Raw genomic sequence first — 124,514 nt, 5'->3', positions numbered from 1 at the left:
GTGGAAGCATGGAGGTCCTCTTTAGGGGCCGTTCGGAGGCCCAATAGGACCCACGGGAGCCTGTCGGCCCAACCGTCGTCCTGGAGGCTGGCCCTGAGAGTGGCCTTCAGCGAGCGGTTGAACCGCTCGCACAAGCCGTTGGCTTGGGAGTGGTAGGCCGTGGTGCTGTGTAGCTTGACCCCCAAGGCTTGGGCGACGGTGCCCCAAAGCTCAGAGGTGAATTGCGGGCCTCTGTCGGAGATGTCCGAGGGGGCGCCGAAACGGGCAATCCAGGTGCCAATGAAGGCCTGCGCCACGTCGGTGGATGTTGTTGATGCCAGCAGGACGGCCTCCGGCCACCTGGTGGTCCTGTCCACCATTGTGAGGAGGTGGGTGAAGCCCCGCGAGGAGGGAAGGGGTCCCACCAGGTCCACATTGACGTGGTCGAAGCGCCGCGCGGGCACGTCGAATGGTGCCAACGGGGCCTGGGTGTGCCGGTGGACCTTCGCGCGCTGGCAGGCGACAGGCGTTGGCCCAGTCGCGGACGTCCTTACGGAGCCCGTGCCAGACGAACTTTGCTGCCACGAGCTTCTGCGACGCTTTCCGGACTGGGTGGGAAAGGCCCGCGTGGGAGGGCGTCAAAAATGTGCCGCTGCCATCCGGTGGGCACGATGGGGGGAGGTTGGCCCAGGGAAACGTCGCACAGAACTGTGCCTGTGTCCTCGAAGGGGACGTCGGCCAACCGCAGGCCTGTGTCCGCTGTCCGGAGGGCTTGCACCGTGGGGTCAGCGGTCTGGTCGGCCGCCATGCGGGCGAAGTCCACACCGAGGTGGACGGCGTTCGCGCCGGACCGGGAGAGGCAATCGGCCACAGCGTTGTCCTTGCCCGCGACGTGCCGGATGTCCGTCAAATTCGGACACGGCAGAGAGGTGGCGCTGCTGGCTGGCCGACCACGGCTCTGCAACCTTGGCCATGGCGAAGACCAGGGGTTTGTGGTCCACAAACGCTGTGAATGGGCGGCCCTCTAAAAGATGGCGGAAGTGGCGAACGGTCAGGTAAAGCCCGAGGAGCTCGCGGTCGAAAGCGCTATACTTGCGCTCGTTAGGGCGAAGCTGCCGGCTGAAGAAGGCCAGCGGTTGCCAAGCCCCGTTCACCCACTGTTCATGCACGGCGCCCACCGCGTAGTCGGAAGCGTCCGTGGTGAGGGCGATGGGTGCGTCGAGCGCCGGGTGCGCCAGCTTGGTCACGTTGGCGAGGGCCAGCTTAACGCCCGTGAATGCCTCGTCCATCTCTTTGGTCCAGGCGACGTCGTGCTTGGCCGGCTTGCCCCGGAGGGCTTCGTGCAGGGGGCGCATGAGTTGGGCAGCGCGAGGCACGAACCGGTGGTAGAAATTTACCATCCCCAAAAATTCCTGTAGGGCCTTGATGGAGCGGGGGCGCGGGAAACTTGTGACTGCCTCCACCTTGGTAGGGAGCGGGACGGCCCCGCGCTTCGTGATGCGGTGCTCCAGGAAGTCGACGGCCGTTACGCCAAACTGGCATTTCGCCGGGTTGATGATGAGGCTGTGCTGGCCGAGGCGCTCAAAAAGCGTGCGCAGGTGGATGAGGTGCTCCGCCCGGGAAGTGCTGGCGACGAGAATGTCGTCCAAGTAGACGAAAAGGAATGAGGTCGCGCAGCACGCTGTTCATCAGCCGCTGGAAGGCCTGGGCCGCATTCTTAAGGCCGAACGGCATGCGAAGGAACTCGAAGAGGCCAAAAGGTGTAATTACCGCCGTCTTCGGCACGTTGGCCGGCCGGACCGGTACCTGGTGGTAGCCCCGAATGAGGTCGACCTTGGAAAAGATCACCCGCCCCGCCAAACGGGCGGAAAAGTCCTGTATGTGTGGTATCGGGTACCGGTCGGGGGTGGTGGCGTCGTTGAGGCGGCGGTAATCTCCGCATGGTCGCTATCCACCACCCGGTTTGGGCACGAAGTGCAGGGGCGTGGCCCACGTGCTATTCGAGCGCCGCACAATGCCCAATCGCTCCAGCGCGTCAAAATCCGCCTTTGCCACGGCGAGTTTGGTCGGGTCGAGGCGACGAGCCCTGGCGTAGACCGGTGGACCTGTGGTCGGGATGTGATGTTCGACGCCGTGTTTGACGGCGACAGCCGAAAACGTCGGCTGCGTGAGGGCGGGAAACTCGGCGAGCAGGTGGGTGAAGTCGTCCGCGGCCGGGAGCGCGCAGGCTAGCTTGGTTGGTGCGGAGCCGCTCAATGAGCAAGCGAGCGAGCTGAAGGTCTCCGCGTTGATGAGCCGACGCCATTTGACGTCCACCAAAAGCCCATGCGTGCACAGAAAATCTGCACCCAGCAAGGCCATGGGCACGTTCGCCGTGATGAAGTCCCACCTGAAGCGCTGGCCGCCGAAGCAGAATGCGATGCTGCGTGAACCAAAGGTGCGGATGGAGGAGCCGTTTGCGGCGACCAAGGCGGGGCCGCAAAGCACGGCCTGTTTGTCCTGCACCGAGGCGGGTATCACGCTCAGCTGAGCGCCGGTGTCGCACAAAAAACGCCGCCCGGACGCTGTGTCTGCAATAAACAGAAGGCTGCCTGAATGGCCGACGCTCATGGCAGGCAGCGAGCGCCGGCCTGGTCGTTTCCCGACCTGCCGAAAGTGCACGGTGGGCGGCACGTTCTGGCCTTCTGCCTGAACCTGGCGTGGTAGTAGCACATGGTCCGCTCTGGTGGAGGCTCCGGCGGTCGCGTCGGGTTCGGTCGACGGGGCGTCCACTGCTGCCAGTGGCGCTAACTCGGCCGGCGGTGGCGCCGGTCGTGGCGCGGGCGTTGCCTCGGTCGGCCCAGGGTTCTAGGCGGCCGCTCCGACGTGTCGCCTGGCCGAGAAAAAATTATCGGCCTCCTTGGCCAGGGCGCGAGGGTCCGTGATGGGCGAATTAGCCAAAGCTAATCGTACCTGCCCGGGTAGCTGCCGGAGGAACAGCTTGCGGAAGAGGAAACCTAGGCTGTGGTCACCAAGTCGAGCAAGCATGTGGTCCATGCGTTCAGATGGACGGGCCTCACACAGCTCTGGGAGGTCGAGCAGTTGTCGCGCGCGTTCGGTCTCCGTGAGCCCAAACGCACCGAGGAGTAGGCCTTTGAGCGCGCCGTATTTGTCGGCGTTCGGCGGGTTCTGTAGGAAGCTCAGGACCCGGGCAGCAGTGGAGGCGTTGAGCGCAGAGACCACATGGTGGTAGCGCGTCGTGTCCTCCGTAATGTTCCGCAGGGCGAATTGAGAATCCGCTTGGGCGAACCAGACGGCTGCGTGCGATTCCCAAAAGCCAGGGAGCTTCAAAGCTACAGATGACTCCATCGCCATGTTCTTGAGGGGTCACCAATTGTGGAGCTATGCTCGCACGATAAAGCCGGACAAAATGGACGACACCAGGAACGAAGTTTCACTGAGCTATTTATTCAAGCTCAACTCGAAAGAACTCAAAAGCACTGAATAGCCCGTTAACACGGGCGGCAATTTATATCAAAAGTTCACCACACAAAAGCCACGCCTCTCAGGCGGGGCGTGGTATGCAAATAAGTCAGCCACGCCTCTCAACGGGGCATGGTATGCAAATCGAGAGTCCGCCCGGGCAAGGCAAGTCCGGACACCTCCGGGCGAATCCGGGCAAGTAACCGCCCGCCTGTTACGTCATCGGCCGGTGCAAGGTGATTGTGTCATGCTTCCGGTAACTGCTACAATAACTCATTTATGAACTTTTGGGTCTGGACAGTGCTTGGGGAGGTCTATAAAATATCGATATTCACGCAATTTCGAGTTATTTTCGTTTTTGTTGCGTATGCGGTGTATAAAAAAAAAAGGAAAAACAAAAACAAGACCGGAAGTTGAACAGCGGCGTAGCCGGGCTTGTAAAATATTATAAACCACAAACACACATGATTAGCTTTTTTTAAAGTCGCTAATGTTGTTTATAACATAAAACAAAGAAATTTGGAGGAATCCCGACATCCATGAGGTAAGTTTTACTTACAGAACTGAGCGAAGATCTGCTGTAATCTATATTATACCCCACAAGGGTTGGAAATGTGCTCATTTACCAAGCAGATAGCTAGCGCTTGCCAAGCCAGCCGTTCCTTAACGGTTTTCAATGGCATGCTTGCTCGAATGCTGAAACCACTTGGCGGTTTCGCCACAAGAAACTTGGGAAATGAACACACACCCAATGTTCTTGAGATTCGACCATAGATCGACTGTAAGCTATATAGCCAAAAGATGATTGGTCATTCCTGCCACTCCCGTAGTGAGTGGGTATACTTGTAAATTCAAATGTCGGTAGGTGCAGTCAGTAGTCGTAATAACATCATAGACGTAATGACGTAACGGACACAAAACTGATATACTGTATTTTCACTTCCAGTAAGTTTGCAATCCCTACGAAGGGATTAGTGTTATGATTAGATTTCCTATAATATTAACGTTACGTTGTAGCGTGGTGCTACGCACACAACTTGTTTGGCAACGAAGGTAAGCCACAACGAGTAGGGTCAAAAGAGTCTCTATTCAATAGCTCAAACTGTAGCACTCAAGTGCTCGGGGCTGCAAGCCCCGTCTATATCCCGAGGCCACGCCTACCCCTCGGGCATGGACGACACCCTCTTGGTGCGCGGAATGATGTCACCGCGCCAGCGAGCCATCGTGTCCGCCACACGCGCCCCCCCCCCCCCCCCGAATTCCCGCGCACCTGAAGGGTCAGTTTGTGGGGCAAACGGATGACCCGGCCGAAGCGCCCTCTGGCGGCTGGTGGCGTCTGGGATGCCGGGACGTCATCTGGGATGCCCCCGGCAGCACCTGGGATGGGTGCAGGACCGGGGGGGGGGGGGGGCGTGCCGGCGGGGCTGGGCGGTGCCGGAGGTCCGCTCGCCGGGGGGCGGCCCCGACGCGGGGGCCGAGCCACTGGCGGGGGGTGGTCCACATTGAGGTGGGCCGGCTTGAGGCGGTCCACGGAAACGTGGTCAGAAGTACCGCCGATGTCGAGGGTGAAGTGTTTCGCCCCGGTCTCCAGCACGCGGAAGGGCCCGTCGTATGGGGGCCACAGCAGTGTCCGGTGGGCGTCGTGGCGGACGAACACATACTCCGCCGTGCGAAGTTCCGGGGCGACGTGCGTTGGCGGGCACCCGTGGTGTGCCGTCGGCACTGGGACGAACCTCCGGGCGGTCTCCTGCAGTGCGGAGCGCTGCTGCGCCGCGGACCATGGTGCCGTGGAGTCGGGGAGGAACTCGCCCGGCACCCGCAGCGGTTGTCCGAAGACCAACTCCGCCGCGGATGCGCGCAGGTCGTCCTTGGGCGCCGTCCAGAGGCCCAGCAGGACCCAGGGGAGCCTGTCGACCCAGCCGCCGTCGCGGAGGGTGGCCCGCAGCGCGGCCTTCAAGGAGCGGTGGAAGCGCTCGCACAGGCCGTTGGCCTGGGGGTGGTAGGCCGTGGTGCGGTGCAACTGGAGGCCGAGCCCCCGCGCGACCGCCCCCCAGAGCTCCGAGGTGAACTGGGGGCCGCGGTCGGACGAGATGTCCGAGGGGGCGCCGAACCGGGCAACCCAGGTGGCGATGAACGCCTGCGCGACGTCCGCCGCCGTCGTCGCCGCCAAAGGCACGACCTCCGGCCACCGGGTGGTGCGGTCCACCATGGTGAGGACGTGGGTGAAACCCCGCGAGGGGGGCAGAGGTCCCACCAAGTCCACGTGAACGTGGTCGAACCGGCGTTCGGGCACCGTGAACGGGGCCAACAGGGCCTGGGTGTGGCGGTGCACCTTCGCGCGCTGGCACGCGAGGCACGTCCTGGTCCAATCGCGGACGGCCTTCCGGAGGCCTTCCGGAGGCCATGCCAGACGCACTTGTCGGTGACCAGCCTCTGGGAGGCCTTCGTGCCCGGGTGGGACAGGCCGTGTGTGGCGTCAAAAACCCGGCGCTGCCAGCCCGCGGGCACGATAGGGCGAGGCCGCCCGAGGGAGACGTCGCACAAGAGGGCCGTGCCCGCGCCGTCGAACGGCACATCGGTGACGCGGAGGCCCGTGATGGCGGTCCGCAAGGCCTGGACGTCGGGGTCGGCAGTCTGGTCCGCCGTCATCCGGGCATAGTCGATCCCGAGGTGGACCGCGTGGGCGACGGACCGGGAAAGGCAATCCGCCACCGGGTTGTCCTTTCCCGCGATGTGCCGGATGTCCGTCGTGTACTCGGACACGGCCGAGAGGTGACGCTGCTGCCGGGCCGACCATGGCTCGGCGACCTTGGCCATCGCGAAGACCAGGGGCTTGTGGTCGACGAAGGCCGTGAACGAACGGCCCTCGAGCAGATGGCGGAAGTGCCGGACCGCCAGGTGGAGCCCGAGCAACTCGCGGTCGAAGGTGCTGTACCGGCGTTCGTGCAGCCGAAGCTGCCGGCTGAAAAGCGCCAGTGGTTGCCAAGCGCCACGCACCCATTGCTCGTGCACCGCACCCACCGCGTAGTCTGACGCGTCGGTGGTGAGGGCGATCGGTGCATCGAGCGCCGGGTGCGCGAGCATGGTGGCGTTAGCCAAGGCGAGCTTCGCGCCCGCGAACGCCGCGTCCATCTGCTCGGTCCAAACAACGTCACCTTTGCCTGGCTTCCCCCGGAGGGCCTCGTGCAGGGGGCGCAGGAGCTGGGCGACGCGGGGCAGGAAACGGTGGTAAAAGTTCACCATGCCCAGGAACTCCTGGAGCCCCCTGATCGTGCGGGGGCGCGGAAACCCCTTGACCGCCTCCACCTTTGCCGGTAAGGGGGTGGCCCGTGCCTGGTGACGCGGTGCCCCAAAAAGTCGATTTCGGCGACGCCGAACCGGCACTTGGCGGGATTTATGATCAGGCCATGCTGGCCCAGGCATTCGAAGAGCGTGCGGAGGTGGCGGAGGTGCTCTTCGCGGGACACGCTTGCGACGAGGACGTCGTCCAGGTAGACGTAAACGCAATCCAAGTCGCGCAAGACGCTGTCCATCAACCGTTGGAACGCCTGAGCCGCATTCTTCAACCCGAAGGGCATCCGAAGAAACTCGAAGAGGCCGAATGGTGTAATGACGGCCGTCTTCGGTATGTCCTCCGGCCTGACAGGGACCTGGTGGTATCCGCGGATGAGGTCCACCTTAGAAAAGAAGGACATTTTCACCAACCGGGTGGAAAAGTCCTGAATGTGAGGGACCGGGTAGCGGTCGGGGGTGGTGGCATCGTTGAGGCGGCGGTAGTCTCCGCACGGCCGCCATCCCCCGCCGGGCTTCGGCACGATGTGCAGTGGCGACGCCCAAGCGCTCTTGGAGCGCCGTACGATGCGCAGCCGCTCCAGCGTAGCGAACTCCGCTTTCGCCACCGCGAGCTTCGTCGGCTCGAGGCGGCGTGCCCGGGCGTAGACCGGTGGCCCGACGGTGGGGATGTGATGTTCCACCCCGTGCTTGACGGCCACCGCGGAGAAGGTGGGCCGCGTGAGGGCCGGGAAGCTGGCGAGGAGGCGGGTGAACTCGTCCGCTGCCGGAAGCGTACAGACCAACCTCGCCGGGACCGAACCGCTCAGCAAGCCGCTTGGCGAGCCGCTCGGTGAGCCGCTCAGGGAGCTGCCCAACGAACTGCTCAGCGTGCAAGCAAGCGAGCTGAACGTTTCGGCCTGGACGAGGCATCTGTTCTTCACGTCCACCAACAACCCATTTGCACATAGGAAGTCCGCACCGAGCAATGCCATGGGCCGCTGGCGGTTACGAACGTCCATTGAAAGCATTGCCCTCCGAACCGCAGGGAGAGGCAGCGCTTCCCGAATGTGCGTATGGGTGTACCGTTGGCTGCAAGCAACGCGGGGCCCCGGCCCGCGGTTCGCTTGTCGGACATGGAGGCGGGGACAACGCTCACCTGTGCGCCTGTGTCGCAGAGGAAGCGACGCCCGGACAAGGTGTCCGTGACAAAAAGGAGGCTGCCGGAAAGGCCGATGCTCAAAGCCGCTACCGAGCGCCAGCCCGGGAGTTTCCCGACTTGCCAAACGAGCACGGCGGGCAACAATTCCTAGCCTTGTGGCCAAGCCTGGCGTGGAAACGGCACCAGGTTTGCGGCGGAGGCGGAGGCCGCGGCTTTCGCGGTGGTGGTGGGCGGGGCGTGGCGGCGGCCACGAGGTGTGCATCGGCATCAGCCTAGGGATCCGCGACGGCCGCACCGGCTCTCGCCCGCGTGTCAAGCCGCGAAAAACTTGTCGGCCTCGACGGCCAGAGCGCGGGGTTCCTTTATTTTGGAACCGGCCAACGCGAGGCGTACCTGTGCCGGTAGCTGGCGTAGAAAGAGTGCCCGGAATAAAAAATCCAGGGCTTTGTCACCCAGCAGCGAAAGCATGTAGTCCATCCGGACCGATGGTCGTGTGTCGCCGAGTTCGGGAAGGTCCAGGAGGCGGTCGGCCCGCTCGCACTCCGTGAGGCCGAACGTGGCGATGAGGAGACGCTTGAGCGCCTCGTACCTGTGGTCGGCCGGTGGGTTCCGCAGGACGGACACGACTCGGGCGGCTGTGCCGGGCCCGAGGGCGGCGATGACGTGGTAATAACGCATCTCATCCGCCGTTACGCCTCGAAGTTGGAACTTTGCCTCGGCCTGCAAGAACCATACTTTGGCCTGAGCTTCCCAAAACTCAGGGAGCTTCACCGCTACCACGTTGTTGGCCATGGCGCGTTCTGTGGTCAGCGATGGCTGAACCAAAAGGGGTCACCAATGTAGCGTGGTGCTATGCACGCAACTTGTTTGCCAACGAAGGTAAGCCACAGCGAGTAGGGTCAAAAGAGTCTTTATTCAATAGCTCAAACTGTAGCACTCAAGTGCTCGGGGCTGCGCGCCCCGTCTATATCCCGAGGCCACGCCTACCCCTCGGGCGTGGCCGACACCCTCTTGGTGCGCGGAATGATGTCACCACGCCAGCGAGCCATCGTGTCCGCCACAACGTTATCATTATTTCGAAAATGATATTACTAGTACCCGACTGCAAAGCCGCAATGAGCCGGCGAAGACAAAGCCTCTTGCCACTATTTTACCCATCACGATGGCATCAATCAATGGGTTAGGTAGTTGGTAGTAGGTAGGTGTAGTAGGTACCGTACCTGGTAAGACTTGGTTAAAGAGAAGAGCAGACAGTCCTCCCCAATACCTACATACAATAAATGTCACAAGAAGCTTAAGGAAGTAACGATACGATGTGCGAGCTTTGGGCCTATTTTAAGAAATTTTAACTGGGCTTAACATACGTTTTCACAGTAAGTGTGTAGTCTTCTAACTTCAGTCGCTGTCAGGACTGGTTCTCTCCAGGCACTGCGGCTCCCTCCACCAGAAGAAGTTAGCTTGCAGTAAGATCAGTGCCGACAGATCAGACGATAGCGCCGTTTCAACGGCAATGTGTGACTGTCGTTAATCAAACCGTGTCGATGGCGCTGATTGGCTGACCTAAGCTGATCGCTGATTGGTCAGCTCACAAAATTTCGCAAATTCAGACCTAAAATGACACCATTTGCATTCTGGACGAGATTAAAATTGATAAAATTTACTTCTTGATTAATTCGGTGAATTCCGTCTCAACTTCGGATATTTCCGGCCGTGAAAAACCAACCCCTACGGCCGCGAGATTTCTAAAAAATAATTCTTCGTCAATTTTAGAATATTTGACGCCGTTTTCAGCCTCCGAAACGCGGTAATAACCTTTTTTGAAATATTTTTTCAAATGCTCGAATCTCATTGGTTCCGGTGTTTGGTGACGATTTTCGTTGAAGATAACGAGATTGGTCTTAGAGTATTTTAATTACAAATTAGAGGTGCATAAGATTGTGAATCAAACAAAGACGGGTGAAACAAACTCCTATTGAACTTTTTCGCAATTTTTTTATGCATACTTCCGCATCCGGAAGATGGCGGCCTCCATTGAGTGATTTGGTTTTTGAAATATTTTTTCAAATGCTCGAATCTCATTGGTTCCTGTGTTTGGTGACGATTTTCGTTTAAGATAACCAGGCCCATGCGGGCCGAGGTTGGTCTTAAAGTATTTTAATTACAAATTAGAGGTGCATAAGATGGTGAATCAAACAAAGACAGGTGAAACAAACTCCTATTGAACTTTTTCGCAATTTTTTTATGCATACTTCTGCATCCGGAAGATGGCGGCCTCCATTGAGTGATTTGGTTTTTGAAATATTTTTTCAAATGCTTGAATCTCATTGGTTCCGGTGTTTGGTGACGATTTTCGTTGAAGATAACCAGGCCCGTGTGGGCCGAGGTTGGTCTTAAAGTATTTTAATTACAAATTAGAGGTGCATAAGATTGTGAGTCAAAAAAAGACGGGTGAGACAAACTCCTATTGAACTTTTTTCAATTTGTTATGCATACTTCCGCATCCGCAAGATGGCGGCCTCCATTGAGCGATTTGGTGCGTCAAAGCTTCGAAATTCTCAAGGGATCCAGCAAAATCTGGCTTTTCAACATAATACGTACGCGTTCATTCACAACACCGGCTTCGCCGGCTACTATGAAACTAGAGGTTCCAGGGAACCTGAACTCAACTGGTCTATATAAATATGGTTAGAATATGCATAATAGGCGCCCGCGGAACTACGTAACTTCCGGTTAGTGCACCCTTCGCGACAACAGTCACGTGATTGGATACGTTGAAAACAAACCACAAAAGGGCACGTGTTACAGCTTACTTCCAGTAGTCTCGCCCTCACCTATAGAACCACAAACTATATAGTTTATATGTGCTAAAGAAGTACAGTAACGTTGAAGGTTTGATCAAATTTGATCAGTATTTGTGACTTTTAGAGCTTGGACGTCGTCCAAACTGATGTTTATGGGTCAAGTCGTGTCATAGGTCATGACGGTCATTTTTCGGACATCGTCAAAACCCGTAATATATGTGTTGAGGTTTGTTACATCCTGTCTACACACCAAATTTCAGCCTTCCAGCTACATTAGGAAGTACCAGATTGAAAAAAATGGATTTTTCAATATGGCCGCCCTGCTGCGCCCATTTTTTGGCATGTAACGCCCAAATGTAATCCCAAACTAGTTTATGTCTTAAAGATGCTGCATAACAAGTTTCATCAAATTTAAGCAATATTTGTGACTTTTAGAGCATAGACGTCGAATTGTTTACAGACAGACAGACGGACGGACGACGGACACTGGGTGTCGACAAAAACTCAGCTGGACATAGTCCAGTTGAGTTAAAGACCAAGGCGAATTCCTTACTTCCACGGTTACTAATATTAGTGCCGAACAACGCTAATCACTGATCATGAACCATACACTGCTTCAATCCATTAACCTTCTATTCACGACATTGGAATTAAAGTATTATGGTTATATTTACTACATATTACGAAAACGGTACAACTGAAACGATACACGACTGTATTAAGAAACCTGGGCTCAATTTGTCTGAAGCGGTCCGAAGGTGAGGCATAACGCCTAAGGCCTATACGTACCGTATTGTTGGCACGGAGGTATAACTCCGTGATTGTTGGAAGATGTAAGGTTCTGATGTAGAATAGATCACGAGGTGATGTCAAAGAGAACAATCATTTATTGCAGCACCCGGAACTCCACCTTCATACTCCAAAACGTGAGCAAGTACTTCCGGTTCCATACAACTGATGTAATAACATTACAGAAGAGACGTAACACCGATGCTTTCGATATTTGATGGTCATTTTAACAATCGGTTTGTTTGTGTTTCACACTGAATGAAAAACGTTTGAAACTGATCTGGAGAAAGCATTCGATAGGGTTCCACGCGAAGTATTGACATGGGCATTGAGGAAGTTAGGAGTGGAGGAATGGTTGATCAGAGTAGTGATGGCAATGTACAAAAGAGCGCGCACAGCTGTAAGGACGAAGGACGGGAACAGTGGTGAGTTTGAGGTTAAGGTGAGAGTGCATCAGGGGTCGGTACTAAGTCCACTACTATTTGTAGCTGTGATGGAGGTGCTGGCTCAGAACGTAAAGGAGGGTTTACCGTGGGAGTTGTTGTATGCAGATGATCTGGTGTTGATTGCGGAAAGTATGGATGGACTGAAGGAAAAGATGAACAAGTGGAAGGAATGTATGGAGACAAAAGGTCTGAAGGTGAATATCGGAAAGACGAAGATGATGGCAGGTGGTAAAGCATGTGGTGAGGTGGAAAGAACTGGGAAGTGGCCATGTGCTGTGTGCAGGAAGGGTGTCGGAGTGAACTCCATTCAATGTACAATGTGCGCTGAGTGGGTTCATCAAAAATGTAGTGGTTTGAGAAGGTCATTAACCAGTGTGGCAGCTACATTCAAATGTAAGGTGTGCACAGAGGGAGCTGCAGATGGAGGAAATGTTGAGTTGGATCTTGGAGACGGCGTGAAGCTGGAAGGTGTGAAAACATTTTGCTACCTCGGAGACATGCTGAATGGAGAAGGTGGATCAGACTCGGCAACGGTTGCTGGAGTGAGATGTGCATGGAAGAAGTTTCGGGAACTGAGTGGCGTGCTGATGAGGAGGGGAGTGTCGTTGAAGCTGAAGAGAAAGGTGTATGCTGCATGTGTGAGAAGTGTTATGATTTATGGGAGCGAGACATGGGTAAAGAACGTAGAGCAGCAACGAAGGCTGGAAAGGGTGGAAATGCTAATGGTTCGGTGGATGTGTGGAGTATCGTTGAGAGAGAGGAAGACAAATGATGAATTGTGAAAGATGATGGGAATAGAGCCTGTGATTGATGCTGTGAAGAGGAACAGGTTGAGATGGTTTGGTCATGTGTTGAGGAATGATGAAAGTGACTGGTTGAGAAGAGTGATGGAAATGAATGTTAAAGGAAGTAGAGGACGAGGAAGACCGAGAAAGACTTGGCTAAAGATGGTGGAAGAAGAAATGCGGGCAAGGGGGTTAACAAGGGGAGATGCAGAAAATAGGGTAAAATGGAGAAGATCGTCATGGGGACCGCAAGGCTAACCCCCGCTCCAGCAGGGAAAATGGCCTTAAAATGCATGTTGTTGTTGTTGTTGTTGTACTGAATGAAAAACGTAAAGGTAGAGCATGGCGATTATGATATATGACAGGTTCGACGATATGTTCGGAATGAACGGCATATAAATCAAAATGGCGGTGTGGAGAGTCAGCAGCTGCACCGCTGTAATGACATCAGACAACGTGATCAACAATGAGATGATCATCAACAACGGTTTATGATCGGTGAGCACAATGAAACTCCGACCATACAGGTAGGTATGGAAACGTTCAATGCCAAACACGATGGCCAATAGCTCACGTTCAATGCAAGCGTAACGTTGTTCAGTATCTGTTAGAGTTTTGCTTGCATACGCCACTGGCTTTAGCTGGTTTCCATGGGCCTGAAGCAATGCTGCACCAAGGCCTTGAAGACTGGCATCACATTGGAGGTAGACTGGCTCCTCTGGCTGATCGTAGTGGAGATGAGATGTTTTCAACACCTCATTCTTCAGATGATCAAATACAATTTGATGGTGCGGCTCCCATAGGAATTCAGAATCCTTTTTGAGAAGGTCTCTAAGGGTTGCAGATTTCACACACTGAAGTCCTTGATGAAGCGCAATAAATATGTCATGAGGCCGATGAAATGTCGAAGCTCGGCTTTGTTCTCAGGTTTTGGAACAGCTGTCAGATCTTCAACTTTCTGTATGGTCAGGCTGTATTCCTTGGCTACTATAAGTGTTACCGAAGAAGGTAATGCTGGTCTTTTTGATGTAGCATTTGCTTGAATTGAAAACGAGGCCTTCGCATTGTGCTGTTTTCATCAGTTCCTCGAGGTGCCGGTCATGCTCCTCCTCGGTGGCACCACAGACAGCGATGTCATCTGCTATGCCAACTGCACCTTTACAATTCTGGAGAATACGATCCATTTCCATCTGGAAAATATCCTGGCTTACACACAGTCCAAATGGCAACTGTTGGAAACAATACCGGACTGCTGGGGTCTGAAATGTAAGAAGTTGTTGGCTATCTTCATCGATTCTTACAGACCAATAACCTGACTTGGCATCAAGTTTGGAGAAGTATTTCGCTCCTGCAAATTTGTGATTGAGCTCTTCCATTGTAGGTATTTTGTGATACGGGCGAATCAGGGCTCGATTGAGGTGCTTTGGGTCCAAACAAATCCGAATATTGCCGTCTTTTTTGGTTACATATGTGAGAGAGCTGACCCACTCTGTTGGTTCCTTGATATGTCGTATGACTGCCTGTAGAACCATCTCATCAAGTTCTGATTTAATTTTGTCCCTGAGAGCAATAGGGGTTCTGCATGGTGGATCGACATGTGGTGGGACATTTGGGTCCACAACAAGCTTGTGCATTGTATGAAATTCACCGATGCGGTCAAATTGTTGTGGGTGCATCCATAAGATCCTTCACACTGTTGTAAACCAGTGGTTGGTTACTGTTCACTGAACAGTGCAACGTAACAACGTGTAGATTCTCACACGATGGGAGGCCCAGAACTGCAGGACCACTGACATCCACAACAAAAAAACGTGTGCTGGTCCACCATGATCCCTTGTAACTGCAGGCCATGTCTACAGTGCCAAAACACGATGTGGGTTCCATTGTACGCAGTTAAGACACTCTGCTGTCTGAAGAGAGCCAATGTTGGATTCATAATTTGAATTCAGCATTTCAGGAAACATGTGTCAAAAAGTGCAAATGGGCAATGTGTTTCCTTGTGCACCTGTGTCCACCTTCAGCTTAAGATAATGAATACCTGGCTTGTTGCATAGACTGACATGGTGTTGTGTAAACCTCATTACGTTGACCAGGTTTATCAATCAAATCAATAGTCAATGAATCAAACTGTGACGCAAGTTCATCAGGGTCATTGGTGTTGTGCTGATGCCTGTGTTGCCGTTCCATTATCGGTGCATCATAAGTACACTGCTTCATGTTGTGCACTGGCATGGTGAACACTGAGTGTTAGGAAACCGTGAATACCTTACGCATGGGTGTTGTCCTGGAACTCGAGGGTCTGGTGTACCTTCTTGGTCTATGCTGTGAAGATCAACACGAGCATGTGATGTCCGGGAGTTCCAGCGAGCATTCTGGCAAGCATTGCCTGTAGGATCATAGTTGTTGGGTGCAAAGTTTCTCAATGTTTGCTGTCTGTCGGCACTCGATGAGAGGTAGGGTCGCAGTTGTTGACACTTGGACGTAAGACAGAACTTGGCCCAATGGCCTAGTTTAGCACACAATCTGCATGTCGTTGCGAGCAGGACATTGGTTACGTGTTGGAGGGTGTGAGGTACCACAGTTTTTGCACTTACTGAGTCTCGGGCCAACAGTGGAGATGTTTACGTTGTCGGTTGCTTTGTTAGCAAAATCACTCATAGTGTGCAGCTGTTTGATGTATGTGGCCAACACCTCGTATGTGCGCCCCAGTTTCAAGGCCTCGTTAAGAGTGAAGGTCTTAGGTTTTGTCAGAAGTTCCTTCTGAAAGTCGGACATTTGGGTACTTGCAATGATCTAATCGATCAAGCAGTCGTCCTCTTCTTGTTTGGAGCTGAAATCACACTTCTGGGAGAGAAGCTTGCACCGGCTGATAAAGGCTACCAGCGACTCGCCGAGATTCTGGCTGTAGTGATGAAGCTCCAGTCGACAGATCCTGAAGTTATCCTCGGGTTCCATTTGTTCCAGGAAGCAATTGAAAATATGTGCGGGTTGCTGCCACTGTTCGTCTGTTAAAGTCCATGTGTTGTACCGTTTGAGGCCTTCGTCTCCCACTTGAAGCAGAATCAGTGGCACCTGATTGTTCTCTGTAATGCCTCTAACTTGAAAGTACAGCTCCAATCGCTGCCTAATCATATTAAAAGCCGCCGCTGTGTTAGGCGCGGTCCAGTCCATGCACGGAGTTCCCGCCAAGTCCGCCATTGTGAACGGGGATGAGGTCAACGAGGAATGAGCCGATTACAAGAGGCATGGGAACACCGGCTTTTTACCTCGACGAGCTCGAATATGTGTCGTAAAACCGCTGCCACTATGTAAAGTTCTGATGTAGAATAGATCACGAGGTGATGTCAAAGAGAACAATCATTTATTGCAGCACCCGGAACTCCACTTTCATACTCCAAAACGTGAGCAAGCACTTCCGGTTCCACACAAATGATGTAATAGCATTACAGAAGAGACGCAACGCCGATGCTTTCGATAATTGATGGTCATTTTAACAATCGGTTTGTGTGTGTTTCACACTGAATGAAAAACGTAAAGGTAGAGCATGGCGATTATGATATATGACAGGTTCGACGATGTGCGGGTTGCTGCCACTGTTCGTCTGTTAAAGTCCATGTGTTGTACCATTTGGGCCCTGTGCTTTTTCTGGTCTTCATCAATGATCTCGCTGACTCTCTTGAAAATCCTCTCTATCTCTTTGCTGACGACTCTACTCTCTGTCGCTCCATTCCCCATCCCTCAGATCGGCAGTCTGCAGCCTCCTCTCTCTGCAGACCTGGACAAAATCACAGACTGGGCAAACACATGGAACATGTCTTTCAATCCTGATAAATCTCACACTCTTACGATGTCTCTCCGAAAAGACCGACTGGACAACCCTCCCATCCACTTTCTGAATAATCCTCTCCAAGAAGTTCTGTCACTCAAGCTTTTGGGTCTCAATATTTGCCATGATCTTTCCTGGGAAAACCACATTTCAAATCTGGCCTCCAAAGCCAGTCGCCGACTGGGCATCCTCCATCATGCGAAGTCCTTCCTTGGCACACCTGAGCTCCTCACCACATACAAGGCTTTCATCCACAGCTCTATGGAATACTGCTCTCCCCTCTGGTCTGGTGCTCCTGCCTCACACCTAGCTCGTCTTCACGCTGTTGAAACCAAAGCGTTCAAAATCATTGGAATCTCCCGCGATGAAGCTAACTCCAACCAAGGGCCTTTCACTCACTCACCGCCGGCAGGTTGGTGGTCTTTCCGTCTTCTACAGACTCCTCTCTGGCCTTGCCCCCCCCCCCCCCCAGCTCTCTCTGGGCTCTGTCCCCCAAATATTCCTACAGGTCACACAAGATCTGCCTGCAACCCTCTTATGGTTAAACTGCCAAAATCAAGACTTTCTGCTCACCTTCACTCCTTCATTCCTCTTTTCTCCCACCTCTGGAACAAACTCCCTCACTCTCTTCAATACCACTCCACTCTCCAGGTCTTTAAAACAGCTGTTCACCACCATCTCTTATCCTCCCCCATCCAAAACCTTGATCTTTTCTACCCCAGCTAATTTCGGTCCCCTTGTGTTTTATACCTCTCCCCCCCCCCCCCCTTTCCCACGCCACCTCCCCCCAAGCCCTCTCCCTCCCACACTTCTCCCTGCTCTCACATGTTGTGGTTGTGTGCTTCCCCTTCTCTCCCCATCTTGTCTTCCGCTCCCTCTTTTTGCATATTTTGTTTGTCTGGTTGATTTGTTTGTGAAATAAATGTTAGCTCTTTCACAAGCCTCGATTCAGTATACAAAAAACAAAAAAAAAAGTTAGGAATGAACGGCATATAAATCAAAATGGCGGTGTGTGGAGAGTCAGCAGCCACACCGCCGTAATGACATAAGACGTAATCACATAACCCTGTCATGTGACCAGATTCTCAGCTCCGATTGGTATACGTTTGAGGGGACATATATACATACGGACAGACAAACTGTTCTAGACGGCTCTGGCCGATGGGCTACGCCGTAAAAAACTTCTGTCAAAAAGGCATTGAGCTCGACATTGAATCCATTTGTGTTTGTTACTATTATGGATGTTGCAGCAACTAATGTGAGAACACAGGCACCATGGAGCATGCTATATGTAGTATTGTGATGAAAATAAGAGATGTAGAATTTAAAATTTGAAGATTGGACCTGGAGGATTAGCTGGTCAAAGATAGAATACACAATATATCCAGTCAGTAGCGAAGAGGTAAAGAAAAATGGAGTGGTGATGCAGCAAGGGGGAAATATCAGAAGTGCAGAAGTTAAAGTATGTGGGATCAATAATGCAACAGGATGGTGAGTTAGATTGGGAGATGAGTATCAGGACACAAGCAGGATGGAGTAATTGGAAGTAGGCTCAGGTGTGCTTCGTGATAGAAATATGTCAGTGAGACTGAAGGGACAGGTGTATAGAATGGTAGACGCCGGTGCTGTTCTATGGTGTGGAGACATGGCCGATGACAAGAAGTTTGGAGCACAGATTAGATGCGACTGAGATGAGGATGTTGATATTGTTGTGTGGTGCAACACGAGATTGGGTGAGGAATTAATAAATCAGAGGAACTGTAAAGGTGGGAGAAGCATCAAAGAAGGTACAAGGAGGTAAGCTGAGATGATACGAGCATGTGATGACAAGGAATGAGGAGTATGTGGGAGAAGTGTTATGAGAAAGACCCCACCTTGAAAGAGACGGCATGGCAGACAGAAGAGGAGAGGAAGTGCTTGTGTGGAAGCGGATATAAACGAGAAAGGTGTGGATAAATAATGGGATATAGAATACAAATAAATGGTGGAACAGGATCCGTGCCAGCGACCCCACCTGAAGTGGCCTAACAATGCTGCAAAAAAGAAAAAGAAGAAGATAGGCTTTTTTGTGTAGTGCCTCACAGGTAATAAAAAACAACAACTTCAAAACCAAGCCAATTTTGAACATCCTTCACACTCAGCCCAATACCTCAAAGCTATCCTGCCAGTCTTACATTGCAATCAACACATTGCATCATGAAACAATTCAGCCGAACACAGCCATGCTATGTCTTGCCGAACGTGGCCAAAATCCGTTGAAGTTATACAATACAACATTATGATTAAAATACTGGGTTCGGGTAAAGTGGTATGCAGTTTGGGCTATGTATCCCTGTACAAATAAGGCTAAACCACAACCTCTTAAGGTGTCTTCCTTTCCTAAACGTCTGAATGGGCTGCAGGTATCAACTATAGACCAATTAATTTGCTTCAAATTACAAGTAAAGACATGGAATACATCATTGCTGCTGATGCATTTCCTGTTATAAAAAGCCTGATCTTTGACCATCAGTTTGGATTCTGCACCAGTCAATCAACCATGGGCATGCTGCTTTTTTCTCGGAAATGGTCGACGGCCCAAAATCTCAATCAAGAGGTCAGGAACATCGTTGGACATATCTCAGGCATTCAACAGCCTACCATCCAGATCTCTGCTTGTGTCATACAAGGCCATCTTCTTTCCTGGATTTCGGACTTTCACTCACGCAGTCAACATGTTGCTATCGATGGACCCCTATCCTCCCCTCTCACAGTGGAGCCTGTAGTTCCCCAAAGCAGTATGTTGAGGCCATTCTTGTTCCTCATCCTTATAAATGAGCTCTTCAGTGCTCTGTCAACCTTCTCTTCCTTTTTGCAGATGACTCCACATTGAGTTGTCGCACTGTTAGGCAGCATACAGTGTTAGGCACTGTTAGGCAGCCCGCAGCTGCATCACTCTCTGTTGGTCTGGAATTGATGATTATGGTCTGACAGATGAAACACGTCATTCAGTCCTGGAAAATCTCACCCTATCACTCTGGAAAGGTCGTCAAACTAACCCGCCTCTCTCCATGGTTAAGCCTCTTGAATTTCTCCACCTCACCATCAGCTATGACCTCTCCTGGGTAACTACATAGCAAAGCTGGTCTCCAAAACCAGTCATAGACTGGACATCCTCTGTCAATCAAAGTCTTTCCTTGGAAAATCAAAGCTACTCAGTCTGCAAGGCCTTTGCTAAATGGAGTATTGCTTTCTCCCATGGGCTGGCACCCCAGCATCACATCTGTCGCTCTTCTGGATTCTGTGAAATCTAAAGATCTCAACATTATTGGAGTCTCCTGCAACGAAGCAGGAGCAATAGAGGTCTGTTGCTCTCACGTTGCAGGCACATCGGTACGTCTTTGTTTTCAATCATAAAGTCTGTTGTTGTTCTTTCCATTCTCTGACCCAATTCAGCAACTCCAGCAATCTTCCAAAATCCAGATTGATGACACTCCACTCTTTTCTTCCTTTGCTTTACGTGTCTATTAAATTGCTCTCTTACCTACTCTTCCTTCCAGTATGTTCTTTCCTACTCTTTCCTCCAGGGCTTACAACAGGCAGTCTACCCCGTCATGACCCATGATCTTTACTACCCCCATGAACCCTTCACAACCCAACCCTCTTACTTGCTGGTTTTAGTGTTTCCTCCCCTCCGCTCTCTCTATTCCTTTGCTGTTGATGCATTTCCTTGGTGGTTTTGCCCAATTGTTGCCCTCTAACCCATTGAAAATGCAATCTTGCTCTTCCACGAGCTTCACTCTTGTGGAGAGAGGCATAGAGTGAGGGAGAAAATAAGTATACACACCTGACAGCTGTCTGTTTTGGATTTGAATCTCGACCCAACTATTAACTGTTACCCTGGCGATTTCTATGCAGGGCAAGACATCAATGCGTGTGAAATCCATTGAAGGGATGTAAAGCCAGAGAACCCATCTGCTAGCACTTGTTGGACATTAAAGATCACATGGTGGTCACGGTGATTGTACTAAAGATCATGCCAGCACCCTAAACATGTTACAAGTTTCTCTGATAGTCTGGACCGCAGCTTCAGCACCATGTACTTTGCATTAATTATGTGCTTTGCATGTTTCATGTGAACGGCTATCTTTGATCGATTGTGTAGGGCAAACTATTCCAAGCTTTCAAGTGCTTGATTAAATGTAATCAATATGAATTTGGCAAAGCTACAATAGTGGCCTCTCCAACTTATTTATGAAAAAATGGGTATGATCCATTAACAAGGCTCATCGTAAATTCATGCTACGACGAAAAGGAAACAAAAAAAATTATTTTCTGCAATTTTTTTTTTTTTTTTTTGTATACTGAATTGAGGCTCGTGAAAGAGCTAACATTTACTTCACAAACAAATCAACCAGACAAACAAAATATATAAAAAGAGGGAGCGGAAGACAAGATGGGGAGAGAAGGGGAAGCACACAAACACAACATTTGAGAGCAGGGAGATGTGTGGAAGGGAGAGGGCTTGGGGGGAGGCGATATTTAGCCAATAGGAGAAAAGATAGGCGACTTACACATGTACATGAACACATTCTGTCTGACGTTTGGAGATCAATTACTAGCACATTACCTGTAGGGTCAATGCATCATACCCCCCCCCCCCCCCCAACCCCACCACCCACAGTGACAGACACACACACATTTCTGACAACTCAACAAAAAGGCTCAGCCTCTCCCTACCAACCCTGTCATATCTTTGCTGCCCCTACCCCCCACAACCTCAGGTTCTCACCATTCCCCTCACAACCCTAAGGTATCGATTCCCTCCCCACACTCAGGCCTTCAAACCCCGATGCCCCCCCCCCCCCTCCCACCAAAGGTCCTCAACCCTCCCCCTTCCAAGGTTATCCCATCTTTACTCTCATCTTCTCCTGCTCATAAAAGCAGACGGGCATCCCATATTAAAACAGCGGAATATCTAACGCTTTATGCTCCCCTACCATGCTATCACCGACTTCACAGAAAAAAGGCGACACATTTGAGAAAATAGTCAGAAACTAGAACGGCACTTGGAAGAGCGCATACCTCCGCCAGGCTGAACAGTTTGTTTTGTATCCCAATGATAGGCCGGATCTGGATTCCGACCTGAACCAAAATCGATTCCGCTTGTTCTTGTCACATAATCAACTCATCCACCTAGTTTAGTCACAACTCGTCCACAACTTTTTTTAAAAAATACAGTATCATGTTATATAATCGCTTTTCTCCTGATCCCTCAATGATGAAGAATCACTTAAAAATTAAATAATTATTGTATCCGAATCCATATTGAGATATTCACCAAAATCGAATCGTTTAGTCCTTGTCACACACACAACCTGTCCACCAAGTTTCGTTCAAATCCATCCATAACTTTTTGAAATATCCTGCTATGTATCGTTTTTGGCCCAATCTCCCGATGGTGAAGAATCACTTTTAAAAAATTCTACTAGCCGGATCCGAATCTGGATCTTCACCAAAATCTAATCATTTCATCTGTCACATAAATAATAATAAATCTTTATTGTCCCATTTTCAGGGAATTAAAGAACCTCTCTACCAAATTTCGTCCGAATCCGTCCACAATTGAGATATCTTGTACACAGACAGACAAACAAACACGCAGACAGACTGGGGTGAAAACAACCTCCATCCACCTTTGGTGGCGGAGGTAATAATAGCAAACCTGCATAACATCTGCAGTAAAAGTGCTGCTTGAGAGAACAGCTAATTCTAAGGGTTCCTAAATCGGTAGCTGTTGTATAGAAATTGTGGGTGGAGTTCAGTGAATTGTCCAACCAATGGGTGGAACTCACGCACGCACGGCTTCTTTTATAGTATAGATTGCATGTTCCAGAGATAGAAGAAGCAAGCGATTCATATCAATTCATCAATATAGTATTTAATCTGGGTAGCAAAAACATCTCAAAAGTCCAATTTATATTGAATTTGACTGCAGTTCATGCTAAAACATATTTTATTGCTTTCAAAAGGAAAAAAAAAAAAAAGTAAATCATCAAAAGACATGTTCCAGAAAACCAGGGACAAAAATGTTATTTCAACAAAAAATATTTTTCAAGGAGGCCACATGACAAGCCAGCCATGGAGTATGCATCAACTCAGTATTCATTGTTTGGAACAAACAAAGACTCGCCAGATAAGGCATTGACAGGCCCTGAAGACCTATACTTTCCTTGTGCTGCCAGACCGTTAATCTGAAAAAGAAACATAAAAGAGAAATGCAAGTTATCACACCCACCCAGACACAGTGCGTAAACATTAGTCTAATATATATATATGAATGAATGATCGCTAGAGCGGGGGAATTTTCCCCGCTAGAGCGGGGGTTAGCCTTGCGGGCCCCATGACAATCATGGTTCCCTGTTTGAGGTAATGTTTTTATGGCCGGATGCCCTTCCTGACGCCAACCCTGAGTCACCTCTTACGATGCGCAGGGAAACGGTGTACCTATTCTAAACCAGGGTACACACCGTGATCATTCATCCCAGCAAGCTGGTACTCAATTTGCCGACCTCGGAAGGATGACAGGCTGAGTCAACCCCCCATGCATTAATTTAGCGATCGACCGGGATTCGAACCCAGGATCCTAGGATCCCAAGCTGCACCCTAACCGCTAAGCCAACACCAGGATAAGCTAGTAACAAAAATAACTGAACCCCCCAGAAGCATTGCAACTCATCTAAAAATCTGAAAATTCCATCGACTTGTGGAAATTTCCACTTACTAGGGCATGCCCGTACTATATATATATCTAAAAGTATATCCCCCCCCCTCTATTTACATGCAATGGTTTGGTCCAAAGCGAACGGCTTGCGAGTACGGTGACAATCCCCCCCCTCTATTTACATGAAATGGTTTGGTCCAAAGCGAACGGCTTGCGAGTACGGTGACAATCCCCCCCCCCCCCCCCCCTCTATTTACATGAAATGGTTTGGTCCAAAGCGAACGGCTTGCGAGTACGGTGACAATCCTCCCCCTCTATTTACATGAAATGGTTTGGTCCAAAGCTAACGGCTTGCGGACGCGGAGTTTGGTAAAGAAATCGCCATCGCGTGCACAAATGCGCAGGAAAGCGAATGAATCGCAAATTAGTTTAAAAACATAGTTTAACGCCCGAGCGAGTTTAACGCAATCGCAAATCGCATCGCAAAGCGAAAGAATCGCAAATTAGTTGTAATTAGTTTTAAAACATAGTTTAATGCCAACATAGCGCCAACATAGTTTGCCGACGGGAAATAAATGAATACGCTCTCAAATGTGCCATCCGAGGCAGAGTGTGTTCGCCACGTTCGGCACACGCGATAGCTCGCTGCTCTCTGATTGGTTGAATCGTTTTTTGGACATAGCTCGGTAAGTAATTGTCCGATTAATATGAAACCTTGAAAAGGCACATCCTCGGGTCCCCAGCAATATACCTGGCAAGTTTCAAGTATATCGGACCGGTAGTTGTCGAGAAACAGCGGTCGCATACACACACACACACACACACACACACACACACACACACACACACACACACACACACACACACACACACACACACACACACACACACACACACACACACACACACACACACACACACACACACACTAGTGGAATTATAGATAGATGATGTGACATTATACATTTTCCTGTTTTCACTCAACGTGGAATTTCTCTGAGCCAGAACCAAGGTTTGTATTCCCACGAGCACGGCCAAAGCTTATGGAGACATCATCACACTCTACAGAGGCAATTTTTCAGCATTTGATCTTGTTAGATGTTATAAGATAGCATTCCATTCCCCGATGGTGATAATTATTCCAGATACAACCTGAATGCAACAACTGATGGAACAATAGACATGCCAGTGCGTATCAAGGGGGGAAATATATGGGAAGTAATTAAATAAGTATCTTTATTAAACACAAACTTAACACAGCAAATGTCTCTCACTTATTGATGACAAATGTTTGTGTTTGTGACTGAGAAAACAAATAGAAATGTTAACCTGCTAGTTTGCAACAATGTCAAGGTCTTCACTGGGCCCATGAAGTAGCCTCAGAGCTGTATAAGATGCATCTTTCCCAATGAAAGATAATGCACAAGTTATTAGTATAAACACAGTGACCCCTCAAGTATCACTAACTAGCCAAATGAACTACCGATGTTGATGACCTTTCTTAATCAGTGCACACGTGAGACCCTTGCATCTTTTCTTGAACGTTCACAGGATTAAGAAGCTCAGCAGAAATATGTTTGCAAGGCAGTAATATCTGTTTGGTGTGAAATTTCTGTAGACTTGAGATGCTATATTGTTGCCATCATTAATTCTGCACTTACAAACACATAGGGAATGAAGAATAAATAGCCCTGAGATGGCTGACAGTCATCCCTTGAGGTTGTAGTTCAGACCTCTGCTGATTTGGGGGAACCCCCTGGGAGCCCCCTGATCCAAAAATCTAAGACGGAGCCTATCCTGTGGACCACCGAGTAGAAGGCGTCTGTCGGGTTTCAGAGCAATTGTTTGGTAAATAAGAAACGATTAGGGATCCGAAGCTTTAGAGTTAACCTCCCCTGGGAGCCCCCATGATCCAAAATCAGAAAATTGAAGCCTCAGCGATTGTGTGGGCTACCGAGAAGGGCTGTATTGGGTCTTAGAGCAATCGGTTGGTAAATAAGGGACCCGTATGGATCCGAATTTTCCAGGGTAACCCTCCCTCCTGCCCCCCGTTTCCCCAGAGCCCCTTGATTGAAATTCGAAAAAATACGAAAATGGTAATTCTAGGACTGAGACCAATAGCTTGGCAAATAAGGGAGGGACAAGTATGGATCTGAAGTTTCAGGGGGTAACCCCCCTTGTCCACCCCACCCCAGGAGCCCCCATGATCTGAAATCGAGAAATAGAAGCCTGAGCGATTGTGCAGGCTACTGTCTTGTATTCATGTGTCAAGTTTCAATTCAGAACAATGAGCCAGGTGATAAGGGAGGAGTTGCAAAAATAGCAAGAGGTTAAGACAGACGGACGATCGGACGGACAGACATCCGGACATCACGACCCATTTTACAAGTTCATCCATGTGAGAATCGAGATGAGACGACCTAGAAATGTCCCACATTGCTGGCAGTTTTTCAAAGCAAAGAAACGTTCTAAATGAAGTCTGAAAATTTTGTTGAAGCAATCCATTTTTCAGCAGGGGAAAGCTTCGACTTGGAAAATTTACGAGAAAAATGACTTGGTACCTTCACAAGCAAATGACTTAACTAGGTGATGTTCCTCCCCAGACTCATTATTTGCCGAAGTCTCCCTCCATTTTGTTCTTAAACTCTGCTTTTGGTGTTCCCCCGTCTCTCTGCTGTTCCTTTTGTTCTATTGGGTCCTGGTGTGTTCAGTGTTCAGTTCTAGCTCTTCCAGGAGCCTCGACTCTGTATCCAAAAAAAAGAGAAAAAAAGATCTGTACTGCTCTGTGGAATGACACGAGATTACCAGCAGAAAGAGTGCTCGCTCTATTGTCATTGGCTGTTTGTTTTCTTGAGACTTTTTGTGATTATAAAGGTGGTCAGCTTTTGTTGGTGATATACAAAACAATCAGTAGATAATTCTTGAAAACATAATGACATTAATTGGATTCTGAGGGAAGAATAAAATACTTTGGGGAAGATGGGCGATATCAACATAGAAGAGCAACAAGTATTCCAGCTGCATCAATTTTAAAGGAAGTAAACTTTTGCGGTTTAGAAAGCAATACTCCATCTAGGATTGATAGGTTAGCAAGAAAATGAAGCAGATAAAGTCAGTATTGCAGTAAACTACAATGTAAAGACTGGAAGCATAAAGTTACTGCACACAAATGTTACAAGTCTGAATAGGATGGTTGCGTAAAAGTCATTAGTACCGCAAAGAAAGTTGCAGTTGTGTACGCGTCAGAAATAGTGATCAAATAGAGTAGAGGGATATGTAAGCTTTACAGACAAGACATTACGGCGATGACTTGAGGTAGAAATTTGTGCAAGGGTGTATGGAGATTTGAATAGCGGTCGGTAAACCGGCCACGACGGTTCAAAGGGTTAATATCAACTCTTTTCCTTGTAAGGTATTGGTGAAAATGTATTAAAAGAAAAGAAAATGGTACAAGTGGGCAAACTCACCACGGCTCGCATTTCAAAAACTTTCTTGGCGGCATCAGCATTTTCAGCTTTACCAGACCAGGTCTTAAGAACCGACGCCTGCAATGCACGGCCATAAGAGAAGGTCAGGGGCCAAGGTCGATGTGCAGTCTCGTTGTTGATTGCATCAAGATGAACAGAGGCTTGTTCTTCACTCTGTCCACCTGACAGGAATGCAATACCTGCAGAGAGATTTGCAACCAATTGTGAAAACAATTTAAACCCACGATGGTCTGAATATTGATACATAATTCAACTTGAACTGCACTCGGTAGAGCCCATACCTCCCCGCCAGGCTAAACAGTTTGTTTTGTATCCCAATGATGGGCTGTACCTGCATTTGGACCTGAACCAAAATCGAATCGGCATGTAAGTCACTGAACCAACTCCACCTAGTTTTGTCACAACTCATCCATAACTTTTAAAAATATCATGTTGTGTGTATATATATGTATATATGTGAAGAATCAGCTCTTCGTTTGCAAAAGAAGTCCACAATAGCCTGAAAAATGGCGCAGCTTTATTAATAACCAACTTATACGGATCCGGAGGAGACCGACGTCTACAGCAATCTACAGCAAGAACATGCCACGTCAAGCCTTCCTGAAAACACATTGATTCCCAGTCCATTTATATAGGGACACGTTTTATCAGGAAATCTCCGAGGGAACAAACAACACTGGGAGAGGTTCCTCCCACCGTTATCATTCGGGGGAGTCAGCCTTTCCTTTATCATTTGGACCAATTGTTTTCTGGGCTCCGAGAAAACAGAACTGTAACTCACAAAGAGAAGAGTGTATGCTTAGCCAAACAAACCCATATATTTTATGGGTTTGTGTACATGAGTAATCCTAAAGCATGTTTATACAGAGTCATGCGTTGCTGAGATTAAAACAAAATATATATAGTTAACGATAGGTTCATGTCATTCTACTTGCATTACGCTAAAACAAGCGCATGTGGGCGTGGTTTTACGACCAGCCTCGAAAAAAGCACACGTATACAATTTGTTCAGCAAGACCTCTTTTTAAGCTTTTCCTCATCCAAAACTAAAACGAAGCAAAAACCCTTTATTTACTTTATGAAATAGCATTTTTAGACATCATATAAATCATAACACATTAGCACCCAACGTCTATAACTGAACTTTAGGCAATAACAAATCTACTACTTGACATTCCTTCCTCTTGTCTCGTCGAGACAAAGTATCTTAAGAGACAACGTGCCACATCGGGCTTTATTGAAAAATAATTGTGTAATGCGGGTATTGAAAAAATAATTGTGTAATGCGGGTATCTCCCAAGGGCATATCGTGCGCCCAAAGCGCCTCGCCCGTGCATTTGGCGAACGTGTCGTGTGGTGCGTGCTCGGAGCCTGAGGGCTCAGAACATGAAAGTTCATTAACGTTTCGGATCCACAACGAAGACGTCTGGTCCAGATGAGGTTCTGCTCCGCCAGAGGGTGCATCACTTCCCCTGCGGAACTGGCTCCCCCCACCCTTTGCAGACGCAGTCCTTGCAGATCTTCGAAGTTAATCAACGGTCATGCCCATGAGGTCCCTCACGTGTTGCTGTTCTGGGGAATACAAAATGTCGTCAGTATCTTGTGTCTCAATTTCCTGGTCAGGGTACAGAGCGTAAAAATCCGAATCCGAATCACTTGAAGCAAAGAGATCCGCAACATGTGGATCAAAGAGATCCGAAACATTTGGATCAAAGAGATCCGAAACATTTGAAGAAAAGAGAGGGACTTCCTTTATGTCAAAGTCTCCCTTGGGCGCCTGGTCGGCTTGCGGGTCTAGGACATCCGCGTCGGGTCCCTCAACCGCCAGACCCAGTGTCGCAATCAGATCCATAGTTGGGTCGGAAGGGGGCGTGCAGCTGTCCGCTTGTAATACATAAGCAGCGTTAGCCAGTACACGCAAGGGGTTTATAGCACAAGTATCACAGTCATCACATACACCGTTACAGGCAGCAGCCAGTTCCCACATGGGATCCACACAAGTATCACAGTTGTTACAAAATTCAATGCAATTTTCTGGAGCGCCGGTCGCAACTGCCTTGTTGAAGGACCCGTTCAGGTCGACGGCCTCTGTGGTCAGAGCCATAGTTGTTGTCGGCGGCTTCTTCACTTTCCATCCTGTAAAATACTTTCTCATACAGAGGAGGACTAGAGATTTCATTAGTGCCCCCCAAATTACTACCCCGATTATCACAGCCAGTGCGGTCAATAACCACTTCACTATGGTGCCCGTCCATCCCTGGAACCAGTCAGTGAGCCAGCTAAATGTATAAGAATTTTCGCGCGCGATCCGATCGATCCAATAGTATGTCATGAGCCGTAGCGGTGTCGTTTGCCACCTTTTCTAGGGCCAAAGCCAATTTATCTATCCGGAAACTATCCATGACTGTGCCCGCTCCTGGGAAGAAGAAACCAAACACCTTTTCCCCTAGGCTCCCGTGTAGTTTAGTGGTTCCATCTTCGTTCATGACTGACCTCTTATAACGCCTGTCCAAGGACTTTGGGTCTAGCTCATCCAGTATCTCAACGTCAGGAAGGACTGAACCCAGATAACATGTGCCCCCCCAATTATTTGGTAAATAGGGGTAAGCCTTGTCGCCGCATATAAACATTGTCCCATGGGGTGGGACCAGGTGGGTGGATAAGCACTGGAGTCCCTTTACCACCCCATTAATCCTACTAACCCCCCTAGAGAATGTTATAGCCGTTATGTTGTGGTTGCGTTTATCTTGCAGTACTATTCGTAATGTAATCCCCGAGCTCCCTTGTCCCAGCTTTCCGGGGAGAGTGTAGGCGCATTCTGATTCTCCCATACGCAAGTGGCCGGAACCCTGGAGGCAGACCCTCCCTTTCTGTGGTTTGACCCAGACGGGGGCAGGCCTCTCGGCCACATGGGCAATCATTGACGGGCGATAATTAAATTGTCGATTGCAACTCTTGCCGTTGTCAACCCCTTCTCTTTCCAGCGTGGTGACTAAACATGGGGGATCGATAGGTTGTGAGCAGAGGTCATTGAGGGACAGAGGTAGCACTATCATGTGTATTCCTGTGGTGCCTGCTTGGGGAAAGCGCATGCACGACCAGCAGTGTGTCCTATTTTGAATTGTTGCCACCTCCCTGGCCACTTTCCAATATGTGTTTTCACCCTTCTTTGGGGCCTTATTCTGGGGTTGTGGCGTGAGTATGTATTCGATGCATGGTATGTAGTTCCTTTCGCCACCGGCCGCGCCAGGGGTCCAGACGCTGCACCGGACCTGCATGGTCATGTCTTTCCCTAGGCGTGTGCGTGTTTGTAGCTTAAAATCAGGGGTTCCCCATTTGTATCCTGGTTGGGCCAAGGTCTCAATGCTAGCTCGCCCGTCTTCCCGGAACTCTCGTTGCTTTTGTAGTACCATGCCAACGCGTCCAGGCCCTGCCGACAGTGCTAGCCAATTTATGTTCACCCAATTTGTGTGCAGGGCTTTCTGTTCGAAACATGGTGGTGATACTCTTTGTCCCCATGTTACGGTGAGGTGTCGGGTTTCGTTTTCGCATCTATTGGAATCGGAGTTTCCCCTAGCTGCTGTCGCTATCAATAGTATTGTACCTATGATTAGGCCCATCCTTACTGTGTTCTGGGGGTGTGGTGTCTGGTGCTTGTATGGCCAACTTACAGTGCGTGGCGTGGATCCACGAAGTCTTGCCCTCGCAAAAGACTGCCGTTGGTGTAGTCAGCAACACCTGGACTGGTCCCTTCCACCTTGGTTCCAAGGCGTTCTTGCAGGTGAAGTGCTCCACGAACACCTGGTCTTTTCCTCTGGTGGAACACCTGGTCCACAAGTCTCCTGGGAGCGCCTGGTCTACAGGTCTCCAATTTCCTAATCCACTTTTTTCAAGTGGATCCAATTTTATCCAATATTCAATTTTTAAATTCAATCCCATTTAATCCAGTCCAATTCAAATTAAATTCCATCCTTCTCTCAGCATCCCATTACCTGTTTCCAACATCAATAAAAATAAAATTATAAAATTAATAAAAAATCAATCATCTCAACTCTCAAATCGAATCAAAAAATAAAAATAAACGAAAATTACTTCAGTGAGAGTTTCAACTAGAATTACCACAAACCAACCACCTTTAACCTCCATTAACACAAACACAAACCACCATTAACCTCGATTAATACAAACAAACCACCATTAACCTCCATGAACCTCCCCCTATTATTTATTTATTTTCACGAATAAACAAATAATAGAAATAACCTGGTCTACTTCCAATTTCAATTCTGGTCAGTTCTGGTGTCTGGTCACACACAATGTTTTCCTCACCCACTGTGATTCGCTCAAAATAGATTCTCACTGTTATGTCTGAAATTAAGCTACCCTACTGGGTATTCGTGAAGGGGGTCCATCTTTCCCAACCCCTTCCTTCACACCAGCCACTTCACGTTGTCCACCATACTCACTGAATTGTCATCAATTCTGAAATTCGTCTCATGAAAACACATCCCAGAGTCTAGTGTAACAGCCAGACAAACACATAGACATGCTGAAGACCCCAGGGTACCCATCAAACTAGCTTGTCCCCAGATCAACAACACAGCGAAACATGTAATTTTACTAAAATAATCACTTACTCGTAACTAGCTGGATAACTAGCATAACTAGCTCAACACCTGGAACTCATAACTAATACTCATACCACTAATTACTCCTAATAACTCATAATTACTTCTGTAATTACTCATACCAATACTTACTCAAAATAATGTAATATCCCAATCTTCACCCCTTATGCAAATCGAAGCACCCCGGACAACCCACAACCAATATCAACCACTGTAGCCGCCTTCCCCTCCAGGTAGCCACACACAGCCACATACATCTCCCTCCACGTCACACAAGACAACAGCCAACGAGTGTGTCCACCACACAGAAACCTTTGGCAATGCAACAACCGAACTCCCAGACAACCAACAACAAAACCCAATCCATCTCCATGGCTCATCAAGCAGTTCCAACTTAATCCAGCTTCACATACCGATTTCCCCAAAAACTCGTGAAACTTCACCCCCATTCTGGAAAAACCCTGGACTAAACCCTGACACCCTAAATAACTTCAGACCCATCTCCAATCTACCCTTTCTGTCAAAAGTTTTGGAACGTGCTGTGGCCACTCAACTCAAACATCACCACTCTGCCAATAACCTGTATGAAACATCCCAATCCGGATTCTGCTCCAGCCACAGTACTGAAACTGCTCTCCTCAAAATCACCAGCGACCTTTTCTCTCCTCTGATGCCGGCAACCTCAACAGTTTCATCCTCCTCACCTCAACGCCTCCTTTGACATCATCAATCACACCATCCTCCTCACCCTGTTTAGACCAGCTTGCGCCTATTAAACCCAAATTAGTTCACCCCCAAGCCTACAAGGACCACCTACAGCACTGCAAAGATGTCCTCTACTCCACCTACTACCCTCAAATTATCCACTCTGGCTCCGGAATCCCAAAAGCACTCTTCTCTACAATAAACAAACTAAATAAACAAATAAATAAACAAACTTTACAACGTGAACAAACTCCTCAGCTCCCTGGATACCACCACCTTGCTCCACACACCTGTTGGTGCACACCTGTGCACTCACACCTGGTGCCACCTGCACCCTCCTTCCTTCCTGGACCATTCATCCAAAGCAAAATTGACAGCATCTACAACAGCTTAATCACCACAATTCACTCCCCCTTAAGGTGTCCCCCAAGGTTCAGTTCTTGGCCCCCTCCTCTTCGTCCTGTACCTATCCCCCCTTGGTCACTTAATCCGTCATGCACCATAGCCAATGCACCATGGTCTCCAATTCCACTGCTTCACCGATGACATCCAGCTTTTTCATCTCCACCAAATCGTGCTCCACCACCACCCACTCTATCCTGACAAACTGCCTAACTGAAATAAAATTCTAGCTTCAGATCAGCTTCCTCGAACTTAACTACGCTAAATCTGAATTAATCTTCATTCCCCCCAACATCGATGGTTTCCCAGTATCCACATCCGGAATCTTGGCATCATCATTGACCAAAACCCTCTCCTTTGAAAAATACACTAAACAGATCATAAAGACCTTAAACCTTAATCATAAAAACTGAAAAATGCTTCGCCATGGAATAGTCCACCACTCATGTAAATAATCATAAGAGTTCTGCGAAACATCTCCATCTTTAAAACTTAGCCAACCAAATTTAAACCACATGTTTTCCCCCCAAAAAACAAGTCACATTCTTTGTATATTGCCAACATTGTTCATCGTTTAAGTATCATCCAGAACTAAATTTTTTTTAAACCATCAACTTGTAGATGCATTTATTTATATCCCATTAACCCAAGAACTCTCAATTGCTTGGTTATATTTTAGTAATGTCATATATCCATATTTCTTTTCCAAATTGTTCCTGATATACACATTAATCCCATCTGTCTTCGTTTCCAGATGAACTCAAATCAGGAAATCAACACAAATCCTTATTACCTCCAATCAATTCAAAATTAAATCAAACAATTCAAAACCAGATCGGATCAGCGATCAGAAATCACTTTTCCAATCAACACATTCCAAGCAACAATTCATTCAAAGACCAAGCTTAAAAACACAACTCTCATCTTACTGTGACAAATAAGCAACCAACCTACTTCACAAATAAAATAACTTTTAATAAATAATAATAAATAAATTAATAATAAAACCAAACCAAATAAATAAATACCAAACCAAATAAAATAAAACAGAAACCAAATAAATAATAAAATAACTTCACAAATAATAATAAAATAACTTATCTAAAACAAATAACCTTTCATCACCCCTTCCTTGATGGAAAAACTTGATGATTACACAAAGTTCCCGTTTACATTTTGTGACTCACAGCTCCTGCCTCCATGGAACAATGACGCCTGAGCACTCAATTAGCCCTCCCAGTACCAAAGACTTACAATCAGACCGACAGACAGACAAATAACAGAGGCATGTCGCCAGCCCCAGCACAGGACATCCCCTTTCCGGGCAGGCATAATATAATCCACAGCATCGAAATGCCAATTTCTATCCGGGGCCTCGCAAAGCCAAAATCCATGCATGCGTGCTCCATCATGCAACCCGATCTGTACTCGGTGCGCCCGGCGCCCCCTATACTCAGTGAGTTATAATAACCACAATATCTCTGGCACCCAACTCGTGATACCACAATTTAATCCACGTTACTTGCATCTCTTCATCCTCACAAATGTCCTCCATTTAGCGTGACTCAAATCCATCTCAAATCCCCACCGCTCGGCCCGGTTAAATTAAATTCCAAGCGTACTGTATTCTCTGTCCACTAATTATGTACATGATTTTGGTTTTACCCACAATATAATGTCCCGATATTCTCCCCAGATTTAGGTTCTATATCCTGTCGTTAAAGCAACACCCTGTAGACTGACTCCGCCTGTCGTTCTTCCAAGGTTAGTGAATTGCCTCTGACCTCTTACCCTTACATATCTCGAACAAAGGTCAAATAAACTTCGAAAGGTCAAACTTCAAATTGGGGTAACCAGCGCTTTATTATCCCACAAGTAATGCAAGTCCGGCGACAATGGACAAATGACCATTAATGTGGCTCTACATAGCATAATGCTAACTTCTACGAATCCAACAACCGTCACAATCCGTCCAGGAACTTCCGTACGAGGCGTGCTTCACAATGCCCATCGCACATCCTTCCTCGTTCGCACAACGCTTCATCAACGCACCTCCTCGCGCCCACACCTTGGCACAAGCCACACCACATACCGACAGTTGAAACCTCGACCGTCCTCCTTCCTCGGATCAGCGTTCTGTTGAAAACGTGACATTTCTGCTCAAATTATTGAATTTCCAAATACTCTCCCTGCAGCGCCCGTGAGGCAGCTTGTCCCACATTATCTGCCTCCAGACCCATATGCGTTTTAATAACTTAACCTTATCACTTATCAGCATACTAAATCTGTGTCCGCATCGATCAACACAAATGCATCGATGCATCTTCCAGCCGCCACTCCGCACTGTACCTTACTGTATGAACAAGACTTCCTGTTGGAACTTGACTCCGGAAATTAATTACTCTGTCTTGAAATCGTTTATTTTAGCCATCTTAAATAAATCCATCCATCTATCCATCTTATAAATCCATCTTAAATAACGTATTCGTCCTATGACATTGCCTGGCATATATGTCGCAGCCGGCCACTATTCCGACATGGCTCATGACTCATGTCTAATTCTGACAAGAAGATGAAGGATGAAGGACATGACATGAAGAAGAAGATTCTGACAAGATACTGACATGTGAACGTCCGACATCCAGCAAAGTCGAAATGACCCACAATGCATTTGGGCACACACTTCCTCTGAGAGTGGGCGAGTTATCGCCGGCCCTCTGAGCAACCTCATCGCACCCGACCCCAAAATGCACTATATGACACCAATTTCAAAGGTGAGCTGCCTCAGCGATACATCCCACACATACAATCCACAATATCTGCCATTGAATGAACTCTTCAATTCAAGTAAAACACACATATTGATTCGAATTCTGCAACCATCTCCAAGAAACCGCTTCATATCAACAGTAGATCGACAAGGGCACTCCGGGTGCTTTCCTGACCCGATTTATATCAATTCGCTTCCCAAACAACTCCCAAACAGATGAAAATCCGGACTCAGTTCAGGACCTCGCCTGTTCTCTCGGATAGACGCTAAAATGGACATTCCCGGCCTGAATTTCCCCCAAGTCGAGCAGATCGCTTACAAAGTTTCACACCGAAACCCTCTGCTTTGCACATGACACACAGACAAACACATTGGGCAGACACACACGTCAATTAACATCCCAATATACATTCATTCCTCATTCATGTTACGTCTCTCATTCAAGGAAAAGGATTTTTTGGGACGGGTTTGGACGGGGGGTGGGTTGAGGTGGAAAGGGGAGGCAGGGCGGGGGGTGTTGGGGTGTTGCCTAGAGCCCCGGGACTGAGCTCAGGTCTTGGGGGGGTGGGGGGTGTTGCCTAGAGCCCCGGGACTGAGCTCAGGTCTTGGGGGGGGGGGTGGGGGCATGGTGGCTACCTCCCCTTTCGCGGGGTCTTGGTCCGGATTATGGACGAGCGGCATTAGCCGCTGATTTGCTTGCTTAACTACCTCCTTAATTGTTTCACCTGGCCCATTTCCTGTGAGCTTATTTATTTTCTCTTGTCCACCAGGTCCTGGCCTGCTTTATCTGGACCTCTTGTCTAGAACTTCCTGGCTTGACCTCGTAGTTGTCACTACCTTCTTGTCAAACCTATGGTACCTGCGCATTTCCCTTTTCCTGGCCATGTCCCTTTGGCCTTCTAAGTTAACCTATGGCCTTTTATCTAAGTTTAGCCACAGCCCTTTGTTCCCTGGCATGCAATGGCATACCCCATCTTGTCTCTGGGCTGTTCCTTCCTGGAAAGTTCTCGGCCTGGCTCGACCTCACTTTCCCCCCTTCCCTTTTACCGAACGTTATCTTCACCGATATCCTGCGCAAATCCTTTTACTGGCCATGTTCCTATGGCCTTCTATGTTCCTATGGCTTTCTATCTAAGTTTAGCCTAAGTTAGCCACAGCCCTTCGTTCCCTGGCATGCAATGGCATACCCCATCTTGTCTCTGGGCTGTTCCTTCCTGGAAAAATCTTGGCCACCTGGTTTCAACCTATATGGCTGTCCGACCTCATTTTCCCCTCCTGGTGCTAACTGTAACTTTAAGCTTACTGTTAAGTCCTTACTTGTATCCTTACTATTATTTATTTATCCTGGCTTTAACAAAGCTACGCCATTCTGAGGCCTAAATGAGCCTCTACTTACAATTTCTGTTCGAGTGCAGACAGCGGGGAAGACAAGGAGACTGAACCCGCGCGAGGGAGGAAGGTACGAATTTGGAATAATAGCCCTCTGATATAAAACAACTCCCACCTTTAATCAGATCAACGTGCCGGCGCCGGCCTCAGGTCAGCCTTCCTCCTGTCCCTCGGGCTCCGTTTCCCGTCCTCCGCGTCTGTTGACACCCCACTCCTGGTACCATCTGTGAAGAATCAGCTCTTCGTTTGCAAAAGAAGTCCACAATAGCCTGAAAAATGGCGCAGCTTTATTAATAACCAACTTATACGGATCCGGAGGAGACCGACGTCTACAGCAATCTACAGCAAGAACATGCCACGTCAAGCCTTCCTGAAAACACATTGATTCCCAGTCCATTTATATAGGGACACGTTTTATCAGGAAATCTCCGAGGGAACAAACAACACTGGGAGAGGTTCCTCCCACCGTTATCATTCGGGGGAGTCAGCCTTTCCTTTATCATTTGGACCAATTGTTTTCTGGGCTCCGAGAAAACAGAACTGTAACTCACAAAGAGAAGAGTGTATGCTTAGCCAAACAAACCCATATATTTTATGGGTTTGTGTACATGAGTAATCCTAAAGCATGTTTATACAGAGTCATGCGTTGCTGAGATTAAAACAAAATATATATAGTTAACGATAGGTTCATGTCATTCTACTTGCATTACGCTAAAACAAGCGCATGTGGGCGTGGTTTTACGACCAGCCTCGAAAAAAGCACACGTATACAATTTGTTCAGCAAGACCTCTTTTTAAGCTTTTCCTCATCCAAAACTAAAACGAAGCAAAAACCCTTTATTTACTTTATGAAATAGCATTTTTAGACATCATATAAATCATAACACATTAGCACCCAACGTCTATAACTGAACTTTAGGCAATAACAAATCTACTACTTGACATATATATATATATATATATATATATATATATATATATATATATATATATATATATATATAGATATATATATATATTGTTACTGATCGCGGATTAAGATGTTATTTACCGAGCGGTGGTATTGCCGCGACTGTTACAGGATCCCTGACTCACCAGATTCACCCAGAACTTTGGCCGGATCGCACCGCAGCTGCTCAATGAGGGGAAAAGACTAAAACGACGAATGCAAAGAGGAAAAGGAATAAAACGAATAGACGGACAGAAGAGTAATTGGATTTATTATTTACACAAGCAAAAAGGAGCAATCAAGGTTTATTTACAACACATAAGACGCAGGTGACACAGTGCAAATTTTAGCTTACCTACAGACTTAATTAAATACCCAGGGACAGAACAAACAAAACAAACTCACGTACACAAGAAGGATGGAATGGCAGGAGGTGGATGGCTGGAGGGAGAGGAAAGGTCCAAGGGGGTCCTGCAGCTCAACCGGCGCGTTTAGCAGCCGCCGTTCCTTTGGGCCCTGCTCCAAACCGCCGTTCAGGCCCCCTTTGGCTGTTGGGTGTTCTTGCTGCCGCGGCCTCCGCTGCGTTCCCAGGACTTGTCTGACTCGTTGGTCCACACCCTCAACTCTTTCTTGGTCCCTCACTCTTTACCACCACCTCTACTGACTGACTTCACCACTCTCCACTTGACGACCGACTCTCAACCAACTCAGACCAACTCTTTGTGACCAACTCTTTGTGACCAACTCTTCACGGACCCTCTACTGGCAACCGACTCCACTCTTCACTTCCTGCGTGCGCCTTTTATAGCGCCTCCAGCGATTTAGCCGCCGGCGTTTTGGACACGCCCATCGGGGTGCTCACCTCGGCCTCCGCCCTCGATGACGACGGGCGGGTACGCCCCTCCTCCCCTCTATGACGAGGTGGAGACACGCCTTTCTTCTCCGACCCTGCCTCATGGTCAATGGCGGTTATTGGAGGGGAGGTGATTGGGAATCGAGGGCTCAGCAATGACGAGAGGGGATGTAAAAGGGAATGGAGATTTTGGGGATGGGAATGAAAGGGGATCTATTCTCTTTCACTGGTGCAATGGAGTACTTCAATTAATGGGAGACACAGCCTTACCCTAAAACACAGAATAAGAGATAACTATCAACAGGGGTATTCTATTACTTGGCTGACATGTATGCTTGTGGACTAATTATGGGATGCCCTTTCACCTTTACACAGCTCCGGAGGTAGAGGGGCGCAGAATAAACAATAATCATCACCAATTTACCACAATACAACACAATCAAAAAAATACAGGCCTCATGTCCGCAACAATATATATATATATATATATATATATATATATATATATATATATATATATATATATATATATATATACATATATATATATATACATATATATATATATACATATATATATATATATTGTTACTGATCGCGGTTTAGATGTTATGATGGGCCGAGCGGATGGTCCAACCGCGACCGTTACAGGATCCCCGACTCACCCGATTCACCCAGAACTTTGGCCGTATCGCACCGCAGCTGCCCAATCTGGGAAAAGACTAAAACGACGAAATGCAAAGAGGAAAAGGAATAAGACGAGAAGACGGACAGAAGAGTAATTGGATTTATTGTACACACACAAGCAAAAAGGAGCAATCAAGTTTATTTACAACACATAAGACGCAGGTGACAGTGCAAATACTAGCTTATACAGACTTAATTAACCCAGGGACAGAACAAACAAAACAAACTCACGTACACAAGAAGGGTGGAAAGGCAGGAGGTGGATGGCTGGAGGGAGAGGAAGGTCCAAGGGGGTCCTGCAGCACGATCGGCGCGTTTAGCAGCCGCCGTTCCTTTGCGGCCCTGCTCAAAACCGCCGTTCAGGCCCCAAGCTGCTGTTGTGGCTGCTGTGGACGTCGCGTGCTTTCCCAGGACTTGTCCGACTCGTCTGGTCCAAACCCTCAACTCTTTCTTGGTCCACTCACTCTTTACCACCGACTCCTCACCGCAACCAACGCAACCAACTGACCACCGACTCCACTGACTGACTCTCACTCACTGACTCTCTCACGCCACTTGCGCGCGCGCTTTTATAGCGCCTCTAGCGATCAAGCCGCCGGCCTTCAGGACACGCCCATCGGTGTGCTCACCTCGGCCCTGGTTGGTCATGCGACCCTCTGGCTCCCCCCTTGATGACGACGGGCGGCACTTGTTCAATGGTGGTTTTGGAGGGGAGGTAATTGGCAATCGAGGCTCGGCAATGACGAGAGGGGATGTGACAGGAAATGGAGATTTTGGGGATGGGAATGAAAGGGAATCTATTCTCTTTCACTGGTGCAATGGAGTACTTCAATTAATGGGAGACACAGCCTTACTCTAAAACACAGAATAAGATATAACTATCAAACAGGGGTATTCTATTATTGGCTGACGTGTATGCTTGTGGACTAATTATGGGATGCCCTTTCACCTTTACACAGCTCCGGAGGCAGGGGGTGCAGAATAAACAATAATAATAATTTACACAATCAAAAAATATATACAGTCCTCATATCCGCAACAATATATATATACATACACAGACTTGGCATTTAATATGGATTATTTTTTTTGTGGGGGTGAACTTACTTTTCAAGATGACTTGGAACCAAAAGTTCATTCGAATTATGTCGAAATTATTCTAGATTTTGTTAATGTGACCTTTAAAAGAAACAAAAACCACATTTGACATTTCCAAAGCAAATAAATTGATCCTTGAAAGTGATGTAAACTGATATCGAACACAATTCATGGACAGTGCTGTGTTAAACTTCTGTACGTTTTCTAGAAGTATCTCTTTATTTTGCACATTAGCCAAAAAATTTTTAAACAAAAACAAAAGTTAAATTACGACTGGGATTACAGACAGTAAAATTACAGTTCAGTACTTCGTGTAACCCCCACGAGCATTCAGGAGAGCACGTACACGTTGAGGCATGCTGTTCACGAGATTTGCCAAGGTTTGTACAGGAATCGCTTGCCATGCAGTGACAATAGCCTGCTGCAATTCACGCACAGAGGTAGGCTGCTGGTCCAAGTTGTCAATTTGATACGTTAATTCTGCCCACAAGTTTTCTGTCGGATTCATATCCGGGGACATGGCAGGCCACTCCATATGCTCTGCACCACGGTCAGCAAGAAAGTGCTGGATCATGTGAGCATAATGAGGCCGTGCATTGTCATCTTGGAAGACAAAGTTTCTTCAAAAGGCCGCATGAGCAAATGGAAGCAATGTTTCTTCCGGAATGGCCCTGTACTTGAACTGGTTCAGGTTTCCATTCAGAACAACCAGGTCAGTTTTGCCCCCTGCATGAAAAGCAGCCCAAACGGTCACCCCACCACCTCCAGCTTGGACTCTTGGCACTATACAATCTTCGTTGTAGGCTTCATGCACTTGTCTGCGCACTCAGATGCGGCCATCTTGACGATCGACCAGAAATCTAGACTCGCCACTGAAGATCACGTGATTCCAGTGTCCTGGCTGCCATTGACGGTGCTCTCTGGCCCACTGCAATCGGCGCTGGTGGTGTTGTCTGGTCAGGCGTGGCTTTCTCAGGGGGCGCCTGGCACGATAGCCTGCTTGAACCAGTCGTTGGTTGACTAGCCTTCTGGATACAGGCACATTTGTCAGTTGCTGCCACTCATCCCTATGACGATTAGCTGACTTGGTACGGCCATTGCGGACGAAGCGGTGCAGCTGGCGATCATCCCCCCTTGTGGTTCTGTGGGGACGTCCTGGCCTCGGTATTGGAGTAGGGACACCCCTCTGAGCATTTCGTTTCAGGATCTTTGACACCTGACCATGAGTGATGCCATACTGCCGAGCAACAGTACGCTGTTTCATGCCGGAATTTCATAAACCCACCACTCAATGACAAACAGCATTGTCGAGTCGACAGACCATCTCCAGAGGAAGCGGCAATAACTTTTGTAGACGTGCAGCAGTTGTTTACCACTAATACAGAACGCAACAACCCTGATATACCCGATTGTGAAGCCAATTGTCAAATGTACCTGTCCGTACTTTTTGTCACGCCACCTGTGATATAATCCTGTTATTGACTTATTGCTGGGACAGACAATCAGTGACATGGTTCTTCTAACAAAGAAATCACCGAAGCATAAAAGAAACTCACCAGATTGATATACTGAGTTCAGAAAGTAAACCCAAGTCAAGAAAAAAAAAAAATTCCATATTAAATGCCAAGTCTGTATATATATATATATATATATAGCTTTTCACCTGATCGCTCAATGGTGAAGAATCACTTAAAAGTATGTTGATCGGTTGGTTTGTTACTTGCCAGAAAAGATTCCGGCAAGTATGTTGATCGGTTGGTTTGTCTGTCTGTCTGTCTGTCTGTGTTTCAGGAGTGGGGCATGAGTGGGTGTGGTTTTGCATGAATGGTTTTGCATGTTTGCATGAGTGGTGCATGTTGGTTAGGGTAGGTGGTTGGTTGTGTGTGGTTTTTATTTTTATTTTTTTGATACTATTATTTCTTATTTTGTGTATGTCAGTGAGTGAGTGGGTGGGTGAGGGTGTGTGTTTTTGCATGGGTGTGTGTGTTTTTGTATGTTTAGTGGTGTATGTTGTAAGGGTAGGTGGTTGGTTGGTGTTGTGTGTGGATGTGTGTGTAAGGGTGTGTACTGTGTACGTGTGTGTATGAATGATCTGTTGTGTTTTGTTGGTGAGTGGTGAAGGGTATAAAGGTGGGTGTTTGAGTGTTCCACAATGTTTGTTTGGTGCTGTGGATTCTGGATGCGTCGTCACGAGTGAACCAGTTCTGGTCTCCTCTGCCGGTGTTTTCGTTTCCTGTGTTTTGCTGTGTTCGTATTTATTTTTCATTATTTATTTATTGCTCTTATTATTGCCTGTTTGTCCTGCATTTTCGTTCGTCTTTTCCCTCCCTGCTTTCCCCCATCCTTCCTCCTGTTTGGGGGGCATTGCCCACCAGACAGGGGGGAGTCTTGTGCTCCCCTTCGTCTCCCGTCCCTCCCTCCCTCCCTCCTCCCCCCCCCCCACCCCGAGTGTTGTCCTCCGCCCCTCCTCGAACCCCGGTATGGCGAGCAGGCGCCATAATTGTGTCCGGTTTCGGTGGATTAATGAGTAATGTTCCGGCTAGAGATAGATTCGGTAAAGATGTATTGTTGAGTGTGCTGGGGTTCAAGGCTGTTGACTTTTTCTGCCTGATCTCCCTCGCCCGTGGCTTCGACGTGTCCTTTCAAACGGGGCAGGGACTTGACGAGTTGTGGCGCCGGTGGGCTACCGCTCGGTCTGCCGGGAAACTGGCAGACTGGGTGGTCGAGGCTCTCTCAGAAACACAGGAGAGAGTCGTGACCGTCCACCTGTACAACGAAGGCGTGAGTGACTATGATGTCAAGGTTTGGCTCAGTCGATACGCGGACATCCGAGGCCTAGTACGGCTCGTCCGGGACAGCCTCGGTATTTGGACCGGGACTCGGCAGTTCCGGGTAAAGCTGCGGACGAGGGAGGACGGCACGGTCACCCACATCCCTAATGGGATTATGGTTGGGATGGACCGAGGCCAAGTCTTTTACGCGGGACAGCCGAAATTATGCCGCTGATGCGGTCAACTTGGCCATTTGATTACTGGGTGTACAGTGAACATCTGCACTCAGTGTGGCGAGTTGGGACATTTGAGGGAGCGCTGCACCCAAGCGGTGCGGTGCAACCTCTGTGGTGCGCCGGGGCACACTTTCCGCTCCTGCCCGCAGAGTTACGCGAGCAAGATGCGTGATGCTGTGGGTGGGAGTGGGGGTGTTGCCCCAGGGACAGGGGACGGTGTGCCCCCAGGGACAAGGAAAGGGGACGGTGTGCCTCCAGGGACCAGGGGGGGTGTTGCCCAAGGGACAGGGGAGGGTGTTGCCAAAGGGACAGGGAAGGGTGTTGCCCAAGGGACAGGGGATGGGGTTGCCCAAGGGATAGGGGAGGGGGTTGCCCAAGGGATAGGGGAGGGGGTTGCCCAAGGGGCGGGGGAGGGCGTTGCCAAAGGGGCGGGGGAGGGTATTGCCCAAGGGGTGGGGGAGGGGGTTGCCCAAGGGGCAGGGGAGGGGGTTGCCCAAGGGGCAGAGGAGGGGGTTGCCCAAGGGGTGGGGGAGGGTGTTGCCCAAGGGGTGGGGGAGGGGGTTGCCCAAGGGGTGGGGGAGGGGGTTGCCCAAGGGGCAGGGGAGGGGGTTGCCAAAGGGACAGGGGAGGGGGTTGCCCAAGGGGCAGGGGAGGGTGTTGCCCAAGGGTCAGGGGAGGGTATTGCATCTGGGGTCGGGGAGGGGGGGACTAATGTGTTGGACTGTTGGTGTGTGTGTCAGCCCCCCGCCCCGTAGAAAGTAAAGTGAGGGAGGTGGAGGGAAAGGAGAACATGGAGGAGGGAGGGTTAGATCAGGACCTGGATGTGGCTTCGCCGGGTGTCGGGCCCACTGCGGTGGGAGGGGAGGATGCACAAAGAATGGTGGCTCCGGTGGCGGGGTCAGAAGAAACATCCTCGGCGCCAGAAACCCCGCTGCCGGAGGCTGGAAGTGATGGCTCCTCCTCCGGCTATGAGCAAAGTGACCCTGGACAATGGATCGAGAAGAAGCGTCGGAGGAGGGGCCAGGACAAAGGGAAAGCTCCTCTGGGCAAAGCCCCACAGGGAAAGAACACAAGAACGTCAAAGAAAACCCCTGTGGGGCGCAGAGCCCCCCGTGCATCAAGTGACCCATCCAGGCCTGGGGGATCGCCTGCTCGTGGTAGGGGTGGGGTGCAGTCGGGGTTGGCCGCAGCAGGTCTCCGGGGGAGGGCCCAAATGCCGTCTTCCCCTGAACGTTCCCGTTCCCCCGTGAGTCGTTCCCCACCCGTTGACCTCACCCCTCCTCCGGGGGCAGCTGTGGCCATGGGCCTCAAGGAGGGTTTGCTCGCGGAGGACTGGTGGCTTTCTTCCCCGGATGGCGGCCGAGGGGGGGGTAATTTATCTGACCCCCGAGGAGGACCTCGCCCTGCTACCCGGGGAGAATGTCTGCATAGACGGGGACTGGCTCCCGGGCACCCTCGTGGCTCCCGGCTGCGGGAAGAACCGCAGAGGGAGGAAGAATGGTAGCTCGTCGTGTCTTGGCAAGGAGGGAGGAGCTTCATAAGTCCTATGACTCCCCTTTCGTGGTTTGCACTAGGGTTGGTGATTAATACACTAACACCTATGAGCTTTAAATGAAGGAGTTTAAATGTACGGGGAGTCCGTACCACGGTCCGGAGGATCGCTATTTTTGAAGAACTGCGCAATTTTGAATGGGATGTCTGCCTGTTGCAGGAATGCCATATTCCGCACGGTGAGTATGGATACCTCCGTGCAAATTGGCGGTACGGAGAGTCGTATTGGTCCGGCAGCAACACTAACAGGGCAGCAGGATTAGGGTTCCTTATTAAGAGCCCGAATGTCGAGGTCCTTAGTTTAGAAGAAATTATTCCGGGGCGATTGGCCGTGCTCAGCGTGGTGGTGTCCTTGACCCCACTGACCTTGGTCAATGTGTACGCTCCAATGACGGGGGAAGAAAGAGTGGAGCTCCTGCGCCAGTTGAGGCCCCTCCTCTCCACCTCTGGCCCCGTGATCGTCGGGGGAGATTTTAATATAAGTTTGGACAGGTTGCCCCTGGGGCCATCGGCGCGGACCCTTAAAGGGCTTGTTCAGGATTTTAGGTTGAGGGACACGGGTGCGGAAAGGAACGAGGTCACCCGGACCGATGCGGCTGGTACCAGTCGGTCTAGGATTGATTACATCTTTTTGACACCAAATTTTGGCGACCCGGACCTGGTACTTCACGCGGTGGCATTTTCAGATCACTGTCGTTTGTCTCTGGGTATTGAATTAAATGGGGTGCGTCCCCGGCGCTCTGAACTCTGGAAGCTTAACTCTCGCCTTTTGCAGGATGACAGTTTAGTGCGTTCCTACGTTCGGAAGTATAGGGAGTGGGAAACGGTTAGGTGCCTCTTCCCTACCTCGGCAGCCTGGTGGGAGGAGGTGAAACGTAGGACCATATGGTTTTTCCGTACGGCCGGGCGAATGAGGGCCGCGGGGAAACGAGAGCGTTTGAAGCGCATGCAGGCATACCTCCAGCGCCTGCATAAGAAACTTTGCGAAGGGAGGGACGTGTCGGGGAAAATCCGCCGGGTGAAGGGGAAGCTTTTTGGCCTCCTTGAAGCCAGGGCGAGGGCCGTCATCTTCCGAAGCAAGGTGCAGGCATTGGAGGGGAACGAAAGGTGTACCAGATTTTTCTTCCAACGATGTGCCAGGCAGAGGGGCGGTTTGGCCCAGGTTAATGTGGGGGGAGGCCGTGTTTCGGATCCGGACCAAATTACCGAAGCAGTGGAGGACTATTACTCCAGGCTTTTTGAAAAACGACCGGTTGACCAAATCCAGATGGCCGACGTTCTCGGCCATCTGAGGAATCATTTGAGCCCCGAAAAGCGGGAACGGTTGGAGGAGCCGGTGAGCCTGGAGGAATTGACTTCCGCTGTTTGGGATTTAGCCGCGAATAAAACCCCGGGTGACGACGGCCTGCCCGTGGAGTTTTATCGCCGCCTTTGGCACGTCCTTGGCGAGGATTATCTGCAGGTAGTGAGGGAGCGAGCCCCCTCTGCGAGGTTTCCAGATTCGATGCGCCGGGGCGTCGTAAACCTCGTGCACAAGAAGGGTGATCGGGAGGATCTGTCCAACTGGCGCCCGATCACTTTGTTGAATGTCGACTACAAGATACTAACAAAGGTGCTGTCTAAGAGGGTGCACGGTGTCATGGTGGACCTCGTGCACCCGGACCAGACTTGTGCATTTCCGGGACGCAGAGTGTCCGACAGCCTGGGCCTGGTTCGAGAGGCGATCCAGCTAGCGGAGGAGAGAGGCCTCCCACTGAGCATAGTCAGTTTGGACCAGGAGAAGGCTTTCGACAGAGTGTCACATGAATACATGATGGCCGTTTTGGACCGTTTTGGCTTTTTTTTTTTTTTTTTTGTTTTGTATACAAGATCGAGGCTCGTGAAAGAGCGAACATTAATCACACAGAAAGACAAACCGACACATAAAACATATAACATAGGGAGCGGTAGACAAGATGGGGAGAGAGGGGGAAGGACACAAACACAACATTTGAGAGCAGGGACCGAGAGACATGAAGACATCGAGAGATCTGAGAGAGGGCGAGGGCTTTGGGGGGGGGGGGGGGGACGTGGGAAGGGGGCAGTGGGAGAGGTATAAAACATATGGACACTGCCAGGACTTCCAGGAAAGAAGTTGGAATTTCAAACAAGGTGGATCTGGGGTGAATTAGCGGGGGTAGAAAAGATCAAGGTTTTGGATGGGGGAAGAAAGGAGATGGTGGTGAACAGCTGTTTTAAAGACCTGGAGGGAGGAGTGGGATTGAAGGGAGTGAGGGAGTTTGTTCCAGAGGCGGGAGAAAAGAGGAATGAAAGAGTGAAGGTGAGCGGAGAGCCGAGATTTCGGCAGTTTAACCATCAGAGGGTTGCTGGCAGATCTTGTGCGACCTGTAGGAATATTTGGGGGACAGAGCACAGAGAGAGCTGGGGGTGCAAGGCCGGAGAGGAGTCGGTAGAAGACAGAAAGACCACCTACCTGCCTGCGGTGAGTGAGTGAAAGGCCCTCAGAGATAGCTTCATCGCGGGAGATTCCAATAATTCTGAAAGCTTTGGTTTCAACAGCGTGAAGCCGAGCTAGGTGTGAGGCAGGAGCACCGGCCCATAGGGGAGAACAGTATTCCATTGAGCTGCGGATGAAAGCCTTGTATGTGGTGAGGAGCTCAGGTGTGCCGAGGAAGGACTTCGCACGACGGAGGATGCCCAGTCGGCGACTGGCTTTGGAGGCCAGCTTGGAAATGTGGTTTTCCCAAGAAAGATCATGGCAGATAGTGAGACCCAAAATCTTGAGCGACAGAACTTCTTGGAGAGGATTGTTGAGAAAGTAGATGGGAGGGTTGTCCAGTCGATCTTTTCGGAGAGACATAGTAAGAGTGTGAGATTTGTCAGGATTGAAAGACATGTTCCACTTGTTTGACCAGTCTGTGATTTTGTCCAGGTCTTCAGAGAGTGAGGAGGCAGCAGACTGCCGATCTGAGGGAAGAGGAATGGAGCGGCAGAGAGTGGAGTCATCAGCAAAGAGATAGAGAGGATTTTCGAGAGAGTCAGAGAGATCATTGATGAAGACCAGAAAAAGCACGGGGCCCAGAACACTGCCTTGGGGAACTCCAGCCTGAACAGGAAGAGGAGATGAGAGAAACCCATTCAGGGCCACACGTTGACGACGACTAGAGAGGAAGTCCGCCAGCCATGCGTGGAGATTTCCATGGATACCAAAGGAGGAGAGTTTGGTGAGCAGAGCGGGGTGCCAGACCGTGTCGAAGGCACGTGATATGTCGAGGGAGACAGCTCTAATTTCCTGTTTGGCATTGAGGACCTCCATCCATTGTTGAGACAGCAGAAGCAGCATGTCCAGAGTAGAGTGACCTGGTCTGAAACCAAATTGATGATCAGAGATCAAGCCATTGGAGAAGAGGAAAGATTTCATATCAGAAGCAATGATGGATTCCATGACTTTGCTGATAATTGGGAGAAGGCTGATTGGTCTGTAGTTGCTAGGATCTGTTTTTGCACCTTTTTTGTGCAAAGCGGTGATGTTGGCTGATTTCCAAGCAAATGGCAGTTGACCTTGAGCAAAAGAGGGTGAAGAGAACAGAGAGAGGGTGAGATAGAGCAGCAGAGCAGGATTTTAGGACCCGTGGGCTGATGCCGTCGGGTCCAGTTGCAGAATCAGAGTCGAGGGTTGACAGAAACTTTTCCACCTTGTCAGGAGGAAAGGACACGGAGTCCAGGAGCAGCAGGGTACGACTGGGTATGGTGGGTACAGAGAGGGATGGGTTTGGGACACAATATTTAGAGGCAAACACAGAGTTGAGGCATTCAGCTTTTTCACGTGCGGAGTCAGCTGTGTAGCCGTTTGAGGTTAGGGAGGGGATGGAGGGGGAACAAACACCAGAAACGGATTTGACCAGACGCCACCAGGATTTGGAAGAGGGAGACAGATAAGAGAGTTCGGTCTTGAGAACGGAGAGATATTGTTTCCTGGCTCTCCTGAGGGTGGACACACACTTGTTTCGGGCTTTGTGAAAGGAAATGAGATTTCCTTCCGTTGGATTTGCTTTCCAGGAGACGAAGGCAAGTTGTTTCTGGGCAACAGCCTCACCACAAGATTCCGTGTACCATGGACGGGAGGAAGGGTATGACAACTGAAGACGAGATGGGATAAATCTGTGCATGAGAGAGCAATTTAATTTGGAAGAATTCCCAGGATGAGTTGATGTCAGAGGTGGTAGAGATGGGAGACCAGTCCAGATGATTGATGGCTGCTTGAAGACCGTGCCAGTTGGCCTGAGTGAAATGCCAGACTCGTCTACGCTGAGCAGGCTCCCTGAGGATGGTCAGAGAGATGTCCACTTTAACAAGGACATGATCAGATGATCCGATCGGAGCAGAAGAAGAGCAGCAGACATTTTCAGGGAAGTTAGTCATAACCAAGTCCAGAAGAGAAGATGTTCCATTGACTGAGATCCGGGTCGGGAAATTGACAGATTGTGTCAGTCCCAGTGAGTCGCAGAAGTCCTTTGCTGAGGAGCCATGGCTGGTGAGAGAGGTACCCACACCCAGCCAACTGGCATGATGACAGTTGAAATCACCACATATGAGGAAGAGAGAGTTGGGATGAGTAGATAGAAGTTGGTCCATATCATCAGACAGCGAGATGTAGATGGAGTCATCACTGTTTGGTGGACGGTACAACACACATATGAACAAGAGGTGGGAGCGAAGGGGAAGCCGTAGCCAGAGGTATTCCTGGGGGTGAGGTGGAGAGAGTGCAGTGCAGGGCGAGTGAGGAAGAGAGTTTTTGATAAAGATAGCAACCCCGCCTCCAGGACGAGGCTCAGGTCTATCATACCGGAGGAGGGAGTAGCCCGGGAGAGATACTATGGAATCAGAGACATCATAAAGGAGGAAAGTTTCTGTTAAGCAGATCACGTCTGGTTTGACAGAAGCAACCTGTATGGAGAGATCAGTTAAGTTTGAACGAAGGCCCCGGATGTTTGAGGTCCATACCGTTAATGAAGAGGAAGGGGGGGCATCAGATACAGAACAGGGGGGAGGAGGGGTAGGGTAAGATGTGGAAGAGGTGGAAGAGGTAGGGAGAGCTGTTGAAGGTGTGTCAGAGATTTCAGAATAGCTCGGAGAAAGGGAAGGATGGGGCGGACAAAAGGTTTGATGGTGATTGGGTGAGCCACAATGAGGTGTTATTTGAGGATAACACTTTGGTCGGTTTGGCCATGCACTTTGGTCGGCACTGGGGTCTTCTGGGCTTTGGGCCAAATCTGATGCATTGGGTGGACCTGATGTATAGGGACGTTGAAGCCCGTGTTTTGGTCAACGGACACCTCTCGGGAGCCTTCCCAGTCGCTTCTGGGGTCAGGCAGGGCTGCTCAATGTCACCAGTCCTTTTTGTCCTTTGTATTGAACCGTTTGCTTGTGCACTGCAAGCGGACCCATCCTTCCCTGGGTTGTGGATTCCCGGAACCCATGGGGAGCGCCTAAAGGTGAGTCTGTACATGGACGACGTGTCGGTGTTTGTCACCGATGCAGTCGCCATGTGCAGACTGGTGAGTCTCTGCGAGCGTTTTGGGTTGGCCTCCTCTTCTAAAATCCATCCTCAGAAGAGTGAGGTCATGCACTTTGGTCGGCACATGACGGGCTCCGGCCCCCCTTGCCCGTACACGGAGCGGAGAGATCGATTAAAGATCTTCGGGGTCTTCTTTGACCCAGGTGGCGTGGCCGCTGAGAACTGGCGAACGGTCATTGGGGGATTGGAATTGGAGGTCGCTTCTTGGCGGTCTCGTCGCCTAACCATGGAGGGGCGAAATTTAGTGATCAAGAATGTTTTGATTGGTAAGTTGTTGTATTTGGCGAGAATCTCCCCACCTCCTCCTGCGGTGGGACGGGCTCTGGAGAGATTAATCTTCACTTTCTTCTGGGGTACCCGAGCAGAGCGCAGGAGTAGGAGGGTAGTAAAGATGAGCCCGTCCTTGGGTGGGAAGGGTGTCTGTCCCCTGCCCGGTGTTTGTATGTATGTCTGCGTTTGCGTGTACTCTAATGGAGTTATTTGTGTCCGAGGACCCGGGTCGCCTCCTGGCGCGGGATTTTTTGTTCTTTTTTCTGGGGCCGTCCGTCGCGCGGTTGTAAGGGCGGTCCCTCCCGCTGTCTCAGCCTTTTTCTGGGTCGTGTCCGGGGCATTTCCGGATGTTTGAGGGGTTCGCCCGGGAGCAGGGCCTGTTGACCTGTCGGCCCATCGGTTGGCAGTTGTCGCAGGTCCTGGATCACTTGCGCCCAAGGGAGGTGCTGCGGGAGGTGCGTATCCTTCGCGGAAGGCCTCTCGCAGAATGTACGGCGAGAAAGGTTTGGGAGAACGTTTTGGCTCGCTGTCTCGCCAACGACCAGAAGGACGTCGCGTGGCAAGCCGCCCATGAGTGTCTTCCGGTCCGGGTGTTTCAGTTCCAGAGGGACCTGAACGTGTCGGTCCAGTGTCCCAGACCCCGATGCACAGGGGACGAAACCGTCAGGCATGTCCTTTGGGACTGCCCTGTCGCCGAGGGGGTCTGGTCGCTTGCGGCTGGCCTCCTCGAATGCTATGTGCCTTGGCTGGTGATGGTCAGACGGGACGTCTTTGCGTTTAGCGGGCTCCTACCACAACCAGTGCCTGTCCGCAAGTGGAGGCAGGCCTGGAGAACGGTCTGTATAATCAAGACCGTCTTGTGGCGAGCGAGAACCAGAGGTTTCCATACCAGGGTATGGTTGGATCCTGGGCAGATATGGGGCATGGCCCAATCCAGCCTCCAAAGGTACAGGCTTGGCGACGGGGCGGGGTGCTGGCCGCAACGATGCGTCAGGTGTGTCGTAAAGCCCTCCCTGGAGCGGAGAATACGGCCGGGCTTTTCCGTGGTGAAGGGGGGGGGGGGGGTCCCGTGGGAGGTTACTTACAAATGTGCGGGTGACAGTCATGTGCAGCCGTAGTCCCTGACCAAGCTTGCCGCCCGGGCTTGGAAAGGTTGGGGGTGCTCCGGCAGGTGTGCTTGCGGGCCCTGTCGGGCGGTGATTCTCATTGGGACACTCACGCCTCGTGGGCAAGCTCAGGGAGCCGGTGCCTTCCTTGTGGTGCATCTTCCGGGTGGGCCCTCCCGGGCGCGGCCTGGGGAGGGTGGGGGCAGTTGGGTTTCCTTTTGTTTGATCTTGATTTTGCCTTGGTTTGAATTTTATTTTCTTTCATTATTATTTCCAGCGGTGGGTCGAGCCCTCAAAGTGTTTGTGGCTGCATGTTCCCGGCTGCGGTTAGCAGCCGGTTGTTGATTTCGGTATGCAAAGGAAAAAAGGCCCCTTGATCTTTATTGATTTAAGGTGTCCCTTCCTTGGTTGTTTTGGGGGGGTGGGAGGGGGGATAGGGTCTTCTTTCCTTTCTCCCTCCCCTTTGGTTAGTTAAGAGTTAGGTGTCTGCCTCAGGTGGGATAGGGATAATGAACTTTGGTTTTAATGGTTTATTGAATTTGATTTGGGTTTCGACTTTGTCTTTGAACTTTGCTTTCTTGATTTTCCTGATCTTTGCTTTGCTTTCTCCTTTTGATTTCTGATTTATTGTTTGATTTATTGGCTTTTGATTTCCTGGGTTTTTGATTGGTTTTATTGAGTGGATTTGGAGTGAGTTTTTTTGTTACCTTTTTCATAATAAAAAAGGCCTCGGCCATAAAGAGGCAATTTTGTTGTTGTAGTCTGCGTTCACACTGGCTGGGGGTGGGGGTATGTACGTGTCCAGGTGTAGTTGCTGCATGTGGATGTGTATGTGCCCCTGCTGGCCCACCTTAGCTGACCGTATCGAAGTTGAAGGGCCGAAACGGCATGATGCCGAGGACCCGGTCAGTGCGGCACACTTGTTACCTGGTGTGTTTTGAACTTTTTATATATATATACTGTTACGGATTCGGCCCTAAGGATTGTTGTTATGATTATTGTTGTTGGTTCGAAGTATTCTGGTGATTGTGGTTGAAGGGAAAGGGTTATTATAGTTAAAAGATTTAAAAGCACTCCTGGTAAAATGTGGCCGGAAATCCGGATCGTGACCGGAAGAGGGGGAGCGAGAGGAAAAAGAGGCGGGAGGACATCTTTTTTTTTTTGTATACTGAATCGAGGCTCGTGAAAGAGCTAAAACGAAAAGAGACGTGGTTGTTGAAGCTCCGGCCCGAGCATTCGACGTACAGTGCGAGTGAACTTTGCGTCCTTGAAGGGAAGTTCGGGCGATAAGAAATATCGCCGGAGTGCGTGGAGCCTGTGTCGTCGGGTATTCTCATTGAGGTTCCGGAGGATCCTGGCCTCAAAGCCCGGGTTGGAGTGAAAGCTGTCCACCATCTTTGCCACGGGAGCAACCTGCAGTGAGCAGGTTTTTTGTCGTGTCAGCTGGGCATTATTCCCCAGTGGTTTGCCGGGGATGGCTGTGCCAGAAAGGGGCACGTGAGAATTATACGGAGGCTCGCGGATTGAACCGCAATGTGTACGTCGGAGCGCGTCTTTGTGAGGTTCCTTTCCACCGCTGTGTTGCTGGGTGCTGAACAACGTGACCTCGGGGTCGTCTCGCTCGCCTACGCCTCAATTGACCATCGGGCCTCGACTCCCCGATCGCGGGAGCGCACAGAGACATTGGGACTTTGCCTTGGAGGGGTGCAGAGACATTGGGGGAGGTGCCGTGAGTGTGGGGTTAAGGGGCTTGACAAGGATATCATCATAAGATTTGAAAGTAGGGGTGATTGCCCCCATTGTTGTATGGCTCTTTGTGTGCGATTTATAATATATTATGGTTTGTTTGTAACCTGGTGTGGTTGCATTATTGATTTGACCGTTTCATTTGCTAGTTCCATTGAGGGTTTCATTATTTGCTTGATTTCAACCAAGGATAACATCTTTCTGCCGGGGACCCTCTTGGGGTTCGGAGGTCCACCAAGACCAGAGGTAAGGGGGGACCTTGTAACAATACATACACACACACAAAGCTGGGCACCAACCCGTTAATCCGTTAATCAACAAAGTTAACTTTTTCGTTAACGATTTAACTTTTAAGTTAACTTTGAAAATCATTATCGGACTAACTTCCGTTACATTTAAATTCCGTCATCTCAAGTCCATGAACCCAAAAATTTCATGGTCGGATCGGCTTGTGGGAGGGGTCGGCTTGTGGGAGGGGTCGGCTTGTGGGAGGGGTCGGCTTGTGGGAGGGATTGAAGCACAGGCAGCGTCTCCGGTCCGCGCCGGAACTCCGTTTATTTTTCTGGGTCCCTCGGAACAACCAACAACAACAACCATGTAGTTGCTTCTCAATTGCAGGTGCAGGCACTTCAAACATACATTACAGTTTGATTAGGAACGATCGGCTTGGCGAGCGATAATCTGAATGGTAATGAATGTGCCTCTGTACTGTGCTGTGGTGTGCTGTACTGTGCTGTGCTATAGATAAGTGTGCTGTACTGTGCTATAGTGTGTTGTACTGTACTGTACTGCTCTGTGCCATAGTGTGCTGAACTGTGCTTAATGCGCTGTTCTGTACTGTGCTATAGTGTGGTATAGTGTGGTATGTGGGCCCCGCAATTTTCTTTTGTTTTAAATCGGGCCCTTTAACATGAAAGGCTGGCCCATGTTCTAAAGCCCTTAAAAAGACCCCAAAAAAGGCTTATTTTATAGTTTTGGCACTTTTTTTAGGTGGTTTTGGAGCAAAAAACTGATTTTTTGGGGGATTTTTGTTTACAGTAAAAATTAACGTTAACGGTGTATCGATAACTTTCGTTACATTTTAAACGAATTAACTGATTAATGGTTATCGAAGTTAACTTTTTGATTAACTGTGCCCACCTTTTATATATATATATTGTTGCGGATATGAGATTGGCCTCCATCCATATCCGCTTGTAAATATTCCCCTATTTCCCCAATACTTCCCAACTATCCCCAATCCCCCATTCCCTAGTCCCATTTTCTGTAAACAACACTCTGTAGACCCGACCTTCCCCTCTTTCCCCCATTAAATGTCGCATCCAGGTCCACCGCATCTCACGTAGACAACTATAGGACATCTTGCTAGTTATTCTTAGTCTATGTCAGTTAAGGACTCGTTTCCATTAATTCTGACTCTTCGTTGCACCAGAATGTGATTGTATGGCACCGTTAGAAAGTTTAGGACCTCCCAATACCCCCCCGCAGCTCTTCCTCATGGTACAACAACAACAACAACAACAACAACAACAACAGCAACAACAGCGGCGCGGGGAGTGTGCGCCCTCCCTCCGGCTTGGTTAGCCGCCATTGAACATGTGCTCCGACGGGGTTACCACGCAGGGGCTCGCTGTCAGCTCCTCGCCAAGGGCGGAGCCCGGTAACCCCCCGCACCCAATAGAAGCGGCGGACCGATTCCATCTGGGGCGGAGCTAACGAGCCGAGGGCGTGTCACTCCCCGCTGAGCATGCGCAGGAAGAGGGAGGTGACGTCAGATGCGCCCTCAGCTTGGAGAGAGAAGTCGCCACCTCCGAGCGCTGAAATACCTCCCCGCATCTCTGGACCGGACCGTGTTGATTCTGCCCCTGAGCCAAGGTGCACCTTGTGCTATCGACTGCCTGTCCTTCCCTGCCATCAATCCCCGTGTAAGTCAGTCTTGTCCCGTTTGTCTGTGGTCTGTCGGGGATAGATAAGACTGTGTCTAAGTGCCCATCTTTTCTGTGCTTTACCTCTTACCGTGTAATCTACCCTTTTCTGCATCACCAATTATATCCTCCTCCGGAGGTCTTGAGAACTGTACCCCTTGTGTCATTGCATTTATCCCAGCCGTTGTGTCCTTTCCTTCATTGATTTAGCATAGCGCGATTTGGTCAACGTCGAGTGTAATCGGGTAAACTGTGCGAACACGGCGGCCATTCCGCTCGGTCAAGCAACATCTTAAGTCGTGTCCGTAACAATATATATATATATATATATATATATATATATATATATATATATATATATATATATATATATATATATATATGTATATGCACGCACGCACGCACACACACGCACACACGCGCACACACACACACCTTATAGCAGTGTTGGCGTCCAAGCCTGAATAGCCAGCAGCACAATGCTTATACATGAAACATCCAAGTGAGTTTGTTTCTTGGACATGTCATATGTAATGAATTACTCCTCTTCACTTGCAGGCTACTCGTAATCTGGTGAGGTCATAAAAACTCATGACTGAGCTGTACAGTCCGAGTTTGATTCCTGATCCGACAATAAACTGGTGGATTGGTGCTGTTGTAGCGGCTACCGCTGGGTATACACAATCGCCTTGCACCGACCGAGGACGCGGAGCGATCACCATGCCGGGCTCGCCCGGGCATGCCCAGCCTCGCCTTTCCAGGGCTCGTCCAGGACGCCCGGGCATGCCCGCTCTCGACTTGCCAGGCCTCGTCCAGGACGCCCGGGCATGTCCAGACTCGCCTTTCCAGGGTTCGCCCAGGCACGCCCGCTCTCGACTTGCCAGGCCTCGTCCAGGACGCCCGGGCATGTCCAGCCTCGCCTTTCCAGGGCTTGTCCAGGACGCCCGGGCATGCCCGCTCTCGACTTGCCAGGCCTTGTCCAGGACGCCCGGGCATGTCCAGACTCGCCTTTCCAGGGTTCGCCCGCTCTCGACTTGCCAGGCCTCGTCCAGGACGCCCGGGCATGTCCAGACTCGCCTTTCCAGGGTTCGCCCGGGCACGCCCGGTCTCGCCTTTCCCGGGCAAACGCTCCGGGATATTGTGTATATATATTGCTGCCCGATAAACGGGCTTTTCAGAGTACCCGAGTTGATTTGACACAATAAAGAAACTCGGACGAATTCCAGCTTTTTGTCGCGTCCATTCTTCCGATTTACGTTGGAGCACAGCTCCTACACTGTAAAGGTATGGCGTTGCATCACAAAAGAGTAGTCCCTCAAATGGATATTTCAAGCTGGGTGTCCCGGTATATAGTCACGAGTTTGGGAGAATATTTTCCATGATGTGTAAATTGTTTCAATCAAAACTTTGAAAGAGGCTGTTGTTATCATGACCCAAAAATAGATTTTGCTCTCCTGAACCTTGATGATTCATGAGTTATATAAACACTGACAAAGCTACTCGATGTAACAGCATTTAGATCCTCTGCATGTTTCCATTCATCATGTCATGCTGAACCTGGTGAACCTGATCGCAACATTTCCATAACCACCCAAACGCACCCCTAGCCCGGAATTTAGATGTACCGTACTCAGATATACCCGAAAAGGTAAAGCTATTGAGCAGAACGCTGCCGGATGTTAGGGTTGGACTTTCAAAATACAAGTTGAATTTTTGAAATCTTTTTTTTATTACCCCCCCCCCCCCCCGCCCCCTCCCCTGCCCCCTCGAAGGTGGCCAGAGGCGTTATGTTTTCGGGTTGTCCATCCGTCCTAAACCTCGTTTTTCTCGGCAACCATATGTCCGATTGAGACAAATCTTTCAGGGTAGGAGTGACATCTATGCAGAATGTTTTATGATAATTGTGATGTCAGAAGTCACGTGGTGTGGCAGCCATCTTGGATTAAACGCAAATAATCCAAAATATTATTTCTCGGAAACCAATGAATGGAAAAATTTGAAACTTGGCACATTGTCAAGTACTCCCAATGGGGAACAAAAGCATGATAATGATGACATCGGTGAAGTGGTATACCAGCCAAAAATGTTTTAATCGAATTCCTTATCCTAAAAAGCTGAAATTGCATGCACATGATCTATGACCCATTTGTATTGAAATATTTAATTTATGACATCATAGGTCACATGGTTTGGCAAGCACATTGGATTTAACCTAAAACCTTAAAAAAACATCTTCTCCCAAACTGCCAAATTGATCGACTCGAAACTTTACATGTGTCATTGACGAGGCATGGTGATTAAAAGTTGATCATGAAAATATCATTGGTCACATGGTGTGGCAGCCATATTGGATTGAAGGAAAATATGAAATAATTACATCTCTTAAACCGTTTACCCTATCGATGTAAATTTTACAAATATCTAACCATTGTTGCACATCGTTTGAAAATGACATTGTAGGTTTCGTGGTTTGGCAGCCATCTTGAATAGAAAAATGAACCTTATCCGATCAACACGAAACTTCACAAACGTGATCCACTACCCATACATTTGCAGAATGTACATTTTTAAGGTCATATGTCATGTGGTGTGGCAGCGATATTAGCTTGAACGCCAATGTTTTAAAAATTCCTTTCTCTGAAACCGCTTCACCGATCGATATGAAACCTGTCACGGCTGGTGAAAATGTGATAATTGAAAACAGCTGAATGGATTTAAATCAAACTGGTTTATTTTTAGGACAGTGAACGAGGGCATCTACCCATTGTGGGACTATGCGGAGGCATATTGGCGACACAGTCGCATTGCTCTAGTTATTTGTTTTTTTTTGGAAAAAGTCATACAAGTTCAATTTTTTTTTTTAACCTGGTCAGTTTGAAAAAAAGTGATTAAATTGTTAATGACGTCCATGCATTTTTTGTATACTAAACATTTATATTAGCGAGTTAGTAAATCAGTGGTTAGAAAGATATAGAGCATGTGTGAAATAACCTTGTGTACCCTTTAAAACAAATTGGTCACGAAACATTAAACATACATTATATAATGTTTTCCCTTTGGTTTGAGGTGGGACAGAGATCGAGAGTATGTCTGTGTACGTGTGCGGGGGAGGGAGGGGAGGAGGAGGGGGAGTACACATCTGTGGGTTTTGAATGGGGAGGGAGAGGAATAGGGCAAGAGTGAAGGTGTGTCTGTGTGTGTGTATGTTTGTGTATGTGTGTGCGGTGTGTGTGCGTTCGCATGAACTAGAAATTTCAAACTAGAAATGGAATCACCTCCATAATTTGTGGAGATATCGAGTGGAAACTTTACACAAATGTTCCACATGGGGGGATGTTTCATCGTTACTTGAGACGTTTTGATAAGTCACATGGTTTGGCCGCAATAAATAATGGAAGTTAAATTTTAAAAAGCTTGTAACTCTTGAACCACTGCATGGATCGACTTGAATTTTTAATGCAATGTAGCTCTCATCGGGTGGAACAAGTGTGCAAACTTTCAAGATGATTGGATGTACGGTCGCGAAGCTAAAGTCTTTATTGTTGAAAGAAGAAGAAACACCATTTTGTCCTCCCAGGCCACGACATCATCCGACATCAGTGCGATTGCCATTTTCAGTTTTAATTTCCTTTAAAAAACATTTTCTCTGCAATAATAGGGCCGATTGAGATAAAATTTTCACCATAGGAGGGACTCGGTCTGTAGAATATTTCAATGGTAATTATGACGTCGCAGGTCACGTGGTTCGGCCGCCATCTTGTTTTTCGTGAAAACACGAAAATCCCTTTTTCTCTGCAACGGCTGAACAGATCGAGGCCAAACTTTGCAAGCAGAATCGCATACCCATGACGAACAAAAAAGTCAGCGAGCACGACATCATCCGACACATGGTTTCAGAGTTATGACGTTTTTAAGCATGAACCTTTAAAACCTAGCTCCTCCCTCATTTTTGATCCAATCGAGGAGAAAATTCACAGCTCTGTTCAGCATGTCAGTCTACTAAAATGTCATTTTAGAATTTACGATAGGTCACGTGGTTTGGCAGATATCGTTAATTAAACGAATTTTTTTTTTTTTATGGATATCTCTTGAATCGCTTTATTGATCGACGTGAAACTTCATACTGTAGTAGAAGTCATGAAGAGTAACAAGTGTGCAAAATCTCAAGATGATTGGATGTACGGTCGCGAAGCTATAAGTCTTTATTGTTGAAAGAAGAAGAAACACCATTTTGTCTTTCCAGAACGTGCTCACGATAACGCGATCTTCCGCGGTCATTTGAACCACAAAAAAAATTATAATCGCAGATTTGTCAATAGATGAGGCATATTAACAAACGAATGAAACAGATTTGCTCAAATTCTGACTATTTTACACTCGATCGTATTTCACTGAAAGTAAGCCCATCAAGGCGCGTACGTAATACACGAAAATACAGTGGCCCATTTGCGCATATGCAAACATCCATCCACATATTACGTAGGGTGCTGTGCGAGAAGCAAATGGCTGTCATGGTCGTAATTGGTCTTGAAATTTGCGCAAATAAATGCCCTACACGATGCCGTTTATTTCGTCACAATCCATCCAGCCGATCTGAAGTTATATGAAGAAATGCATTTACGTCGTGACGTCATCACGCGACTTTCGAATGCAGACGTCTTTTCGGAAATTAAATAAAGATAGAAATCGAAATGAATCATGTCCGCGATCTGCGCATGCGCGGTTTTCTCAGTCGCTTTTCAGTGGCATCGCAGTGCAACCCATCTGCGCATGCGCCAGCTATTGAAAATTGGGTCGCCACGGCAAAATCCAAGATGGCCGCCACCATGTATGTCTGAACCTTGCAACCTGCATATCTTGAAAAATAAGCGAAGTAGCAACTTCTAATTTGGTGTGTGGGTGTATCTAGGCACAAGGAAGAACGCTATCGAAAATTGGGTCGCCACGTCAAAATCCAAGATGGCCGCCACCATATATATGTCTGACCTTGCAACCTGCATATCTTGAAAAATAAGCGAAGTAGCAACTTCTAATTTGGTGTGTGGGTGTATCTAGGCACAAGGAAGAACGCTATCGAAAATTGGGTCGCCACATCAAAATCCAAGATGGCCGCCACCATATATATGTCTGACCTTGCAACTTGCATATCTTGAAAAATAAGCGTGTGTGTGTGTAGGGGGGATGTGTGTGTGTGTTGGGGTGGAGGGATGTGTGTGTGTGTGTGTGTGGGGGTGGAGGGATGTGTGTGTGTGTGTGGGGGGAGGGATGTGTGTGTGTGTGGAGGGGGGAGGGATGTGTGTGTGTGTGTGTTTGGTGGGGTGTGCGTGTGGGGGGAGGGGTGTGGGGGTGTTTGTGTGTGTGCATGTGTGTTAGGGTTGGGGGGGGGTGGGGGGATGTGTGCATGTGTTTGTGTGTGTGTTAGGGGTGGGGGATATGTGTGTGTGTTTGTGTGTGTTGGGGGGGATGTGTGCATGTTAGGGGTGGGGGGATATATGTGTGTGTATGTGTGGAGGGGTGTGTGTGTGTGTGTGTGTGTGTGTGTGTGTGTGTGTGTGTGTGTGTGTGTGTGTGTGTGTGTATGTGTGTTGGGGTGGGGGACGGTGTAGAGATGTGTGCGTGTGTTTGTGTGTGTATGTGGGGGAGGGGGTGGGGTGGAAGGGGATGTGCGTTTGTGTGGATATGTGTGGGTGTGTGGAGGGAGGGGTGTGGATATGTGTGTGTGTGTGTGTGTGTGTGTGTGTGTGTGTGTGTGTGTGTGTGTGTGTGTGTGTGGGGTGTGTTTGTGTATGTGGAGGGGGGGTTGGTGTGTGTGTGTGTGTGGAGGGGTGTGCGTGTGGGGGGAGGGGTGTGTGTGTGTGTGTGTGTGTGTGTGTGTGTGTGTGTGTGTGTGTGTGTGTGTGTGTGTGTGTGTGTGTGTGTGTGTGTGTGTGTCGGGGTTGTATCCAAGGGGGTTGTGTCAAAGCATGTCCAATGAAAGTGGGGTTGTATCAAAAGTGGGGTTGTATCAAAAGTGGGGTTGTATCAAAAGTGGGTGCGAGTAAACCGGTCATCACTGCCAGCAGTTTTAAAGTGGCCGTTCTAGTTATTATTATTATTATTATTATTATTATATAAACAGACAGACCTGAAACAGCTGATGGCACCGTGCGTCGGAGAGTCCTGACCGTTAATTTAGCAATTGTCTCAGGAGAGCAGGCAATCATACAGTCTTGCCCTGGCATCACCATGTTGGGCTTGAGCAGTGTCCCCTCAAGGAATACATGGTGGTCACCAAGAGCCTTGTATGTTGCAGCCAGGATCTAACATGAAAAAAAACAAAAAACAAGCTTTGCAACCACATTTACCAATCATAAACACTCATCTTAACTTAGCAATCAAAGCTTTCACAAGTACAGTACAACCAAAATGTTTCCAAGCTAGCATGATGGACACGAGCCACATACATGAAAACCAGAGAGCAGATTGTGGGCCTTGCATTGTTACAGATATAACTGGATAATGTTTGTGATGGTGCACGAGATACACCAATGTCATCCCATCGCATCCCAATGCAAACTGCTCAATAAAAACTAATCTTCAAATAATAATAATAATAAAGCACATTACTTCATTGACTTGATTGGTACAAGTTATGACATGACATGATGAGGATGAAGATGACACGAATGTTCTTGGTGACTGTCGTTTTTGTGTTATACGGGTTTCAAGGGATACTGTAAATGCTATTGTTAAACATGAAAATCAAGCATTTGATCGAAGTCATGACTGCCAGTCTGCCACACAATTATATTAATAATTTTCAAGCCAATACAGAGGAAGAAGAGCATGAGCGAGATAAAAACAGAAAAAGGTAAAAGACACCGCGCCACTTTCGCCGAATGATGTAACGTGGATGTTTTCCCCCACTAATTTGAAGTTACTTTTCCTATTTATAACAAATACATGGAAAATGCATGCTTTTTAATGGGATTCAATGACCTATGACATGTCATACTGGGACATTCATAAACTGAGCTTTGTATGGACTAAGTTGCTGATGTAAAACAAGTCAAACCATTATAATCTACTAGCAAAAGTACCCGTTTGCTGACGGATTTAAAAGACAACATGTTGTACTTCAAACATTCTGCTCTATTCACTCTATAATTTGCCTGAAGTCATCTTCCATCTGCTTAGAAGTCAGGTAACATCACCATCAAACATCCTTGCTGCTTATACAGTCGTGGCCAAAAATATTGGCACCCTTGCACTTTTTTCAAATAACTCACAATGTTCTCTAAAAATACGTTCAAATTGACAAGTATTTGGTCTCCACAATTCTTTATTTTACTGTTAATCTTCCAGAACCTTTGTTTTTGATCCAGAACTTAATATATCCTTTAGAATCAGAAAATAAAAAGAAATGGCATTGACAAAATTATTGACACCCTCGACTTAATATTTGGTAGCACAGCCTTTGGACAAAATAACTGCAGTCAGGTGCTTCCTATAGCCATGAATGAGCTTCTTACACCTCTCTACTGGCAGTTTGGCCCACTCTTCTTGTGCAAACTGCTCCAGTTCTCCCAGATTTGAAGGGTGCCTTCTCCCAACTGCTGTTTTCAGATCTCCCCACAAGTGTTCAATGGGATTTAGATCTCGACTCATTGCTGGCCACTTCAGAACAGTTCATCGTTTTCTCTTGAACCATTCCTGGGTGCTTTTTGAAGTGTGTTTGGGGTGATTGTCCTGCTGCAAGACCCATGACCTATGACAGAGACCCAGCTTTCTGACATTAGGTTGAACATTGCGCTCCTTGGTAATCTCCTGATTTCATGATGCCATGCACACATTCAAGGCACCCAATGCCAAAGGCAACACAGCAACCCAAAACATCACTGAACCTCCTCCATGTTTGACTGTAGGGAAGGTGTTCTTTTCTTTGAAGGCTTCATTTTGTTTTCTGTAAACATAGAGATGATGTGCTTTAACAAAAAGCTCTAATTTGGTCTCCTCTCTGCACAGGATATTCTCCCGGAAGGATTTTGGCTTGTTCAGGTGGGTTCTGGCAAACTCCATTCAGGCTTTCTTGGCAGTGGGGTCCTCCTGGGTCTCAAACCATAGAACCCCCTTTCATCGAGTTGGCGACGGATGTTGCGAGTTGATACTGTTGTACCCTGTGTCTGAAGGTCAGCTTGAATCTGTTTGGCAGTTGATCGAGGTGCTTTCTCCACCATTTGAACAATCCTTCGCTGCAATCTTCGATCAAGTTTTCTCTTGCGGCCACATCCAGGGAAGTTGGCTACAGTGCCATGGGCCTTAAACTTCCTGATAACATTGCGTATGGTGGACACAGGAACATCAAGGTCTCTGTGATGGACTGGTAGCCTTGATATTGTCCATGCTTGGCTACAATCATGTGTCTGACCTGTGTTACATATTTATGTGAATGTATGTGAATTACCATTCAGGTCTTTGCTTATCCATGTGTAGTAGATTAAGGGTTGTTGTGGTTGGAGGGTCAGGAGCCCTTCTGAAAAAGAAACCGGAAACGGAAGAGGAAAGACACGAGGAAGAAAAGCGACGAGTATTCTTCTTCCTCGCCCCGCTCCGACGAAAGGTGGGATTGATTGAGCCGTGTGGAAAAGCGGCGTTCCCGAGCCCGTCTGGCGAGAGGAGTTACCGGGACGGATACCTGCCCGGTGGACGTCAAACTGTCGTGTGGCCGTGCACCGACCCAGCGTCTGGCACCGTTCGCGACACCGTCTAAAAAGACGCGTACGGGTCGCACGTTGGGGCCTAACACGCGTTGCAAGCGGCGTGGGGCTTTTTGCTTGCTTTACCGTACCCGCTTCGCGTGGCCACGAGGGGCTGCAGCCGTGGTGCCTGGTACGATACCTGCCCGGTGGAAACACGTCCACCCGGGGTTCGTTCAACCGCCCGAGTGCGGCGACGCCAACCATCATCTTGGTCAGGAGGGGCCCAGAGACATTGTGCGGGACAGAGACTAAAAGGGGGTCGTGAGTACCAACGGGGACACATATATAAGATGGCCATCTTAATCATATAGGGAATTGATTGTGGATTGGGAATTGTTGATGGTTGTTTGTTGTTGATTGCTCGGGGAATATATCCGTGATTGTATCATTGAAATTGTATGATATCCTTACCCTGGAAATATATCATTGAACATCAGTTTCTCTTGGGTGGAATTCATAGGGATTGCGTTGCGAAAGCGCATATATAATACTACTTTCTGGCGAAGGTCCTCTCACGGTCCGGGGGTCACCGAGACCAGGTAGTCACCGAGGGGACCACGTAACACCTCCTCAGACGATTCTCTGGTTTTCTTTCTTTTCTTCATGCTCATTGCGGTACACACAGTGACACAAAACAGCAGAATGACTCCTTTTCTCTATTCAAACTGGTTAAATGAGAGATTTTTATATTGCAGGCACCTGCCACTCACCACAGGTGAGTTCAATTCCAAAGTAAAGGAGAATCACCTGCTTGAAATCTAATTATTTCTAACAACTTCTAAAAGGTGTCAATAATATTGTCTGGGCCATTTTAGGATTTGTGTGGAATAAGCTAAGTTTTATTACATTTTTCAACTTTTTTGGTTTTGTTCCACTGCATACCAAAGAAATACATATGTGGATAAAAAAGATTTTTTAATTTCAACAATTTTCTGGCAGAAATGGTACATCATTTGAAAAAATTGCGAGGGTGCCAATATTTTTGGCCACGCCTGCATATGGCATAAGCAAAATTCATTTCCGCTTTGCTGCGAATCTCAGTGTTGCATGCTTTGGTTTGAACTTTTGCTTAAAGTGAGTGAAATATATTTTGAGAATTTCAAATGATTCACACTCAGATTTCAACATCACCATAATGCATGTCATCAAGTTGTTTTGACTTTCGTTATACAAGATGATGATTTGTAATGGCTACCACCGGGGTCGCTATACGATGCATTTACCTAGAGAGAATTGGAGTCTTCCACCCCCTCCCCCTCCCCCTCACCCACCTTCAACTCCCTCCTCCATATATGCTACCCTGACAGAAACCATACTTGGAGTACCCTTAAGCAGCATGCAAAATTTGGTTCAGTCGTTTTTTTAGTTTTTGAAGCACATATAAATAAATAAATAAACAAAATATACAAATTCACTTTTATAATACAATATAGATTACTGAAAAGAGAAGCTTCTGTCCCTTTGTGTGCATCCATCATGCTTAATTCTCAAAGGGTTCCTGTTGTCATAGAATAATAAAAATGGCACCATTACAAAACTAAACATAGGGGCAATGCGCCTGGCACTCACCTGGTAGAATAAACAGTATACTGCACTGACTAAAGGTATTTTAATCCAATTTCAATGGTTGCTAGAAGACAGTGCAGCATGTGGAATCATACTAACATAATCACAAGACTTTAAACAAATAAAGAAAAAAAAAATACCTATTTTGGGGCCAACCCCCCTCCCCCAACCCCATATAGTGGGGCGGCTTAGCCCAAATATTCAAAAGAATTGTGCATTTTGTGATACAAGCACCAAATTTGGCACACTAGTAGACTATCATATTATGAAAAGATCTGGATATTGGGCCATCTCAGATTCAGAGATTTGATTTTTGCAAGATTTGCAGATTTTGCAAGCTGAGATTGCAACGCCAGGGACGGCCGACTCCTTCCTACGAGCTGCCCACGTCACCCGCACAAGAAGAGCTCATCAAATCACTGCAGCGGCACTGCACATCCTGCAACACCGTGCGTATGAACGCCACTGTATGACATATGCTGATGATGCAGAAGACCTGCCTGAGTTCGAAGACTGGTGTCACCAGAGAGGAGAAGACATTCCCAACTTTCAGTACTGGGCAACTGTGCTGGAACTAGATATGTTGGTACTGGTCTACGTGCGTTCTCTGCGGCAGGCTTCATTCACGACGTACCTTGATGCCCTGACGGAACTGGTCCCATGGTTCCATGCCTTAGACCACACACACTATGCCAGGTGGGTCCCTGTTCACCTGAGGGACACGGTTGCACTCCCAATGAAGCACCCAGATGTAGCCAGAGAATTCAGGGCTGGCAACTTCACTGTACAGAAGACGAAGAAGGTGTTCTCTTCGATCCCAATCGAATCGAAATCTTGCAAAAATCAAATCTCTGAATCTGAGATGGCCCAATATCCAGATCTTTTCATAATATGATAGTCTACTAGTGTACCAAATTTGGTGCTTGTATCACAAAATGCACAACAGGTTTGCTATGCTGCTACACTAATATACCTCCTCAGACCCCAATTTTTCGAATGCCTTGAACAATCATTGGTACATCACAGGTGATGAAGGTTGTGGTGGTTTCATCGAAATTGCGTGTGTAGTTTCTGAGACAAACAACAACAACAACATGCATTTTAAAGGCCATTTTCCCTGCTAGAGCGGGGGTTAGCCTTGCGGTCCCCATGACAATCTTCTCCATTTTGCCCTATTTTCTGCATCTCCCCTTGTTAACCCCCTTGCCCGCATTTCTTCTTCCACCATTTTAGCCAAATCTTTCTCGGTCTTCCCTGTCCTCTACTTCCTTCTACATTCATTTCCATCACTCTTCTCAACCAGTCACTTTCATCCATCCTCAAGGATCAAAGATTAAAAAATTGGATCATGAATAATAATAATAATAATAATGATAATAATAATAATAATAATAATAATAATAATAAATCTCACAAAATCTCACAATAATAATAATAATGAATGGGATGTTGCCATCCCATTCATTCTCTGTATTCAACAGCATTTCCATATATCTTTTCCATCTTCCTTTAATTCCATCTGGGTCGACAACGATTTGTCCCACTTCATCCTTCAAGCAACTCACCCCCCATCACATCACACCTCTTTCGTTATCTGCTTTGCAATCCCGAATACTGCTCTGACCCTCTTCCGAATCAAAGCGTTCTCCGAACATTTTCCTCCATGCCTCCTGCGCCTTTGCTACCTCTTTCTTTGCAGCCTTCTTGGCTACCTTATAACTTTCATGCTCTGCTGTTTCTGCTCCCATACCCTTCGCCTTCTGCCACTCCTTGAACTTCTTCCTCTTCTCGTCAATACTCTTTCCAACTTCATCATCCCACCACCATGTTTCCGAGTGCCTCGGTGGTCCTTTTGTCCATCCACATACCTCACCAATGGCTCCCAACAGACTAGCTTTCATTGACATCCAACCACTTTCAAGCTCAACCACATCATCCTCTGCTCTACTCAGCCTCTCTTTTAATGCCTCCCTTACTGTCACCTCTTTCAACCTCCACACCTTCATTCTCGGTTGGTACTTCACCCGCCGAGCTCTCCTCGCATCTTTCACCCTTATGTCGCAGACAACCAAGTGGTGCTGTGAAACAGCCTCCTCCCCCGGGATCACCTTTGTGTCCCGGAGGTGCCCCCTATCTCGCCTACGCACCATCAGGTAGTCAACGGTTGTCGTCGACCCACCTGACGTGTATGTAACAAGCTTATTATCCTCTTTCTGGAACTGAGTATTACAAATCAACAAATCAGCTCCATCAGCAAACTCCAAAACCCTTTCACCTTCTCCATTTCTCACACCATATCCGTAACCCCCATGAACTCCCTCAAAACCATCCATACTCCTTCCCACATGTCCATTTAGGTATCCTCCTGCCACAACAACTTCCTCATCTTTCACGTTTTCCATCAGCTTCTCTATCGCACACCAGAACTTGTCCTTCTCTTCATCGCTCCGACCAACCTGCGGAGCATATCCTGAGATGACGTTCACCAAGAGCTTTCCAATCATCATTTTCACCATCATCAACCTATCACTCACTCTAGTCACACTCACCACACCGTCTACAAACTCCTCAGAAAACATGACACCAACACCATTGATGCCCTCCAGGCACCCTTGCCACAAACTTGTATTTCTGTCCCTGCCTACCCTTCACCATTCTCACACCACTTCCCTTCCATCTCGTCTCTTGCACACAACATATGTCCACTCTTCTTCTGACCAATACTCCCACCACTTCTCCTGATCTCCCTGTCATTGTCCCTACATTCCATGTCCCAAACCTCAGAAACCGATCTCCACTTCGGGCTGTAACCTGCCCATATGTAGTTGTAATTGTCATGGTTCTCTTTTTTGAGGCAATGTTTTTATGGCTGGATGCCCTTCCTGACGCCAACCCTCTTATTCGTCTCTTACGACACGCAGGGATACGGTGTACCTATTCTAATCCACGGTACACACTGGGAAACGTTTAAAACATGGAAATTCTGGGGGGGGGGGGGGGGGGGGGGGAGGGTGGCGTCAGCATCACAGCTGTGGTTTAAACATATTTGAATAATATTTAAACAAAACCATGAAAAATAATCTGGGAAAAGTCTCTAAGTGAGGACGTGGATTTGAGAAAGAAGGAGCAGAGGTGGAAGAAAAACGAGATGTAGGGGGCGGGGCACAAGGCGAGACTATGAGGAGAGCGAACAAGCACGTGTCCGGGAGGAGAGAAAGAATTAATAGATTTTTTTTGTTTGTTTGTTTATTTGTTTTGTTTTTAAAACGTTGGACAAATGGGTAAGATGTTCGTGAGAGGTAGGGGGGAGAAAAGAAAATCAAAGAAACAAGCAAATACTATGAAGGAAAGAACTTATATTCACAAATACTGATGGGGGGAAGGAGCCTGGAGAGACCAGGCCGCGCATGAGGTGCGGAAAAAAGAAAAGAAAAAAAACCCCCACTAATTACACACAAATTTGCAATAATTACAAAACCAAAACTAAATAGAAACACACAATAACACATGCACAATAAAATAACCAGTGGAAATTTGACAAAGACACGAATGGGAAAATACTCAAACTTTGATGTCTTGGAGAGATCGAAGCAAGTCTCCTCGCTCGAGGGACCGGAAGCGGAAGTCTGAGTTTCTCAGTCTGTAGTTTCTGAGAAGAAAGCAAATACCTATTTTGTGGGGCAACCCCCCCATAAACCACCAAAGGGGCAGATTTTTGTAATGCCATGAACAATTTTCTGTACATCACAGGTGATGAAGGTTGTGATAAAGTTTCATCGAAATAGTGTGTGTAGTTTCAGAGGAAATAGAAAATTCCTATTTTGGGGGATCAAACCTGGACCCACTTTGACCCCCGGTAGACCCCCTTAAACCACGATATTTTTAATGCCGTGCACAAACTTCAGTCACAACACAACAAATACCATTTGTGCCAAATTTGGTGGCAAACCCATCAGTGGTTTCGGAGAAGAAGTTTCAAGTGTTTACGGACGGACGACGTGCATAGCATTAACTCCCCTGAACTTAGTTCCAGGTGAGCTAATAATCAATTTACTTGGTTGGAAAGATAATAATAATCGATTTACTCGGAACAAAAAGTTTTGTACGTTTAATGACCTATTTTGCCTATATAAGCTACCGGTTTTCAAAGCTCATTTTTTCCAGGATTGAAGAAGCAGGAACGTCAGCGTAATTCAGTGGCTCCAACGATTACATTTATTATTCTATGACAACAGCAACCTTTTATAATGACACGGAAGGAGCACACAAAATTATATATTGTAATACTTCTCGAAGCAACAAATATAAAAAAATAAAATAAAAGTAAACGGAAAGCACACACAAACAACCACCACGACAGCAGCAACAACAACATGGTATAAAATATCCTTTTTTTTTTTTTCACGTGTTTCACTTCCTCATTGAGATTCATACAAAGACATGCAATATGTTTGCGAAGTACAACATGCTGTCTTTTGATTGACCCCTTCTGTGAAGCGACAGTTAGGTATGCCTTGTATGAACTAAATAAGAAACAAAGGAAAGTATTAAATGCAACAGAAGCTGTTTTAAGGCAGAACTTAGTCTTGCATATCATTCAGGAAATTTACTCTATAGCTTGACTAATCCCTATGTACAGATGATTTTCTGAGGGCCTCACCTTTTCAGTGACGCACTGGCAGCGTTCAATCGAATGATCTCCATCAGGAAGTAGCTCGGGCTCCACAATAGGGACCAATCCTTGCTGTAAAGTACAAATGGAACTAGTATTAAATGAAAATATTATAAACTAGAACGCCACTCAGTAGAGCGCATACTCCCGCCGTGGGTTTAGTTGGAATAATACGTTTTGTTTAACATCCCCTCTCCCCAAAACAATAAATGAAAAAGAAAGTAGGCCCTAACTCTCAGAGAATTTATTTTGATATATCTCGGAATTAGAGGAGAAAAACATCATTTAAGAATAAGAATAAAACCTTTAATGCAGTAAAACAGAAAAAATCCTTCCCAAAAAAAATTCCTGGATCCGGAATAATATCCTGAGCTTCACCAAAAACTAATCAATTCTTCCTTATCCCAAGGGCAATCATCCCACCAACTTTCATCCAAATCCGTTCAGAACTTTTCCAGATATGTTGTTCACGAACATACACACACACACACACACACACAATCGAATGCGTTACTCCCTGGCAGGAGTAATAAACCTGAAAATCGCAGAGCCAGAACCAGAATTATTTATTTGGTCTGGGAAGCCCATGTGAGGTTTCTTCTTCAGCCTCTCAACCTTGGGTGAATATGCGATCTTTTTTTTAAAAGTTGGAATTTTGCCAAATCTGTTTTATTCGTTTGTTAATATACCTCAGCCATTGACAAATCTGGAACTAGGTCTTTATAAGTTCATCAAATACTGACACCGCGATTGACATTTGCTGAGCTAAATGTTGATATCTCTGAGGTAAAAAAAACCAAAAAACAGTTTTAAAGCATTATACGTATCAAACGATACATTTTATTAAACGGGGGAACCTAATACACACTTTGGTGGTTTTAAAATGACAGAATATGTCTTTATTAGAGAAAAAAAGAAAAGAAAATTGAAGACGACGCTGCTAAAAAAATACACCGCTCGCATAACCACGAGTTTAAACTACATTTACAACAAATATGAAAACTATTTTCATATCACAATGTTAAATATAGAAGATAATGTTAAAAAAAATGAGCCCCATCTTCCAATGGTAAAAAAATCCTTCACAAAATTCCTGGATCGGGAATAATATCCTGAGCTTCACCAAAAACTAATCAATTCTTCATTATCCCAAGGGCAATCATCCCACCAACTTTCATCCAAATCCGTTCAGAACTTTTCCAGATATCTTGGTCACGAACACACACACACACACACACACACACACACACACACACACACACACACACACACACACACACACACACACACACACACACACACACACACACACACACACACACACACACACACACCTCCCTAGCGGGAGTAACTATGAGGCAATTCATTCTCAGCCTGCTGTAAAGAGCTGAAATACATTGAAAAGCGATGGCACTACTTTTCCAATGATTATGTATTTGGGAAGAGTTGGGTGGGTTTCTAGATAAACTAAAAAATACTGTTATGCACCAATGCCAACATATGGCATCCTCACAGCACACAATCTTCAGTACAAACACATAAAGCCAGCTTTTTTGTCTGCATTTATAGATTACAGATGTTAAAGAACTCACAGCATCGTTTAAAATGAACCCATTGCGATGGCTGGCACTGACGGCATCAGCCCACGGGTCCTAAAATCCTGTTCTTCCACTCTTTCACTCCCTCTCTCTGTTCTCTTCACCCTCTCTTTTGCTCAAGGTCAACTGCCATCTGCCTGGAAATCAGCCAACATCACCGCTTTGTACAAAAAAGGTGCAAAAACAGATCCCAGCAACTACAAACCAATCAGCCTTCTCCCAATTATCAGCGAAGTCATGGAATCCATCATTGCTTCGGATATGAAATCTTTCCTCTTCTCCAATGGCTTGATCTCTGATCATCAATTTGGTTTCAGACCAGGTCACTCTACTCTGGACATGCTGCTTCTGCTGTCTCAACAATGGATGGAGGTCCTCAATGCCAAACAGGAAATTAGAGCAGTCTCCCTCGACATATCTCGTGCCTTCGATACGGTCTGGCACCCCGCTCTGCTCACCAAACGCTCCTCTTTTGGTATCCATGGAAATCTCCATGCATGGCTGGCGGACTTCCTCTCTAGTCGTAGTCAACGTGTGGCCCTAAATGGGTTTCTCTCATCTCCTCTTCCTGTTCAGGCTGGAGTTCCCCAAGGCAGTGTTCTGGGCCCTGTGCTTTTTCTGATCTTCATCAATGATCTCTCTGACTCTCTTGAAAATCCTCTATCTCTTTGCTGACGACTCCACTCTCTGCCGCTCCATTCCTCATCCCTCAGATCGGCAGTCTGCAGCCTCCTCACTCTCTGCAGACCTGGACAAAATCACAGGCTGGGAAACAAGTGGAACATGTCTTTCAATCCTGACAAATCTCACACTCTTACGATGTCTCTCCGAAAAGACCGACTGGACACCCCTGCCATCTACTTTCTGAATAATCCTCTCCAAGAAGTTCTGTCACTCAAGCTTTTGGGTCTCACTATCTGCCATGATCTTTCCTGGGAAAACCACATTTCCAAGCTGGCCTCCAAAGCCAGTCGCCGACTGGGCATCCTCCGTCGTGCAAAGTCCTTCCTTGGCACACCTGAGCTCACCACATACAAGGCTTTCATCCGCAGCTTAATGGAGTACTGCTCTCCCCTCTGGGCTGGTGCTCCTGCCTCACACCTAGCTCGTCTTCACGCTGTTGAAACCAAAGCGTTCAGAATCATTGGAATCTCCCGCGATGACGCTAACTCCGAAGGCCTTTCACTTACTCACCGCAGGCAGGTTGGTGGTCTTTCCATCTTCTACAGACTCCTTTCCGGCCTTGCTCCCCCAGCTCTCTCTGGGCTCTGTCCCCCAAATATTCCTACAGGTCGCACAAGATCTGCCTGCAACCCTCTTATGGTTAAACTGCCAAAATCAATACTCTGCTCACCTTCACTCCTTCATTCCTCTTTTCTCTCGCCTCTGGAACAAACTCCCTCACTCTCTTCAATCCCACTCCTCCCTCCAGGTCTTTAAAAAGGCTGTTCACCACCATCTCTTATCTTCCCCAATCCAAAACCTTGATCTTTTCTACCCTCGCTAATTTCACCCCAAATCCACTTTTTTGAGGTGCCGACATCTTTCCTGGAAGTCCTTGGTGTCCTTGCGTTTTATACCTATCCTGCCTCCCCCCAGGCCCTCTCCCTCCCACACATCTCTCGATGTCCCTGCTCTCAAGTGTTGTGTTTGTGTGCTTCCTCCCCTTCTCTCCCCATCTTGTCGACCGCTCCCCTTTTTATATACTTTGTTTGCTTGTTTGATTTGTTTGTTTGATAAATGTTAGCTCTTTCACGAGCCTCGACTCTGTATACAAAAAAAAAAAAAAAAAAAAAAAAAAAAAAAATGTGTGCCGGTGCCCTGGCCAAATTCCTGGTTTGGGGTTAGCTGCATAAGCATTACATGCAGGAGATAAGTGTGCTTCGACGTGGATATGTCATAGGCATTATAGGCCCAATTATATTATTTTACCGTTGTAATTGATGGCAACTGGATTTATCTTGAATTTCTTCGTTGACCACACTTTGTCAAAGATGTCATACTAAGCATTTGTAAATTTCCTATTTAAAATGTTCAGTATTATTAAGGTGCCATTAATTTAATAATGGAGGAAATTTTTGAATGCAAAAACAAAAATAGCCTTCAATGGGACTCTGATGGAAACCGTCTCAGAAGCACTAACCCAACAATTTACCAGCAAGTCAGGAATCAAACACAGACTCGACCAGCACAAAGGAAAGTGTGCGGCCTCTGCACCATCATGTCAATCACTGACTGGCACAAATGAGCAAAATTAGTGTGTCTGTGCTGCTTTTACAAAAGCAAAATGCTACAGGGGTACGCAAGATAACTAACAATGAGAAAATGTAGCAAATTAAAACTTTACTCAATTCATTACTTTTATATAAACTAGAGCAGCACTCTTCGACATTGCGACGTTGACCGATATGCCTCCGCCCATATTATTAAATCATTATATATAATTTTACCCAGTTTGATTAAAAAAAATCCCTTCAGCTGTTCTCAAGTACTGTATTACATTTTTACCTGAAATGACCTCTGACCTTTGATGGTGAAATCTAATCACTTCATCATGATATGCACTTATACCAAGTTTAGTCAAAATCCCATCACTGGTTCAAGAGTTAGCACATTAGGATTTTTTTACCTAAAGGGACCTCTGACCTCTGACCTCTGACCTTTTGACTTCATAATCGAATCAGTTCATATTTGTGTCATTATACATACTTGTATCAAATTTGACTTGGATCCCTTCAGCCAGTCTCAATTGTGGTAATGAAAAACTATCACAGACAGACAGATGGACGGATGCACGGACGAACGGACAACCCAAAAACATAATGCCTCCGGTGACTTCGTCGGCAGAGGTATAAAAAGAAACAAGCGAGCATTGGATGTAACCATGATCATTAATGCTTCCTTGTCTACTTATACAGTACTAGCCGAAAGCACCCGGCGTTGCCCGTGTTCTTTTTGAATGAATTTACTACTGTACTATAATTCAGCTTTTACTCGCGGCTGTAGAAGATTGACGACTATAATTCATCTCAGCTTTTAATTGCGAAATGCGCCCAGCCCGGCCGAGACGGCCTCGACCGACCTCGCCACCTAGCCTATAACCTTCCCGGGGCCCGTCCCGACATTTTTTGTTTCAGAAGTTTCCTCCTATCTTTCACCGTTTAGGAGATTAGCGCATGCAGACAAACAAACAAAAACTTTTTATATATATATAGAAGATAGATAGATATAAGATAGATAAACCATAGCACAGTGTATGAGATATTAAAACAAAGTACCCAGGCCCAATATAATGAGGAAAGAGCCAACTTTACCGACTGGCATATGCTGGCATAACGAGCCAGTACATTGGCGTTCTCCATGATAGCCAGAGGTGATGGGGTGTGCTCCGTTATCTTGAAAACACAGCGCCATTTTGCAAAAGCTGCTCCTTCACTTTTATACCGTGCACAGCGTTCTGCCAGCCCATCCAGTCCTGGAAGAAGAGAAGAGAATGCTGGTTGAACTTCAGAGCAATTATAGGCAAAAAAAACCCAAAAACTCGTTTTATTTACTTTTACAAACATGCAAAATGACATATCTTTCAATGATTGAATGACAATTTCCCAAACAGACCATTTATGCGTGATACGAACAAAAATGGTAGAATACTCACCACACATTGCATTAAATAACAATAATAATAATAATAATAATAATAATAATAATAAATGTATACCTTACCTTCCTTATGAGAAGATGCAATACTTTAATGTGGTGTCATACAGACTTGGCATTTAATATGGAATCTTCTTTTTTTCTTGACGGGTTTACTTTCTGAACTCGGTATATCAATCTGGTGAGTTTCTTTTACGCTTCGGTGATTTCTTTGTTAAAAGAACCATGTCACTGATTGTCTGTCGCAGCAAGAAGTCAATAACAGGAATATATCACAGGTGCCGTGACAAAATGTACAGACAGGTACATTTGACTATTGGCTTCACAATCGGGTATATAAGGGTTGTTGCATTCTGTATTAGTGGAAAACAACTGCTGCACGTCTACAAAAGTTATTGCCGCTTCCCCTGGAGATGGTCCGTCAACTCGACAATGCTGTTTGTCATTTAGTGGTGGGTTTACGAAATTCCGGCATGAAACAGCGTGCTATTGCTCGGCAGTATGGCATCACTCAAGGTCAGGTGTCAAAGATCCTGAAACGAAATGCTCAGAGGGGTGTCCCTACTCCAATACCGAGGTCAGGACGTCCCCGCAGAACCACAAGGAGGGATGATCACCAGCTGCACCGGTTAGTCTGCAATGGCCGTACCAAGTCAGCTAATCGGCTTAGGGCTGAGTGGCAGCAACTGACAAATGTGCCTGTATCCAGAAGGCTAGTCAACCAACGACTGGTTCAAGCAGGCCATCGTGCCAGGCGTCCCCTGAGAAAGCCACGTCTGACCAGACAACACCGCCAGCACCGATTGCAGTGGGCCAGAGAGCACCGTCAATGGCAGCCAGGACACTGGAATCACGTGATCTTCAGTGACAAGTCTAGATTTCTGGTCTATCGTCAATATGGCCGCGTCCGAGTGCGCAGACAAGTGCATGAAGCCTACAACGAAGATTGTATAGTGCCAAGAGTCCAAGCTGGAGGTGGTGGGGTGACCGTTTGGGCTGCTTTTCATGCAGGGGGCAAAACTGACCTGGTTATTCTGAATGGAAACCTGAACCAGTTCAAGCACAGGGCCATTCTGGAAGAAACATTGCTTCCATTTGTTTGTGCAGCCTTTCGAGGAAACTTTGTCTTCCAAGATGACAATGCACGGCCTCATCGTGCTCGCATGATCCAACACTTTCTTGCTGACCATGGTGCAGAGCATATGGAGTGGCCTGCCATGTCCCCGGATATGAATCCGATAGAGAACTTGTGGGCAGAATGAATGTGTCAAATCGACAACTTGGAGCAGCAGCCTGCCTCTGTGCGTGAATTGCAGCACGCTATTGTCATTGCATGGCAAGCGATTCCTGTCCAAACCTTGGCAAATCTCGTGAACAGCATGCCTCAACGTGTACGTGCTCTCCTGAATGCTCGTGGGGGTTACACGAAGTACTGAACTGTAATTTTACTGTCCGTAATCCCAGTCGTAATTTAACTTTTGTTTTTGTAAAAAAAAATTTTGGCTAATGTGCAAAATAAAGAGATACTTCTGGAAAACGCACAGAAGTTTAACACAGTACTGTCCGTGAATCGAGTTCGATATCAGTTTACATCACTTTCAAGGATCAATTTATTTGCTTCGAAATGTCAAATGTGGTTTTTGTTTCTTTTAAAGGTCACATTAACAAAATCTAGAATAATTTCAACATAATTCCAATGAACTTTTGGTTCTAAGTCATCTTGAAAAGTAAGTTCACCCCCACAAAAAAATATTCCATATTAAATGCCAAGTCTGTATATTCATCACACGCATCACACATTACATTCTCACATGCAGGGTGTCCAAAAATAGATATACCAAAAATAACATTGAATAGTTTTATTGTTATTCGAGATACTGACATAAATTAAATATGAATGCATGCATAAGGGGGAATTGCAGAAGTTTTGTGTGGAAGAGGAAGATCATCATCAAGGAATATAAACCAGGTATGGTGGACGGAGGAAGTCGCGTATGTCGTCAGCGAGAATGAGGCTTGGACGAGGATAGAGAAGATCAAGGATAGAGGGGACAACCAGATGCAAGTGTGATGCACTTGTATGGGCAAAGGAAGAAATGGAAAACGTCTTCAGAAATGGGAGTGGAAGGGGATTTTAGAACTTATACTTAAACATAGCATGTTACTCGAGGGTTGAAAGACGATTTTGATCGATTGCCGAACAAACGACATTTACCGCTATTGAAGCTGCAGTTTCAAAAACTTTACAGAAAATGGTTATTAACCAATAAATGTGCATTACAAAAAACTGGGTTTGTATCCTCTCTATTCAAAAAAAATTAACATTCTTCAAATATTTTTTGCTAATATTATACCTAGAGAACAATGTTCAACAGACAAGGGTGCGAATTGACTTGGTCAGTCCGAATGTCCAGCGATCATCTTTATTTTAGATCAAATGGCTAAAGTAAACACTAGTTTTTCTCGGCAAAATTTTCAGATAAATGACACCGATAAATAATAATTAATTGGACTGTAACCCAAGAAAGACAAGGCAGCTGACCTTCCACCTGGGAACAAGCTAGTGCCCTCACTGCCACAGGATCACTGCAACAGGATCCAAAAATGTTGTCTCGAGGGCCCAAAGACCCCTTTTGCCCGAAAGCCCAGAATACTGCCAGCCCAACCTTGCCTCACACCTACTCCCTCAAACACCCATCTCACTTCGCCATGCAAATTTAACCTGTAAATAGCCCCAAATAAAATACGTATAGTCTGCTGGCCATGGAGAACTAGGTGCGCAGAATGGGAAAGGAAAGGGTATTTGCAGGGTAAAGAAAAGGAATCAGGGATGGTGAAAATTTTCATCTTGGTTTATAAGGAGATATTTATAGAGTTTGTTTTCCTCACCTTGAGTCGTAGTTTCGCCACAAGTTCCGGCCAATGGAACAAGCCCCTTGTCCACCTAGAAATATGCAATCACATTAAACATCATTATCACAGTGCTGAGAGACATCCAATGGCAGGTTTCTCACATAAGAGGAAATGTATATGTGCTTATAAATTGTGTATATTTTCTGCATGCCTCTATTCCTGTGTTTTCCCACCAATTCCTTGTTTAAGTCCTACCCATATTTTCTCTAACCAATTTCTGTTGTGCTTGTAATAAATTCGTGACATATTTAGCATAGTGTCTTGACTTATCCTGTTTAGGTTGGTTGAAACTCGCACTCCTGGGGGTGATTAACCCAAGTAGTTAATTGGTCTCTGACGATATGGTGCAGCGCATAACGTTGGTTAACTCAGCCAATTAACATCCATTGTGCGACCACTGGCACGGTTCCCCATCCACTGCAATCATCTTGCCAGTGCGGTAAACCGACACTGGGTGAGGATCCAACCAAAGGTGAATGTTGGAGACAGCTCCAGTGGTCTTTTTATAGATGTTTTGGTCTTTCGTTGTTAACTGGGCCACATCCGTCATACTATGTAATGTATGTATGTACAGTATGTTATATGTATGTTGTATGTTTCATCTGCTCCTCCAAGAGGATTTAACCTAGGAAGCTACAATTTTCAGGGATTTCTCAGGACACCATGGAGGTGTGTTTCCTGAAGTTTTGTTTGATTCCATAAAGTTTTGAATTTTTATATATTTTTTTATATACTGCATTTCATTATTTTCACTCATCTTGGCGTTTTCTTCCTCTGGGGAAAAGGGGGTGCAATTGGAGTTATCCGAGCTATATAACCATGATGTATTATATATGCACACAAGCAGTACACGCGTTTTTCCTTCATGTACGCAACCTGGGTCATTATTTTTTTCCCCGGGAGCAATCGAAGCAGTGGTCTGTTCTCTATAGATAAATAAAAACCACCTTTTAGAGGCCATTTTTCCCCACAAGCGGGGGTTGGCCTTTTTCGGGAACTGTGGTTGTTGTTGTTTTTCGGTCCCCTTTTTGAAGCAATGTTTTACGGCCGGATGCCCTTCCTGACGCCAACCCTTTTTGCCGCCTTTAACGACAAGCAGGGAATTACCAGTGAACTGGTACTCAATTTGCCGACCTCGGAAGGATGACAGGCTGAGTCAACCCCCCTGGCGTTAATTCAGCGATTGACCGGGATTCGAACCCAGGATCCTAGGATCCTAAGCCGGCACCCTAGCCGCTGTTCTCTATACACCACCCAAATAAATGTATGTGGCAGAAGAACGTGTTGCACGCTTGGAACAATATCACCTGCAGGGCAGATAGTCTGCTTATATATGATGGAAATATGGTGTATGTAGGTAGGTATGTGACAGAAAAAGCATCCTCTGTTGATGTGTGTGTGCTAAAATTTGTGGTATCCCAGAAGAAAGTTTCACTTTGTGGAAATGTCAACTTTAAATTGCCCACGGAAGCTGGGCCAACATGGTATTAATCATAAGGATAATAACATGTTCCCCCTCGCTGCCAGGGGACATGAAAAACAGCCACACAGAAGGGTATAAACAAGTCTTCAGGCACTTTTTATTGTTTGGACAAAAACGTATCTCTGGCACTTGTTGCACAAGGTTGAATGGAGTGTATCCGAGTTAAATATCGTTTCACAATGACCTTGGACATCTTTGGGAAACTGGTGCAGTGTAAACAATGTAGTGCAGTACAAATCTGAACTATGCAGAGCACTTTACCAAAGAGAGAAGCACTCTTTGTTAACATAATAGACACGTGTTTGTAATCGCGAAAGGCCCGGCCATAAACCATCCTTCCATATTCTTTCCAGCCTTATGTCCCATTGGGACGAAGAGGATGAGCGAGTGAGTGTGAGTGAGTGAGTGAATGATAAACCATTCTTTCCTCCAATTGCGTCAGAAGTATTCACGTCATGTTTCGTTCGATTGCGTATGACCAACAATGGCTGTTTGTGCAAAAAGTCAAGCAAAATGTATTTGCCGATACAATATACTCGTAGATCATACTGATATTGATAACCTCACCTTTATTCCAACTTCAATGCACTTATTCTTGATCACATGTGGAAAAGGGATGCCATCATCAGACTTCTGATAGAGAGTTTCTTCATACAGGATGACACCCCCGATGGCCTGAGCCACACTTGGTTTGCTGGAAAACAGGATCTGGCGGTATGAACGTCTGTTCTCCTCAGTGTTCTCCACGTTGATCGCCTGCAGTCGTTTCCCCATGGTTCCTTGGAACAGGGACAAAGCAACTAATAATGTCTGCAGGATAAATTTAAAAGTGACGTTGCCTTCACTTACTCTATTACTTCAATTAAATTATTATTGCAGAGGCTTCAGCTTATGATAAAGTCATGTATTTTTTTTAGCATTTTCTAATTATCAATGTAACTGGCATTTACCGTGCCTTCAGAAAGTATTCACACCCCTTGACTTTTTCACATTTTGCTGTGTTATGGGCCGAATTTAAAATTGATTACATTTTTGGGATATGGGATACTATATCCCAAACTATATGGGATACTATATCCCAAACTATATGGGATACTATATGCTCACCTATGTGTAGATCAGTGACAAAAACATTAGTCTATGGGTCTATCACTTTCCCATCGCAGAAAGGTCAGTAATGTCTGTCCTGTACTGCTTCATTTCTGGTCTTGCACCCTCTGCTCATTGCTTTGTCCCCTCACCCCACCCGATTTCTGCATGGCGCACACGGTCCATCAATCCATTTCTGCTAAAAGTCAAAATCCAGAATCACTGCTCACCTCCACTCATTTGTTCCTCTTTTTTTTTTTCGCACCTACGGAACCAAGTTCCACATCATCTTCAATCTCATTGTTCCCTCCAAGTCTTCAAGATAGCTGTTCACCACCATCTCAGAACAGCCGACGAAAACCATGATCTTCTATACCTCCCCCGCCCCCCTTTACTCCCCACCCCTCGTACCACCCCAAGCGTCTTCCCTTATGCCCAATTCCACCCCACACCCATTATTTCTCAAAGTCACCCCCTATTTTGGCCTTAAGCCCTGCTGTTGGTGCTGCCCCTCCATCTACTGTTGCTTTTGTTATATTACATCCTGATCTGTTCAGTGTACGAGCTCTTCCATGAGTCTGGACCTTGTATCCAAAAAAAGGAAGTAGTGGAATAGTTTGCCAGATAGGAGTGTGCCATGTACTTGCAGAAGTGTGCGGGGATGTGCACATGCAGGCATGTACTTATTCCTGTCTGTGTTTGCTTATGTTTGTACAAATTCTCACCAGTTGATTCATCTGCAGCGAGGATCCCTTTTCCTGGAGATACAATTCCCTTCGCAACTCGTTCCAGCTCATTCATCTTCTCAACTGACAAGTGCTGGAACATCCTGAAACAATGCAGGCCAGAACAACCTTGAAGTAAATTCGAGCGCATATGGCACAGCTGTAATAATAAATTATCCTTTTAGCAAACAAGTCATATCTGCTCCCTCCCACAGGGATCAGGTATTAAACCACATACACTACTTCAGGTGCAGAGGAGAAAATTTTGCAAGTCATCTCTCGACTTTGGTGATGCAAGGGTGGTGGTGGTAGTGGTGCTGGTGGTGGTGGGGGGGGGGGGGATTGGGAGTGGGGATGGAGGGTTTATGCCTATGACCTGACCCTGGATACTTTGGCTAAACTGCTGTTGGTGTGCATAATAAAAACAAGAGTTCATAGAACACATTACCCCACGCAGTCTTGAGAAAAAGGACATGGGACGGGTCTTTTCAACTGTTGGTTTGTGCGTCAGAACAAGACATTTCCTACGAGCTGCAATTTAGTCTGAATCCCCATGTCGGAGTGGGCTAGTGTTACGTGCTCCTCCCCGACCCCCTGGTCACGATGTACCTCCGAGCCCCGAGAGGAGCCACGGCAGAAAAATGTTATTCTGCGTCAGAAATCAATAGTGAAACCACACCAATGATTATCAACAAACAAATATTGTATTAAAAAATCACACAAGAATAACGGTACAACAAATAGCAATCAAAAGTACACAATACATCTTATGATGGTACCATCAACTAGCATAGGATAACTCACGGTGTTCCCAGTGAGTGGAAAAACCTTCCCCAATGTCTCTATATTCCCGTCCTCAAGACGAAGTTGACTCGCTCCAGCAATCGCTAGAACAGTGTCCAATTGAGACCAGAATCCCGTGAGGATGGCAAGGGCAGTCGCACCGCCGAAGCAGCTCTCAGGCGTAGGCGGTCGAAGCGACGCAAAAGTCACGTGGTCCAAAACCACAGGCAAACTCGCGGCGGAATGGGAAATCCCAAAGGCGCCCTCCAGGTATGAACATTCACTGTTCAGTAGGCAAACCGCAACTCAATCTCCAAACTCAGCGTTGCGCACACACATCCCCGACAGACGACAGGATGGTGAAAAAACTGACGCGTAGCCAAGACCTTTTGATGAACAAAGCGCGAGTGTCAAAATGGCCGACGGCTCTTAGTCTTACTTGAGTCAACACGACCGGGCGATGATTCTTCAGAATCGCAACGCCCAAACCTGACCATGCAGGTTTTTCAATCCCCCAGCGATAACACCTATCGCAAGGACTCCTTTCAAGGAAACTCAAAGTTCACCCGCGATTTTCGTTTGACAACGCTCGCTACGGAGCTGGAAGCTACTCGCTTCTTGTCCGACTTCACTCGCCACCTTCTTCCTCTTCGTCTTCCGGTTGCCGATCCAGTTTCCTTTAAAGTTAACCCTTTTACATTTTGATAATACTAATGGCCATTTCACTTAAACAATGATAATAATAATACATAGAACCAGAGGTGTTTCAAGTGGATGAAAACCACAACAGCGGAAGGGACGAATCCATAACACTAGCAACAAATTTAATTGGCTAAGATGGGGCAATATTTTGTCCGAGTACTGCCAAACGGGAAGTTTTTGTAAGCGGCATTAAGGCCATTTGTATTCGTGTTCAAGTATACAATTCTATTGAAATACAAGCGTTATGCCTCGGTCCCCCGTCGGGGAAGTGATGCGAGTTGACAAAGTGGAAGACGCAGAAAACATGCTATGATATGATATTTCGCTTACAAGGTTCAGACATACATGGAGGCGGCCATCTTGGATTTTGTCATGGCGACCCAATTTTCAGTAGCGTTCTTCCTTATGCCTAGATACACCCACACACCAGATTAGAAGTTGGTACTTCGCTTATTTTTCAAGATATTCCACTAAGGTTCAGACATACATGGCGGCGGCCATCTTGGATTTTGTCATGGCGACCCAATTTTCAGTAGCGTTCTTCCTTGTGCCTAGATACACCCACACACCAGATTAGAAGTTGGTACTTCGCTTATTTTTCGAGATATTTCGCTCACAAGGTTCAGACATATATATGGTGGCGGCCATCTTGGATTTTGACATGGCGACCCAATTTTCAATAGCGTTCTTCCTTATGCCTAGATACACCCACACACCAGATTAGAAGTTGGTACTTCACTTATTTTTCAAGATATTCAGCTCACAAGGTTCAGACATACATGGCATCAGACATACATGGCGGTGGCCATCTTGGATTTTGACGTGGGTTGCACCCACACACCAAATTCGAATGCGGTCCTTCGCTTACGCACGCACGCACGCCCGGAGGGGAAAACCATAGTCCCCCTTTCGCTTCACGGTGCGACGGGGGACAAAAATGCTTTACAATATATTAAAAACTTAATGAAGCTGTCTGCATGTGTCTGAAGCCTTCCAGTCAAACCCCATTGGCTGGATAGGTGGCCCGACTCCACCCGCAATATTTACAACCAAAAATACTTTAAAAGTATCATCAAACATGTAAAGATTGCAGCTGATAAGGCCCCCTTTACACAGCACAGAGATCGTTGGGTGACCATTGAGCGATCAAAAATTGGCCCGATCTCTCAACGATCTCCTAAGCCTCGAAAAAGCCGTTTCTGTGTAAATGTTTGGGAGATCCTTGTGCGCTCGTTGTGCGATCAAAAATTCAATTTTCCCCAATGCCGCACTTCTCATCACCATGGCAATCTCTCCCCAATCTCTCAAGGAACGCTCAACAATCTCTCAAGCGGAAATTGATCGCCCAATGATCTCTCAGCAATCTCCGCCCCGGTCTTTCAATGAACTCTATTGGTCTTTCATCGAACGCTCAGCGATCCCTCTGATCACTCAGCCATCTCTACCTTTCGGGGTGGAAAAATTTGGCATTCATTGAAATATTGCTGAGAGATCATTGGGAGATCGATGAGATTGTTGAGCGCTCCTTGAGCGTTCGTTGAGAGATCGCTTCCCTTGGCGATCGTTGATTGTTTTGGACCGAGTCAAAACTTTGAGGAGACCGTGGCGATCACTGGAAGATCATTGAGAGATCATTGAGAGATCTTGGCGATCGCTGGGCGCTCATTGAGATTTTTTCATCGCTCAACGATCTCTCAACGATCGCCACCCCTGTGTAAAGGGGGTTTAAGCGTCATGGGCCTTGTGAAGGTGATATGCCTCAGCCTTCATGTGTTGGGCACGTTATAGACAAGTCAAATACTTTCTGAAAAGAGCACGTAGGCATGGATGCAACACACGTGATAGCGAAGTGACGAAATGGTAGATGCTTTAATAAGAACACCAAGCTGTGTTGAGGCATTCCATAGATGGCAGTGTTTGGCATCTATAATGTGACCGATTTGAAATGATGCAAAAAGATCCGCACCAAGGATAGAGTATCGGGTGTCAGCAATGGTAAGCACCCATGGAAATGAGCAACGAAACCCAAATCAAGCTGGAGGAGATGTTCTCCAAAAGTAGCAATAGCACTGCTGTTAGTGGCATGTAATGAATATCCCTGTCAATTTTTCTGTTCAACGGCAGTAGGTGGCACAATGCTCACCTCTGCCCCTGTATCCACAAGAACATGAAGTCCACCAGTACGATCCATGAGGAAGAGAAGGTGACCGATGTAGGACCCGGGTGAACTTGTCGCCATTAGTTGTGGGCCTCGTCATATGCCTGTGGCTGGTAAGAGCAAAGTGCTCTTCAGTCTACACTTATCACCATTAACACCGAAGGTCAAGTGGTACCAACAGCAAACTGGAATGTTCACGGAAGGTAAAGTCGAATAGTAGTCTGAACTACGGCGTTTCTTTTTGTCACTACAAGGGGTACATGGAGATGGGCACGGCTGGTGTTGCGCAACATGGAGCTCCAGGACGAGCTTCTTAAAGGTCCGCCATTTAATATTGTGACTGTGATGTGCTGTGGTGGAGGTGCCACATCAGCCATGGTCAATGTAGCGGTGTCGACTGACATGATCAGCAAGATCTGCAGCAGTGGGTAGTGCCAGCTCTACAATAACTGCAAGTGACGTGTGGTGGTAAACGTTGCAATAACAACCGGTAAAGGAAACACTGGTCAAAGGTGGCATGGCAGTCAACGGAGAACCTGCCTTATGTGACGCAGTAGTGTGGGTCTTCAATTTCATAAATCCGCAGCTGTAAGGAGTTGTTGAAAGCAGCAATCATTCCCTTTATGAGTGCAGCCTTCAAAGTCATGTATGGAGTAGTGTTTGTTGGAGGTAGGAGTAAAATATATCACCTCTGTCACATGCACTGCTGGTGGTGGTGGTTCATGTGCAGCCACACGGCTGCTGGTTGCATCATTTTTATGTGGGTGCGTATGCCGCTGATGCAATGCCGCTCTATAACCAGTCATCTGGTGCTCATTTTGCCGACCTCAGAAGGACGACAGGCTGAGTCAACCCCACTGGGCGTTAATTCAACGTGATTTGAACTCAGGACATTAGGATCCCAAACCCGCCGCCCTAACTATGAGGTCAACACCAGGTATATACATACACTGGTGACAAGGAGCCAACAATGTATTTGAATCGTTTCGGCTGTTGAATTGGGCTTCAACTTGCGTCAGGGTTACCAATTTAGCGCGAGAGAGATGTCCGAGATTTTCAGATTCTGAGTCAATTCTTCTACTAAACGGCAATGGTAAAAACTGTAAAAACCCCTCCTGGGAAACCCTGTTAAACAAAGAAAAAGGGTACTCACATATTATGAAACCAAAGGCAAAATGGTTCTGCTACACGCACCTGTCATTTGTTAATCAGCCCGCTGATTATGGACAGAAAAGAGACGTCACAAAATAGTGTTGCTGGTACAGAGTGCTCAAAGACATTTTGTCAATTACCACAAGCTCAACTGGCTGTGTTTAAGGCCAGATTCCATACTCTGTCTATCTACCGGTCGTGGACAAAAAAGGGAAACACCAATGTAAAGTCGCGTAATAGGGAACTGGGCCACCACATGCGGCCAGTATGGCCTGCATGTGCCATGGCATAGAGTCCACCAGCATCTGGAATTCTGCAGGAGGGATGCGCACCATTCTTCCCATGAGACAGTAAATAAACTCATACCTGTTTGATGGAGGTGGAAAAATGCTCGATTGCGTTCAGATCTGATGACTGAGAAGGCTGGATAATATCAGTGTCATGCTCATCAAACCATTGGGTGACCACACGTGATCTGTGGATGGGGGCATTTGGGTGTCTCCTCTTGCAGCCACGCTGTCCAAAATTATAGGGCTTTTGGGTGTCTCCTGTTGCAGCCATGCTGTCCAAAATTATAGGCAACAATGCCTGTGCAGCATTTTTATACATGACCTTAAGCATGCTGGGATATTATTTGCAAGACATGGGCCACACCCGTGTGGAAGCTGTTGCTTGGCGTCCCTCATTTACCCAGGTGTTTCCATTTTGTTGTTCACTATCTGTACATGTATGTGCATGAGACATAATTAAACATGTACAGATACAAAGTACAGCACCCCCATGCCAAGTAATTAAATATCCTCCAGCGCGGCATCGCCGGGGCGCCTTATGCAGCTCATAGAGACTGTATTGGGAGGGAGAGGTATACAATAATTGATTGATTAATTGCATAATTAAAATCAATGATAATAGTAAAATAATGTCTTAATCAATTGGTTAATAGCATACCTCAACCTAATAGCAATCGGTAGTTTCATCTGAAGCTGTAACCTTTCGAAAAATTAAATAAGTCATTAATCAAAAAAAAAAAGAATTGATTAATCAATAAATAATAAATCGATTAAATAATAAATCGATTAATCAATAAATCAATAAATCAAAAATATCCTTTAGAGCCACATCGCTTGGTCACTGTAGTGTCAAAATATCAGCTTCCTACCTCACAAGGTGCTTGAGATGTTGCCAAGATGAGTAAGAAAATAAATGATCAATAATGAAAATAAATAAATAAGAATCGTAAAATAATAAATTAATCAATTGGCTAATAGATAATTATCTAAACCACCACCGTTTCATCCGCATATGTAACTTTAAAAAAAAAAAATTCATCAAGTAATTTTTTTTTTTTTGTATACAGAATAGAGGCTAGTGTAAGAGCTGACACGTTGTTACGTTTATGGGCGTAGGCAATGGAATACCTTAGGCCAGGTTGATTGTATAGGGTAGTGTGCTCCGTATGTCGTGTAGCCACCTTCATGTACTTCAGTCAGGCTGCATGTCCGGTAAGGTTGTATATTTGTCTCCATGAGAGGGGTGGAGCTATGCTAATTAGTTAGGGTATAAGGTAATGCTCCCTTTAGGTAATGTTATAAGGTAATGTATGTAGTTGGTAATGTATGTAGTAATAATTATAAGGTAATGTATGTAGTTGCCTCTGTGGTTTTCCCTTTGTTTCTTATGTGACATGCAACACCAGCCATGCATTCCGCACCTACACTAAATAAACCACATAACACGCGATCAGATCCGGACATTCGAACACTACCACTGACGTTGCCGGCCGAGCCATCACCCGGGAGGGGCCGTGGGGCCCCGCCCCTGGGAGTGATGATTGGTCAGGGTGATGGACTGCTGCGATGGCGCTCACCGATTGGAGCACGCACGGATGTCATCATGGAATGTTCGAGCACGAGGGACAAAAAGAGAGAGGACCTCCATTTTCGCTCTCTTGGTTCTGGGTTTCACAGTGTGCAGTCGCACGTCTCTCTCTTGGTTCGTGGCTGGCATAACGAGCGGTCGCAGATACTCTCTTGGTTCTGGGTTTCACAGGGTGGCAGTCGCGCACTCTCTCTCTATTCCTGGCTGTGGGGAAAAGCGGATGCATCCTTCTTTCTGATCCCGGTGGTGCTGGCTTCATGACGGCTGTATGCGCGCCTGAGAGACCTCGGCGCTTTGTGGAGCGTGGGACGAGGAGGAAGGAGCGAGGGCCTGTACGCTTCACGTTGGCGGCTGGCGGGTGAACACGACTTGGTGCCAACGCACGTTTTCCCTGCTTCCCGCGCAGGGACGTGGGATCTGTGATGACCCCAAACGGTCATGGACGCCAAGCTGAGTATCAGGCAAACACACCCCACACATTTTTGCTTTCGTTATTTTATTTCTCCCCATGTGTGTTTCATGAGTCTGTGTGGAGACGTCTCGATTTAGGAATTTTGGTTTACCAAACAGTTTGTTGTCCTGGCACTTATTATATTAAACACATTGTTTGTTGAATATAAATGAATTGTCCTGTCCTGTTTATTTGTTGGTGGTTCGGAAAAACCAGTGTCGTGTCCGCCCATTTAGGGAAGCCTCGTCACCCTCCACTAGCCCGTGCGGGTCACTCCCGCCATAGTTGGGTGAACGCCTCTGAGTTAAAGCTCGATTGGTCATCCGTCACCCCGGGGTGTTAATCCCGGTGGTGAACACGACAATATTAAACATGAAAACGAAAACGTGCACAGACAAAACACACAATGAAGGGAGCGGGAGACAAGAGGGGGAGAGAGAGGAAAGCACACAAGCACAACAACAGTAGAATAGGGACATCGGTAGATCTGTGGAAGGGAGAGGGCTGGGGGAGGATGGATTGGAGGGGGGAGGGGTGGGGGTGGGGGTAAATTCACGGTATAAAGCAAATGTCATAAATCGAATTCAACATTAATTTAGACGTAGAGGAGTGGTGGCCCTCTGTCTATACCACACACTTACCCGTGTGTACCAGCCATAGAAAGGCAATGCTGTCAATGCCCAAAAGAGATTTGACATCATCATTAATCGAATAATTAAAGAATTAATCGATAAATTGATTAATCAATAAATCAAAAATATCCTTTACAGCTAAATCACTTGGTCACTGTCGTGTCCAAATATCAGCTTCCTCGCTCCAAAGTTGCCCAAGATAATTCTGCCCAGAAGAGAAAGAAAATAAATAAATGATTAATAATGAAAATAAACAAATAATAATCATAAAATAATTAAATAATTAATCAATTGGCTAATAGAATACCTAAACCACCACCGTTTCATCCGAATCTGTAATTTTAAAATTTTTAATCAATAAAGTCATTAATTGAATAATGAATCAATCAATTGATTAATCAATAAAAATCCAAAATATGCTTTGCAGCCAAATCCCTTGGCCATTATCATGTCCAAATATCAGCTTCCTAACTCAAAAGGTGCCCGAGATAATGCCCAGAAGAGAAAGGAAATAAGTACTTAATTTATTGATAATAATGAAATAATCAATTAATTGATTAATCAAAAAACAAAAAATACTGTTTTGCCAAAGCACGTGCTCACTATTGTGCCGAAATTTTAGCTTCCTAACTTAAAGGATGGCTGAGATATCGCCCGGACAAACAAGAAAGAAAAAGAAAACAAGAAAGAAAACAAACAAGCAGAGTAAAAACTGAGTACTCCCTTTCAGCGTGCGTCATTGCCGAGCCCCCGAGTCATGCGGAGCACGATATTTGCAAAATCTGCCCCCCAACCCCAAGAAAAAAAAAAATCCATTGTTACAGCAAATTGTCCATTTCATCAAGATTAAAATTGACAATCTGATCAAAGCTCGAGTCAACAGGAAGAAAAGACGATTTTTCAAATAAAAAATGATGATTTTGTAAGGTTGACCTTGAGTTAAACTTTGACCTTTTGACCTCAAAAATATTTAGTTTCCCTATTTAGTGACAATGTGCAAATGCTGTTCAATTTTCAAGTCAATCGGATGAAAATTGAGGATTTTAAAAACTTGGCCTATGTTGACCTTTTGGCCGATGTTGACCTCAAAAATAGTTGGTGGTTGAATTCAGTGACCATATATGTAAATCCTCTTAGAATTTCAAGTCAATCAAATGAAAATTGGTGATTTTAGAAATTCAGCCTATGTTGTCCTTTTGGCCTATGTTCACCTAAAATATAATTTATGGTTGAATTCAGTGACCAGATATGCAAGCCATCTTCAAATTTCAAGTCAATTGGATGAAAATTGAGGATTTTAGAAATTTGGCAACGTTGGTGACCTTTGGCCTGTTGACTTTTGACCCCTAAAATAGGCTCCTCAATTGGGACGACCTATACAACTTGGTGAAGTTTCGTGACGATCGGTTTCGAATTGTGACCTGTAGGCCGGTGACAGACAGACAAACAGACAGACAGAACCACAAACGCAACCGACCAATATACTTGAAAAATCTTCGATTTTGCAAGTAACAAACAAACTAGAAATCGGTCAGAGACCGAGGACTTGCCGGAGTGTACTTTTATTTTTTTTTCAGGAGTGTTGGTTGGAAGGGAATCGGATAATGTTTGACAGAGTTATTAGTAAAAAAAAAACAATTTTTGATCGAGCTTGACCTTTCAAGGTCACTCAAGGTCAAAGGTCATGGTGCCAAATGAAATGTCGTATGTGACTTCCTATATGTCAGTAACAGTAAGTGTATGCATATCTCTTGTACTTTGAGTTTATAGTGGTTTGAAATATATTTTAAATGAAAACTCGACCCCCCTGATTTTACGTTTTGGTGACCTCGAGCTTCACCTTGGGCCGAGAGAGTTAAAAATTGGGCACAGTCTATTCCAGGGCAAGGCAAATATGTGTGTAAAGTATGGCGATGCTATGTGCAACGATGTAGACGTAGTACTGCGCACAGACAGACACAGACAAACCAACCAACCAACATACTTGCCGGAATCTATTCCGGCAAGTAACAACCACAAGAAAAAAACCAGTGAAAACCGAGTACTCATTTCAGCGCCCCCTTCGGTGCCCAGCAATGACGTCATGCAGCACCTGGAGATGGAAAAGGAAAGGTGCGGTGCACAACAAACAAAAGAAAACAAACAAATAGATAACCAATTTTGCTCATAACCCCTTCTCGCTGCTCTGATAAAAATATGGGTTTTGAAGTCCTGTTTAGGTTATTTTCAGTATACATATGTTGTGACTATCTTTACTGCATGAACAATATTGATCTGCTCTGCAATCCACAGTTCTGTTTAAAATTTATTTCCCGACAAAACGAAAAACTTTCTGCTCTGCACAGCTGGAATGTGGAAAAACATGTAGCTCAGGTTTCCAACTCATCTCAAGTTAATGGGGCCAGGGTGATAGATCAGCATTTGTACGAGGCATTTTCAGGGTGGTGCCAAAAAACAAGAAAAAGAAAAACAATGACCTGGAGAGACAGACAAAAATAAATAAATAAATATAAAGGCAAATGGGGCTCCACTACTTATTACAAATGGAAAACAATTGACATTCCCGTCCATCTCCCTCACCTCATCCTTTTTTATTGTCTCTCCTATAAGGATTTGATGGACACAGGCAGAGTCACACAGAGAGACAGACACGAAGGTGGATACTTTGAGATCTGGGAGGGCTCCATTCCACCTTCTGAAACCCGCAAATTGAGATAACAACCAACGAGAGAGAGACACACAAAAAAACACGATTGATCCTCTCCCCTGGAAAACAATCAGGTGCAGAGGCATGGATCACCAAGGGATGCAAAAGGCTTTGTGACTTATGGACCAGGACAAAACCCTGCAGGTGGTTGCATCTCGGGCACACTGCATCGAGAAAGACGCTTATTTTTTTTGGATACTGAATCGAGGCTCGTGAAAGAGCTGACATTTACTTCACAAACAAATCAACCAGACAAACAAAATATATTAAAAAAGGGAGCGGAAGACAAGAGAAGGGGAAGCACACAAACACTTGAGAGCACACAACATTTGAGAGCAGGGAGATGTGTGGGAGGGAGAGGGCTTGGGGGGAGGAGGCGTGGGAAGGGGTGGCGGGGAGAAGTATAAAACACAAGGACACCAAGGACTTCCAGGACAGAAGTTGGTATTTCAAAAAAGTGGAATTGGGGTGAAATTAGCGGGAATAGAAAAGATCAAGGTTTTGGATGGGGGAAGATAAGAGATGGTGGTGAACAGCTGTTTTAAAGACCTGGAGGGTGGAGTGGGATTGAAGAGAGTGAGGGAGTTTGTTCCAGAGGCAGGAGAAAAGAGGAATGAAGGAGTTTAGGTGAGCAGAGAGTCTTGATTTTGGCAGTTTAACCATAAGAGGGTTGCAGGCAGATCTTGTGCGACGTTTAGGAATATTTGCTGGACAGAGCCCAGAGAGAGCTGGGGGGGGGGGGGGGGCAAGGCCAGAGAGGAGTCGGTAGAAGACGGAAAGACCACCAACCTGCCTGCGGTGAGTGAGTGAGAGGCCCTTGGAGTTAGCTCCATCGCGGGAGATTCCAATGATTCTGAATGCTTTGGTTTCAACAGCGTGAATACGAGCTAGGTGTGAGGCAGGAGCACCAGCCCAGAGGGGAGAGCAGTATTCCATTGAGCTGCGGATGAAAGCCTTGTATGTGGTGAGGAGCTCAGGTGTGCCAAGGAAGGACTTCGCACGACAGAGGATGCCCAGTCGGCGACTGGCTTTGGAGGCCAGATTTGAAATGTGGTTTTCCCAGGAAAGATCATGGCAGATAGTGAGACCCAAAAGCTTGAGTGACAGAACCTCTTGGAGAGGATTATTTAGAAAGTGGATGGGAGGGTTGTCCAGTCGGTCTTTTCGGAGAGAGATCGTAAGTGTGAGATTTGTTCGCTTGTCGTGCTGCGAAGCTGGTGGTGGACATCGAAGGTCTTGTGGGCCGGGCAGCGAAGGAAAGTGCAAAGCAATGAAACGCTACTCAACCTTGGTCGGGATGTCGGGGGACCCATGCGGTTATTCCAGAGTGGAAAGATCAGAACACCGGGAGATGGTGGGGGAGAGGATGGGACATCAAACAAAGATTAAAACGACGCTTGTGTTGAGAATAAAATGGCAAAACGAAGGAGGAGGAAGACGAATATAATGAAGAGCAATGTGGATTGGAAGAAGAGCTGACCAAAGTAGAAGAGATAAGACTGACAACTCAGAGACAGACCACATCTCAGAAACAAATGGACAAAAATGCTAATTAGGAAAACCAACCGGTAAATTTATTGGTAAAATTATACCAAAATCATCCCCCTTAAAATAAATCAATACTGTGCTTTGCAGCAGCATTGCTCATCCAAGAAAAAGTAACAGGCAAAGAAAACCACAAGAGGAATAGAAACAAAACAGCACCATCGAAACAAAGATTAGAGATACAGAGAGCAATGAAACGGAAAACCAAATACTGCATTGGAGTCATCAGAAGGAACCAGAAGTAAAGAGCAAAGATGGAGTCGTCAGGAGGAACCCGAATAGGATTCGGGTTTCAGCTGCTACTCCTCTACCCTCAAACCCAATCAACCGCAGCCAAGTGAGACTTACAGAAAAAATTCTGCAGGAATTCACTTCTTCTCAGACAGATGGATAAAGAAGAGAAAAAGAAAGAAAAAGCAAGAATTCGAATGAATAAAAAGTTGGACAACTGAGAAAGGAAACAGGACCAACACAAAAATTCATGAGGAAACCGAAGTGCAAAAACAGAGAATGTAAAAAATAAAGGACAATATATAAAAATCGAAGACAGACCTAGAGGTAAAGGTTGCTGAAAACAAACAAAATATAAACAATAGCAAGGAAGAAAAAAAAAAATGATGTGCCACCACCTAATATGTAAGAGAGGATACAATGGAAACAGGCAACCACCTACAGTTGTGGCCAAAAATATTGGCACCCTTGCACTTTTTTCAAATAAGTCAATTTTCTTGAAAAATAAGTTGAAATTGACAAAAGTATTTGGTCTCCACAATTCTTTATTTCACTGTTAATATTACAGAACCTGTTTTGTTTTTTTATTCAGAACTTAATATATCCTTTTAAATCAGAAAATAAAAAGAAATGGTAATGACAAAATTATTGACACCCCTCGACTTGATATTTGGTGGCACGGACTTTGGACAAAATAACTGAAGTCAAGCACTTCCTATAACCATGAATGAGCTTCCGAGACCTATCTACTGGCAGTTTGGGCCACTCTTCTTGTGCAAACTGCTCCATTTCTCCCAGATTTGAAGGGTGCCTTCACCCAACTGCTGTTTTAGATCTCCCCACAGGTGTTCAATGGGATTTCGATCTGGAATCATTGCTGGCCACTTCAGAACAGTCCAGCATTTTGTCTTGGACAATTCCTGGGTGCTTTATGAAGTGCGTATGGGGTTATTGTCCTGCTGCAAGACCCATGACCTTCGATGGAGACCCAGCTGTCTGAGACCGAGTTAAACATTGAGCTCCAAAATGCCTTGGTAATCTCCTGGTTTCATGATGCCATGCACACATTCAAGGCACCCAGTGCGAGAGGCAGCACAGCAACCCCAGAACATCACTGAACCTCAATGTTTGACTGTAGGGAAGGTGTTCTTTTCTTTGAAGGCTTCATTTTGTTTTGTGTAAACATAGAGATGATGTGCTTTATCAAAAAGGTATAATTTGGTCTCATCTGTCTACAGGACATTCTCTCAGAAGGATTTTGGCTTGTTCAGGTGTGTTTTGGAATACACCAGTCGGGCTTTAAGTCTCCCTCTGCAGTGGGGTCCTCCTGGGTCTCTTACAATATGACTCCCCCCCCCTCACCCCCTCTTTAATGGAGTTGGTGATGGATGGTGTGAGTTGAAACTGTCGTACCTAGTGTCTGAAGGTCAACTTGAATCTGTCTGGTAGTTGATCAAGGTGCTTTCTCCACCATTCGAACAATCCTTCGCTGCAATCTTCGATCAACTTTCTCTTGCAGCCACATCCAGGGAGGTTGGCTACAGTGCCATGGGCCTTAAACCTCCAGATAGCATTGCGTACGGTGGACACAGGAACATCAAGGTCTCTGTGATGGACTGGTAGCCTTGAGATTGTCCATGCTTGGCTACAATCGTGTGTCTGACCTCCTCAGACGATTCTCAGGTTTTCTTTCTTTTCTTCATGCTCATTGTGGTACACACAGTGACACAAAACATCAGAATGACTCCTTTTCTCCATTCAAACAGGTTGAATGAGTGATTTTTATATTGCTGGCACCTGCAACTCACCACAGGTGAGTTCAATTCCAAAGTAAAGCAGAAACACGTTTGAAATCGAATTATTTACAAAACCTTCTAAAAGGTGCCAATAATATTATCTGGGCCATTTTAGAATGTGTGTGGAATAAGCTAATATTTATTATTTTTTTTAACCTTTTTTTTTTTTTCACTGCAAACCAAAGAAATACACATGTGGATACCAAAATATTTTTTATTTCAACAATTTGCTGGAAGAAATGGTGCATTATTTGAAAAAGTGCAAGGGTGCCAATATTTTTGGCCACAACAGTATGACTAAACAAGACCATACTTAAAAACTAAAAATGAGAAGACCAAATTGTCCACTGCCTAAACATGACAAAAAAGCTTTTGGTAGTGTCCCACATTCATGGATGATATAATGCATGCAATTGTAGAAGATCAACCCCAAATAATCAAACTGAGAAAGCAATGGAGCTTTGGAATACCACATTGATATTACAGCACTCGGAAGGAAGGATCGAAATAAGAGGAATCTTCCAGAGAAATAGCCTTTCACCCCCTCCTATGTTGCCTGTCCCTGGACCCACCGAGCAACCTCATTAATGAGCAAGGACACGGATACACCCTAGCATCCAATAAAATAATATCCAAATAAACTGGAAATGTGACATCTACTGCATATATGGATAATTTAAAGCTCTTCACACTGAATGATGAAAAATTGGTAGAAGAACTAACTGAAAATACAATTAGAATTTGTTGTTCTTTCTTATGAGGTTGAAAAGTTTTGGTGTCGGCCGTCCTGTGTTGTTCAGGTTCTATCACGCAGCAATAGATAGATAGAGTGGGTCCTCACACTGCCTTTCACCATATGGTATGGCAGCTTGATGTGGGACAACCAATCCCAACTCGACAGGATAGTAAAGACTGCTTGTAAAATTATTGGGTGTGATCTGCCTTCTTTTGAGGGCCTATACTCCAGTCGAGTAGTGAAAAGAGCAAAAGCTATCATCCGGGAAGAGTTCCATCGCTTGCATGACATTTTTCAACTAATCCGTTCCATCAAAACCAAGTGTAATCACTTGCACGAGAGCTTTTACACAACTGCAATCTGCACCCTCAATGAATCTGTCTGAAGTTTTGTGAGCATATAAAGCATGTGGTTAAGGGTATTTTAAATCATGCCCCTCATTTCATTTTCTCATTCGACAATATCACGCACCAGAGGATATGTTATTTATTTGGCATGGGGCGTAGAGTACTTTTAATGTTGCTCTACTTGATTGTTTTCTTGGTGGTTTTCTTGTTTGTCCGGGTGATATCTCAGCCATCCTTTGAGGTAGGAAACTGATATTCAGACATGAGTGACCAAGTACTTTGGCTGTAAAGTGCATTTTTGATCTAATGATCAATCAAATAATTACTTATTGAATTTTTCCATTAATTAGTTGATTTTCAAAAAAGCTACAGATGGAGGATTAAACGTTGGCGGATTAAGTATGCTATTACTGTATTAGCCGATTGATGAAGAAATTAATTATTTTACGATTGTTATTTATTTATTTGAAGTATTGGTTTTTATTCTCATCTGGGCAATATCTCAGGCACCTGATATTTGGACACGACAGTGATCAAGTGATTTGGCTATAAAAGGTATTTTTGATCTATTAATGAATTAATTATTTAACTTATGCTAGCTACTCTCCAATGAATTTAAGAAATTATTTTACGATTATTATTTATTTTAATTACGCAATTACTCAATCAATTATTGCACACATCTCCCTCCCAATACAGTCTCTGTGCTGCGCACTGGAGGATATGTTATTATCTTGCCAAAACGAAGTTTTTGCAAGATGTATTAGTCAGCTTGTATGTTTGTTTGTTTTTTTGTTTGTGGTTAATCATTTTTTCTCACGTTTAGATCACTCTGTAGACCACAGTTATTATTGGAAACTCCTGTAACTTCGCATATCAGAGTCCTATAGAGATACCCTTCAGCACACAAAATTTTGAAGGTCAAGGTCAAAGGTCAAGGTCACTTTGCGGTCAATCATGGAGGTCAACGAAACCCTTATTTTTTGAGTAACTTTGATCGGATCGTCTCCAAACTTCATGGGAATCTAGTATATGGTCCGGCGCTCAGCTGATTAGTTTTTGGTGGCGATCGGCCTTGACCTTCATGGTTAGCGCTGGAGGTCGAAAATTATTGACCCCAAGGTCAAATTACGAAACCCTTATTTTTTGAGTAACTTTGATCTTATGATCTCCAAACTTGGTGGGTATATAGGGTGTGGTATGGCGCTCAGTTGATTAGTTTTTGGTGTCGATCGGCCTTGACCTTCAAGGTCATTTTGAAGGTCATTCAATTTCATTTTTTTTCACGTTTAGATCACTCTGTAGACCACAGTTATTATTGGAAACTCCTGTAACTTCGCATATCAGAGTCCTATAGAGATACCCTTCAGCACACAAAATTTTGAAGGTCAAGGTCAAAGGTCAAGGTCACTTTGCGGTCAATCATGGAGGTCAACGAAACCCTTATTTTTTGAGTAACTTTGATCGGATCGTCTCCAAACTTCATGGGAATCTAGTATATGGTCCGGCGCTCAGCTGATTAGTTTTTGGTGGCGATCGGCCTTGACCTTCATGGTTAGCGCTGGAGGTCGAAAATTATTGACCCCAAGGTCAAATTACGAAACCCTTATTTTTTGAGTAACTTTGATCTTATGATCTCCAAACTTGGTGGGTATATAGCGTGTGGTATGGCGCTCAGTTGATTAGTTTTTGGTGTCGATCGGCCTTGACCTTCAAGGTCATTTTGAAGGTCATTCAATTTTGACCAAAAGGTAAAATTTTCAAGTTTCAGTTACCATATCGAGTAGTACCTCAAATTGAAGCCCTTGTTGAGTGCTTTCCAAACATATAACTAGTTTGACAATGTGACGTCATTTGACGGCGTTATGACGAAAAAACTGCACTTTTCATGTATATTGTATTGCTTTAGTTCGCATTGTTTAGGTCACTCTGTAGAGCACAGTTCCCTTTGGAAACTCTTGTAAGTTCGCATATCAGAGTCTTTTAGAGATACCCTTTAGCACACAAAATTATGAAGGTCAAGGTCAAAGGTCAAGGTCACTTTGCGGTCAATCATGGAGGTCAACGAAACCCTGGCAAGATACGGTTCACCCTGTGGGTGATGTTTTATTTGTTTGTTTGTTATCTTGCCAAAACGAAGTTTTTGCAAGATGTATTAGTCAGCTTGTATGTTTGTTTTTTTGTTTGTTTTTTTGTTTTTTTGTTTTTTTGTTTGTGGTTAATCATTTTTTTTTCACGTTTAGATCACTCTGTAGACCACAGTTATTATTGGAAACTCCTGTAACTTCGCATATCAGAGTCCTATAGAGATACCCTTCAGCACACAAAATTTTGAAGGTCAAGGTCAAAGGTCAAGGTCACTTTGCGGTCAATCATGGAGGTCAACGAAACCCTTATTTTTTGAGTAACTTTGATCGGATCGTCTCCAAACTTGGTGGGTATCTAGTATATGGTCCGGCGCTCAGCTGATTAGTTTTTGGTGGCGATCGGCCTTGACCTTCCAAGGTCAAAGGTCAAGGTCACTTTGCGGTCAATCATGGAGGTCAACGAAACCCTTCTTTTTTGAGTAACTTTGATCGGATCGTCTCCAAACTTGGTGGGTATCTAGTATATGGTCCGGCGCTCAGCTGATTAGTTTTTGGTGGCGATCGGCCTTGACCTTCATTTTGTTTTTTTGTTTGTGGTTAATCATTTTTTTTTCACGTTTAGATCACTCTGTAGACCACAGTTATTATTGGAAACTCCTGTAACTTCGCATATCAGAGTCCTATAGAGATACCCTTCAGCACACAAAATTTTGAAGGTCAAGGTCAAAGGTCAAGGTCACTTTGCGGTCAATCATGGAGGTCAACGAAACCCTTATTTTTTGAGTAACTTTGATCGGATCGTCTCCAAACTTGGTGGGTATCTAGTATATGGTCCGGCGCTCAGCTGATTAGTTTTTGGTGGCGATCGGCCTTGACCTTCATGGTTAGCGCTGGAGGTCGAAAATTATTGACCCCAAGGTCAAATTTTGAAATCGTAGGTACCATATCGAGTAATACCTCATATGAATGCCCTTGATGAGTGCTTCCCAGATCTGTAAACAGTTTGACGCTATGACGTCATTTGATGACGTCATGACGAAAAAACGGAATTTTCATGAAAAAATTATTTCCTCAGTTCTCATCAAAATCTTTCAATATTTCATGTGCGTTGGTCATGAAGACATACTATTCACCATACGAAATTATTAAGGTCAAGGTCAAATGGCAAGATACGGTTCACCCTGTGGGTGACATATGTTCATTTATTTATTTGCCATGGGGCAGAGTACTTTGAATGTATCTGTACTTGTCTTATAATCTTCTTCACTATAATGGAGCAAACGTGGACGTCACTGAAACTCCAAAATTGACGTGGCGGAAATAGTGCCACAGTTGGTGTTATCTGGTATTACAAATCATTTTCCCTTATCTTACACTAGCAAAAGTACCTGGCCTTGCTGGGTAACAATGACTCGTTTCCTGACGGGAATATGAATGAGGGGGGAGGAGAGGACGGAGGGGGGAGGAGAGGACGGAGGGGGGAGGAGAGGACGGAGGGGGGAGGAGAGGACGGAGGGGGGAGGAGAAGACGGAGGGGGGAGGAGAGGACGGAGGGGGGAGGAGGGGAGGACGGGGTGGGGAGGAGGGGAGGACGGGGTGGGGAGGAGGGGAGGACGGGGTGGGGAGGAGGGGAGGACGGGGTGGGGAGGAGGGGAGGACGGGGTGGGGAGGAGGGGAGGACGGGGTGGGGAGGAGGGGAGGACGGGGTGGGGAGGAGGGGAGGACAGGATGGGGTCGGGAGGAGGGGAGGACAGGATGGGGTCGGGAGGAGGGGAGGACAGGATGGGGTGGGGAGGACGAGGTGTGTGTGTGTGTGTGTGTGTGTGTGTGTGTGTGTGTGTGTGTGTGTGTGTGTGTGTGTGTGTGTGTGTGTGTGTGTGTGTGTGTGTCCGTGTGTGTCCGTGTGTGTCCGTGTGTGTCCGTGTGTGTGCAGTGTCCGTGTCAGGGCTGTCACCTTTTTACCATTTGAGTTTTGTCATCAAAATTTCACCAAAGCTTTATTTTGAGAATATGGAGAAGGAAAATTAATAATTTCGTCAAAAGGTCAAAGGTGAGCATCACATAAAATCAATTTTCATGCGATTGATCTGAAATTTTAAGAATTTGCATATTGGGTCAATTAATTTGTGGACAGCACAGATGAAGTACACAAAAAACGGCAACAACGTCTTACCTTTAAATAGTCTTCTATAAATGTGAAAATCAAGCAGCAAATCAGTGAAATGTGGAAACAGCTGAGAGCAGACAAAATGTCAACTTTACCCTTGCAATGAAATAGTTCGACATGGTGGACGTTTGATTTGTTGTTTTTTTAATAAGTATATTTTTGTAGATACATTAATACAACTATATATTAATACAATGAAAGTATATCGCACAAAAAAGTGAGCTCTTTCTACTGTAATGCCATGGCTTGCAAAAGCAGCCTGAATAAAAGCAAAAAGTGAGCTCTGTCTAATATAACGCCATGGCTTGCAAAAGCAGCCTGAATAGCGTTCACCAAGTGGTGTGAAATCATATTCAAAAATATATCCAATCTGGATCCATCATCTAAAGGGAATTTTAAAAACAGATCACGGGCACAGTGGCGTGACACCCTATCCGATGGAAGTATGAATCAAGTTAAAAATTATCAAGTTAAATAATAAATATAAAAAACTAACCCCAGAAGCAGAATCACAGCCTCGCTTAAATAAATGAACATTTTCACTTAGTTATAAATTCCTGGAAAATGGTAAATTTGGTCAGATTTCACTCTAGATTTGGACATTTAGTCTACAGCATCCAATCCTCATATCAGAATCCAGATTTTGATATGCTTCAATTATGTAGATAATCGATTGTGTTTCCAAGGCAAGGCACGTGTGAGTAGGACGAAACAAAATGGCGGCTTAAGAACCCAGTGAGGTGCAGTGGGCTGACCAAGATGATGGGCCGCCATATTGGTAAGCCTTTTTCAGGTTTTTTTTATTTTCTTATGATCACGTCGTCAATCATCTTCAAAAAGGGTGTTATAACACACCCAAACACCCAGTTTTCATCATTGCAATCTGTTGGAGGTCCAGGCATATGCATGCAAAGTTTGGGGTCGTTAGGTTTCATGGTTTTGAAGTTATGGAGGAGACAGACGGATGGACGGACACTGCCTTTTATTAACTCCGCCACCAAATGTGGATGGAGGTTATGTTTTCACTCCTGGCTGTCGGTGTCTGTCTTTCTTTTTCTTGGTTTGTGAACTAAATATCTCAAAAAGTTGTGGATAGATTCGGACGAAATTTGGTAGAGATGTAGCGTATGTGACAAGGACGAAATGATTAGATTTTGGTGAAGATCCGGATTCGGATCGGATTAGTATAATTTTTTAAGTGATTCTTCACCATTGGAGAAAAGGACCAAAAACGAAACATAGCAAGATATCTCAAAAAGTTGTGGACGGATTTGGACGAAACTTGGTGGAGTGGTTGGGTGTCTGAAAAGGACGATTCGATTCGATTTTGGTGAAGATCTGAATATGGATTCGGATATGAGAACTATTTAATTATTTAAGTGATTCTTCACCATTGGGAGATGGGGCCAAAAACGATACATTGCGGGATATCTCAAAAAGTTATGGATGGATTTGGACGAAACTTGTTGGACAGGTTACCGGATCCAGATCCAGCTCGTAGAAGTGATGAAGTGATTCTTCACCATTGGGTGATATGGCCAACCAGGTGGAGGTATGCTCTATATTGTGTGCCGTTCTAGTTATTATAGATGTTGCATGATCAATAAACGTACTTTCACAAATAACAGCAATTATGAAGTGAATTTCCAAGGCGGTGTTGCAGCACATTGCGCACCGAAGGTGACCCGAGAAGGGTTCTGCCGTCCGGGGGTCAGGACGCCCGGGGGTCAGGACGCCCGGGGGTCAGGACGCCCGAGGGTCAGGACGCGGGTGTGCCTGCTGGTAATAATTATACATTTGTGCAACGTTAATACGCCGTTAACACGTCGACAACGTTAAAATATGCACATTACACGCACATCTATTTTATAAAAAGAGACGTGTCTGGCTGCCTGTCTGTTTGTTTGTTACTTGGCAAAAAAACAATTTTTTGGACAAGTATGTTGATCACTCCAGTTTGTGTGTGCGTTTGTTTGTCTGTTTGTCTGTTTGTCTGTGTCTGCTCACTTATACTTGCCTGCAGGTCACAATTTTAAACCGATCTTCACAAAACGTAACCAAATGGTAGAGTTCGTGGTCCGACAAAACGCTATATATTTTTGAGGTCAAAAGGTCAACATAGGCCAAAGGTCAACCACTTTCGAATTTTTAAAATCCTCAATTTTCATCGGATTGACTTGAAATTTGAATAGGATTTTCATATCAGCTAACTGAATTCAACTAGCAACTATTTTTGAGGTCAACCTAGGCCGAATTTCTAAAATTGTGAATTTTCATCCGGTCAACTTAAACCTTGAAGACGATTTGCATATTAGGTCAATGAATTCAACCACTTATTATTTTTGAGGTCAAAAGGATGCTCAGTGCCATTCTACTTTGTTTTATTTTTCCAAGCGTCACTATGAGTGATTTTTCATGTTTGTTTATAGTTATAAATTGAAAGCGGGTTAACGTATTTCAACAAGCGTTACGCCTAGGTCCCCCGTCGGTGAAGTGATGCGAGTTGACAAAGTGGAAGACGCAAGGCGGCCATCTTGGATTTTGACGTGGCGACCCAATTTTCAATAGCGTTCTTCCTTATGCCTAGATACACCCACACACCAGATTAGAAGTTGGTACTTCGCTTATTTTTCAAGATATTCCACTCACAATGTTCAGACATACATGGCGACAGACAAACATGGCGGCGGCCATCTTGGATTTTGATGTGGCGACCTAATTTTCAATAGGGTTCTTCCATATGCCTGGTTGCACCCACACACCAAATTAGAATTCGGTCCTTCACTTACGCACGCACGGACAGGAAAACCATAGTCCCTCTTTCGCTCCGCGACTACGGTGGATCAAACTACGGTTACGGATACGACAAACTACGACTACGGATAAATCAAACTACGGTGGATTCGGGCAATTCCTGGGAGTGTTTGTGATGGGAAAAATTTTTTTTTTTACTTTGGTGGGATTTTAATGGTGGATTTTAATGGGATGAATAAGCGTGTGAAAACTGCAAATGCCAACACGTGACACGTTGGTTGCCAAATGCCAACACGTTGGTTATCCTTGCACGGAGAGGAGGATCTCCCAGGAATCCTTTTTTTTTTTTTTTTTTCCCCTTCCCCCGTGGATTAGCCATCGCAGCGAAGATTGGTATTTCCGTCAGCGAAGCGATGGGTGTTATATTCGAGTTCTCAATAAAAGATGCATTTCGGGATATTTCAACAATCGATGCACGAGCTTCACACTTCGTTACAAACTTTCACAGAAACTTGGTTTCAAACATTATTAAATCCGACAATATGGTCATATGGAATAGAATCAATCAAGAAAGTCATCCAAGGCACACCCTGACACCCCCCAAGGGTGAAAGGCACCCCCCAAGTCATCGTTTATTTTATTTCTCAGATATAAGCTAGGCATTGTACTAACAAGAGATTATAAAAATAATTGTCGATGCAAACCTGACGTGTCCGCAACCAGATGAAGTGAAGAGCCGTAAATCCGAGAAGCGACGTCTCCACCGCACGAGTGTACACAAGATGCTGCGTGGCGAGCACGGCAACGTCACCAACACGCCCCGCCCCCGCTTGCTTACATTGGCTGCGCAGGAATATGGGCGGAGCAGACCAACGTGTTTGCTTGTTTTCAGTCTTTTCGGCTCGGTGTGCCGACTTTGATTGATAGTGATCTCCACTCTCACACCAACAATGCTGCACGTACTCTCCTCTGCCCTGCGGCACTTCAGCTTCGCACTTCCCTACACTGCTGCACTTACTCTCCTGTACCCCACTCTCATACCTACACTGCTGCACTTATTCTCTAACACACTCCCAACCCACCCCCTAAAAATGCAAACCACGTGCTGTAGCTCTCTCTCTGTCAGTTGTCACACCTGAGTTAATCAGTGGATAAGCTCAGGTTGTTCAAAGGTTTTGGTCCACGGTTTGACACACAATCATTTTCTTACCTGTAATCCCAGGTTTCATCCCAGGTGAAACAAGATCATGGAGCAAAGTCAGTGGTTTTTGTGCAGAATGAATTATTTATTGGAGCCAAAACAAGATTAATATGGAAAGATGTAATTTCATAAAACATCAATCACATCAGCCTTTTCAAAGTATTTACAAATATAATAAGGTATTTCTGCAGGTACTTCGACATCATTGGAGGCAATGCATGTATCCCTTTGGCAAAAACTTTGATAACGAGGTTTATGTCCCAGTGAGCACTGGTTCGTGTTATCAGGGATCTCATTGTGCACTAGGTGACCTTTGAAACCCTGTTATAAGTTTATTTTTAATCGAGGCCAACTGGCAGGCATCTTGATCCAAACTAACCTAATAATTTCGTCAAACCATCTGATTTTCATAAAATCATAAATTTTCATCCAATTGACCTGAAATTTAAATTTACCATTTGAGTTTTGTCATCAAATTTTCAACAAAGCTTTGTAAGAATACTAGCAGAAGTACCCGGCATTGCCGGGCGGGGGAGGGAAGGGTAGGGGTGAAGGGGAGGGGAGGGGAACGGGGGGGAGGGGAGAAGAGGGGGGGAGGGGGGAAGAGGGGGGGGAGGGGGGAAGAGGGGGGGGAGGGGAGAAGAGGGGGGGAGGGGAGAAGAAGGGGGGAGGGGGAGGGGAGAAGAGGGGGGAGGGGGAGGGGAGAAGAGGGGGGAGGGGGAGGGGAGAAGAGGTGGGAGGGGAGGGGAGAAGAGGGGGGAGGGGGAGTGGAGAAGAGGGGGGAGGGGGAGGGGAGAAGAGGGGGGAGGGGAGAAGAGGGGGAGGGGGAGGGGAGAAGAGGGGGAGGGGGAGGGGAGAAGAGGGGGGAGGGGGGGAGAAGAAGGGGGAGGGGGGAGAAGAGGGGGGAGGGGGGAGAAGAGGGGGGAGGGGAGGGGAGAAGAGGGGGGAGGGGGAGGGGAGAAGAGGGGGGAGGGGAGGGGAGAAGAGGGGGGAGGGGAGGGGAGAAGAGGGGGGAGGGGGAGGGGAGAAGAGGGGGGAGGGGGAGGGGAGAAGAGGGGGGAGGGGAGAAGAGGGGGGAGGGGGAGGGGAGAAGAGGGGGAGGGAGAACAGCGGGGAGGGGAGAAGAGGGGGGAGGGGAGAAGAGGGGGAGGGGGAGGGAGAAGAGGGGGGAGGGGAGAAGAGGGGGGAGGGGGGAGGGGAGGGGAGAAGAGGGGGGAGGGGAGGGGGGAGGGGAGGGGAGAAGAGGGGGGAGGAGAAGAGGGGGGAGGAGAGAAGAGGGGGGAGGGGGAGGGGGAGGGGGATGGGAGGAGAGGGGGGAGGGGGAGGGGGGAGAGGGGGAGGGGGAGGGGGGAGGGGGAGGGATGGGAGGGGGAGAGGGGTGGGAGGGGAGAGGGGGAGGGTGGGGGAGGGAGGGGAGAGGGGGAGGGTGGGGGAGGAGGGGGGGAGGGTGGGGGCGAGGGGGGAGGGGATGGTGAGGGGGGAGGGGTGAGGAGGGAGGGGGAGGGGGGAGGGATGGGGGGGAGGGGGAGGGTAGGAGTAGGGGTAGGGGGAGGGGGAAAAGGAGGGGGAGGGGGGAAAAGGGAGGGGGAGGGGAGAAGGGGAGGGGGTAGGGTGGAGGGGGAAGGGAGGGGGAGGGGAGGACGGAGTGGGGAGGGGAAGGGGGAGGACGGAGGGGGGAGGGGTAAGGGGGAGGGAAGGGGAGGGGGCAGTCAACAATGACGTTGTAGTTCTCATGGTCGGAGAGCAGCACAACAATCGCGACATTGTCCTGCATCTTCGCAACAGCACGAAGCGGATTTTGGAGACTCACCGATCCTGTGACGCCCTCCAGTACCGGCGTTGCCGGGCGGGGGAAGGGAGATCCGTACATTCCCAACCCGTACATTCGCCCTCTCGACTCAAGCTCACTCGGACAAAAGCCTCGCACAAATTACACCATGTCTATGCCACAAATTACACCATGTGAAGGCCCAATGGCCATGTCTATGCCACAAATCAAGTACGTGAGCAAGTCGGGCGCACTGAATTGAAAATATATAGAACGCTCATACACCGTGAAAAGTGAAGCTGCCGTGTCGCCATCTTGGTTAGCACGACTCGACCAACTCGCTTCGCGGATCTCGTTTGTTTTGAACGTGTGAATTACGTGCGAACACGTAACTGTGTTTATGGCAGCAAGGAACATCACGTGATCGCTCTGAGCGAATCAGCGCGCTGCTCTGCCACCTGCTCAGATTCCGTGTATAATATTCCTCGCTGAAATGCGCTGAGGTAAATATGAATAAAAAATATGGATCTCGTAAAGATGAAAGGAAAAAAAACCTATGTGGTGTGAATGGCAATGTTCCTCGCTGAAATGTGAAAAAACGCAATCGCTTTTCGCTCTGAAATACGTGCGAATGCGTCACTGAGTTTATGGCGGCAAGGAACATCACGTGATCGCTCTGAGCGAATCAGCGCGCTGCTCTGCCACCGCCTCAGATTCCGGGCATAATATTCCTCGCTGAAATGCGCTGAGGTAAAAATATGGTAAAAAAATATTCTGAAATAATTTGTTTTTAGGTCGGCCATGTTCTTCCCAGGCTCAATGGCCATGTCTATGCCAAATATCAAGCACGTGAGCCTCTCCGTTTAGGAGTCTATCGGTAACATTACACACACACACACAAACTGTGTTTTATATATATAGATGGAGAAGGTAAATGAATAATTTGGTCGAAAGGTTAAAGGTCGGCAAGGTTAAAGGTCGGCAAAGGTTAAAGGGCGAGATCACGGTGAGGTCACGTCTTTTCGAAGCTGCTCCATGCGCTCACGCTCTCGAAGCTAAGTGATCTTTCACAATCGTGTTTTTGTCGAGACTGTATCTATCTTTCGGTGTGTGTACCGACAGCGTATCTTTTGGAAAATTTTCGGTGCTAATTTTTCGTACATGTATACACAATCGTCGGTGAATGCGTATCGAGTATTCTGAGGCCTAGTACTCGTAGGCTTAGGCTACCGTACCGCATCCGACCTTGTGGTTTTGTTTTTCTCTCAGCGATTCGTCGAATGCGCTGAAATTATTTTCGTTCTCTGTTTCGTCCCAGTCGTTCACCCCGTACCTCCTTGTTTAATATCTGTACTCACAAAAAAAAAAAAAAAACCCCCAAAAAAATATTTCCTTCCCAGGTCTTATTCGTTTATTTGTTGTTCTTTTTGTTCGTTCGTTCTTCGTTCACGATCACGCGGTTAGAAATGTATAATCTCTCCCCTGAACAACTATTTTCTCTCATATATTATAACACCCTTTTCTTCTTTTCCTACAAAAGGATGCTTTCGTCTTGCTCACCAAATCTATTCATTCCAAAAAATATATATAATACCATCTCTTACAGTTCCTCCTTTCTACATTCCCTAAACTATCCAGAACTCCACCCCTCCTCCAGTGTCCTCAAACGTATTTTTGACTCGAAGGTCTCAAACTCATTTTGCAAAAAATGTTCGTTTCCCATGAATCGTACACTTTTCAAAATCCAATCTCACCCCTCCCCTCCAAATCCTCCCCATCACCCATCCCTTTCAAATCTCCCCCCTTGCCCCTTCCCTCCCCTCCCTCCCTCCTAAACTCCCCCCACACCCCTCCCCTCCGAGACTCTCCCTCGCTCCTCCCCTCCTAGACTCCCCTCTCACCCCTCCTCCTCAAAGCATCCTCCCTGCTTCTCCCCCCTTCCAACTTTCACCTTAATCTCCCCAAACCTTCTGCCTCACTCTTCCCCCTCCTCAAATAACACCTCACTGTGCCTCACCCAATCTCCATCAAACCTTTTGTCCGCCCCATTCTTCCCTTTCTCCAAGCTATTCTGAAATCTCTGAAATCTCTGACACACCTTCAACAGCTCTCCCTACCTCTTCCTCCTCTTCCACATCTTACCCTACCCCTCCCCCCCCTGTTCTGGACCCGATGCTCCCCCTTCCTCTTCATTAACGGTATGGACATCAAACATCCGGGGCCTTCGCTCAAACTTGACTGACCTCTCCATACAGGTTGCTTCTGACAAACCAGATGTGATCTGCTTAACAGAAACTTTCCTCCTTCATGATGTCTCTGATGCCTTGGTATCTCTCCCAGGTTACTCCCTCCTCCGGTATGATAGACCTGAGCCTCGTCCTGGAGGTGGGGTTGCTATCTTTATAAAAAACTCTCTTCCTCACTCGCCCTCCACTGCCCTCTCTCCACCTCACCCCCAGGAATACCTTTGGCTACGGCTTCCCCTTCGCTCCCACCTTTTGTTCATATGTGTTCTGTACCGTCCACCAAACAGCGATGACTCCATCTACATCTCACTGTCTGATAATATGGATCAACTTCTATCGACCCATCCCAACTCTCTCTTCCTCATATGTGGTGATTTCAATTGTCACCATGCCAGTTGGCTGGGTGTGGGTACCTCTCTCACCAGCCATGGCTCTTCAGCAAAGGACTTCTGCAACTCACCGGGACTGACACAATCTGTCAATTTCCCGACCCGGATCTCAGTCAACGGAGCATCTTCTCTTCTGGATTTGGTTATGACAAACCTCCCTGAAAATGTCTGCTGCTCTTCTTCTGCTCCAATCGGCTCATCTGATCATGTGCTTGTCAAAGTGGACATCTCTCTGACCATTCTCAGAGAGCCTCCTCAGCGTCGACGAGTCTGGCATTTCACTCAGGCCAACTGGCACGGTCTTCAAGCAGCCATCAATCATCTGGACTGGTCTCCCATCTCTACCGCCTCTGACATCAACTCATCCTGGGAATTCTTTCAAAGTAAATTGCTCTCTCTCATGCACAGATTTATCCCATCTCGTCTTCAGTTGTCATACCCTTCCTCCCGTCCATGGTACACGGAATCTTGTGGTGAGGCTGTTGCCCTGAAACAACTTGCTTTCGTCTCCTGGAAAGCAAATCCAACGGAAGGAAATCTCATTTCCTTTCACAAAGCCCGAAACAAGTGTGTGTCCAGTGTCCACCCTCAGGAGAGCCAGGAAACAATATCTCACCATTCTCAAGACCGAACTCTCTTATCTGTCTCCCTCTTACAAATCCTGGTGGCGTCTGGTCAAATCTGTTTCTGGTGTTTGTTCCTCCTCCATCCCCTCCCTCACCTCAAACGGCTTAACGGCTGACTACGCACGTGAAAAAGCTGAATGCCTCAACTCTGTGTTTGCCTCTAAATCTTGTGTCCCAAACCCATCTCTCTCTGTACCCACCGTACCCAGTCGTACCCAGCTGCTCCTGGACTCTGTGTCCTTTCCTCCTGACAAGGTGGAAAAGTTTCTGTCAACCCTCGACTCTGATTCTGCAACTGGTCCTGACGGCATCAGCCCACGGGTCCTAAAATCATGTTCTTCTGCTCTTTCACTCCCTCTTTCTGTTCTCTTCACCCTCTCTTTTGCTCAAGGTCATCTGCCATCTGCTTGGAAATCAGCCAACATCACCGCTTTGCACAAAAAAGGTGCAAAAACAGATCCCAGCAACTACAGACCAATCAGCCTTCTCCCAATTATCAGCAAAGTCATGGAATCCATCATTGCTTCAGATATTAAATCTTTCCTCTTCTCCAATGGCTTGATCTCTGATCATCAATTTGGTTTCAGACCTGGTCACTCTACACTGGACATGCTGCTTCTGCTTTCTCAACAATGGATGGAGGTCCTCAATGCCAAACAGGAAATTAGAGCTGTCTCCCTTGACATTTCACGTGCCTTCGATACGGTCTGGCACCCTGCTCTGCTCACCAAACTCTCCTCCTTTGGTATCCATGGAAATCTCCACGCATGGCTGGCGGACGTCCTCTCTGGTCGTAGTCAACGTGTGGCCCTGAATGGGTTTCTCTCATCTCCTCTTCCTGTTCAGGCTGGTGTTCCCCAAGGTAGTGTTCTGGGCCCTGTGCTTTTTCTGGTCTTCATCAATGATCTCTCTGACTCTCTTGAAAATCCTCTCTGTCTCTTTGCTGACGACTCTACTCTCTGTCGCTCCATTCCTCATCCCTCAGATCGGCAGTCTGCAGCCTCCTCACTCTCTGCAGACCTGGACAAAATCACAGACTGGTCAAACAAGTGGAACATGTCTTTCAATCCTGACAAATCTCAAACTCTTACAATGTCTCTCCGAAAGGACCGACTGGACAACCCTCCCATCTACTTTCTCAACAATCCTCTCCAAGAAGTTCTGTCGCTCAAGCTTTTGGGTCTCACTATCTGCCATGATCTTTCTTGGGAAAACCACATTTCCAAGCTGGCCTCCAAAGCCAGTCGCCGACTGGGCATCCTCCGTCGTGCGAAGTCCTTCCTTGGCACACCTGAGCTCCTCACCACATACAAGGCTTTCATCCGCAGCTCAATGGAATACAGTTCCCCCCTCTGGGCCGGTGCTCCTGCCTCACACCTTGCTCGGTGTCACGCTGTTGAGGCCAAAGCTTTCAGAATCATTGGAATCTCCTGCGATGTAGTCAACACCGAGGGCCTTTCGCTCACTCACCGCAGGCAGGTTGGTGGTCTTTCTGTCTTCTACCGACTCCTCTCCGGCCTTGCTCCCCCAGCTCTCTCTGTGCTCTGTCCCCCCAATATTCCTTCAGGTCGCACAAGATCTGCCTGCAACCCTCTTATGGTTAAACTGCCAAAGTCTAGGCTCTCTGCTCACCTTCACTCTTTCATTCCCCTTTTCTCCCGCCTCTGGAACAAACTCCCCCACTCCCTTCAATCCCACCCCTCCCTCCAGGTCTTTAAAACAGCTGTTCACCACCATCTCTTATCTTCCCCCATCGAAAACCTTGATCTTTTCTACCCCCGGTAATTCACCCCAGAGTCCTTGCAGTGTTCATATGTTTTATTCCTTTCCCACCTCCCCCCAAGTCCTCCCGATGTCCCTGCTCTCAAATGTTGTGTTTGTGTCCTTCCCCCTCTTCCCCCTCTCTTTTGTGTCCTTCCCCCTCTCTCCCCATCTGGTCTGCCGCTCCCCTTGTTTTTTTTTTTTTGTGTGTCGGTTTGTCTTTTTGTGTGATTAATGTTAGCTCTTTCACGAGCCTCGATCTTGTATCCAAAAAAAAAAAAAAAAAAAAAAGGTCAGCATCACATAAAATCGTCAATTTTCATCCAATTGACCTGAAATTTAAAGAATTTGCATATTGGGTCACTGAATTGGTTCACCAATAAAAAGCTCGAAGCTGTTTTCTTAGATCAAAAGCTCAAAGGTCAAGGTTGCGTAAAATTGCCAATTTTCACCCGATTGACAGAAAATTAAAGAATACGTTGTTGGTGACAATCATCACCCCCCTCCCCTCCCTCCTGGGTGATGATGCAAATGGTGCGTCATCACTGGCAACTCCGCTCCAGCCAATCGGAGCCAGGGATCGTGGTGACTGAATCAACCAATGGGCGTTCAGAATACCAATGACGTCATGACTGATGAACCAATCGGTGTCGCTTTTACATAGACACGCTATAAATGCACGATCTCTCAGCTCTTCACTTCTGGTCTTTTGCTGTGAATCGCCTTGAGCAATACAACAGAGAAAGTTTCGGAGTTATTGCAATTATGTCGTGTTTGTTTTCTTGTATATTAAAGTTCTGTCGTACCAAACATCTATTTCATTATTTTTATGGTCAAACTTGTTTGAGGGATTTTGCAAGTATCATGCTCTGCATCATGTCTTTCTTGTTTGTTTGTGTGCAGGATATGTCAAAATGTTGTGGACAGATTAGGATGAAACGTTTCGTCCTCATCCTTCCATTTCTCGTAATTCTGTAATCTCTGACACACTATCAACTGCTCTTCCGACCTCCCCCTCTCATCCTTCATCTGACCATACCCTTCCCCTTCCCTCCCCTGTCCTGCACCCGATGCTCCCCCTCTCATCCTTCATCTGACCCTGCCCCTCCTCTTCCCTCCCCTGTCCTGCACCCGATGCTCCCCCTCTCTCCTCATTAACGATATCGACCTCAAACATCCGGAGCCTTTGCTCAAATTTGACTGATCTCTCCATTCAGGTTGCTTCTGACAATCCAAACTTGATCTGCTTAACAGAAACTTTCCTCCTTCAAGATGTCTCTGATTCCTTAATATCTCTTCCTGGTTACTCCCTCCTCCGGTATGATAGACCTGAGACTCGTCCTGGTGGTGGGGTGTCTATCTTTATCAAAAACCCTCTTCCTCACTCTCCTTGCACTGCCCTCTCTCCACCCCACCCCCAGGAGTACCTTTGGCTACGGCTTCCTCTCCGCTCCCACCTTTTGTTCAAATGTGTTCTGTACCGTCCTCCAAACAGTGATGACTCCATTTACATTTCGCTGTCTGACAACATGGACCAACTTCTATCAACACATCCCAACTCTCTCTTCCTCATATGTGGCGACTTCAACTGTCATCATGCCAGCTGGCTGGGTGTGGGTTCCTCTCTCACCAGCCATGGCACCTCAGCAAAGGACTTTTGTGACTCATTGGGACTGACACAATCTGTCAATTTCCCCACCCGGATCTCAGCCAATGGAGTATCTTCTCTTCTAGACTTGGTTGTGACAAACTTCCCTGCAAATGTCTGCTGCTCTTCTTCTGCTCCAATCGGTTCTTCTGATCATGTGCTTGTTAAAGTGGGCATCTCTCTGGCCATTCTCAGAGAGCCTTCTCAGCGTCGGCGAGTCTGGCATTTCACTCAGGCCGACTAGCATGGTCTGCAAGCAGCCATAAATCATCTGGACTGGTCTCCCATCTCCACTGCCTCTGACATCAATTATTCCTGGGAATTCTTCCAAAGCAAACTGCTCTCTCTCTCATGCACAGATTTATCCCATCTCGTCTTCAGTTGTCTTACCCTTCCTCGCGTCCATGGTACACTGAATCTTGTGGTGAGGCAGTTGCCCTGAAACAACTTGCCTTTGTCTCTTGGAAGGCAAATCCAACTGAAGGCAATCTCAGTTCCTTCCACCAAGCTCGAAACAAGTGTGTGTCTACCCTCAGGAGTGCCAGGAAGCACTATCTCTCCCCACTCAAGCACGAACTCTCAAACCTGTCTCCTTCCTCCAAATCCTGGTGGTGTCTGGTCAAATCCGTTTCTGGTATTTGTTCCCCCTCCATCCCCTCCCTCACCTCAAATGGCTACACAGTTGACACCACACGTGACAAAGCCGAATGCCTCATCTCTGTGTTTGCCTCAAAATCTTTTGTCCCAAACCCATCTCTCTCTGTTCCCACCTTTCCCAGTCGAACCCAACTGCTCCTGGACTCTGTGTCCTTCTCTCCTGACAAGGTGGAGAAGTTTTTGTCAAACCTCGACTCTGATTCTGCAACTGGACCAAACGGCATCAGCCCACGGGTCCTAAAATCCTGCTCTGCCACTCTATCTCACCTGTCTCTGTTCTTTTCACCCTCTCTTTTGCTCAAAGTCATCTGCCAGCATCTCCAGCAAACATTACCGCTTTACACAAAAAGGTGCAAAAACAGATCCTTGCAACTACAGACCAATCATCCTGCTCCCAATTATCAGCGAAGTCATGGAATCCATCATTGCTTCAGATATGAAATCTTTCCTCTTCTCCAATGGCTTACCCTTCCTCGCGTCCATGGTACACTGAATCTTGTGGTGAGGCTATTGCCCAGAAACAACTTGCTTTCGTCTCCTAGAAAGCAAATCCAACGGAAGGAAATCTCATTTCCTTTCACAAAGCCCGAAACAAGTGTGTGTCCACCCTCAGGAGAGCCAGGAAACAATATCTCTCCGTTCTCAGGACCGAACTCTCTTCTCTGTCTCCCTCTTCCAAATCCTGGTGGCGTCTGGTCAAATCTGTTTCTGGTGTTTGTTCCCCCTCCATCCCCTCCCTCACCTCAAATGGCCACACGGCTGACTCCGCGCGTGAAAAAGCTGAATGCCTCAACTCTGTGTTTGCCTCTAAATCTTCTGTCCCAAACCCATCCCTCTCTGTACCCACCGTACCCAGTCGTACCTAGCTGCTCCTGGACTCTGTGTCCTTTCCTCCTGACAAGGTGGAAAAGTTTCTGTCAACCCTCGACTCGGATTCTGCAACTGGACCTGACGGCTTCAGCCCACGGGTCCTAAAATCCTGTTCTTCCGCTCTTTCACTCCCTCTCTCTGTTCTCTTCACCCTCTCTTTTGCTCAAGGTCATCATCCATTTGCTTGGAAATCTGCCAACATCACCGCTTTGCACAAAAAAGGTGCAAAAACAGATCCCAGCTACTACAGACCAATCAGCCTTCTCCCAATTATCAGCAAAGTCATGGAATCCATCATTGCTTCAGATATGAAATCTTTCCTCTTCTCCAATGGCTTGATCTCTGATCATCAATTTGGTTTCAGACCTGGACACTACTCTGGACATGCTGCTTCTGCTTTCTCAACAATGGATGGAGGTCCTCAATGCCAAACAGGAAATTAGAGCAGTCTCCCTTGACATATCACGTGCCTTCGATACGGTCTGGCACCCCGCTCTGCTCACCAAACTCTCCTCTTTTGGTATCAATGGAAATCTCCACGCATGGCTGGCGGACTTCCTCTCTAGTCGTAGTCAACGTGTGGCCCTGAATGGGTTTCTCTCATCTCCTCTTCCTGTTCAGGCTGGAGTTCCACAAGGCAGTGTTCTGGGCCCTGTGCTTTTTCTGGTCTTCATCAATGATCTCTCTGACTCTCTTGAAAATCCTCTGTATCTCTTTGCTGATGACTCTACTCTCTGTCGCTCCATTCTTCATCCCTCAGATCGGCAGTCTGCTGCCTCCTCACTCTCTGCAGACCTGGACAAAATCACAGACTGGGCAAACAAGTGGAACATGTCTTTCAATCCTGACAAATCTCACACTCTTACGATGTCTCTCCGAAAAGACCGACTGGACAACCCTCCCATCCACTTTCTGAATAATCCTCTCCAGGAAGTTCTGTCACTCAAGCTTTTGGGTCTCACTATCTGCCATGATCTTTCCTGGGAAAACCACATTTCAAATCTGGCCTCCAAAGCCAGTCGCCGACTGGGCATCCTCCGTCGTGCAAAGTCCTTCCTTGGCACACCTGAGCTCCTCACCACATACAAGGCTTTCATCCGCAGCTCAATGGAATACTGCTCTCCCCTCTGGGATGGTGCTCCTGCCTCACACCTAGCTCGTCTTCACGCTGTTGAAACCAAAGCATTCAGAATCATTGGAATCTCCCGCGATGAAGCTAACTCCAAGGGCCTCTCACTCACTCACCGCAGGCAGGTTGGTGGTCTTTCCATCTTCTACCGACTCCTCTCTGGCCTTGCCCCCCCAGCTCTCTCTGGGCTCTGTCCCGCAAATATTCCTACAGGTCGCACAAGATCTGCCTGCAACCCTCTTATGGTCAAACTGCCAAAATCAAGACTCTCTGCTCACCTTCACTCCTTCATTCCTCTCTTCTCCCGCCTCTGGAACAAACTCCCTCACTCTCTTCAATCCCACTCCACCCTCCAGGTCTTTAAAACTGCTGTTCACCACCATCTCTTATCTTCCCCCATCCAAAACCTTGATCTTTTGTACCCCCGCTAATTTCACCCCAATTCCACTTTTTTGAAATACCAACTTCTGTCCTGGAAGTCCTTGGTGTCCTTGTGTTTTATACTTCTCCCTCCACCCCCCCCCCCCCCTTCCCACGCCTCCTCCCCCCAAGCCCTCTCCCTTCCACACATCTCCCTGCTCTCAAATGTTGTGTTTGTGTGCTTCCCCTTCTCTCCCCATCTTGTTTTCCGCTCCCTCTTTTTGTGTGTTTTGTTTGTCTGGTTGATTTGTTTGTGAAGTAAATGTTAGCTCTTCCACGAGCCTCGATTCAGTATACAAAAAAAATAAAAAAAATAAAAAAATAAATCCTTCCTCTTCTCCAATAGCTTGATCTCCGATCATCAATTTGGATTCAGCCCAGGTCATTCTACTCTGGACATGCTGCTTCTGCTGTCTCAACAATGGATGGAGGTCCTCAATGCCAAACAGGAAATCAGAGCTGTCTTCTTTGACATATTAGAAATCACCCAAGGCAGTCTTCTGGGCCCTGTGCTTTTTCTGGTCATTATCAATGATCTCTCAGACTCTCTGGAAAATCCTCTCTATCTCTTTGCTGATGACTTCAATGGAATACTGCTCTCCCCTCTGGGCTGGTGCACCTGCCTCACACCAAGCTCGCCTTCACGCTGTTGAAACCAAAGCATTCAGAATCATTGGAATCTCCCGCGATGAAGCTAACTCCAAGGGCCTCTCACTCACTCACCGCAGGCAGGTTGGTGGTCTTTCCGTCTTCTACAGACTCCTCTCTGGCCTTGCCCCACCAGCTCTCTCTGGGCTCTGTCCCGCAAATATTCCTACAGGTCGCACAAGATCTGCCTGCAACCCTCTTATGGTTAAACTGCCAAAATCAAGACTCTCTGCTCACCTTCACTCCTTCATTCCTCTTTTCTCCGACCTCTGGAACAAACTCCCTCACTCTCTTCAATCCCACTCCACCCTCCAAGTCTTTAAAACAGCTGTTCACCACCATCTCTTATCTTCCCCCATCCAAAACCTTTATCTTTTCTACCCCCGCTAATTTCACCCCAATTCCACTTATTTGAAATACCAACTTCTGTCCAGGAAGTCCTTGGTGTCCTTGTGTTTTATACTTCTCCCTCCCTCCCCCCCCCCCCTTCCCATGCCTCCTCCCCCCGGGCCCTCTCCCTTCCACACATCTCCCTGCTCTCGGATGTTGTGTTTGTGTGCTTCCCCTTCTCCCCATCTTGTCTTCCGCTCCCTCTTTTTGGGTATTTTGTTTGTCTGGTTGATTTGTTTGTGAAGTAAATGTTAGCTCTTTCACAAGCCTCGATTCAGTATACAAAAAAAATATAAATAAAAATAAAAATAAATATCACGTGCCTTCGATACTGTCTGGCACCGAGCTCTGCTCACCAAGCTCTCCTCCTATGGTATCCATGGAAATCTCCACGCATGGCTTGCGGACTTCCTCTCTGGTCGTAGTCAACGTGTGGCCCTGAATGGATTTCTCTCATCTCCCCTTCCTCTTCAGGCTGGAGTTCCCCAAGGCAGTCTTCTGGGCCCTGTGCTTTTTCTGGTCATTATCAATGATCTGTCAGACGCTCTGGAAAATCCTCTCTATCTCTTTGCTGATGACTCCACTCTCTGCCGCTCCATTCCTCTTCCCTCAGATCGGCAGTCTGCAGCCTCCTCACTCTCTGAAGACCTGGACAAAATCACAGACTGGTCAAACAAGTGGAACATGTCTTTCAATCCTGACAAATCTCACACTCTTACAATGTCTCTCCGAAAAGACCGACTGGACAACTCTCCCATCTACTTTCTCAACAATCCTCTCCAAGAAGTTCTGTCGCTCAAGCTTTTGGGTCTCACTATCTGCCATGATCTTTCTTGGGAAAACCACATTTCCAAGCTGGCCTCCAAAGTTAGTCACCGACTGGGCATCCTCCGTCGTGTGAAGTCCTTCCTTGGCACACCTAAGCTCCTCACCACATACAAGGCTTAAATCGGCAGCTCAATGGAATACTGTTCCCCCCTCTGGGCCGGTGCTCCTGCCTCACACCTAGCTCGACTTCACACTGTTGAAACCAAAGCTTTCAGAATCATTGGAATCTCCCGCGATGAAGCTATCTCCGAGGACCTTTCACTCACTCACCGCAGGCAGGTAGGTGGTCTCTCTGTCTTCTACCGACTCCTCTCCGGGCCTTGCTCCCCCAGCTCTATCTGTGCTTTGTCCCCCAAACATTCCTGCAGGTCGCACAAGATCTGCCAGCAACCCTCTTATGGTTAAACTGCCAAAATCTAGGCTCTCTGCTCACCTTCACTCTTTCATTCCCCTTTTTTCCCGCATCTGGAACAAACTCCCCCACTCCTTTCAATCCCACTCCTCCCTCCAGGTCTTTAAAACAGCTGTTCACCACCATCTCTTATCTTCCCCCATCCAAAACCTTGATCTTTTCTACCCCCGCTAATTCACCCCAGATACACTTTTTCGAAATTCCAACTTCTTTCCTGGAAGTCCTTGCAGTATCCATATGTTTTATACCTCTCCCACCTCCCCCCAAGCCCTCTCCCTCCCACAGTTCTCTCGATGTCCCTGCTCTCATATGTTGTGTTTGTGTCCTTCCCCCTCTCTCCCCATCTTGTCTCCCGCTCCCCTTATTTTGTGTTTTATGTGTCGGTTTGTGTCGGTTTGACTTTTTGTGTGATTAATGTTAGCTTGTAGCGGTTGCCGCTGAACATACACAATCACCTTGCACCTGCCGAGGACGCAACCGGGGAGCGATCGCTGTGCCCGGCTCGCCCAGACCGCCCGGAGACGCTCAGTCTCGCCTTTCCCGGGCATGTCCGGACTCGCCTTTCCCGGGCTCGCCCAGACCGCCCGGAGACGCTCAGTCTCGCCTTTCCCGGGCATGTCCAGACTTGCCTTTCCCGGGCCGCCCGGAGACGCTCAGTCTCGCCTTTCCCGGGCATGTCCAGACTTGCCTTTCCTGGGCTCGCCCGGGCACGCCCACTCTCGCCGCGTTTGATTGCATGTATATATTGCCGCCCGATAAACGGGCTTTTCAGAGTACCTGAGTTTGGTTTTGTGGAATAAAGAAACTCGGATGAATTCCCGTCTTTGGTCGAGTCGATCCTTTTATCTCGCGTAGGAGCACAGCTCCTTCAAGCTCTTTCACGAGCCTCGATCGTGTATAAAAAAAACAAAAACAAAAAAGAACACCCACCACACAAACACAAACACATCCGCCAAACAAACACATGCGCCAAACCAACACACCCGCCGAACAAACACATCCGCCGAACTAACACATCCGCCCAGCAAACACATCCGCCAAACAAACACATCCGCCAAACAAACACATCCGCCAAACAAACACATCCGCCAAACAAACACATGCGTCAAACTAACACATCCGCCAAACTAACACAGCCGCCGAACTAACACATCCGCCAAACCAACGCATCCGCCAAACCAACGCATCCGCCAAACCAACGCAGCCGCCAAACCAACGCAGCCGCCAAACCAACGCATCCGCCAAACCAACGCATCCGCCAAATCAACGCAGCCGTCAAACCAACGCATCCGCCAAACCAACGCATCCGCCAAACCAACGCATCCGCCAAACCAACACATCCGCCAAACAAACACATCCGCCAAACCAACGCATCCGCCAAACTAACACATCCGCCAAACAAACACATGCGTCAAACTAACACATCCGCCAAACTAACACAGCCGCCGAACTAACACATCCGCCAAACCAACGCATCCGCCAAACCAACGCATCCGCCAAACCAACACATCCGCCAAACAAACACATCCGCCAAACAAACACATCCGCCAAACAAACACATCCGCCAAACAAACACATGCGTCAAACTAACACATCCGCCAAACTAACACAGCCGCCGAACTAACACATCCGCCAAACCAACGCATCCGCCAAACCAACGCATCCGCCAAACCAACGCAGCCGCCAAACCAACGCAGCCGCCAAACCAACGCATCCGCCAAACCAACGCATCCGCCAAATCAACGCAGCCGTCAAACCAACGCATCCGCCAAACCAACGCATCCGCCAAACCAACGCATCCGCCAAACCAACACATCCGCCAAACAAACACATCCGCCAAACTAACGCAGCCGCCAAACTAACGCATCCGCCAAACAACCACATCCACCAAACTAACGGTGGACAGGTTGGGCAGGTGACAAGGACGAATTGATTAGATATTGGTGAAGATCCGGATCCGTATCAGATAATCTTTTAAAGTGATTCTGCATCAGTGAGTGATCGGGCTAAAACCAATGTATAGCACGATATCTCAAAACCTTATGGATGGTCTTGGACGAAACTTGGTGGACAGGTTGGGTTTGTGACAAGGACGAATTTACTTGATTTTGTGAAGATCTGTATGCAGATCCAGATACGAGAGTTTTTTTATTTTAAAAATGATTCCATCTTCGCCATTGAGAGATGTGGCCCAGAACGATACATACCTGGCATGATATTTCAAAAAGTAGTGGACGAGTTATGGCAAAACTTGATGGATGAGTTGAGTAGGTGACAAGAACAAGCCGATTCGATTTTAGTTCAGGTCTGGATCTAGATCTGGCCTACCAGTGCCAGTGGAATACCAAACATAAACTGTTCAGCCTGGTGGAGGTATGCTGTCCACAGAGTGCATTTCTCGTTCGAAATGTGTTTTGGTTCGGAAATTCTCCCAAAACTAAAAAGACCAAGCACAAGGAAACCATTGATATAAATGTACGGAGTCAACTCAGTGAGTGGGATCGAGAAGACGGCGGAGGAACTGCAGCCGTGCCGAGGACAACCCCCAGGCCTGGAGACGCCATTACTCATTCTTTTCAAGACAGAACTGACATCCCTGCTATCCGGGCTCAGATGCCAACCCCCCAGATGAAAATGCCCCCCAGATGCCAACACTCAGAACGCATGCAGAGTGAACTTCAGAGCGATCCCAGTGAGATTCCAGGTGAGAACAGTCATCCGTCAGCTCAATACTCTCACCAGAAAAGTCACTTCTCAAACAGCTTCACGTGATGACCTCCTGACCCTTGCAATACGTTGTTGATGACAATCCATTTTTATGGTGTTTGTGTAAAAGGAGATATCTCATGAGATAAAGAAGATTTAATGTAGTCCCCTTTGTGTTCCCTTGTCAATGAATAATGTGAAATGATAATTATAATGATGGATAATGTTGATGTCAATCTTGTCATTATATGTGAGAATCTAAGATACAATATTTGTGCAATAGGCCTACATTTTCTTTTATAAAGACTTTGTGCAACAACTAGATGACAGAGAGAGGGGGTGAGGTTGACAATCCGACAGTATAGTGGAGGGAGCAGGTAGCCGATGGACAGACAGACAAACAAAACCAGTACAAGTACAGAAAGCTCCAGGTGCACAGAGGGAACAGGGTAAATGAGAATTAAACGTTAGGGTTACATGTGGAGGACGTGAAGATATAATGATGGACTGTCACCTTGAAGGTTATATGGAGGGCCTGGTAGGATGACCTCAGAAGGAAATTTCACAGTGAATCAAAAAGGGGGATGAAGGAGTGGTTTGGAGAAAGCTTATATTAGGGAAGGAGTGGAGTATTAAATGAATAGATGAGGGCAGAATCAGGAGGATGGCAACATGCGAGAGGCACCAATGAGATTACACAGTACTTGTGAGGCGAAAAGTGGATTGTGTTTGTGCAGAGAGGAGTGAGATTTATTTGTTACCCTATCTGCCAGCCGGGCAGTCAAACAAAATTGAAAATCATTGCAAACAGGTGATGGCAAGTGGTAAAGCATGTGCTGAGGTGGAAAGAACTGGGAAGTGGCCGTGAGCTGTGTGCAGGAAGGGTGTCGGAGTGAACTCCATTCAATGTACAATGTGCACCGAGTGGGTTCATTAAAAATGTAGTGTCTGAGAGGGTCATTAACCAGTGTGGCAGCTACATTCAAGTGTAAGGTGTGCACAGAGGGAGCTGCAGATGGAGGAAATGTTGAGTTGGATCTTGGAGACGGCATGAAGCTGGAAGGTGTTAAAACATTTTGCTACCTGGGAGACATGCTGAATGGAGAAGGTGGATCAGACTCGGCAACGGTTGCTAGAGTGAGATGTGTATGGAAGAAGTTTCAGGACTTGAGTGGCGTGCTGACGAGGAGTTGAGTGTCGTTGAAGCTGAAGGGAAAGGTGTTTGCTGCATGTGTGAAAAGTGTTATGATTTATGGGAGCGAGACATGGGCAATGAACGTAGAGCAGCAACAAAGGCTGGAAAGGGTGGAAATGCGAATGGTTCGGTGGATGTGCGGAGTATCGTTGAGAGAGAGGAAGACAAATGATGAATTGTGAAAGATGATGGGAATAGAGCCTGTGATGGATGCTGTGAAGAGAAACAGGTTGAGATGGTTTGGTCATGTGTTGAGGAAGGATGAAAGTGACTGGGTGAGAAGAATGATGGAAATGAATGTAGAAGGAAGTAGAGGACGGGGAAGACCGAGAGAGACTTGGCTAAAGATGGTGGAAGAAGAAATGCGGGCAAGGGGGTTAACAAGGGGAGATGCAGAAAATAGGGCAAAATGGAGAAGATTGTCATGAGGCCCACAAGGCTAACCCCCATTCCAGCAGGGAAAATGGCCTTAAAATGCCTGTTGCTGTGTGTTGCATTGCAAACAGGAAATTACTGTTTTTAGCAACATCATAAAGTGTGCAAACAACAGACACAAATAACTAATTTCATGCGTTAAATAAGATGGTGTAAAGGACGGTACATCAATGGCAGTGAACTTATGAAAAAGGTTTTTTTTTTTTTTTGCTACTTTGCAAACAGGAAAATACTGTTTTTAGCAACATCATGAAATGCGCAAACAACAGACACAAATAACTAATTTAATGCGTTAAGATGGTGTAAAGCACGGTACATCAATGGCAGTGAACTTATGAAAAAGTTTTTTTTGTTTTTTTTGCTACTACCTTTCCAATCTCTATTTTATTTCAATTTAATTATATACTTGAACACCATAGAACACAAACTGATTTGTTGACACTTCCAAAAACCACCACTTTAGCAGTGCTTGGACAAAATAATATGCCATTTTACACCATCTCGACCAATCAAAGTTTCAGCTTTAGTTTTTGGAAAAAAAAGTTTTTGAACATTTTCTATTTTCACATTTCAGAAGACTTCAGTGCAGAAGTTAACTTGTGAAGATCTAACTATTGACTTCATAACTGAAGAGGACAAGAAGTATTTGTTAAGCAAACTCAAAAAGTACATAGACTTGATTTTTTCCAATCTAAAACAGTGACTTCTGGACTCTACTCAATGTCTGTGTAGTGTTTATAGTTGCCTATCATACTAAAATACGCAATTTGGTGTCTGTCTGTCTGTCTGACTGCGATACATTCGGTCGTTACTTATCCAATCTCAACCAAACACGACAGGACTAAGGGTCACATGATGGAGGTTGTAGCGATCTCATTCCCCCCCCCCCCCCCCCCCACTCCCCAAGAAGTAGTCCGCAACAAAATCCGTGTTAAGGTGTATAAATAGCTTATCATGTCATTTTTCCAAAGCCGCTTCTAATAACGAAAATATAACATTAATGATAATAGCATAATATATGTTATTACAAAACAATATTAATACTGATAATATCCCCTCCACCTAAGGGGTTTTTCTGCCTTGAACAAACGCTGTGTTAACGTGAATAAATAGCTTATATCGTGACGTTTCGTGGGGCACCTCAAACATATTATAAACCACAAACATGTATGATTTTCTCTTGAAAATGTCGCTGCTGCTGCTTAACACTAAACTGAAAGGGAGGAAACCCAGGGTGTGTTCC

At 46.9% G+C, this 124,514-nt stretch overlaps 1 protein-coding gene across 4 annotated transcripts; it reads right to left on the bottom strand.

The window, feature by feature from the left end:
- Positions 1–22,420: 22,420 nt before the first annotated feature.
- LOC137439607 (fructose-bisphosphate aldolase, non-muscle type) lies at positions 22,421–105,095 on the bottom strand. Of its 4 annotated transcripts, none has more exons than XM_078768472.1 (10): positions 104,647–104,979; positions 101,195–101,255; positions 81,817–81,920; positions 80,570–80,781; positions 78,496–78,550; positions 75,264–75,424; positions 70,340–70,423; positions 61,500–61,674; positions 26,691–26,890; positions 22,421–22,753 (listed from the first exon to the last, which is right to left on the bottom strand). In XM_078768472.1, exons 3-10 carry the CDS (start codon positions 81,917–81,919, stop codon positions 22,658–22,660), a joined length of 1,086 nt encoding a protein of 361 aa, XP_078624598.1. In that variant the 5' UTR covers position 81,920; positions 101,195–101,255; positions 104,647–104,979; the 3' UTR covers positions 22,421–22,657. The 4 variants fall into 4 exon arrangements, with proteins under 4 accessions (XP_078624598.1, XP_067991624.2, XP_067991623.2 ...); XM_068135523.2 differs by lacking the exon at positions 101,195–101,255 and adding an exon at positions 89,709–89,777 and having other exon boundaries at positions 104,647–104,721; XM_068135522.2 differs by lacking the exon at positions 101,195–101,255 and having other exon boundaries at positions 104,647–105,095.
- Between the last annotated feature and the right edge of the window lie 19,419 nt (positions 105,096–124,514).

This window comes from Myxine glutinosa, chromosome 14 (assembly GCF_964187855.1).
Source record: "Myxine glutinosa chromosome 14, kmMyxGlut1.1, whole genome shotgun sequence".
NCBI lineage: Eukaryota > Metazoa > Chordata > Myxini > Myxiniformes > Myxinidae > Myxine > Myxine glutinosa.
Note: the sequence above shows the minus strand (reverse complement) of the source record. Positions and strands in the feature narration are given on the sequence as shown.

What these genes read in the sequence shown, in the direction of transcription:
- LOC137439607 (XM_068135522.2), bottom strand. Translation starts at nt 81,919, where the DNA reads ATGTTCCAGCACTTGTCAGTTGAGAAGATGAATGAGCTGGAACGAGTT. An exon ending in CGCTGCAGATGAATCAACTG is followed by an intron (nt 80,782 to 81,816) that starts GTGAGAATTTGT and finishes CCCTGTTCCAAG; the next exon opens with GAACCATGGGGAAACGACTG. An exon ending in TTTTTGAAATGCGAGCCGTG is followed by an intron (nt 22,754 to 26,690) that starts GTGAGTTTGCCC and finishes TTTCTTTTTCAG; the next exon opens with ATTAACGGTCTGGCAGCACA.